Genomic DNA, 143,822 nt, shown 5'->3' on the forward strand with positions numbered 1-143,822 from the left:
AATATAATTTTTAGATATCTTGGAAGGTTGAGAGTAGGAATTTTGGATATCTTGGAAGTTTGAGAATATAAATTTTGGATATCTTGGAAGGCTGAGAGTAGGATTTTTGGATATCTTGGAAGGTTGAGAGTAGGAATTTTGGATATCTTGTAAGTTTGAGAATATAATTTTTAGATATCTTGGAAGGTTGAGAGTAGGAATTTTGGATATCTTGGAAGTTTGAGAATATAAATTTTGGATATCTTGGAAGGTTGAGAGTAGGATTTTTGGATATCTTGGAAGTTTGAGAATATAAATTTTAGATATCTTGGAAGGTTGAGAGTAGGAATTTTGGATATCTTGGAAGTTTGAGAATATAATTTTTAGATATCTTGGAAGGTTGAGAGTAGGATTTTTGGATATCTTGGAAGGTTGAGAGTAGGATTTTTCGATATCTTGGAAGTTTGAGAATATAAATTTTAGATATCTTGGAAGGTTGAGAGTAGGAATTTTGGATATCTTGTAAGTTTGAGAATATAATTTTTAGATATCTTGGAAGGTTGAGAGTAGGAATTTTGGATATCTTGGAAGTTTGAGAATATAAATTTTGGATATCTTGGAAGGCTGAGAGTAGGATTTTTGGATATCTTGGAAGTTTGAGAATATAAATTTTAGATATCTTGGAAGGTTGAGAGTAGGATTTTTGGATATCTTGGAAGTTTGAGAATATAAATTTTAGATATCTTGGAAGGTTGAGAGTAGGAATTTTGGATATCTTGGAAGTTTGAGAATATAATTTTTAGATATCTTGGAAGGTTGAGAGTAGGATTTTTGGATATCTTGGAAGTTTGAGAATATAATTTTTGGATATCTTGAAGGTTGAGAGTAGGATGTTTGGATATCTTGGAAGTTTGAGAATATAATTTTTGGATATCTTGGAAGGTTGAGAGTAGGATTTTTCGATATCTTGGAAGTTTGAGAATATAAATTTTAGATATCTTGGAAGGTTGAGAGTAGGAATTTTGGATATCTTGTAAGTTTGAGAATATAATTTTTAGATATCTTGGAAGGTTGAGAGTAGGATTTTTGGATATCTAGGAAGGTTGAGAGTAGGATTTTTGGATATCTTGGAAGTTTGAGAATAGGGTTTTTGGATATCTTGGAAGGTTGAGAATATAATTTTTGGATATCTTGGAAGGTTGAGAGTAGGATTTTTGGATATCTTGGAAGGTTGAGAGTAGGATGTTTGGATATCTTGGAAGTTTGAGAATATAATTTTTGGATATCTTGGAAGGTTGAGAGTAGGATTTTTGGATATCTTGGAAGTTTGAGAATATAAATTTTAGATATCTTGGAAGGTTGAGAGTAGGAATTTTGGATATCTTGGAAGTTTGAGAATATAATTTTTAGATATCTTGGAAGGTTGAGAGTAGGATTTTTGGATATCTTGGAAGGTTGAGAGTAGGATTTTTCGATATCTTGGAAGTTTGAGAATATAAATTTTAGATATCTTGGAAGGTTGAGAGTAGGAATTTTGGATATCTTGTAAGTTTGAGAATATAATTTTTAGATATCTTGGAAGGTTGAGAGTAGGAATTTTGGATATCTTGGAAGTTTGAGAATATAAATTTTGGATATCTTGGAAGGCTGAGAGTAGGATTTTTGGATATCTTGGAAGTTTGAGAATATAAATTTTAGATATCTTGGAAGGTTGAGAGTAGGATTTTTCGATATCTTGGAAGTTTGAGAATATAAATTTTAGATATCTTGGAAGGTTGAGAGTAGGAATTTTGGATATCTTGGAAGTTTGAGAATATAATTTTTGGATATCTTGGAAGGTTGAGAGTAGGATTTTTCGATATCTTGGAAGTTTGAGAATATAAATTTTAGATATCTTGGAAGGTTGAGAGTAGGAATTTTGGATATCTTGGAAGTTTGAGAATATAATTTTTGGATATCTTGGAAGGTTGAGAGTAGGATGTTTGGATATCTTGGAAGTTTGAGAATATAAATTTTAGATATCTTGGAAGGTTGAGAGTAGGAATTTTGGATATCTTGTAAGTTTGAGAATATAATTTTTAGATATCTTGGAAGGTTGAGAGTAGGAATTTTGGATATCTTGTAAGTTTGAGAATATAATTTTTAGATATCTTGGAAGGTTGAGAGTAGGAATTTTGGATATCTTGGAAGTTTGAGAATATAAATTTTGGATATCTTGGAAGGTTGAGAGTAGGATTTTTGGATATCTTGGAAGTTTGAGAATATAAATTTTAGATATCTTGGAAGGTTGAGAGTAGGAATTTTGGATATCTTGGAAGTTTGAGAATAGTGTTTTTGGAGATTGGAATTTTAAAATTAAAAATCTTAAAATTTAAGGGATTTCGGAAATACAGAATTTATATTGAGATTTTGAAGTAGATGATTTTAGGATTCCCAGTTTTTTTATGCTTATTTCCAGATTTTAGAACTTAGTTTCGGCCGTATGTAAGGATTTTAAAGTCAATTTCAAGATTTAAGAAATCTCATTTTCATAGAATGTCTGGTAGTTAGGAAAGTAGGTTACTATCCCGCGACGTACACTCGGTGTCACCTGTAAATTTGGAGCGTGCGTCACGCTCCGTTTCTAAATAAATGTTGCTTAGCGCCATCTTCAAAATAGTCGGAACTAAAAAAAGTCAGGGAATTTGATTTGGGTTGCAAATGGATTACTTTTACTAAACTGTATCTTAAAAATCGTCATATTTTTGCTTAAATTAAGTCGTAAAATCTCTGGATATGGTCAAGGAATACGTGGGAAAATCAGGGAATTTGAATCTGAACAGTCTGTGGCAACCCTGTTCATTGAAATTCGACAGGAATTCATACCTCTACTTGGAATGCTTATCGCGGCAGATTTTCGTCTCGATGTGGCTGACGGTTTTTTTTGACGCCACTATGTTAACTTAACAAACGACAACGTGAGAGGGGAGCGCGCGCGAAGGGGATTTTTTCTCTCGTAGGCGGGGCTAAAACCGTCAGAGTGATCTTACCATAAGCGATACGGCAGGATACGCATTGCAAGTAGAGGTATGGATTCCTGATTTCACTGGTTTAGGATTTTAAAAACTACACGCACCCTACCGTTGCTATGGAGAGATACTAGATAAAATAATAATAGTGTTTATTTTTCGTTACAGTCACGTCTTCAAGGCTACCTCTTAGCCGAGTATCGTCGGCGTCACGGTGGCGCCTCTAGTGGACGAAGTTCGCATCTCGCAGAAACGACGCCACCGAGCGTCGCCACCTTCCGGCAACAGGATGATGTACCTGGACATGGAGAACGGGCAGGTGTGGCAGGAACTGCTGCCCGGCTCCTCCAGCCGCCACCGTAACAACTCCGACGAGCCCAGCACGCCGACGGGCTCCAACCCGGAGTCGTCCACGGACCTGCCGCCCATCAAATCGCACAAGTCTCTGACGAAACAAATGTCGTTGAACGGCTTCCCCAAATACGGCACGGGCGGGGGAGGCACGGGGGGCGGGGCTGCGGCGGGAGGGGGCGGGGCCATCACGGACGGCACGACCACGCCCGTTTTGCGGTACGGACAGGCGAAGATCATTCAAGGCCGACCCCGGAAACGCGTCGTGTTCAAGAACGGCACGGTGAACCTGTCGAAAGAACACGTGAGTAAACGCAGTCAACGCTACCTTCAGGACATTTTCACGACCCTAGTGGACATACAATGGCGTTGGAATTTGTTGGTTTTCGCCATGGGCTTTATTCTGAGTTGGTTGGGGTTCGCGGTGGCGTGGTGGCTGATCGCTTTCGCCCACGGCGACTTCGACCACTCCGGCCACGACGATTGGACGCCGTGTATGGTCAACGTGCATTCCTTCGCGTCGGCTTTCCTGTTCAGCATCGAGACGCAACACACGATCGGTTACGGTTCGAGATATACCACGGAGGAATGTCCCGAAGCCATATTCATCATGTGTCTTCAGTCCATCACCGGTTTGATGATCCAGTGCTTCATGGTCGGCATCGTCTTCGCCAAGCTGTCGAGGCCCAAGAAGAGGTCTCAAACCTTGATGTTCAGCCGGCACGCCATCGTCTGCTTGCGCGACGGCCGCCTGTCGCTCATGTTCCGCGTCGGGGACGTCAGGAAAAGTCACATCATCGGCGCCAAAGTGTCGGCGCAAGTGATTCGGCGCAAACAGACGCGCGAGGGAGAAATCATCCCTTATTACCACCACGAACTCGACGTGCGCTTCGACGCCGGCGGGGATGGCGTCTTGCTAATCTGGCCGGCCATCATCGTGCACGAAGTCGACGAAAAGTCTCCCTTCTACGGGATGTGCGCCGAAGACATGGTTCGGGAACGGTACGAACTCGTGGCCATGCTGGAAGGCACCATCGAGAGTACCGGACAGGCCATCCAGGCCAGAACCTCCTACTTGCCGACCGAAATCTTGTGGGGGCATCGGTTCGAACAGGTGATCAGCTATCGCAAAGAGAGTGGCGACTATATGGTGGATTACGGAAAATTTAATTCGACGTACGAAGTCGAAACGCCTCTGTGTTCCGCCAAGGACTACTATCATTATCAAAGAGCGTTGGCGGATGGCGGCAGTAGCGTGCGTTTGGGAGCTGGCACCGCCCTGGGCCGTTCTCACACGATGGCCGGAGCTATGGGAGGCGGCTCTCACGGGAACCATCTGGACGCCGCGTTCAGCATGGATTCCTTGCGGAGGAGCGACACTTCGCCCTCGGAATTAAGGTTCATTTGAATGCTTGTTTTCGCTTCCGAGGTCAGGGGCGTGGACGGGAAAGGGGCTCATACTGAGTCGCGTTTCACAGGGAGGTACCGTTAAACCCCCTCGGTGTCTACGCCCCTGTCTGAGTCACGTTGCTTTGTACTTAATAGGGTTTGCTAGTATTTATTTGCTTAAAATGGCCGTGTGTCACGAAATAGACGTTTTTAACCAAAGTTTTTGTTCCAAATGGGTGTGTTTCGGGAAATTATTTTTCTTGAAACGGGCGTGTTTCAGGAAATTATTTTTCTTGAAACGGGCGTGTTTCAGGAAATTTGTTGTTCCAAACAGGCGTGTTTCAGGAAATTGGTTTGTTCCAAACAGGCGTGTTTCAGGAAAACTAATGGTTCCAAATGGGCGTGTTTCAGGAAATGGGGGTTAAATAGGTTATGAAGCAGTTTGTTTAAATATTTTATTATTCAATTTGCTTTGCTAGAGATGAGCTTTGAAGATGCTAAAAGCCTGTAAGCCTCGCAATCAATATTAACGTTTACCAAATCCTTTGCAGATGAAAGAGGAAGGATTATTTCCAGAATTGATGACGTGGTCAATTGGATGACGTCACAGCCTTGTTCTTCCGTTTTGGCGTGGTCTCAATTTTTGTTTAGCTTCCCATTGTACAAATTTTTTGATCAAGTGTTTAAAATCAAAACGAAGTGGTAAAATTTCGCGTTTTTTAGTATACATATTTACTCGTGTTTTGGTTATGTGTTACAACGTTGCCTACTTTATAATAAAGGCCCGTGCACGCCTTTCGTCAACGATGTTTCTCTCATTCCCGAAAGATGGCTCTCAGATTTGGACCTAATATGGCTTTCTTCAAAACGTTACGCTTAAAGGCCGACGACATAAATCTTCGGTTTACTCTGTCTTTCACTGGAAGTGGGCTTACTGCAATACACGTGTGCCATGCAGTCAGCCTACTTCCAGTGAAAGACAGAGTAAACCGAAGATTTATGTAGTCGGCCTTTAACCTTTTGCAATGAGACAAAACTACAATTAATACCATTTAATTTATGAATTATGGGTCATCCTATTTTCTCTTTTCTTAAATTCTGAGAATTAAACTTATTTAAACAGTTAAAACGAAAGTAAACTTCATCTAAAATTTGTTATAACGCCATATTTTTGTGTGTCTTAGCAAAAGTGACATAATGACCAAAAGTGTGTTAATCGTACCTATTTCATAATGAATGTTACGAGCGAAATACAAGTTGGGAGGGGAGAAGCGAAAGTATGCCTTGGGGAGGAAAGGAAGTTAAAACCAACAAATAACGCCTCGTAGTGAGGAACGGAGGAACTAAGTAGCTCTGGTCAAAGTTAAGTGTATTTTTTGATTTTTCGTCGTTCTGTGGAGATGCTATCGCCATCTACCTACGATATAATACCATAGACTAAAAAAGATCCAGAAAGGCGACAATAAATAGTCTTTTATGTGGTCGATCTCGAGTCGAGCATTCATTAAACCTTTAACTTACGAAAGTACCGGGATTGTCACACTTTTGGTCTTAGCTATTGAAAATTGAACCCTTGCTGTTGCCTAGGCAACGGAATCCAGATACCAGAGAACCTAGTGGCCAGAATTGTCAAACTATGAATGCCAGAAATGAATTGAAGAAATTTCCCGTGCACAGGTCTTTATAATAACGTAGGCAACGGTTACAACCATAAGTCTATAGGAGCTTTATTATAGACTTATTTTTATTAATTCTTCAAAAAGCTTCAGTGAAGAGTTTTGGTACCTGAAAACACTCTTTTTACAAGTGTTGAAAGGGTTAGGCTTAGCAATAATGTAAATAATATTTTAAGTAATAACCCAGTAGGTTTCCTACTACATTTGACATTTTCCACTACAGGGACCACAATATCATATACGTTTACGCAATTTACGAAAAATTGCAATATAAACAGGCATTTATTTTAAATTAAATGTACGCAATAATCAAGATATTCCGCATACCTTCTAGTCACAATAAATATTTGTGACATTTTCCCGGTTTTTCACAATAATTTCTCAATTTTTTTCCATTTTATATATACACAGTTAACCTGATATATTCCAAATGTGGTATACTTTTTACTAAATTGCCTTCAATAAAACTATCAGGTTAAGTCCCGATAAAATTAAATATATCTACATATCGTTGGCTTGGTTTAATAAAGTCGTAACTCTACTGAGGACATTTTGTAATGCAAAAACGGACGAACTTTCCCCTAATTCAGTTAAAAATTAAATATAATTTATAGTTATGGGGATGTTACAATTTAAAAAATGTCGTATCTTGGTTACGATATTATTAATCCAGAAAAATGTTAACTTGAAGTTACGAAATTAATTTTCAAGATTTTATTAATCTAAACAACAGGGTTGAAAAATGTAGTAACTTGATATTTCCTATTTTAACATTAGGTTTTAGTTTTCTAACTCATTGCAACTTGTTTTTCATATATATTATACTCGAAAATAGTTTATATTTTAAACTTCTCTAAAATGCTTTGATTTAGTATAAGGTTCTAAAACTTTTAAGTTGAATTTCTCAAAAGTGAATTTTTCAAGTTACGACTTTATTAAACCAAGCCAACGATAAGCAATTTGCATTTAAATATATTTTAGATATTTTACAATATTAAAATATGGTGATACTTTTTTGAAACGACCACACCTAATGTGCCTTATTACTACCAGAAAATTACCAAATATTGTCAATAACTGTATTGTTCTATGGTTAAAAAAAATATATAATTTTAGAAAAAATAATATTTACAATACTAACCATAGACTATTTTTAAACCACGGATTTAAATAGATCTTTGTACATATTTTTTTTGTTTCAACAGACTTTAAAAAGCTCAAATTTTAGAATTTGTTTTTGAGATACATGTATATTTACTAATTTAAATATATGAAATTGTATTTTTTAAACTGCAAATAACATTAAAAAATAAAGGTCTATTACGTTGAATATTTAATTTATTGTGTACTGAACTGAACTGAATTTTTCAACAAACAACAGCAATTAAAACACAAATTTAATAAATTCTTTTTAAATCAGTGCTTAATAAGCACTGCTTATATAACCAACGCTATTAAACGCGTAGAGTAGGGCTGTGCGAGTACTAATTGCATAATCGGGTACCCGATTACTCGAATAAGCTGCTCTCTAAACTCGTCGAGTATTTGTTTTTTTCTATCCTCGTTGTATCAAAGTTCAAAGAGGGATTTTTACCACTTTTTGGGGGGCAATAAACGGTATCTACAAAGATGTGGAAACTGTGGTTCATTTAAATTAAAGGAATATTTTTCAGCATGGAAAGTTACTTCATACTCCTTTTAAATTTAATTTTATAATTTCTTGAATAAAACCAGCTCCTAATCAAGTACTAGATAACCCGACTCGTTAAAAATATTACTGGAGGTTTTTTTTTTAGTTAATCGGACTCGAATAAGAGAAAGTTTCCCCTTAATCAAGTACTCGATTACTCGACTCGACTTCAACAGTTTGTGTTCTCGAATTTCCCGCTTTGTCTTCTGTAAAGAGATAAATATTCTCCCCCCTCCCCGCAGTCTAGCGACTTTGACGTACACGGCGCCCCCTTTCTTTAATTCCAGGTAGCTCAAATGTTTTTTTCCCAAAGCGAAAAGCACGTGTATTCCGCCACGTGACTTGTTGCTATGTAGACGTTAGGGCCGCGTTGAACCTGCGTATCGAGTTCGGCGGGTGTATATCTCTCTTGCACGACAGAGAAGCCGGTTTCTATTCGCTAAATTTCTAGTCTTTTAACGGGCTTCGCTGGAGTTAGCGCTTAGAAATTTGGCTATAATAAATCTAGTATTATATTATTGATTGAAATATTACCACCGAAGGCGGAGCTTACGTTGTTTTAGCCGTATTTAAAGTTCAAAAAACTCCCCGAAAACCGCATTACGTTTATCGTCATTTGGTAACTCCGGGCCTCCGAAAAATCATTATTAACGAGAAAAATATTATTTTATTTAAATAAGTTATTCTAAAAATGGGTAAAAACGGGGTTGCCATACATTGGTTTAGACACGGACTTCGCCTGCATGATATGCCGTCCTTGGCGACTGTTTTAGAGGTATGATATACAAGTTTATTTTTGCGTCTTTTTTTAGTGGTCGTTAAGCCTTGGATTGTTGTTATCTCTCTAGAGTTGTAATGTTTTGTATCCCGTATTTATCTTCGATGGGGAAACTGCCGGTACCCAACTGGTCGGTTACAATCGTTTCCGGTTTTTAGTGGAAGCCCTTGAAGATTTAAACCAACAGTTTGAAGAAAATGGGGCAGGAAAGTAAGTTAAGGATAACGGTTTTTTTTAACGTTTTTGTTCATTTTTAGTTCCGCGCCAAAGATTTGCTTTTGGTTCAGGACTATCACTGTAGGTAGCGCAAATATCATTTGAAAAGCCGGCGTTGCCAGTTTGGCGGCAAAATCACTCAATTTGGCTTCTTTTTAAGGAATGACGTGGGGAAATACTTGGGTGGGAGGCTATTATTTTTGGCTTTTTTTAGGATTAATAACATAAAATTATGCTAGTTGGTCATCTCTTTATCTTTTTACTAGTGATAAAAAAAAATACAGTACCTATTCAGGGTTGCCACAAGTCAGGGAATTTAAAAATGGGCCTAAAAAGTCAGTCAAATGTCAGGGAATTTTAAGAATTGGTAGAAATTCAGGGAAAAGTCAGGGAATTAAATTTTATCTGGGCTTTTTTTTAAGGTAATATAACTCTAGATGTATGACAAATTCCACGATTATCATTTATTTCCTTGAATGTTTGGCTAATTTTTTCAACATTGCAATAACCTTTTTACTGAAATATAAGTCCATTCAAATTTATTAACTTCTGATAAAAGTAAAATATAAAGAAAATTTTCGCCTTAATAAGTCAGGGAAAATCTCTTAAAATGGTCAGGGAAAACAGGGAAAACAGGGAATAGTCAGGGAATTTTAATCTGAACAATAACGAAGAAGTTAACGGTAATAGCATAAGTTAATGATACCTCTAAGTGCAACGCTAATTTCTAGAGGACGATTAAACGTGTCTATTGGTTTCCCTAGCGTTAGCAAAGTAGAAGGAATCTCGTGAAAAACAACCTTAACGTTAAGTAACCGGGTTCAAGAATGTCTAGGGGTATGATATAGGTAAATATACAACGAGAGTATGGGTTAAACGGTTTTATATATTATAAACCAAAATAATAATAACAATACAAATAACAATAAAATACTTAAACACTTAATAATAATAACAATAAGCATGCAAAAACACGAAATACGCGGGGGGGGGGGGGATACGCGGGCTCTCTCTCTTTATAACAATAGTTTGAAGCCTGTGGCTTTCGCTCACCGATTGATGAAACGGTCTGGTGCCGTTCAACGTCGCTCGTTTGGGTCTCCTTAACCCTTTGGCTCTGTCCGCTCTTTAACTCGGCCCACTCTCTGGCTCGATCCGAACTCTGGCTCGATCCGAATTCTGGCTCTGTACGAACTCTGGCTCTGTCCGATCTCGGGCTCTGTCCGATCTCTGGCTCTGTCCGGTCTCTGGCTCTGTCCGGTCTCTGGCTCTGTCCGGTCTCTGGCTCTGTCCGGTCTCTGGCTCTGTCCGGTCTCTGGCTCTGTCCGGTCTCTGGCTCTGTCCGGTCTCTGGCTGTGTCCGATCTCTGGCTCTGTCCGATCTCGGGCTCTGTCCGGTCTCTGGCTCTGTCCGGTCTCTGGCTCTGTCCGGTCTCTGGCTCGTCTGTCACTCAGGGCGCTGAGGACTTACTCAGGCCTCTGAGGACTCACTCCATCTCTCTTTCTCTGCCATAAAATCTCTCTAACTCCCTGGTTTTGTTCAGCACCATTTCGGTAGGCGTGGTTTAATTACTGAAACGGACATTTGGTGGCTTCTTATTGGAGAGGTTAAAAGGTTAAGGGTAGCTTGGAGTAGGCGGCTTGGCTTGAAGATTATTGGCTGTAGAAGGTTCGTGTATAAAAGTAGAAAGATGAAATCATCTGGTGTCTTTCCCAGGAAGAAGGTCGCACGACGGTACCACATGTCGCCACGTGGCTTTCGGGAAGGGTACACGTGGTTGTAGTTTTTATTTTTAAAGGTGGCCGTTTGAAATAACGCTTCTTTCAATAGTTTACTATTGACGTCCGAACGCCGTACAATAGAGAGCGCGCATCTCTAAGTCATTTACGATACGACGCCGAGTATTCAACAATAGAGAGAGAGAGAGGGGTTATAGCGCACAATGGATGAGTCAAGATGTGCGCGCTTTCCTAGCACCGAACGCTGGTTAGGGGAGAGCCACATGTAGAGGGGAGACGATGCAATACACGGACAACAATAATACATTTTACAAGAAAATACTAATGATACCTTTTTACGACTTGGACCCCCGTAAGAAATTGAAAAATATAAAAGGGACTTAAAAACTAAATGTCATAAGTTTTAAATAACACTAATCTAAATAGGAAATATTTTAAATGCAATAAGTTTTAAATAACACTAATCTTTATATAACACTTTTAAAAATGAGCGTTACATAAGTACACAAATGGCTATGCTGCCTATGGCGGAAATGCTTGTCCAAATCGACCTATGTATCTCCGTACTGCGTATCAAAGTAGCCTTAACATACACTTGGAACTGCCGAAGCTTACGTTTCTTTAATCCTGTTTGGTGCAAGGCTAGCTTGAACTTCCCCAAAAGAGGTAAATTTCGATATTCCCTTAGAAAATTCGTTCCCCCCGCAGAGGCAGAAAAACGTTTTTTTTGCTATTGGTTTATTTCTCTCATGTGACTGAAATTATAACGAATGAACTTTCTCCCTCTCCCTCTCCCCCCCACCCCGCTAAGGCACCCCCACTAAGGTACGACTAGTAAAAGTAGCCCCTCCCAATATAGTTTCATTCTCGACCGCACAGCGGTGCTGGGTCAGAGATATTTTTCAAATCTTTCATTTTTGCGGGAATCGGAGGGACAAGATTTGACATCACATTTTCTGGACAAAGATTCCTCCTTGAAAGGGCTTATTTGTGTACTTAGAGGTATCATTAACTTATGGTAATAGTTAGTGTGGGGGCTGTTGGCTCGCGTGGCGTGAAGGGCATGCCACCAGCATCCTACGCATCGTAACCGATCGTAACCCGGCCACCTGTTTAAGGCATTAAAAGCAGAGATAATAAATACGCTGCGCTTTAGTAAGTCGCTAGATGACTTGGGCCTAAAGTGTTGCCTTGTGTATTCGCCTAGCTGATTATTATTATTGTGTATTTAATAGCGGGCATCATGCATAGGTCAACGGGCTTGGGCTCACCCTGTGACTAGTGAGCCCCTGTTAAAATACAAATTACTTCGAGCTCGAGCTTGAACCCATTTCATGATTCACATTACTTGGCAGAGGCGTAGTGAGGGGGGGGGGCATACGCCCAGGGCGCCGACGGTCAGGGGGGCGCCAAAGAGCCGCCTAAAGTATTAAAGCGGATATTGGAAACTTGAAAATTTTTTAATATATCAATTAAATTAATATTTATTTTGTTATTGATAATGATTAGGTTTCGTTTAAAAACAAGGAATTTTATGGCGGAAATTGGGGCCGGCGAAGGAGGGGGGAAGGTGAAAATTTTGGAGTTTGGCCCTGGGCGCCAAATAACCTCACTACGCCACTGTTACTTGGAGCTCGAGCTCGAGCCCGAGCCCGTATTAAAAATTAACGTACCAAGAGCACAACTTTGAGCTCGACATCATACTGGTGTCCGAGCTCGAGACTGATCATAGACAAAATTGTCTATGAGACTGATTTTGGTAGTTTTCATATCGGATTTGAGCCCTAGCCCAAGACCGATTTGAATATGGTTTTCGTATCCGAGGATGAGCTCGATCCCGATATTGTTTAGCCCTAAGCCCACGTTCGAAATTGGTTTTGGCAAAAGAAAGCGTTAGATGCTAGCACCGTCTGGAATCCCGGGCTCAGGGCTGCCTGGCCGCCTCCGACGGTCTTCCAGGTGTGCCAGTGATGCCAGAATGGAGCTCGAAAACACTAATTGGGATATTTGATAAATAAATTATGCAATGAAACATCCGAGTTCGAGCTTGAGCCTTTAGTAGTTTTAAAACGCAGTGAGCCCGAGGTCACTTGTCGAATTATAATTGTTGCGAGCCCGAGACTGCCCGTATATTTATAACTACAGTAGGTGGTTTGTTTTTCGCCTGTCCGAGGACAAAAAGTGTAAACTTTTTACCCTAAGGGACTGTTCACAAATTACGTAACGCGGTAGGGGGGGAGAGGGGGTTTGTGCAAGCGTTACTAATTGTTACGTGGGGGGGGGGGTCACTAAAATGTTACGTAACACATATTATTTTTAATATCGTAGAATAAAATTTTCATAACTTTCAGAAACAGTCGTAATTATTAAAAACATAAGCATTTTCATTGGTTTACTCACGTTTAAAAGAATTTCATATGACCCTGATCTACAGTTTCGCCTATTTCCCTCCGCTCGGGATGGACAAAAGTGCGAGAACGATTAGTCTGGATCTACCACGTGAATTTTAAAGTTTTAAATTTTTTCCTCATTTTAGATTGATTTTTCATTGTTAAAAATGGACAAAAGCGCTCTATTTACGTCCCTCATATCTGCTTACGGAAAAGCGTTCCCCGATAAGACACCACAATAAAACCCATGGGTGGGTATAAAGTGTTGCATAAAAATACAGTTGTCATTTCAAGTTTAAATTACAAACAATAAAATTTAGTACCTGATCTTATTGTACTTTATTACCAGCATATTAGTTGTTACGTACTATAATAATATAAGGGGGGGGGTCGATATTTGTTACGTAATTTGAGAAGAGGGGTCTTTCCATTTGTTACTTTTTGTTACGAGGGGGAGGGGGTTAGTCTAAAAAGTGGTTTTTCTGCGTTACGTAATTTGTGAACAGCCCCTAAGACGTTTTATTCGCCTGTTCTCGGGGTAAGATTTACCCTGTCCCGAATTTTGTTCGCTTGTTCCAGAGCTCAAATGTTACACTTTTTACTCTTCGAAAGGAGGTGTAGAGGGAGTAATCTAGCTTATATAGAAAATTCGTCTGCTTAAATTTGGTTCACGAAAACATAACGGGTTTTGAACATCTTCACATGTGGCAAGCTTTTAATAACGAAAAGTTAAGTCGCTTGTTGACTTAGGCCTAAGGTGGTGGCTTGGGTATTCATAGTTTGCACCGAAGGGAGGGGCCTATGGTCTCCAAGGAAACTGGGAGGGCGATCAAAAATTCAAACCATTTCGCGCGTAGCTACTAAATAGCAGTGGCGTCACCAGGATTTCAAAACTGGTGGCGCTTAAGCCATTAGCACTGGTCAGGGGCGTCCTATAGTGAGTGATATGGGGGAGGGGGAGCTCCCAAAAAGGTTTTTGAAGTTGAAATATTGAGGCCGACTATGAAAAATTAAATTTTTGATGCCCATTTTTAAGTTCGAAGAAACTTTTCGACAAGTGAATTGGAAAAATTGGGAATTTTAGGTGGCGCTTCTAGGAAATTTTAGGTGGCGCTTCAGAAATTTGACAGGTGGCTCAAGCGCCGCCTAAAACACCCTAGCGACGCCACTGCTAAATAGGTAGCCATTTTGTTGGTAATCTCGTCAAAGCTACAAAACGTATTAGATTTATGCTTTAAAATTTTAAATGGGCCCTAAATAAAGCCAGACAAGATTCTAAGGCCGGGTTATTTAAATAAAATATCAAATTACGACAGAAATATCTACGAAAAGAAGTTAACAAAGCTTATCAAAGTTAGGCCTTTGCGGTCATCCTTTTTACAATTACCTTCACTATCGAATAAAATAAACAATTTTCGCTCTCCCTTGGTAATTGAACTACTCGAACAATTTTTAACCAGGCAGATAACCATTTTTAACGTGAAAATAAATCCTTAATCATTCGAAAATAATTAAAATCCGCAAACAGACGATTGAAACTGTTAACCCTCCCGTTTTACTAAGAAATCTACACCTTCAAAATGGCGGCAAAGAACCGTTCATTCTTGCTCAAATTAAATATTTATTCTTGGTTCTTATATCTATACTTGGAACTGCGTCATTGATGACGTAGGGATGCAAACTATGTATTAGCCTAGCTGATTATTATTATTATTAAATAAATTAGAAAAATGAGTCCTATATTGATGACCTCACCACCGGTCGCCATCTTAAAACAAAACTACGGCTGCTATGGCAAATAAATAACCTTTAACCTTTAACTACTCCCTTCTTACTCCAACTCGTTTTTTTCGTCAAGATAGAATTGGAGTAAAATGACGTCATAGGGCTACCCTTTTTAACCTGCTCAAAAAACCCAGAACAGGCGAAAAAAAAACCACCTACTGAGTAAGAGCCCGAGACGGTTTGAGAAATTTAGATTGCGACCTCGAGCCCGAGACCCTGCTAACAATTGGTGAGACCAAGGTGAGCCCGAGACCGAGACCAACCGTAAGCTCATATACGAATTCAGTGAGACGAGTTCGACCATAGATAAAATAACTTCGTATATAGATAGGAAACTTCATGTTGTAGAAGTGACGCCAGAATTTTGGCTGACATCTGGTGGCGGCACCCGAATAATATTATTTGGTGAAGTTCGCACTACTCGCAGTCCGTACTAGAACCTTGGTGTAACGTAATCCCAATTGCAAAGGCTTAAGCGAGCTATATGTATTAAAAGTACTTTTTCTTGAACTGAGAGCAAAAAAATAGCACTAAAGAAATAGCATTCGGTAAAGATTTCAAGTTTGTTTTAAACGCTATTTCTGGTATATTTGAAGACATTTACCTTGCAAAATACGTTTATTCCCAAAACTCCGACCTCAAATTCCTCAATACGTTCTACGCTCTTGAGAACGCAGCCAACTGGGTCAGTCACTAGATGTCAGGGCAATCTCGTGAGAGTCAGTTTGCCCCATTGAAGTTTCCTATCTATATACGAAGTTATTTTATCTATGGCGTTGACCTATGGCATCATGATCTCAATACCCCCAAGCGCAAGAGGGGGCGGAGGAAAATCGCAGGCGTGCTCTACAATCGCGTCCCAAAACGTCAGTTTTAGACAACCAATGAGATACCGAGCTGATTTGATTTATTTAAGGGGGAGGAGCTTACTGTTAGAGAGTCCCGCAAAAAAATTATTTGGGCACGATTTTGGTTGTTATAAAGAGAATTGGCTCCGGTCTTTAAAGAAATGGGTGACAATTTGGGATATTTGAAACGATTGTAGTCCATTCACGTCCATGGTCCATCCGACCAAAAACCGCACATTTGGCGGTTTTCAAATAAATCGTTTCCCCCGTTCTAGCTAATCACAGCGGGCCGTCTCAATCTACAATCTAGAGCAATCGTATCTATAGACAGTGGCGGATTATGTTCCTTTGAGAACCTAGCCGCAATGGCCATGGGCAGCCTTGGAAATAAGGGTTTTTTTTAAAACTGGTCCTTATGACCAGTGACCCCCTAGCATATGAATTATTAAACTGGTCCTTATGACCAGTGACCCCTATAGCTTATGAATTATTAAACTGGTCTTATATAAATGTGCTAATATCATTTATATGCGTTAAAAAACATATACTACATGTTTAGAAGTTAGATTATGTTGGTAACATTAACTTTACACGTATTCTTACGAGTACCACCAGAATAGTACATTATAGTACTATCTCACCTAAGACTACTACCAGAGCCTAGAAGACCCTCGTAATTTACCGTATTATCTCTCTTTCTCTGGGCCTCGGTCCGTTAACGCGTAGCCTACCGTACTCGGGGGAAAGCGAGACTAGAGGATTGAGGGTTTGAGGCCAGAGGGGGGTTAGACAGTTCGACTCGTTCAAGGGATGCGAGCGAAGGGACTCTACATAAACACTCAGCGGCGGTAGTAAGAGGAGTTGCTGTACATAGAAATCCAGTGAATAGGGAAATAAAAATTGATATAAACCTTGAATTAATAGGTCATCTCCTATTATTTGGAATTATTAAACTGGTCACCTTCTGTTTTTTTGTTATTATTTCGAATTAATAAACTGGACACGGTGACCAGTGACCCCCCAAATTTTTAATAAATAAACTGGTCTGAACAATTAATTAACTGGTCTTTGACCACCTGACCACCGTTATTTCCAAGGCTGGCCATGGGCCTTTCTAAATACGCTACGACTGCCCAGCTTGTTCTTGAAATTGTGCAGTCAAACCTATGGAAGAATTCATTAGCTCTTTTTAGTGGGCGAGTTGGGGAAGCATTTTAGAAGTGAGAAAAAAACAGTAAGCAAGAGGGCCACGTTAATTTATAGAAAGGCCTATTTTGAATTTTCACATAAGGCGCCTTTAAGTAAAAGTAATTTTTATATTTTTTATGGCAATGTAATTTTTGAATAATAATTATAATAATAATCAGCTAGGCTAATACCGAAGGCACCACCTTAAGCTTAAGTCATCAAGCGACTTTTAAAGCCATTAATTCAGATGGCCGGGTTACAATGCGTAGGAGGGTGGTATAATAGCAAGCCTGTCATGCCACGGGAGCCGACAGCTCCCTACTCTTAACTATTACCGTTAACCTCGTTTGTTCGGTTGTTCCGGGATTTCGGAGTAGGGTTGACGGTAATAGTGAGTGTAGGGAGCTGTTGGCTAGCGTGGCATGAAGGGCTTGCCACCACCCTCCTACGCATTGTAACCCGGCCATCTGAATTAATGGCTTTAAAAGTCGCTTGATGACTTTTTAGGCCTAAGGTGGTGACTTGGGTATTAGCGTAGCTGATTATTATTATTATTATTATTATTATTATTATTATTATTATTATTATTATTATTATTAAAAGTAAAGCTATGACGTCATTTTACTCCGATTCTGTGGTGGCGAATAGGGTGAGTCGGAGTAAAAACGTTTTTAAAAAAAGGCTGCCTGTGGCCTTTTAAGCAGATAAATTCTGGCTAACAGACGACAAAATCCGATTTACTCTGTTGACACCTCGTTTTCAGAAGGAGTAAAAAGAATAGCTCTAATACTCCGGAACAAGCGAATAGTTTATGGGCCGGAGTAATTCTTATCCCCGGAACAGGCGAATAAAACGTTTTAGAGTAAAAAAGTACGCTTTCAGTCAGGGAAAATAGAAATATTCGAGATATATATGACGTCAAAAATGTTTTGATCTACTTTTATTTTCATTTGGGCTATAGAATATAATTTATATTTGGAATACTTTTACAGGGTTTTCATACAGATTTTAGGCTTTAGTAGAAACTTAATTTCGCCGTGGGCGACTGCGTACTGGGCGTATAGTTTATGGAACCTAGGAGCAAGGGCGTATTTAAGGGGGGGGGGGGGGTTGGGGGTTCAAACCCCCCCCCCGAAATGCTGATGACCGGGGAGGGGGTACCTAATAAAAATCAGTGAAACTTCCGTCAGCACCCCCCCCCTTGAAATTTTTCCTCAAACCCCCCCTGAAATAAAATCCTGGATACGCCCTTGCCTAGGAGCAACAAACACAACACCCCACACAAGGAGAACGCAAACCGTCAAAAGTCGTGGATTTTCTTGCTGCCGTCGGAAGGGGAAAATTCAGAAATTGTCCCCCCCCCCCGGAAAACATTTAGTGTAAACGCTCGTCCAATGAAATTCGTACACAACACTGCGTTAGCGTGTTTAAAGGCTAGCTGCGTTTGTTGCTCCTAGATGTAACCGTTTAACGGGTGTGTTGGTCTATTTTTTAAGCGCAAAAACTTGTACGTTTGTTCAGATTGTACGTGTTCCATGGGAAACCGGAAGTGGTATTATCGGAACTGATTGAAAAATGGTCCGTCAGCCACTTATCCTTCGAACAGGACCCCGAACCAATATGGCGAAATCGTGACGAGCTGGTCCGTCGTGTGTGCGACCAAAAAGGAATTACTGTCGTGGAGCAAGTGTCCCACACGCTGTGGAACCCTCTGGACGTCATCGAGATGAACGGCGGAACGCCCCCTTTGACCTACTCCCTTTTTTGCCACGTAATGAGTTTGTTTGTGACGAAATAGACGCTTCAATAAAACTCGTTCAGTGATTCGCCAAGAAGCAGTAATACAGTGAGCCATGACATACTCGAAAAGCGTTTTATTTTGAAGCGCGCTCCCTAATATTTCAGTATAGAAGGGCTCGTTCAATTTCGCACGCGCTTCCTGGAAGAAAAAAATGCGCGCGTGCTCTCATCTTTAGTCTTGGGCGCGTCAAAATTCTGAGAAGGAATAGTTGATTTTATAAAATAAAAAGTGGTCTTGCCCAACTTGTTAAAATGTTGCTCTTACGTCACAAGACCCAGCTTTATTTGTGTATTCCTCGCACGAGCGATTTGCACGCGCTCTAGAAAAAGCTATATTCCTCGCGACTGTAGCGCGCGCTCGTAGGCTTGTCAAAGTAAGAGACTGTGACGTAAGAGCAACATTTCAACAAGAAGGCCACGTTAGTTTATAAAAAGAACTATTCTTCTCTTGGGAAGAGTTCTCCGTGGGACTTTTTCTCCCCGTGAGAGCTCGCTAAAATACGTCAAAGGTAAAAAGATTCTTCTAAAGATGGCGGCTAAACTAAGCCTTTGAAAATTAATTTTTACACGATTTCACGACAAAATATGAAAAAAGAAAACATTTTATTTTTAATTTAAAAGGAAATGTTTCATCGGAAATTAACTTACCATTCTATATTTTGTGAAATTCATTTTCGTCCACAAAAATATCATAGTGTTTATTTTCTTCAACATCAAGTAAACTGATTAGAATATTAGCGGCCATTTTTATTTATAATATCCCTACTTTTTGACTAAGTGAAATGCTAAAAATTTTGAGAAGTGGGAATTCTCACTATCAAGGGAAGAATTCTTAGAATTTTGACGTGCCCCTTACAAATAAAACTAACATAATCACGTGACTATTTTAATCAGTGACTCGCGCATGGGCGTAGGGGAGGGCAGAAAAGAGAGCGGTTTTTATTGAAGCGGCTATTAGGGCAAATTATTTTAATATTGTTTCCCTTTGCGTTGTCGCACTAAGCAGGTGGTTGACGCATTAGGCGAACCTCCACGCCCCGTTGATGACATTGATTTCAACGCCATCAATTTACCATTGATGGATTACGATCCCGTTAAAACCGGCATCCCGACGCCGGAAATGGAAGGCGTTGTCATGGAGATGAAAGAACAGGAAAATAGGGTAAGAAGACGAGGCTTAATCAGCAAGTGGCCTTAACCAAGCCGCTATCTATGGAGTTATGGAGTTTCAAAATAACTATTAAGATGGTGCTCTTCACAACGAAGAAAGCTCATAAGCCGACGTCATTGGTAGCTTATGACGTCAGAGTACCACCCTCGTTTGCTTTTTCGCGAAAAAATGGAAAATAAACGCTTCAATTAGGTAGTTTCTTTTCGATTTTTCCGGGATTTCGGAGTAGAGTAAGAAGAGTAAGGCTATGACGTCGTTTTACTCCGATTCTGTGCTGGCGAATAGAGTGCTAGCAGTTGATGCGTTTTTAAAAGTTAGTGACGTCACAGCCGTAGCTTCCATAGTGGTTGTCATGAAAACTCGCGTTTTTTCTCAATAGACGTTTAACATTGGTGACGTCGCAGGGTTTCAAGCTGCTGGCACTCTATAGTTTGAGTCGGAGTGAAAACATTTTTCCAAAATGGCTGCCTATGACCTTTTCAGCAGACGACAAAATCCGAATTACTCTCTTTACACCTCCTTTTCAGAAGGAGTAAAAAGTGTAGCCCTAATACTCCGGAACAAGCGAATAGTTTATGAGGCGGAGTAATTATCATCAACGGAACAGGCGAATAAATCATTTTAGGTTAAAAAGCGTACACTTTTAGTCCGAGAACAGGCGAAAAGAAACCATCTATTAAATCATCCTCCCAGGAAATTGCCAAGAAGTAATATTTCCGAGAGCCAAGACCTGCTTGTCACTGTTTTTATAGTGCTTGTTGAAATAATGGAAACTTTCACCTGTACAGAATGAAAAAGAGTTCCCTTTTAACCAGGTATCTTTTTTGACATATATAGGATTAGCAAAAACATACAGTTCTATTTACAGGTGAAAAGTTTCCATTCTTTCAACAAGCACTATAAAAACAGTAACTTGCAGGTCCTTGATCTCGGAAATATTACTTCTTGGCGAATTCCTTGAAATTGTTTATTTAAATGAATATTTTTCAAAACAATAAATGATTGTACGTCCGAAAGTTTAGTTATGCCACGGCCATGTGTGATCTCGCGCTATAGCGGCCAACCCATTCGCCGAAATTCCGCGAGCAAGGCTATAACGAGCGTGCCGCTGCACTCATACAGTTTTTTTATATTGGCTTCAATGCAAAAACTATTGAAAAAATTATTATTCCTCTAGGGGCGCTCAAACCATACAGATATCTTTTGCTCGTAGGTTAATATAGAAACTTCAACGAATGGGTAGGCCGCTATAGCGCGAGATCAAAGTTGGCCGTGGTTACGCGCTAGTGAAAACCATAGAAATAAAAATGAGACTAGAAGCACTACGCTATCCGTTAATCTCGAGGAAAACGGGCAAGCTAGAAGGCTGCCATGAGAGTGAAATCGCTACTAATCCACGCAGGAGTGCGCCATCTACTAATTTTTTTTTAAATAGACGGCGTGCTCCCACAAAGAATACTGGCGATTCCACTCTCATGGCAGCTTGGAGCAACAAGCACAACACCCCACACAAGGAGAACGCAACCCGTCAAAACCCGTGTATTTTCTTGCGTACAATTTTCATTTTTTAGACGCTATAGCACCTGCTGCCGTCGGAAGGGGAAAATTCGGAAATTGTCTTCCCCACGCCCATAAAATGTTCAGCGTAAAGGCTCATCCAATGAAAGTGGTACACAACACTGCGTTAGTGGGTTTAAAGGCTAGCTGCGTTCTCCTTGTGTTTGTTTCTCCTAGATGGCAGCTGTCTAACTCGTTAATTTAACATCTTACCACAATCTAATCGTGCTTCTAGTCTCATTTCTATTTCTATGGTGGAAACCAAGGCTAACGTGGATTTGTTTGCTTCAACCTTATCGCCGGCACAGCGGTTTCGCCCTAGTGAAAACCAGATTTAAAACGGAATGTAATTGTTTTCCAATATGGCTATATAGGTTTGGTTTGGCGGAGAGCGACGTGCCTTACAACACTTAACTGAAAGGCTAAAAGTGGAAGAAACTGCTTACAAGGAAGGATACTATATGCCAAATCAGTTCGAACCCGATTTAGTGGGTCCTGGTATGTCCATGAGCGGCGCATTGCGATTTGGTTGTCTGTCCGTTAGACGGTAAGAATATAACCAGGAAACTATATAGGTATACACTTGGAATGTCTTAGGAAGATTTTTACGGCCGTGATGAAGCTCGTAGAAACGGGCGTGTCTTAAAGCGGGAAAACTCACGAGAAAAACTCCCGCGCCTCGCTACCCTCATTCGACGAAAACTCGTCATTAAGCCTAGTCATGGTTATTATATTATTAGCTGACCTGATTATCTCTTTTATAACCATACAAATACCAGAAATTAGGTATCACTACACTTCTTTCGCGAAGAACATTATAATTACTTCAAAATATTAAGTACGATAACAAATTAAGGTTTTTAAATCCATTGTTTTATAAGCCTTTTTTTTGCGCGGGAAGATCGCCTATTTGTTACCATGACGACGCATTCTTTTCGCGTCAGACCTTTCGCGTCAAACCTCCAGCCAATGAATTGGAAATGTCGTGTTACGTCTTACACTTGACGTAGTTAAGCCCCGCCTTTTTCTCGACGCGCTTTCGTATCACCGTCCCAATGGAACCTTAGACATTCCAAGTGTATACCTCTATAGTTTCCTGATATAACTTACTTTATCCGTCGAAATAAACCATTGAAAACGATAAACCCAAAATGTATAGATTTTATTGGAACTTGTACGACCTTCATAAAGCAGTGTGCCCCGATGTCCCGCCACCTAGCGGCCTCACGGGCCAACTTATATGGCGGGAATATTTTTACACCATGTCCGTGGACAACAAACTCTATGATAAGATGATGGGAAATCCTATCTGTTTAAATATTCCTTGGTAAGAGCACGGCCAACTCGCGCAGTAGCGGCCAGCCCATTCGTTGAATTTTCTATGTTAACCTACGAACAAAAATATATCTCGGCGTCGAGTGCCCCTAACGGAAATTTTTTTTAGAATAGTTTTTGCATTGAAGCCAATATAAAAACGAGCGTGGCACCATGCTTTCTTCTTCCATGGTGGCACTGAACGCCGATAGTTTATAGCGGGAAAATCCTTGTTCATGGAATTTCGGCGAATGGGTTGGCCGCTATTGCGCGAGTGTCAAAGTTGGCCATGGTAAGAGTGACCACGATACCTTCTAGGATAAACCAATGACCAAAAGTGACATAATTACCAAAAGTGTGACAATCCCTGTACTTTCGTATGCTAAAGGTTTGATGAATGCTCGATTCGAGATCGACCACATAAAAGACTATTTATTGTCGCCTTTCTGGATCTTTTTTTAGTCTATGGTATTATATCGTAGGTAGATGGCGATAGCATCTCCACAGAACGACGAAAAATCAAAAAATACACTAACTTTGACCAGTGCTACTTAGTTCAACCTATCCCCTTATATAGTATCCTTGCTTAGTTCCTCCGTTCCTCACTACGAGGCGTTATTTGTTGGTTTTAACTTCCTTCCCTCCCCAAGGCATACTTTCCCTTCTCCCCTCCCAACTTGTATTTCGCTCGTAACATTCATTATGAAATAGGTACGATTAACACACTTTGGGTAATTATGTCACTTTTGCTAAGGACTAATATATCATCGAAACCTTGTTAGGAAAAAGGACGATAATCAATTGCAACGATGGGAGGATGGGAAAACCGGATTTCCTTTTATCGACGCCGCCATGCGACAACTAAAAGCAGAGGGTTGGATCCATCACGTTGCCCGTAACGCTGTCGCTTGCTTTCTGACGCGAGGCGATCTTTGGATTTCGTGGGAGGATGGACTAAAGGTAAATATCTAGGCTTTTAGTTTTGAGCTTTGCCTACGTTATAATAGAGGCCCGTACACGCCTCCGGATTTTCTACTAACCAAGCGACAAAGTGTGTCAATTCTACCTTCGCGCCTGATAAAACATCTAGCAAGAGCTAGTCTCAATATAGACTACATAACATACTAGTTCGAATATTACTAGCAACTTTATTGAGCGTAGCTCTCACTGTGGAAACTGGCAGAAAAAGTGGCTGTCCGGTCCTAGAGAAGCTATTGGATGAAACGAAAAGGGGCGTTTCGGAAAACGACTCGAGAGGGAAAAACGGGTGATTGTTCCGCGCTTTAAAAAAAAATGGTATTCTCTCACTGCGATGAATTGGGGGGAAAAAAAGTGGGGTTTCGGAAAACGAGTCGAAAGGGAAAGAGTGGTTAATCGGTCGTGTTGGGGGGAAAAACGACTCCAGAAGAGCCGGCGCCAGAAAATTGCTGTCTGACGGAGCCACGAGAGGGGAAACAAGTGGGCCCGGTAGTCCCAAATAATAGTTTCACACGAGCCAAGCTTTACGAACACACGAATAGTAGTATAACCGGTAACGGAAACATGAACAAATAAAATAAACGGTCGAGAAAAACCGCTCGAAATATTTTTGTGGGTAATATGGGAACCGCTCGAAATAGGTTTGTGGGAAATATAGGGGTGACAATTTCAAAAATTACCCAGAGTGGTTGGGCTAAAGGGTTAAAAAACCAACAGAAGCGATTTCACCACGTTTAGAGATGCACTTACGAAAACCCATGCCGCCCCCTCCCCTCCCTTCACACCTAGGGGCTCAGGGAAGGTGATAGCATAGTTCCCAAATTCCACAGAATGGCTGGGCTCCGAAGAGTCGCCAACAATACATAGGAGCGCTCGGTGGGAGAGTCGCCATATCTTACCCTCCCCCACCCGAATGGAAGCGAGAGGCAAGCGCTGTTGCGGAAACCGTGTGCGAACGAAAACGCCAAAACGCCAGAAGATCGCCGAATCCCGATTGCCCGACTTGCTAGGTTGTTGGTTGTCTAAACCGCGTGAATTTTAGGGACGAAAAGCTGGTATAACTATAGCAGCATATGGCTAGCTTTCTACGGCCTTTCCCTCTCTGGTTTAAAGCGCGAGCGTAGGAGGATTCTACCGTGGCGTAAGAGAACGACGTTATTGCGGACGGTGAGAATCCTACCGTGGCGTTCGAAAACGGCGTGTTTGCGAACGGCGGCGGCGGGGACCGTAGCGGCTACGGGAGTTTTACTCTAGCCTATACTAGGCTCGTGTAAAACTAAAAAGACTCAACAGCTGACATTGACCGAAAAACACAAAACGTTTAAATGAATTTTTAAATTTATATTTTTATTGACCGAAAAAAACAAAACGTTTAAATGAGTTTTGAAATTTATATTTTTATTTAAAAAAAAACACGTTTAAAAATTTATTTTGAAATTTTACGTAAAAGAACATTTAAACAATGGGCCACGTCGACGTCGACCTCAGATTCCGCACCGGCAAGTCGTTCCCCGCATCTTAAAACTGTTTCTCCACTCATGAATGCAAACGAATTGAAATAAAGAGTAATCTTTAAAAACTAAATTATTTATCTCGCTTTCCTTTCTCTACTTGAGTTTAATTAATCTAAGCCTAATTAACCACCGGATTTGCATCTCGCTCCGCTCAAGTATTTGTTGAAAATTCCGTTTTCGGTTTTTGCAACGTCCTAGTATTTAGTCTATGGTCTGGCGCGATTTTCTCGCCCGTAGACATACGTTCTAAAACGCCCGAAAATGCCACACTCGCCGACGCTGGAGTGGAGAAAATTTCAAATTTTGATGACGTAGCTCTTACCCCCTATCATAGTTCATTCCCCTTAGTCACGGCTAACTTTGACACAAGTGCAATAGCGGCCAACCATGGACTAATTAATGTATACACAGGGACGGTCCGCATAGGAAATTTAGCGGCTAGCGATTGCTAAATGTGCCCTCGAGCGGCGATTGTGCGAACTAACGACAAACTGAGTCAAGGGGGATGGAAACGGGAGGAAAGGTTTAAGGGTACATAAAAAAAGCAGTCGCCTTGCCGGCGATGTTGTAAGCTCCACGTGCGTTTGGTAAATGAATTCATTTATATCAACAATTAAATTCATTGATATTAATTTTTCGGCCCATACATTCGAGACCTTATTCTCAATTTCTCCAGACAAAAAGAAAATTAAAAAAGAGGATTTAAGTGATTCCGATAATGGTAAATCAAAGATTTTTTTGGACAAGGCTTAGAAAAAGATGAACAGGAAAGGTATAAAGAAATCTTTCGTGTGTTCTTTATGACAATACTTCGAATAACTTTTACACGAAGGGTAAACACACAGCTTTTTCCTCATAATTAATTTGTAAAACTACTTAAATAAATTAAAGCTCTTAAATCATACACCTTATTCAAATGAACGAAAAAAACCGTTTGTTTTTCAAATCATAAGCAGACGCCAACATCGATAGACTCCAAGCAGATAGAGGGCAGCATCGTTTTTCCGTTTGATGACGTTTTGACTCGGCTAACTTTGCTTAAGGGGGGAGGAAAAGAGGGAATAGCATTAACAAGACTTAGTCGCCGATTTTATGAGAGAGTGGCGTTGTGCGGACCGTCCCTGTGTATACATTAATTAGTCCATGGGCCAACCCATTCGTTGAAGTTTCTATGTTAACAAAAATATCTCTCGGCGTGCGTTGAGCACCCCTAGCGGAAAATTATTTTTAGAATAGTTTTTGGATTGTAGCAAGAATGTATTTATTTATATTTAGGAAGAATGATTATGTTGCGACAATCGCCGGGCACGTTGAACGCCTTTCCCCCGTCTCGCGCGGGGGGAAAGACAAAACGTCACCGGCGTTTGATTACCATCGCGTGACGTAAATTTTAAGCAGCCAATGAAATACCGGGACTATTTGTTTTATTTTAAACGGAGGAGCGTACTGGGGGGACCAACATTCCTATATAGTTTCCTGGTATTATATTTATTCGTATTGGCTGGAAACCTGAATTATTTACAATTTTTTTAGGTTTTTTTAAAATACTTAATTGACGCTGACTGGTCAGTTTGCGCCGGAAATTGGATGTGGGTATCCAGTTCCGCCTTCGAGAACGTCCTACAATGTTCCTATTGCGTGTCACCCGTGTATTACGGAAGGAGACTTGAACCAACCGGCGAATACGTTCGGTGAGAAAAATACGTGGTCTAGCAAAATCAAGCAAGTCTAAAAACCACTATTTGAGAAAAACGAGTGTTTTGTTTTATATTTATAGTAATCGCAGTACTAATCTAATAATATAAATATATTTCTTAAGTTTCAAAAAGTATTCGCGACCGAAACGAGTCTAGGTGGCGTAACGGCGCTAGCTTCTCCAAGGTTGCGCCCATAGATATAGGAAACGTATATAAAGGTCTAGATAAAATATTTCAAACGAGTGAATACGGAGGTGACAGCTAGCAGAAACGCGTAATTTCTGCAGGCTATCCTTATAAGGCGCTATTTATCGGTAAGAAAGCTCGTGCTATCGTCGCGAGAGCCATTGTCTCCTGCTTAAAAATTATACTAAAAGTCACCAACAGATGGTGTCTAAAGAATACGGCCTGCGGAAAGGTCAAGCACTTAGTACTAAAATGCTAAGCAGGGCTGCCAGTTGGGCGGTTTTCCAGCCCAATTGGGCTACTTTCGACAGTCATTCACGAGAAATTTATCGTTGGGCTGTTGGGCGATTTTTTGGGCTAGTCGATAGACTCCTCGCTTTGACCTTCGGGATAGAATTTATTTTTAGCAATTGATGGAACTTATTCTTCTTTATTGTTTCTTTCTGAAAAACTGTCGTCTGCAAATTATGTTTTTACTCCTGTTAGCTAGACGGCTCTCCATGGGGTCTATACATATAATACATTTTTTATAGTGGCATTTTTCTGTGCAGGTGCGTGTTTAGTTTTCCCCTTAACTGCCTTCCTTATTGCTTATTTCTACATACAAAGACCCTAATATAGTTATATAGCATAGGGTGCTGGTAAATAGGGGAGGGGGTAAAGAAAGACCCGAATACGGTTTTAGGTCATTTTCATATTTGCGATAGGAACTTAAGAGTCATCATCTCTTCGGTATTCGACTTACCTCGTTTTTATTTTTAGTTTAGGAATTGCATGGGATTAGACTTGTTAGAAAGCATTTTATACGTTGGGTTTGTATTATCAAGACTTGTTATAAAAAATTCGCAATTTATCCCTCCACCAAGTCTATTAAAATTTAATAGTTCCATTTACGAATGATGAATCTGGTTTTTTCGTCCATCAATAACAGGGTTGCCCAAAAATTTTTAGATTCGTATTCCCTGACCATTTTAAGAGATTTTTCCTGACTTTTTAAGGCCAAAATTTTTCAGTGAAAAAGTTATTACAATGTTTAAAAATTAGCCAAACTTTCAAGAAAATAAATGATAATCATAAAATTTGTCATAGATCTAGAGTAAAATTACTTCAAAAAATGCCAAGATAAAATTGAATTCCCTGATTTTTCCTCAAATTTTTATAAATTCTTAAAATTCCCTGACTTTTCTCTGATTTCTCTAACGTGTGGCAAACCTGAATAAACAAAACTCCCTAAAATAGTTACTTCGTAATTGAACGAAGCTCTCACTGTGGATGGAGAGTTTCGTTTGGCCGACCACAAAATACACGTTACGCCGACTGTCCATTTGGCCGACTGCACATTTGTCCGACTGAGAAGTAGGACAAATGGACTGCTCATTTGGCCGACTAAACATTTGTCCAACTGAGAAGTCGGCCAAATGGACAGTGCATTAGACCGACTGCTCATTTTTCCGACTACTCATTTGGCCGACTACTCATTTTGCCGACTGCTCATTTGGCCGACCTCTCATTTGGCCGACTGCTCATTTGGCATTTGGACGATACTATGTACGTTTGGCTAGGTACTGTGCTCTAGGTCGCGTTTTAGAAGGCCCAGCTTGGTAGCTTGGTTATGAAGAACGGGGCTGGGGGGCGCCGGTCCGGCCTCCCAGCGCTCGAGCGAAGTGCCAATACTTAAAATACATTGCCCTAACACTAACGACATATATAAGGACAGGCTAGAGTATAAGAGTCGTTGATATGAGCAGTCGGCCAAACGAGCAGTCGGTCAAATGAGTAGTCGGCCAAATGAGTAGTCTCGGCCATATGGTCTGCTCATTTAGCCGACCGAAAACTCAACCAAATGAGCTGTTGGCCAAATGGGCATTCGGACATATGAGCAGTCGGCCAAATGAAAAGTCGGTCAAATGTACCCCACCCACTGTGGAAACTTGCCAGGAAAGTTACTGTTGGCTGTCCGTCGCGCATTGGGGGAAAGGAAAAAGGGAGCTTCGGAAAGCGACTCTAGAGAAAATATTGCTGTCCGTCGGGGGAAAAGGGGAGCTTGCCCTTGGAATGACGTATGTGGCCGTGTCACGAGTTAAATCATTGGATGGTATAATATTTGACCCCGGTTTAAATATTGCGCGCCTTTTAAAAATTAACAATCAGAGTGGATTATCTGCTAAAAAACAGAACTTGAAAGGCTTAAGATCCATTGCGGTATTACCACATAGGGCAAGTTTCAAAAAAGATAAGCATTAGCTGTATATTTTATCTTTACCAAATAAACAGTAATCTTTGGTAAACTAAATTATTTATCTCGCTTTTCTTTCTCTACTTGGGTATAATTAATCTAAGCCTAATTAACCATTGGATTTGCAGCTCGCTCCGCTCAAGTCTTTGTTGAAAATGCCGTTTTCGGTTTTTGCGACGACCTAGTTTTTCCAAGTTCTCAATGAATGTTTTATAATATTTTCTATTAAATCTAAATATTCCTTAAATTTTAAACGAAAATTTAAAACTTTTGGCTTTTTCTTAAAATATTTACGTTTTTGGGCGGTAAATTGGGCTACTTTCCAAAATTATTTGGGTTGAATTTTGGGCTAGTTTGAAACTCGTTGTTTTATAGTTGGGCTAGAAATTGGGCGATTTTTTTAACAATTTGGGCGTCATACCAAAAAGATTTTCTGGCAGCCCTGATGCTAAGAGAGCTCGCGCTCTTGGTCACGTGCCTTCCTCGGTGTCTGCTAGGTGTCAATTGACGGATTTTGAAATGACGTTTTAGCGCGCGACACTACAGGTACATGTCTTGGGCACACAGCCTTCTTTGCGTGCTTTTTTTACCATAACATGTAGAGGTATTTTCACGTGCAAAATGAATTTTAAAAGCCGTCAATTCCGTATTTTATGTTAGGCTTAGACGCCCCGAAATTTATCTAGACCTTTATATACATTTTTATATCTATGGTTGCGCCCAGGCTTGGAAACAAGCGGTGGTCACTGGGACCTTAATATCCGATAACTAAATATGTGGAGAAATAGCTGACATCTTTTGAATTTAAATGTTTTTCGGTTGAGACCTTCAGCTGTTGTGCAGAGATAATTTTGAATGAGCAGACAGCTTTCATATATTCAATTTAAAACTCGATCGGCAGACGGCGATACTTGTGACTAAAATTTAAACTACGCATGAAGCTTATACGCAAACGATGCAAAAATTATATTAAAATGCAAGTGTCATTATTTATAAAGTCAAATTTACGAAAAACGATGAGAAAAAAAATATCTAGGTTTCAATGGCGAACCAAAGGGGGGCGTAGCGATAGTTTTCGCTCGCGAATTAAAATTAAAGTAATGTGAAGATTCTTATTACCATTTCTTTCAAAAGTCGCGTATCTCGGCCGGGAGTAGTGGCGTACTCCTGTAATCCCAAGCGTCTGGGAGGCAGAGTTTGTGGATGGCCGTTTGAGGAAGACCACCAATCCCCCAACGGGTGGTCGGAATATACTTTCGTCACGGGTGTCCTCACCCCTGTCCCCACGTATCCCCCCGTTGGCGTGGCCGTTACACGTATCTCGCCCTGATGAATCAAATGGACGAGATGACTTAATTGTCCCACGCGTCACAATCGACTAAAAAAAAAAGTCACGTATCTCAACTTGCTTGACCTTTGCTCTGAGTTAGCGATATACCAAGAATGTATTTGCTTAGCAAGAATGCATAAGTTGCTGCACATTTTTGCGCCGTGATTATCCAAAGAACAACCACGCCTTTTTACTTAAAGTCTTTTACTAATGTAATATTTTCCACTTATCGTGGAAAATATTACACAGGCTCTATAGTTGAAAACACAATTCTCTGTTAATTTGAATACATTCTTGCATATATGTATAGCAAATTTTTATGTGTGTTTCTATTACATTTGAAGACGATACGTTCCCGAGTTGAAGAACATGCCCATAAAGTATTTGCACGAGCCGTGGAGGGCACCACTCGAAGTTCAGGAAAATGCCAAGTGCATTATTGATCAGGACTACCCTAGTCCCATGGTCTTACATGAAGATGCGTGCGCGTGGAATACCAAACAAATGAATGATATTAAAGACGAGCTAACTGGTAAAAAGATCCCTCCTCATTGCGGCCCCAGCGACCACCAAGAAACGCGTCTCTTCTTATGGTTGCCAGAAAAATGTGCGGACAACGTGCATCCATGCTCAAATTAAATTAAATAACAGAATATTAAAATAATAACATTAATTTTAACTTTTAACACATTGGTAATGTGCCCTTAGGAAAATAACCACCTTTTATGTTCATATTTACCGTGAGAAATGAATGACGTCATTCCATGCTCAAATTAATTTAAATATCAGAATATTAAAATAATAACATTAATTTTAACTTTTAACACATTGGTAATGTGCCCATAGGAAAATAACCACCTTTTATGTTCATATTTACCGTGAGAAATGAATGACGTCATTCCAATGCCAATTCCATTCCCAAACCAGGTATCTCAAAAGTTAAATTTGATAGAAAATAATTTAAAAATAAAAATGCCCACCATTTTAATTTTCTTTATTTAAATGAATTTTAAAATGTTCTTTCGATAAGCATAAAAAAGCAAGACGCATAAATCGATTTACTTGGTTTTGCAACAAAGGTATCATTTTGACGTCCCAAGTCCCAACTTGCCATTTTCAAGTACCTACCAGATGTTAGGAGGGGCATGGAACTAATCAACGCTAGTTCCATGTGAGGGGTGAATATGTTTTGCAGGCCATTTTTGTTACTCTCATGAATTATACCAAGAACGTATTCAGGTACATAAGACTATTAATACGGTAGATTAGCATCAGTAAATGGATATTTCATAGTTGTGGAGGCGCCAGCATTTTCGGGTTAGTTAAGCCAAGTAGGTAAGGCTATCTATTTTATTTTTTTGGAGCCCCTTTTCATTTAAAATTCTAGCATCATAAGACGATTCATCCTTTGGTGTCTAAGGCCTTTGGCAGACGCTTTAATTTTGTTCTCAACAAACAAAAAAAGAAGATTCATCCTCAATATCCAATTTCCATACACACTTTAATAAATTTTAATATAATTCTTATAGATTGGGCATACTTTAAAATTCAAATGATTCTATGACCCTTTAAGGAATTAATGTTTAAGTGAAAGTTTGCCTACATTTTCAAAATATAAGAGAATAGGTTTATATCTCTGCCTTCATATGTTCTTAGATGTCTAAATAAATATGCTATCCTAAGTTTTGAATGTGTATAATTATACAATTTTTAAGTTAATTCTACCTTAATTGTCATCTTTCTGTACTGTATTCACATAATATTAATAGCTGATCATGTTATAAATAATATATTGTTTTTAAAATATTTTAATGTATTGTGCAAATACACGTTTTGTACCCTGTTTAAAGAAAATTTTAAAAATATAAATGGAACCGAATTCTAAAGTATCTTATTACATTTATTTTCATTTTACATGACCAATCTAACATTGAATAAATTGTTTTTATTTAAATTATTTAATGATCTCCATCTCCTAACTTTGGAACCACATATCCTTCCGGTGCAGGCTCATCGTGAGGCCAGAAGGTTGGTTTATCTGGGTTGAAAGCTTGATCAGGGAAAGCAACGCAAAATTCTTCAATAGTCATTTCATCAATTGGAAGCATTGCATCCAAAATAGCAAGCTGCTCTTTATGTCCCTCAATTTTCTTTTTAGACTCCGCAACAAAATTGGCGATATTTTGTTCCTTGTAAAACGATAATTCTTAGTATAATTTACCTAGACTTAAGTTCACCACTATACTTACAGCTTGTTTCATCTGCGCATCAACTTGGGTGGATAAAGTATCCTTTGGGTATGGAATATTCAAAGCAGCATATTGCTTTTGGAACTCATCCACCATTCCTGGTATTGCAATACGAGATTTGTACAATTGCCAGTCAATTGCAGGTGCTTTATCAGGATTGCTCAATACTCTAAATTAATAAAAAGAATTAGAAATAATAGCATTAGTACAAAATAATAGTGAAGCCTTAAAGGTCAAATTTAAATAAACCTTGGTCATCTTACTTTCTCAAATAGCCGTCCGATTTCGCTTTAAAAGACAGGAAATTTTGCTTTTGGTTAGAAGGAACTCGTTCGGCAAAGGCAGCCCAATCAATTGCCGATTTAGAAATCCTTTTAGCGGCCATTTTTACACAATTTAAATTAATTTAAGATATTATTAATAGATTGACCTAACTTCACTCTCCGATAAATCCTGAAGGGCAATTCGCCAATAAGCGAATACTTTTGGTCTACCCCCGCGGAATATACGGCCAATTTCGACCTGGGTTGTTGAGAGCATGGACTAATTAACATGACTTTGTGGAGAGCCATTGTTTTTTTTTTTTTTTTAGTCGATTGTGACTTGTGGGACAATTCAGTCCTCTCATCCATTTGAATAATCAGCGCGAGATATGTTTAACGGCCACGCCAACGGGGGAATACGTGGGGACAGGGTTGCGGACACCCGTGGTGGAAGTATTTCGACCCCCCGTTGGGGGATTGGTGGTCGTCCTCACACGGCCATCCACAAACTCTGCGTCCCACTCCCAGACGCTTGGGATCAAGGTTCGTCGAGAAAAATACACTTCTACTCCCCAAGGTTGCTAGAGAGATTTCGACTACTCCCGGCTTCTTTTCTCTTTATTTTGTTACAATTTTAAATGGGCGAAGGGTCACAGTTTGACCATTAGGTTAAATTACCAACACAATGATCGCGTAACTTAATCTAAATTATTATGAGGTAGCAATATCCCCTGTTAAAGCATTCCAAGCTGGTACCATATGTAGAAAAAATTATAAGTTTAGTGTCCCTCCTCGAGAACTGAGCAAATAATTGAACTGTCGAGAGGAGTATATTAGATGTGAAGTTGATTTTTTTTACTTTCTCACGTTGTATATAGTACACATTTGCTGGATCAGAATGTAAGATGCTAGTAGTGTTGTAGCAACAAACCGCTTTGGGCATGTGAAAATGATATTTTTCACCTAGTCTAAGCATGGTCTAAGTATGACTGGAGCCGGAGTTCCAGGACACATATTTTCAGCCCTCTCCATTTAGGGAACAAATCAAAATGTCCAATTTGAATTCTTCAATACGTGCAAGGAGGATTCCTATCCTCCTTGATACGTGATTGGTTAACCGAGTTGTAAGGCTAAAAATCATAACAAAAACGCTGAAAAGTTAAGCGTGACTGTTAGTCAATGTTTAGTGTATAGTGTGAAAATTAGAAAGTTTTCCCAAAGCTAAAGTCTTTATTTTGGTTAGGTTTAGCATAATTATGGCTCTTAAACACTTGTTCTGTAGTAACTTCAGTAATCATGTGCTCTTTATTTTACCTATTTGACGAGTTAACCGTTTGTATTGTATATATACCGGTCAAGGCTTAACGTGACGTTTTTTTTATTTACTGTGTAAAATGTGTTAATAGCTGACGGCCTTTTTTTACAACTAGATATTAGAGAGACTTAATTAATATTTTGAAAACACGACAATATAAGGAAACTTCCAAAGCAATGGCTGCGGAAGAAGACTGTAATGATCTTGAGCAAATGCAGTTCAACGACACATGTTGTGGATCATCAGCCAGCCAAACTAACGCGGGAAGTTCGGGAACCCGCAACAAGCAGTGGGTGAGGTTAAATGTAGGAGGCTCGTACTTTCTCACCACGAGAACAACACTCTGTAGAGATCCCAAATCTTTTCTCTATCGTCTTTGCCAAAATGATCCAGATCTCAACTCTGATAAGGTATTTATGCAACAATCAATGGTTGGGTATATAATATTTGTTGTATTTAAATGTTTCTTTTGTAATTTTAGGATGAGTCTGGAGCTTATTTAATTGATAGAGACCCTACTTATTTTGGCCCAATTTTAAACTATTTACGACATGGAAAACTTGTAATAAACAAAGATCTGGCGGAAGAAGGTATTATAATTATTTCTTAATTTAATCCTTAATTTCATGTAATTAATGGATATTTTGTCATAGGTGTTTTAGAAGAGGCAGAATTTTACAATATAACAGAGCTAATCAAGCTAGTCAGAGAGAGAATTCAACTACGTAATAATAAAATGGTCAGGGACTCGAAGAAACACGTGTATCGTGTTCTTCAGTGCCACGAAGATGAATTAACACATTTGGTATCTACAATGTCAGACGGATGGAAGTTTGAACAAGTTAGTTTGACTGTTGTTTTCCTATTTTAATAATTGTTGTTTCTTATTAACTTAATTCTTTTAGTGACCAAGTTTTGTTTTATTTTTAGCTCATCAACATTGGTTCATCTTATAACTATGGAAATCAAGACCATTCTGAGTTTTTGTGTGTTGTCTCGAGGGAGTACCAATTAGGCTCAAGTTCCAACTCGTTTGATCGAGATGTGGAACCTACAGATCGTGCTAAGGTGGTATAATTTTTTTATTTTACTGTTATTAACCAACTAGTCCTTGAAAGTATTATGGCAAGTGATAACAGACATTATGCATTATATTTGATAAATTTACGAACTTTTAATGAATCAATGCCCTTTGATAGTTTTTTAAAACCTTTAATCAACCCTTTTCATTGATTTTGAAGGTGATACAACAAAAAGCAGCACGAATGTAACTATTTGACGCACAGTTATTTTAAATCAGGAAATTTTCGGGTTTTGCGTTCAAAGTTTCTAATGACTGCGATTAAATATACCAATAAAATCAACCAATACAGCCAGAACTTACAACATTTTTACTTGAAAAACGACACTTAAAACCAACTTCTCGTTTTGCTTATACTTTTTAATTCACATCACCGTTGTTTGTTATTTATTTTGTCGTAAAAAGTTCGCAACAAATATAGAAAACGCGTTCTTAAACTTTAGTAAAAAACAAAACTAATAAAAAGTGAGAACTAAATAACACTGTACTATACGAAAATATACTACAGTTTAAGCATATTAAATATAAAAAAATACTAAAGTCATGTACTTTTTTTACACTACTCGCTTTTATCGGCTATCGTTTTTTTTAAATGTGAATTTTGCGTGTTTTTTATTTATGAAAATAAAAAGCTTAGATTTAAGCAACGCATTTTTATATCTCATTGGTGACTGTCTTTTGTTAAAATGAGAGTCCATTGTTGTTGAAAGGATAAAAAACGAAACCTTTTTTGTGATGCAAAAAAATATATTTAAAAAGTATATACTTTAGATAATTGTTGGCAGACTACAGTCAGCTTTGGAAGCTTTTTAAAAAATGTACCTATAGAAAATTGTTACATTAAAGCTCCCTAAATGTCCTTGTTGGTTTTTTGTGTGTTTCATATAACTTTTTTTTTAATGGGAGAAACTGAAAAAAAGTGTAACATGAATAAAAGGGGGCGTAGCGATAGTTTTCGGCCGCGAATTCAGGTTCCACGTTATTTAGGCGATCAAAAAGCTCAACATGTGGGTGATTTTTTTTTTGGATTATTTATAGTTTGGACGTTTGTTTACTTGATATTGTGCGCTACGGTATATGCCGTGATAAAGCTACGATGCAAAATGTTATCTCCGCCTTTGCCAACACTGTTAGATAACACACTACCCAACGTGTCATCAGTGTTACTCGTTAGATGGCGAAACTATCTCGGTCTTTCCCAATTTTATTTTTAAAGGTACAGTTAATGAACGTGAAAGAAATTCATTGATTTGTTCGAAGCCGGTCCTTTATTTTTCTGTCAACGCCTTTATTTTCTCTTAGCCAAAGATCAAAATGAATCCGGCTTTTTCAAGTCAATCAAATGAGTGTCTTCTTTAGTACGCTTTTTTTTCGTGGAAAAGCGACAACATTTGGACAGAAGCGTTTTAAATTTGTGAAATTATTGTCAATTTAATCAAAATCATGGATTGAAAACATTAACGTAAGACACTTCTTGTAACTGCACCTTTACCCATAGGTTGGGCCTAATCTAATAATAAAATGACAAGTCAAAAATAGGCCTATTGTCCTTCAAAGTTGTTTACCAAATTACCTCTCGATTTCCAGGCGATACATTGATTTGAAAATTTATATTTTTCGCCTTGTCTTATATTACTTAATTCTAAATTTGAAACCAATACGTCTGGTATTTAATTCATAAAAGCTAAACACTGTTCTTTTTTTAAATGTAAAACAGGAGTTTCTTATGGTTTATCCAATTGTTGGTTGAGTTTATGAGAATGAGTAACAAAATGCCTGTCAGTTCTGCAGTAGCTGAAGGCACAGAACCAAACTCAAAACAACAACCTCAGAAAAAAAGTGCTAAAGACTTTATATTTGGGAAACTCATAGGAGAAGGTTCTTTTTCAATGGTTTATTTAGCCAAAGATATACACACGAATAAAGAATATGCGAGTGAGTTACCTTAATTAGTTTAATTTGTATTTAATAGTTCATTAAATTTAATCAAATTAACCCTTTTTATCAGTTAAAGTATGCGAGAAAAGGCATATACTTAGAGAAAAAAAGCAAAAAGCAGTTATGAGAGAGAAGCAAATCATGAATATATTAAACTGCAATCCGTCTCCATTTTTCATTCAACTTTTTTGCACTTTTCAAGATACGGATCGCCTTTGTATGTATTTATTGTAATTAGATAGAGTTTTGCGTGATTAAATTACCTTGCTTTGTAGATTTTGTTATGAACTATGCAAAATATGGAGAGCTACTGCCTTACATCATCAAAGTAGGAAGTTTTGAAGAAAGTTGCAGCCGTTTTTACGCCTCGGAGTTGCTTTTGGCTATCGAGCACCTCCATAAATTAAATATTATTCATAGAGACTTAAAACCAGAAAATATTCTGCTCAACGAAGCCATGCACCTGCAGATTACAGATTTTGGTTCAGCAAAAGTTTTATTAACAAGTGGTTCTGAGAAAGGTAATTCATATCTTAATTGTAAGGTTGAACCTATTTTATTAATTTGAGCTTTCGCTTGCGTCAAATTTAGATGGTGCGAATGAAGGATCTCGCAAGAACTCTTTTGTTGGAACTGCGCAATATGTTTCTCCAGAGATGTTAACGGATAAGAGTTCCTCAAAGAGCATTGATCTCTGGGCCCTTGGATGCATCATTTATCATATGGTTTCTGGGCTACCACCATTTAGAGCTCCCAACGAATATCTCATCTTCCAAAAAATTATGAAATTAGAATATGAATTTCCAGATGGGTTTCTTCCCCTCGCCAAAGATTTGGTTCAGAAGCTGCTGGTAAACCTTAGTCCAATATAAGCCTTGGCACTTATGTTTTAAGCCTTAGTCTCTTGGTTCTAAACCTGAGCTCTTTCTAAATCTTCAGTCCTTGTCTTTAAGCTTTTAATTTTAAACAGGTTTATAGGTTCCATTAATTTCTTGTAGGTTGTAGACCCAAATCAAAGACTCGGAATGACCGATACTGTATGTTATCAGTCAATTAAGGAGCACAAGTTTTTCCATGGCAGCAATTGGGAAAATTTACACAGGGAAACTCCGCCGAGAATCCTTCCCTATTTACCGGGAACATCCAGTAATGAAGAATTACGCAGCCAGTACCAAGTTCCAGACCATTTGGAACCAGGATTGGATGATAAACATATGACGCGTCTCTTGGGTTTGGCTTTACAAGATGATGAAGATGAAGAGAAGAATGCGACCACCGCACAGCAGAACTCTGAGCAAGAGGCGGTAAATCTGCAACAATTGATTAAAGAGAAAAAGAGGGAGAGACGGAATTCTCCATCTGATATTAATAAAGAGGACTTTGCTTATCGTCTAGAGCAACAATCGAGTGATAATATGTATCATAAGTTTGTAAAAGGAAACCTAATATTGAAGCAAGGGTTAGTTGATAAAAGGAAAGGACTTTTTTCGAGACGAAGAATGTTGTTGTTAACTACAGGACCAAGACTGTTTTACGTTGACCCGGTTAATCAAGTTCTGAAAGGAGAGATACCTTGGTTAGCCTTTTCTTTTTTAATAGTTAAGCCTTTGTCACTGAATTAATTTAAAAAAAAATTTCACAGGTCTCCGGAACTTAGACCAGAACCAAAGAATTTTAAAACATTCTTTGTCCATACGGTAAGTTAGCGATAATTTATCTAAAAAGTGATTTATTTTTATTCAAATTAATCATTCAGTTTTTAAAAACAGCCCGACAGGACATATTATTTGGAGGATCCGGAAGGCTACGCTTTAGAGTGGTGTAGAGTTATCGACAAAGTGAGAAAGGCCACCTATGCTTCTAAATCTTAAAAACTTTTTTCAATTATATTCCTTTATAAAGAAACCTTTAATTTTACCCATATTTTGCTTGGGTATTAATGGAAACATTTGGTAGCCGCTGTAAAATAAAATTAAACTTCAAAGTAGTATAAATTACATTTTTATTTCACATAAATCAGACCACATTTCATTTCAGTGTTTTTTTATTTTTTTTATAAAATTTATCAACTTTTTATTTTTATACAAATTAATCTTTTCTTAATACGTATTTAACAAGAGTTAGATCGCTAGATCTTAATCCAGGATATAAAGAAAATATTTAACTTTATTTCAAATTTCCCCCATCCATTTTTCCAAGAAAGGAACAACGGACTCCTTTCAAACTTTTCATAGTGTATGTAAGCTATAACGGCCTAGATTTTTGGGTCTTCTTGGATTAAATTTCGCAGAAAAGGCAACGCTGACACATTTTACGATGGTTTTCATTAGAAATGGATATAGAAAACAGTGAAACTTCTTATTAGATTAGAAAACTCTCTCAATACGAACACCCGACGGCGTTCTTCTGTTTGTCTGTCCGATACGCATCTGAAAGGGGGAGGGGGGGGGGACAAAAGAGCTGCTCATTTTTTTCAATATTTCAATCTTTGTAAGAAATTTTAATACAAAAATACGATACAAAGAAACGTCTCTTACCACAAAAGACCCGATATTACGTTAGATTTAGATTTCAAATAATAATAATTCAAGAAAAGGTGATTCAAAATTGCGGGGGTCGGCGTTACTAAGGGGGGGGGGGGGGGGAAACTAGTTTTTATGATCGAACTGTTTGATAACAATAGCCCACGTGCGACGCTTGTCAAAACGAATTATCTTCGCAATATCCCCTTTAACCTAAGGCGCCGATGAACTAGCCAAGGATAATTAATATCTATGTAATAAATATATACATTACCTCTGACACCCCCTCCCTTCCTCCCCTTTATATATTTCCCTTTTGCAATATAGGAGGGTCAGAATGGACTTTTCCTGTGACCCATTTTAAAGTAATATTTACGACATTGTTTTGTTGTGGCGATACACCTTAGATTCAAATGGCTAAACCGCACCACACACACCCCCTCGTTTGTATTTTGCAATCTCGTGTTTAGGTGTAGTTTTTATTATATCCAATCCATGCTTTTTTCCTCGTCTAACCCGGTAAGGAAGCTAAGAACTTTAAAAAAAAAGTCTTATAACCATTTTGACTCTTGAGTGACAATTACTGGGGGGCATTTCTAATTAATCTTTAGCGCGCCTCTTTGGTGTTACGGAACCCATCATCTTGCTGTTATTTCTATTTTCCTTTAATACTGGTTTTAAAGGTTTACCGGCGCCTAAGTACAAAGCAAATCCCGAAAGAAGTGACAGGTGTCCATATTTTACACCTTTGAGATAAAAAAGGTGACATTTCTGTTAGATTTTCGTAAGGAATAGTACCCTTGGGTTGTGGAACGTTGCTTTTTTGTCTTTTTAAATATTAACCATAGATAATTTGAGTACTGCTATTGCCTTGTTTTTTTTTGGGAGGTGGGTAAAATTCAATCTTTCCACCCTTCAGGGCGATTTATTTAGCTCTTGTTTTATTTAATATTTTTTACCAAATTTCCTACGCCGCTTGGGAATGGAAAATGATAGATATTTTGGAAATCATACGTGCGGAACCAAAGTTGAGTCTCATCTTAATTTAGCGTCAATAACCTAGCGTACTTTCGCTTTACTGACAATTTATATAAAAAAAATCGACTCGACCGCCGCGCAGCTAAAGTTTCGGTAGACGAAAATTTGCATATTAAAAAAGTAGGCGTGGACTGAACTCTTCGGAAGCCTTCGCCGACGTGACGTCATAACGACCTTATCGCCCATGATCCCGCATCGTCGGATGAAACGTTTCGCGTCGCAAAATGTGCGTTTTTTTAGTAAATGCAAATTACGGAGATAGGTAAGCGTAAAAAAATTAATGTCATAGTAATTATTACTTGAAAAATAGCCCATTTAAAGTAATTCCGCGCGAATTCAATCTTTAAATTTTGCTATAAAGGCTTTTGGATATTAGAAGCTTAAGCGCACTTAGGGCGACCAAGGCTTCAGTGCTAGGAACTGTTAAGCCTTTGAACGTTCTTAAATTACCTAAACGTATATTTATACTAATTAGGCCATTACGGGACTTTAATTAGAAACACTTTAATTGACAATATCACTATTTTGACCTTCTGCAATTTAATTTTATTCAAATTGAAACTGTTACCTGTTATTACATTGTTTACGAGTAGTTTTGAAATAACAGCTTTTCCAATCCATGGCTTTTCCAAGTAGACAAACAAGTTGATGGAAGTCTTATTGTAATTTTTTTGAGTATTGACATTTGCATTAAAGTTAATACAACTCAAAATTTTTTAAACATTCTTGTCAATGATAAGTTTTTACATTTGTAAAAAAAATTTATTTCAGAAAACATGTTTTGACACCATGAAGTATAAGGAAAAACAAGCCAAACTGAATGAAATACTGCTACTGGTGAGCGATTAACTTAGTTCATAGTTCAAAGTTTTGTTATTAAGCCCGTTTTAGGATAAACCAAAAATTATTAAACTGCAAAATGTAATAACTGTCGTGACGTTATCTTTCCAAAGATTATGTTAGGTAATAACTATTGCTTGCGATAGAAAATAAATTGAAAAACATGTTTAAGCATTTTATATGAATAACATTTCAACGCAGTGTCCCGAAATGAGCAACAGATGGCTCCAGCTGATCTAGGTTTCACTGCTAGATAAAGGTTGTTGACAGATTTTAAATCCCAGTGTAAGGGAGTTACTGAAACTGCGTATCAAATTGATTTTGTCCTCTACCAGGGTTATTCTTTAAACAGTCAAAGGGGGTTAGTTTTTTTTATTAATGTAAGCTTAATTTATAACATTTGTCATGAAGTATCCAAATTTAGTTGATGGGAAAAAGAAAGGTGAGGTTACAGGCCTGAAGCTTAATTTTTTTTTAATTGGATACACTCCAGATTTCTAAGTGATATGCAAACTGTACTTTTTAGCACGCTCTGATCATACATTACACATCATTCTTTATGCCCGTATCGTATATAGGTATTTCATTGTTTTCGATGGAATTAGAACTTGGCTTCAAGTTAGAGAGGTGCATGTACCTTTGTAAACATGTTTATTTAGAAGGTTAAACTATAGATGAAATTTATCTCATTTCGAATGAATGCATTTTGTAACCTCAATCATGGGTTTGATTGAGCTTCACTTTTTTTATGTATATCCCAAATAAAATAGAAATGACGTAAAAAAATTTCCATTATAACTCCGAAGTCTTTACCATAGTCTACTTAATTTTTCACTCGCCTATAATTATCCAAAAAAAAATACCTAAAGCTTTGCGTAAAAAACTGAAAAATGTTAGTGTTGATACATAAACTTTACGTTTCGAGGTTAGGATTGCCCCATACATCGGTGCTGTTGCCAACAGCAATAAAATTTTTAAATAAATTGTCCAAATGTAAATACATCAAAAAGAAAAACAGTAAAAAGGGTTATTCTTTTTTGGCCTAGACAGTAGACAGCGTTTCAGATAAAACTTATCGTATGCAAATGAACCGAGTCCAGAGTAAATAAAACCATCCCTTAACTCTTCATAAATTGTAAACAAACTGTAAGTAGTTAATTATCTATGACACTAGTTTTAGGAGGTCTTTGAACCCTCAAATATCCTCAGTAAAACCGTTATAGACTTCTGCTTAGCAAAATATCCCCATGTATAACCCTATTTTTGCCAAAATAGCCACCTTAACTTGAAACTATAGCGCCATTCTGTAGGTTGACATTATCAGCGCTGCAAAGTCAAACTGTCGAGTGAGCTATGTTATAAATAATTTGACAGTCTATGCTTACATTGAAATTTCGCGTTGAATGTAGTTTCATTCTTTACTATGATCTTGATCTGCTTCGTCTTTCACCACTTTTATAGATCTCTCAATTCATTTTGACAGTTTTGCTAGTTCTCGCAAAGCGCGGTTGAAAAATATTTTGAGAAAAAAAAACTTCCTGGGCCCTTGTCCAAAAATTTGGAAGTTGCTGTAGTTCCGACTCGAAAACTTTTTGACTATCCCAGACTCTAGGCCAAATTTTTTAGCTAACTATTTTTCAAGTTTTGGGGTTTTTTCGCCGGTGTCTTTAAAAGCATGAGGTTTGTGCTTCTTTGATTAAAATTAATGATCACTCTGTAAAATTGGCTTTTCTACAGAATTGTCTCTGTTGTATGTTCGCTGGTCGGTTTGTCCACGCCATCATTTCGATGTTTAATTTGAATTTGGGATTTAGAGAAAATGATTGTAACCAAAATTTTTAAATTAAATTAAATTTAAAAACAAATTACAAATTTTTTAGAACCGTATAAAAATATTAAAGGGAGTATGAATTAAATCGAAATATCGTCTGCTAACAAAGCTTCATGATGCACCAAAACCGATATGATTAATAGGTATCTTTTACCGATATCCCGATTTTGCCGATTAATCGTCTAAATTATCGATATTTTACAAAACCAGGCCGATGGCGCCACTAACCTTTGACTTTGTTAATTTATTGGAAAATATTGGTATCGGTAAAAAATCGGTTAGATATCGGTAAAAAATCGGTTAGATATCGGTAAAATCGGTTAGTTATTGGTATCGGTAAGATATTGGTATCCGAAAAATCGGTTAGTTATTGGTATCGGTAAGATATTGGTATCGGAAAAATCGGTTAGATATCGGTAAAATCGGTTAGTTATTGGTATCGGTAAGATATTGGTATCGGAAAAATCGGTTAGATATCGGTAAAATCGGTTAGTTATTGGTATTGGAAAAATCGGTAAAACTAGGTTAGTTATTGGTATTGGAAAAAATCGGTTAGATATTAGAATCGGTCAACACTAACTTGCAAGTTTATAATCTTTGAACCATTACCATGTACCAGTATCAAAATTAAAATTATGTTGAAATATAAATATTTAAGTTAAACCCTTGTGGTAAAAGGTTTTTATTTGTAATTTTACACCCTTATAAAGTAAATTTATATAGCATTTATAAATTGTGTTATTGCACTCATCCCAAATCAATTAAACCAGTGAAAATATACTTAAAAGGTTTACTCGTGCGTGACGGTTAAATCATCCCAAAGCCACGATCACACTATCGCATGAAACCAGTTTTCACGGCGAGTTTCTCACCATTTCATTGGTCATAAACTGGCAAACCACACCCGACTTAAACTAGGTATTTAAATTTATTGTATAATTACAGGCGTCTGACCTATTTTTTACCTACTAAACCAGGGTTCGTACAGAACCTGGATATCCTGGAAAACCTGAATAAGTCAGGGATCTGTAAAATGGAGGAAAAATGTCAGGGATTTAAATAATTTCGTAGAAAGTCAGGGATTTTAGTTAGTCAACCAAACCACACATTAACAAAGAATTTTTGACCTAAACTAATAAAAACAAATGTCCAAAATATAACCAAAAAAGTAAGGAATATTGGCAAAAATTGGTCAGGGATAACCTGGAAAAGTCAGGGATTTTAGATGAGAAATTTTCGTACGAACCCCGTAAACCTACCAGGAACAAATCGTTCTAAACGCCCACCATGCAATCTTGCCCTCCGCAACAGGCCTATTATGTAACCAACATCTCCCAAAACAAAACTGGCCTAAAACCTGTTTATTATTCCCGTCCTAAAAATCCAAGAATTGCCATCTTAATTATTGACAATCATTATGCAAAGAAATAAAATTTCGTAATTTCCTCGTTCATTTCTTATTTCATTTTTATGTATGATACATAACTAAAAGTAAAAATACTTTGGAATTCAATTTAATAATTTTTTGCTAGTTTTATATATATAAATATATATACATTATTTTTTAAATTTAAGCAAATAGCAATAGCGTCTTCTTAATTCCTGAGAACTTGGCAAAATTCCAAAACTTAGAAGAAAGCGCTGCCCTGTTTACTTTAGATTTCGAGGTTTTTTTATATAATCATCTTAACCAGAAGAGTCTCCGAAATAAAATAAAAAATCACCGCCGTACGAAATTCTCCGATTTTAATCTAACCTCTTTTAACATACAGCAACACCTGATGGTTTAATTATAAATCTAAATACATTTATCTTGTAAAACTTGTTGCAAATCTTGTATTTATTAAAACTTCAAAAAGCAGTTTCTGTAGAAATATTAATTTAGAGCAATTAAGATTAATTTTAGCTTACGTTATCGCCTCGTGCAATTTTTTTCAATTTTCGAAAAAGACAACGTTTCAAAATCAATAAAAATAAAAAGTCGATTAAAATAATATAAATCTACTTTTTAAATAAAATAAATCCTAATTTTAAATAATATAAATCTACTTTTTAAATAAAATAAATCCTAATTTTAAATAATATAAATCTACTTTTTAAATAAAATAAATCCTAATTTTAAATAATATAAATCTACTTTTTAAATAAAATAAATCCTAATTTTAAATAATATAAATCTACTTTTTAAATAATATAAATCTACTTTTTAAATAATATAAATCTACTTTTTAAATAAAATAAATCCTAATTTTAAATAAAATAAATCCTAATTTTAAATAAAATAAATTATAATTTTTAAATAAAATAAATTCTAATTTTTAAATAAAATAAATCCTAATTTTTAAATAAAATAAATTATAATTTTTAAATAAAATAAATTCTAATTTTTAAATAAAATAAATTCTATTTTTAAATAAAATAAATCTTTAAATAAAATAAATCTACTACCATGCATAATTAATTGCATAATTACCGTGTTAATCTAACTTACGATTATCAAAAAATACAAAATTAAGTACTTTTAGTCCAAGGTCGTTTAATTTATTACTAAGCCTTACATTTTTTTGGAGGAAAAAATAAAAAAAATCTTGAATTGTTTTTATTACGTGGAGAAACTTTGCCTGTTTCACAGTTGTTTCAAATTGGCGAACTTTAGAGAAATTATACGTCTCTTCTGGCGTTGAATTGCGATGTTATTTTAGCGCTAAAGTATTTACGACTTTGGAGTATTTTTCCGTTATCAGCGGACGTAAAACACTTAGCGAATTTTAGACTAAATATTTATATAAATCCCTTCTCTTTCTTTTGAAAAAAAAAGCGGTAAAAATGATTGTTTAAAAGGTTAGTTTGTATTAAGATGTTTCTCATTTAGTTTTTTTTGCAGGATTTTCAACCAAGGCCGTATTTTTGGTGTTAAATATAGTTTTTTTTAAGGAGGACTAGGTTTTTTATGGTCTTCATATTGAAATATTGCCATGTTTGTGACCTAGTAATTTTATTTTTAGGTTTCTGTTTTATGTGTTTCACGCGTGCCGTTGATAAACAGGGTTGCCACAGTACCTGGAAAACCTGGAATTCCCTGGATAGTCAGGGAATTTGAAAATGGGTCTAAAAGTCAGGGAATTTGAAAATGGGTCTAAAAGTCAGGGAATTTTAAAATGGGTCTAAAGGTCAGGTGATTTCAAAGTGGGTCTAAAAGTCAGGGGATTTGAAAGTGGTTCTAAAAGTCAGGGGATTTGAAAGTGGGTCTAAAAGTCAGGGGATTTGAAAGTGGTTCTAAAAGTCAGGGGATTTGAAAGTGGGTCTAAAAGTCAGGGGATTTGAAAGTGGGTCTAAAAGTCAGGGGATTTGAAAGTGGGTCTAAAAGTCAGGGGATTTGAAAGTGGGTCTAAAAGTCAGGGGATTTGAAAGTGGGTCTAAAAGTCAGGGGATTTGAAAGTGGGTCTAAAAGTCAGGGGATTTGAAAGTGGGTCTAAAAGTCAGGGGATTTGAAAGTGGGTCTAAAAGTCGGGATTTGAAAGTGGGTCTAAAAGTCTGGGAATTTGAAAGTGGGTCTAAAAGTCTGGGAATTGGAAAATGGGTCTAAAAGTCAGGGAATTTGAAAATGGGTCTAAAAGTCAGGGGATTTGAAAGTGGGTCTAAAAGTCAGGGGATTTGAAAGTGGGTCTAAAAGTCAGGGGATTTGAAAGTGGGTCTAAAAGTCGGGATTTGAAAGTGGGTCTAAAAGTCTGGGAATTTGAAAGTGGGTCTAAAAGTCAGGGGATTTGAAAGTGGGTCTAAAAGTCTGGGAATTTGAAAGTGGGTCTAAAAGTCAGGGGATTTGAAAGTGGGTCTAAAAGTCAGGGAATTTGAAAATGGGTATATAAGTCGGGGAATTTGAAAATGCGTCTAAAAGTCTGGGAATTTGAAAAGGGGACTAAAAACGCAGGGAATTTGAAAATGGGTCTAAAAGTCAGGGAATTTGGAAATGGGTATAAAAGTCGGGGAATTTGAAAATGCGTCTAAAAGTCTGGGAATTTGAAAATGGGTCTAAAAGCATGGGAATTTGAAAGTGGGTCTAAAAGTCAGGGAATTTGAAAATTGGTATAAAAGTCGGGGAATTTGAAAATGCGTCTAAAAGTCTGGGAATTTCAAAATGGGTGTAAAAGCATGGGAATTTGAAAATGAGTCTAAAAGCATGGGAATTTGAAAATGGGTCTAAAAGCATGGGAATTTGAAAATGGGTCTAAAAATCTGGGAATTTGAAAGTGGGTCTAAAAGTCATCAAATTGGAAAATGGGTCTAAAAGTCAGGGAATTTGTGAATGGGTCTAAAAGTCAGGGGTTTTTAAAAATTACTATAAACGTCAGAGAAAAGTCGGGGAATTTTTAAAATTAAAAAACGTTTACAAAAATATAGGTTAATTATTGACAAATTTGGCTTAAAATAAGTCCTCCGAAATGACCAAGGAAAGCTTGGAAAAACCCGATAATTCGAATCATAAAAAACTTTGGCAACCCTGATAAAGATAATTCATTGGGATTTTGTCTATTTTCGACCTACTAGCCCCTGTAAAAGTGTTCCAGCCGCAGTACACCTGTCTTATTTTCTTAAATGACGAGCTTTGTAATAACAGGGCTGCTACAATATTTTCAGACCTTATTTAAGGCCAAAATTAGACCATTTTTAAAATTTATATTTTATTTATATCAAAAGTGAATAAATTTATTTATATTTTAATGTTCTGTTGGCTCTTCGGTTTATGTTTTAAATAAAATCAATTTATTGCAACGTTTACAAAGCTTAGTTTTTCAGATCATCTGAGTGATCTTTTCACTATAAGTAGGGATGCACCGATATATCGGCTAATTTTTCAAATATCGGTATCGGCCAATATCGGCTGAAGCGAGGCCGATATTAGCCGATACTTCTGGTATTAGAAAAATATTTTCAGGAAAAACTTTAAAAAAGGCGATACTCAACTAACTAATTAATGGAAAACATTTATTGCCACAACCTTACATTTTCTTTTAAAAAGGCCAGTTGATCGCTGTTGTAGGAAATAATTATTCGCGTCCAAAACGGTCAGGAATCATAAGTGGTTTTTCGACTCCAAAAGCCATAGATCATATCATTTTTTAACAGGTGGTTACGAGAGTAAACTAAAAAGCATAATATTGTGATAGGTAACTTTGTTAATATCGGCTGATATATCGGCTATCCTAGGCCGATAAAATCGGCCGATATTATCGGCCACGATTAGCCGATATATCGGCTGTACCCATATCGGTGCATCCCTAACTATAAGTATTAATTTCCAGATTTTTCCCTTACCCTTTTCAAGTACAACATTTTTGCTCTATAATATACTTTATCCTATTAAGTGCTATGAAATTCTATATTTCTAAACCTATCCTAAATTCTATTTTAATTTTTTGGAATGTTTTACAAAGTCCTGTACGTTTGAGTTAATATTTAATTCGGCTTCAAAATTCGTGGTCGGGAAACTATCGCTACGCCCTCGGTGGCCATTGAAATACTAGTATTTGCCCATGATAAAACATTCATTTAATAATTTATGAAAGCCTTAATGTGGTTTTCAACCTTAAATTTGAGAAATTTTAGTCCCATATTATCCTATATAACTAATTTTCGTGTTGTATATAATCCTATAAATTTATTAAAAAGTTATCATTATTTTCCTATAAGGAATTTTTTGACTAATCTCCGTAGAATATATTGAATTTACTTATATTTTAATATATATATGACTAGTCAAGTTAGGTTTATCTTAAACATTTTGAGGCTACATTTACAAACATTAGTTTTTAAGATTACCGTCACTATCTGCCGTTTTACAAATTCTTAAAATTCTCTAACTTTTTAGTCCTATATTTAAATTCCCCGATTTTCGTGTTTTCCCATGTGGTAACCCTTCACATGAATATCAGGGTTACACAACCTGGAAAATTCAGGGAATTTGAAAATGTTCCGAAAAGTCGGGGATTTTAATATGTGTCCATAAGGTCAGGGAAAAGTCAGGGAATTTGAAAATGTTTCCAAAAGGTCACGGAAAAGTCAGGGGATTTTAAAATGTTTCCAAAAGGTCACGGAAAAGTCAGGGGATTTTAAAATGTTTCCAAAAGGTCACGGAAAAGTCAGGGGATTTTAAAATGTTTCCAAAAGGTCACGGAAAAATCAGGGAATTTGAAAAGGTTACCAAAAGGTCAGGGAAAAGTCAGGGGATTTTAAAATGTTTCCATAAGGTCAGGAAATTTTAAAATGTTTCCAAAAGGTCAGGGAAAACTCAGGGGGTTTTAAAATGTTTCCATAAGGTCAGGGAATTTGAAAATGTTTCCAAAAGGTCAGGGAAAAGTCAGGGGATTTTAAAATGTTTCCATAAGGTCAGGGAAAAGTCAGGGAATTTGAAAAATTTTCCAAATGGTCGGGGAAAAGTCAGAAAATTTGAAAATGGTCCCAAAAAGTAAGAAAATTTTAAAATGACCCTAAAAAAATCAGGCAAATACATTTTTGAAAGAAAATATTTTTCAAGATTTTTACCTTCATTTATTCTACAAAAATGGTCAGGGAAAATTTGGCAATTTGGTCAAGGAAAACCGGAAAATGTCAGGGAATTTAATTCCGGAAATTTTGTACGAACCCTGAATATAAATATATCATGGACTAATTAATTAGTCCATGAATATATAAAGAAATATATATATATATATATATAAGATATATTTATTTGAAATCCTTACGACTAATTAGTCAAGCAGAAAAAAACCTCTCATTGCAATAATTAATCTATTATTGAAGGGAAAAATTACTATTTCCAAGACGTGATAAATTTTCCGTTTAAAATGAAATCGTCTGAAAAGAACGAGCCAAGACGTTTGTTTCTTGCCCGTTAAGATTGAAAAGTGAATCCCCCATTTCCCGTCGCTTCCTCTGACGTCACGGCACTTCCGCCGTACGCCGGAAGTAGGGAAAACGTTCATTTCCGGGTCTGCTTTCGGAATTAGCGGGTAGAGAGGGTGTTTTCTTAGCCCCCTCGTGGAAATGTCAGGCCCGGCGAAAATTGCGATGGTTTTTGCGGGAACTCAATAGACTTGTAGCGAAGAGGATGGTTCTATTAATAACCTTTTTTGACGTTACATGTCTTCGGGCTGCTTTTATAGTCCATACGATGAGTGTTTATGATTTGGGACTTCATTACGGTGGTGATGATGTAATGGGTTGTAAGGTCGTAAGGTCATCCTGGGCTTCAGTTTTGTACTTGAGATATTAACCCGACCACCTGAATTAATTGCTAGTTGACTTGGGCCTAAGGTTGTGCCTTTGGTGCCTAGCTGATTATTTATTAATATCATATTCGCAACTTTCGCTATTGGGCAATGCCGGATTTACCATTAGGAACTTTATGCGCAGTGCCTAGGGTTTATGAAACGATTAGGGCCTACGAAAGAGCTGAAATTACTTTTCTCCCAAATGTTTTCTTTAGACCGTAAAAATTTGGGATAAAAATAATTTTTTTATTAAGTGCTTAGGGCCTACGAACACCTAAATCCGGCACTGCTATTGGGTAACATAATAGCTATAAGTATGAAAAATTTATTGCGCAATCTAGGTTTCGCTCAGCGCAGAGCCTCCTAGTGTCTAAAAATGGCCAAATAGAAATATACTAATGCCAATGACGATAATATACTTCGCAGCTCAGTTGCGAGTCCAAGTCGGAGCTGGGTCAGTGTTGAAAGTAGGTTCGGTTAAGAAATTAGCATTGAAACAATAGGAAATGTCATACTTATGGTTATTATGTTACTTATGGTAATAGCAAGCATTTTTTTGGGATAATGATCCGGTTGAGACTATCGGCCTCATCAGTGTTTCAAAAATTCATGATTTTTTCGAAAAAATCCCAAAAATCCGATTTTATTGATAATTCGATTTTTTCGAACAAATCCCAAAAATCCGATTTGTTGATAATTATTCGATTTTTCGAACAAATCCCAAAAATCCGATTTTGTTGATAATTATTCGATTTTTCGAACAAATCCCAAAAATCCGATTTGTTGATAATTATTCGATTTTTCGAACAAATCCCAAAAATCCGATTTTGTTGATAATTATTCGATTTTTCGAACAAATCCCAAAAATCCGATTTTGTTGATAATTATTCGATTTTTTCGAACAAATCCCAAAAATCCGATTTTATTGATAATTCGATTTTTTCGAACAAATCCCAAAAATCCGATTTGTTGATAATTATTCGATTTTTCGAACAAATCCCAAAAATCCGATTTTGTTGATAATTATTCGATTTTTCGAACAAATCCCAAAAATCCGATTTGTTGATAATTATTCGATTTTTCGAACCAATCCCAAAAATCCGATTTTGTTGATAATTATTCGATTTTTCGAACAAATCCCAAAAATCCGATTTTGTTGATAATTATTCGATTTTTCGAACAAATCCCAAAAATCCGATTTGTTGATAATTATTCGATTTTTCGAACAAATCCCAAAAATCCGATTTGTTGATAATTATTCGATTTTTCGAACAAATCCCAAAAATCCGATTTTATTGATAATTCGATTTTTTCGAACAAATCCCAAAAATCCGATTTGTTGATAATTATTCGATTTTTCGAACAAATCCCAAAAATCCGATTTTGTTGATAATTATTCGATTTTTTCGAACAAATCCCAAAAATCCGATTTTATTGATAATTCGATTTTTTCGAACAAATCCCAAAAATCCGATTTTGTTGATAATTATTCGATTTTTTCGAACAAATCCCAAAAATCCGATTTTATTGATAATTCGATTTTTTCGAACAAATCCCAAAAATCCGATTTGTTGATAATTATTCGATTTTTCGAACAAATCCCAAAAATCCGATTTTGTTGATAATTATTCGATTTTTCGAACAAATCCCAAAAATCCGATTTGTTGATAATTATTCGATTTTTCGAACCAATCCCAAAAATCCGATTTTGTTGATAATTATTCGATTTTTCGAACAAATCCCAAAAATCCGATTTTGTTGATAATTATTCGATTTTTCGAACAAATCCCAAAAATCCGATTTGTTGATAATTATTCGATTTTTCGAACAAATCCCAAAAATCCGATTTTGTTGATAATTATTCGATTTTTCGAACAAATCCCAAAAATCCGATTTGTTGATAATTATTCGATTTTTCGAACCAATCCCAAAAATCCGATTTTGTTGATAATTATTCGATTTTTCGAACAAATCCCAAAAATCCGATTTTGTTGATAATTATTCGATTTTTCGAACAAATCCCAAAAATCCGATTTGTTGATAATTATTCGATTTTTCGAACCAATCCCAAAAATCCGATTTTGTTGATAATTATTCGATTTTTCGAACAAATCCCAAAAATCCGATTTTGTTGATAATTATTCGATTTTTCGAACAAATCCCAAAAATCCGATTTTATTGATAATTCGATTTTTTCGAACAAATCCCAAAAATCCGATTTGTTGATAATTATTCGATTTTTCGAACAAATCCCAAAAATCCGATTTTGTTGATAATTATTCGATTTTTTCGAACAAATCCCAAAAATCCGATTTTATTGATAATTCGATTTTTTCGAACAAATCCCAAAAATCCGATTTTGTTGATAATTATTCGATTTTTTCGAACAAATCCCAAAAATCCGATTTTATTGATAATTCGATTTTTTCGAACAAATCCCAAAAATCCGATTTGTTGATAATTATTCGATTTTTCGAACAAATCCCAAAAATCCGATTTTGTTGATAATTATTCGATTTTTCGAACAAATCCCAAAAATCCGATTTGTTGATAATTATTCGATTTTTCGAACCAATCCCAAAAATCCGATTTTGTTGATAATTATTCGATTTTTCGAACAAATCCCAAAAATCCGATTTGTTGATAATTATTCGATTTTTCGAACAAATCCCAAAAATCCGATTTGTTGATAATTATTCGATTTTTCGAACAAATCCCAAAAATCCGATTTTGTTGATAATTATTCGATTTTTCGAACAAATCCCAAAAATCCGATTTTGTTGATAATTATTCGATTTTTCAAACAAATCTCAAAAATCCGATTTTGTTGATAATTATTCGATTTTTCGAACAAATCCCAAAAATCCGATTTGTTGATAATTATTCGATTTTTCGAACAAATCCCAAAAATCCGATTTTGTTGATAATTATTCGATTTTTCGAACCAATCCCAAAAATCCGATTTTGTTGATAATTATTCGATTTTTCGAACAAATGCCAAAAATCCGATTTTGTTGATAATTATTCGATTTTTCGAACAAATCCCAAAAATCCGATTTGTTGATAATTATTCGATTTTTCGAACAAATCCCAAAAATCCGATTTTGTTGATAATTATTCGATTTTTCGAACAAATCCCAAAAATCCGATTTGTTGATAATTATTCGATTTTTCGAACCAATCCCAAAAATCCGATTTGTTGATAATTATTCGATTTTTCGAACAAATCCCAAAAATGCGTTTTGTTGATAATTATTCGATTTTTCAAACAAATCTCAAAAATCCGATTTTGTTAATTATTCGATTTTTCGAACAAATCCCAAAAATCCGATTTGTTGATAATTATTCGATTTTTCGAACAAATCCCAAAAATCCGATTTGTTGATAATTATTCGATTTTTCGAACAAATCCCAAAAATCCGTTTTGTTGATAATTATTCGATTTTTCGAACAAATCCCAAAAATCCGTTTTGTTGATAATTATTCGATTTTTCGAACAAATCCCAAAAATCCGATTTGTTGATAATTATTCGATTTTTCGAACAAATCCCAAAAATGCGTTTTGTTGATAATTATTCGATTTTTCGAACAAATCTCAAAAATCCGATTTTGTTGATAATTATTCGATTTTTCGAACAAATCCCAAAAATCCGATTTGTTGATAATTATTCGATTTTTCGAACAAATCCCAAAAATCCGTTTTGTTGATAATTATTCGATTTTTCGAACAAATCCCAAAAATCCGTTTTGTTGATAATTATTCGATTTTTCGAACAAATCCCAAAAATCCGATTTGTTGATAATTATTCGATTTTTGGAACAAATCCCAAAAATCCGATTTTGTTGATAATTATTCGATTTTTCGAACAAATCCCAAAAATCCGATTTGTTGATAATTATTCGATTTTTCGAACCAATCCCAAAAATCCGATTTGTTGATAATTATTCGATTTTTCGAACAAATCCCAAAAATCCGATTTGTTGATAATTATTCGATTTTTCGAACAAATCCCAAAAATCCGATTTGTTGATAATTATTCGATTTTTCGAACAAATCCCAAAAATGCGTTTTGTTGATAATTATTCGATTTTTCGAACAAATCTCAAAAATCCGATTTTGTTGATAATTATTCGATTTTTCGAACAAATCCCAAAAATCCGATTTGTTGATAATTATTCGATTTTTCGAACAAATCCCAAAAATCCGTTTTATTGATAATTATTCGATTTTTCGAACAAATCCCAAAAATCCGTTTTGTTGATAATTATTCGATTTTTCGAACAAATCCCAAAAATCCGATTTGTTGATAATTATTCGATATTTTCAAAACCGATATCTTTTTAACCGCATTTGACTCAGAATAACTAGACCTTTCAATAAAACCTGTTCAGGTATAACCTTTCGAAAATTTTCCTTTGAAATAACTCATACTGGCAAATCCAACTCAACCTGTGTCGCTTACTTCAATTAGCCATTGAATCTAAATTTTCAGTGAAATCGGAAAAATTAGCTTTTTTTATTTGATAATTATCATGATTTTTTCAATCCGATAATTATCACGATTTTTTTAATCCGATAATTATCACGATTTTTCAATCCGATAATTATTATGATTTTTTCAATCGGGATAATTTTCACGGATTTTTCAATCGGGATAATTTTCACGGATTTTTCAATCGGATAATTATCATGGTTTTTTCAATCTGATAATTATCATGGTTTTTTTTCAATCTGATAATTATCATGGTTTTTTCAATCCGATAATTATCACGATTTTTTCAACCCGATAGTTATCACGATTTTTTCAATCCGATAATTATTATTATTTTTTCAATCGGATAATTATCATGGTTTTTTCAATCTGTTATCATGGTTTTTTCAATCGGATAATTTTCACGGATTTTTCAATCCGATAATTATCATGACTTTTTCAATCTGATAATTATCATGGTTTTTTCAATCCGATAATTATCACGATTTTTTCAACCCGATAGTTATCACGATTTTTTCAATCCGATAATTATTATTATTTTTTCAATCGGATAATTATCATGGTTTTTTCAATCTGTTATCATGGTTTTTTCAATCGGATAATTATAATGATTTTTTCAATCCGATAATTATCATGACTTTTTCAATCGGATAATTTTCACGGATTTTTCAATCCGATAATTATCATGATTTTTTCAATCCGATAATTATTATGATTTTTTCAATCGGGATAATTTTCACAGATTTTTCAATCCGATAATTATCACGATTTTTTCAATCCGATAATTATAATGATTTTTTCAATCAGATAATTTTCACGGATTTTTCAATCGGATAATTATCATGGTTTTTTCAATCTGATAATTATCATGGTTTTTTTCAATCTGATAATTATCATGGTTTTTTCAATCGGATAATTATTATGATTTTTTCAATCGGGATAATTTTCACGGATTTTTCAATCCGATAATTATCATGACTTGAATTTTCAATCCGATAATTATTATGATTTTTTCAATCGGGATAATTTTCACGGATTTTTCAATCCGATAATTATCATGACTTTTTCAATCGGATAATTTTCACGGATTTTTCAATCCGATAATTATCACGATTTTTTCAACCCGATAGTTATCACGATTTTTTCAATCCGATAATTATTATTATTTTTTCAATCGGGATAATTTTCACGGATTTTTCAATCGGATAATTATCATGGTTTTTTCAATCTGTTATCATGGTTTTTTCAATCTGTTATCATGGTTTTTTCAATCGGATAATTATAATGATTTTTTCAATCAGATAATTTTCACGGATTTTTCAATCGGATAATTATCATGGTTTTTTCAATCTGATAATTATCATGGTTTTTTTCAATCTGATAATTATCATGGTTTTTTCAATCGGATAATTTTCACGGATTTTTCAATCCGATAATTATCACGATTTTTTCAACCCGATAGTTATCACGATTTTTTCAATCCGATAATTATTATTATTTTTTCAATTGGGATAATTTTCACGGATTTTTCAATCCGATAATTATCATGACTTTTTCAATCGGATAATTTTCACGGATATTTCAATCCGATAATTATCATGATTTTTTCAATCCGATAATTATTATGATTTTTTCAATCGGGATAATTTTCACAGATTTTTCAATCCGATAATTATCACGATTTTTTCAACCCGATAGTTATCACGATTTTTTCAATCCGATAATTATTATTATTTTTTCATTCGGGATAATTTTCACGGATTTTTCAATCGGATAATTATTATGATTTTTTCAATCGGGATAATTTTCACGGATTTTTCAATCGTATAATTATTATGATTTTTTCAATCGGGATAATTTTCACGGATTTTTCAATCCGATAATTATCATGACTTGAATTTTCAATCCGATAATTATTATGATTTTTTCAATCGGGATAATTTTCACGGATTTTTCAATCCGATAATTATCATGACTTGAATTTTCAATCCGATAATTATTATTATTTTTTCAATCGGGATAATTTTCACGGATTTTTCAATCCGATAATTATCATGACTTTTTCAATCGGATAATTTTCACGGATTTTTCAATCCGATAATTATCACGATTTTTTCAACCCGATAGTTGTCACGATTTTTTCAATCCGATAATTATTATTATTTTTTCAATCGGGATAATTTTCACGGATTTTTCAATCGGATAATTATCATGGTTTTTTCAATCGGATAATGGTCATGATAATTATAAAGCTACCCTGCTAAGTTGTAATAGTTATTGTTCCAAGAATGTTATTTTAATTTAGTTTCATAAAAATATCGGGGAATTGAGACTGTTGATAATGAAGATTTTCCTTTATTTTCCAAAACTTCTTTACTTTGAAATCGACTACAAATTTTTTCTTCTAAATTTTTAATCCCAAATAAAGCGAAATTGGCGGTATTTTTCAGCTAAGGAGTCTAGTAGAGGAAATCTAAGCTGTGAGGGTTATTTTAAAACTTTTAAGTGCTCTTGCACCCGGGGGAGTCAACGAAAAATCGATTTGTAGCGTCAAAGTTTGAAAGGTCATTTAAACGACCTTTTGGGGAAGTCAAAATCCTGTACAGTTTCAAATGCCAAACATGATTATATTAATAACCTTAAGATTTATTCAAAAAATAATTTATGATATTAAAAATATAAGCAAATAAACAGCCTTGAATTTATTTGTCCAATATTAAAAGCGCAGAATTATTTACTACCCACTGACGTGTGAAACAATCATTAATTTTCAATTTAATATTCTGTACCGTTAATTTCTTCGATGGAACAAAATAATAATAATAATAATAAACAACCCTCTTAATCGATTCCACCAGCAAATTAACTTTCCCCAACAATTCAAAGCTCACTTTTTAAAAAATATCAATTATTATAAAACTCAAAACGACGGCGTGGATAGAGAAAAAAAAAATGCAAATGACAATCCGTCGAAGAAACCTTTGAACCAGTTATCCTACTTCATCACGGTAATAAACGCGTGAAAGCGTAAACTTGAAAATGAGAGATAATACAAAACTAACGGTTTTGAGAACTTTTTTTTCTCGTATTCGAGGACGATAAAAATTAACGTTATACGTCCCACGGTGCAGTGGGTAGTACGCCTTCCAAAATAGATAATTTTTGAAAAGGTACGATTACCTAGCCCCGAGCCCTGCCGAAAGTTATTAAGCCAAAAGAAATAATATCATTTAAGAATAAAGAAGAAAAAAAGCAATATGATGTTTTGAACGCGTTAGTGCAGGGCTCGGCGGCGCTACTAGCGTTCACACTCTGTTTCATGCCCGTCGTGCTCTCTAGCCTCCCTACCTCCCTGCCTCCGCGATGGATGAGGCCGTGGAAGAGGAGGAATGATATAAATAGATCATCATTTCCCTCAGCCTCTTACCATCTCTTCCAGAATGATTCACTCGCGGCGCGTTTGTTTGTCACGGAGGAACTCCTGGCTCTGAATCTCCCGAAAGTTTTCAAACTTTTCTCTCGTCTTTTTAGCGGAGGCCTGTACTAGTCGCTTTTTATTTTTCAGCTCGCGCGTTTTAGACTTTTCTTTAATACTGGGAGCTGTTGCTTTAGGACACGTTGTGACTGTTGATGTCGTTGTCCCGTTTTTTTTTAATATTTTTTTCGCGCAAAATGTGTAACATATTTGCCAACATATTTTTAGCCTTTAAAAGGCTTAAGAAATGTACTGATTAAAGCCACTGAAGTATCTTGTACACTTTGGTTTTCCTACGCGTTTCACGGTGCTAATTGACATTAATTGACCAAAACTATCTGATTTAAATAGCTGATTAGTTGACCAAAATTATCTGATTTAAATAACTGATCAGTTGACCAAAATTATCTGATTTAAATCACTGATCAGTTGACCAAAATTATCTGATTTAAATCACTGATTAGTTGACCAAAATTATCTGATTTAAATCACTGATTAGTTGACCAAAATTATCTGATTTAAATCACTGATCAGTTAACCAAAATTATCTTATTTAAATCACTGATCAGTTGACCGAAATTATCTTATTTAAATCACTGATCAGTTGACCAAAATTATCTGATTTAAATCACTGATCAGTTGACCAAAATTATCTGATTTAAATCACTGATCAGTTGACCAAAATTATCTGATTTAAATCACTGATCAGTTGACCAAAATTATCTGATTTAAATCACTGATCAGTTGACCAAAATTATCTTATTGAAATCACTGATCAGTTGACCAAAATTATCTTATTGAAATCACTGATCAGTTGACCAAAATTATCTGATTTAAATCACTGATCAGTTGACCAAAATTATCTTATTGAAATCACTGATCAGTTGACCAAAATTATCTTATTGAAATCACTGATCAGTTGACCAAAATTATCTTATTGAAATCACTGATCAGTTGACCAAAATGATCTTATTCAGGGTTGCCACACGTCAGGGAAATGACAGGGAATTTGAAGAATTGGTAAAAATTCAGGGAAAAGTTAGGGAATTCAATTTTATCTTGGCACTTTTTGAAGGTAATTTAACTCTAGATCTATGACAAATTCCACGATTATCATTTATTTCCTTGAATGTTTGGCTAATTTTTTCAACATTGCAATAACCTTTTTACTATAAGTCCATCTAAATTTATTAAATTCTGATAACAGTAAAATATAAAAGAAAAATTTGGCCTTAATAAGTCCGGGAAAATCTGTTAAAATGGTCAGGGAAAACAGGGAATTTGAATCTGAAAATTTTGTGGCAACCCTGTTATTGAAATCACTGATCAGTTGACCAAAAGGATCTTATTGAAATCACTGATCAGTTGACCAAAAGGATCTTATTGAAATCACTGATCAGTTGACCAAAAGGATCTTATTGAAATCACTGATCAGTTGACCAAAATGATCTTATTGAAATCACTGATCAGTTGACCAAAATGATCTTATTGAAATCACTGATCAGTTGACCAAAAGGATCTTATTGAAATCACTGATCAGTTGACCATAATGATCGCGTTGCCTATTTAAAGGGCATTGAATCGCGTGTATTTAGTGTGGAATACCGAATACCAACCCTTCCCATATTGGCCTCTTCATTATATGGCTTTAGATATTTCTGGCGCTAGTTAGTTGAATGCTTTCTCAAATTGTGAGGGCTCTTTCATAATGATTGCGTCAATCGATTCCGAAGGTCAGTTTGTGAAAATTCGGTTCTTCCTATCTTGTGAAGACGCGCTTCCCCTACGTCATAACGTCGTTTGTTGCTTCGCCTTCCCTAAGTCCCTTAGGCTCCGGAGAAAAGACCACGTTTTGACATAGCGGAAGTCCATCTTCACCAGATAGGGGGAATCAAATTGTCACCCACGGATTTAAAGAATCTACATAAACACTTGTCGAGGTTAACGGTAATAGTTAGTGTAGGGAGCTGTTGGCTTGCGTGGCATGCAGGGCTTGCCACCACCCTCCTACGCATTGTAACCCGGCCACCTGAATTAAAGGCTTCAAAAGTCGCTTGATGACTTAGGCCGAAGGTGGTGCCTTGGGTATTAGCCTAGCTGATTATTATTATTATTATTATTATTATTATTATTATTATTATTATTATTATTATTATTATTATTATTATTATTATTATTATTATTATTACCCACCCTCTCGAAAAAGTGTAGGGAGAACAGGGTTCTTACACGACCTGGAAAAGTCAGGAAATTGGAAAATGTTTCCAAAAGGTCAGGGAGAAGTCAGGGAAATTAAAAAGATTTCCAAAAGGTCAGGGAGAAGTCAGGGAATATTTAAAAGATTTCCAAAAGGTCATGGAGAAGTCAGGGAAATTTAAAAGATTTCCAAAAGGTCAGGGAGAAGTCAGGGAATATTTAAAAGATTTCCAAAAGGTCAGGGAGAAGTCAGGGAATATTTAAAAGATTTCCAAAAGGTCAGGGAAAAGTCAGGGAATTTTAAAAGATTTCCAAAAGATCAGGGAAAAGTCAGGGAAATTTAAAAGATTCCTAAATGTCAGGGAAAAGTCAAGGAATTTGAAAATGATTCCCAAATGTCAGGGAAAAGTCAATTAATTTGAAAATGAACCCAAAAAGTAAGGACATTTTAAAATGACCCCAAAAAAATCAGGCAAATAAAATATTTTCAAGATTTTTACCTCAAACCATTCATATATTCTACATAATTGGTCAGGGAAAATTTGTCAATTTGGTCAGGGAAAACCTGGAAATGTCAGGGAATTTAATTCCGGAATTTTTGTACGAACCCTGGAGAAACTTGTAGCTAAGTGTAGACGTAGCTGTATTCTATACAATCTACACTCCTACAACGTTTAAATGAGTGGTGGCTTAACTTGTCTATTATCGCGCAGCTTATCAGAGTCCTTTGTTGACGAAAATTACCGCTTTCCTTTTTTGAACCCAAGTCGTCTATTGATCAAAGCAGGAATCCATACCTCTACTGGGAATGCTTATCCTGGCGTATCGCGTATGGTAAGATCACTCTGACGGCTTTGGCCCCGCCTACGAGAGATAAAATCCCCTCTGCGCGCGCTCCCCTCTCACGTAGTTGTTTGTTCAGTTAACGTAGTGACGTCAAAAAAACCGTCAGCCACATCGAGACGAAATTCTGCGGCGTTAAGTATTCCAAGTAGAGGTATGGATTCATGGCCAAAGTTATATCGCTGCCAGTGTTCCGAAGTGGTAAATGTCAGGTGTCAAATAATGTGGCAAAAAGTGGTAAATACCGACATGGCGAATAATACTTTTACTGGCTAATATGCCAAAAAGTGGGAAATAATAAATTTTAATAAAAATAAAAAAACATACGAAAGGAAAAATATATTTGTGCTATTTTAGACAAATATACTGTATTAGTTGTCAGGTTTTGGGCTAGATACTCAATTATAGCCCAATCTAGTAATTTCTTTTGGCTATTTTTCAACGATTTTCCTGAGTTTGAATTCGTCTGCTATACATAGTTTGCATCCCTACGTCATCAATGACGCAGTTCCAAGTATAGATATAAGAACCAAGAATAAATATTTAATTTGAGCTAGAATGAACGATTCTATGCCGCCATTTTGCCGGTGTAGATTTGTTAGTAAAACGGGAGGGTTAACAGTTTCAATCGTCTGTTTGCGGATTTTAATTATTTTCAAATGATTAAGAAATTAGTTTCACGTTAAAAATGGTTATCTGCCTGGTTAAAAATTGTTCGAGTAGTTCAATTACCAAGGGAGAGCGAAAATTGTTTATTTTATTCGATAGCGAAGGTAATTGTAAAAAGGATGACCGCAAAGGCCTAACTTTGATAAGCTTTGTCAACTTCTTTTCGTAGATATTTCTGTCGTAATTTGATATTTTATTTAAATAACCCGGCCTTAGAATCTTATCTGACTTTGTTTAGGGCCCATTTAAAATTTTAAAGCATAAATCTAATTAGTTTTGTAGCTTTGACGAGATTACCAATAAAATGGCTACCTATTTAGTAGCTACGCGCGAAATGGTTTGAATTTTTGATCGCCCTCCCAGTTTCCTTGGAGACCATAGGCCCCTCCCTTCGGTGCAAACTATGTATATATCTTTAAGGTGTTTTTAATGGTTCTTTTGTGAAAAACTAAAACATTATCTCACATGTAAGTGATGCTACATCTCTGAAAGATATTATTTACATCATTTAAATGCATTTATTGATTATTAGTCACTATTTGTCACTTTTTGCCATATTTGCCACTTTTGGCCATATTTGCCACTTTATGCCACTGACATGGACTTTATTCTAAAAATGTGACATTTAGGTAACACTGATCGTTGCTTATTTGAATAAAGAGTCCTCTGTTGACGAAAATTATCGCTTTCCATTTTTGAATGCAAGTCATCTATTGTTGACCAACATCGAGTCGTTTCTGTCAACGAAAACCCGACTATTTCCGATCGGCTAGGTAGTTGACGTACTTGTTTACTTTCCGCAACGGGACGGGACGGCTGGGCGGGTCTCGTAAAGGGGGTTAAACTCTCGGAGGTCTCAGGCATCACTCGCTACTACCTCGTCATCCTTTGGTGCTCGCTCTTCCCAGGATCCTCCTCGTTCGCCCTCTTCCGCGTCTTCCCCTACATCTTCCGTGGATAGGAAGAGTCCCAAACACACCTACATAGATGTTTCTCATTCGCGGTTGCAAGGGGTAGGAAGACGGCGGAATTAGTTCGCTTTTTGCTCCCCGGAGTCGGAAACCAGTCTTCGCTAAATCCGCGAGACAGTCACGCGGGGGGAAAGGTCGCCGCCGATCCGACTCCGTCTTGGAATTTTATTGACTGCTATTTGACGGATAAACTCGATACCACTTCCCCACGGTACCTCCCCGTATCTATCTACTTTGACAGTCGACGCGAAATATTCGAAAAATGTTTTTGTCTTTTACCGATTATATCGTCAAAAATTGCGCGATATAAAATCGACTACCTTGCCGGAGTCTGTTACCGTCGTCGTTTCCCGTTGAGGATTGCCGCCACTAACCGTTCAGACGCGTTCGTCCGGTTTTAAAGGGTGGTACGTTCCGTTCGCTATCCGGTATTTGACCGGCTTCGTCGCCGGAACCTCAACTACGTACATCTTGGAAGTCGGCCAAAAATCCGGCACGCCTTCGAAATTTCGATTACGTTTTAATGATGATTAACGTTTGTTTTATCGCCGTGTTGGTGGCCTGATGTTATCGGGTGCGCGTCGCTTAACGCGTGGCCACGGTCGGACAAACCGGTGGTGCTCAACGAATTGACCGTTGGTTTAAGTCGTTCGCTCATCACGTAAAGAACCGTTTCGTTGAATGTTTGACGCTGTTCCGCACCGTCAATTCGGCGCGGGGGGAACCGGGACGCGGGGTAATTGGTAACAATGTTGGATTGCCAACAGACCAAGGGTGTCAGCAAAGAGGGTGACGTCCCCCCGGCCGTTCCCGACTCTCCCGACGATTCTTGCCAACATTGCCAAGGTGAGACACTGACTCTTACCTCCGATTTATTTCTCCGCCCCGGACTCCCTTGACGAGCATCTCTCGAAATCTCTCGGATCTAGGTTAGCCAGGTGTCCCCCTTACGTTCGTTTCTTCATTTACCTATACGTAATATTAGCTACTGGTTGGGTGTACGGGGATTGGAACCTTGTTGAATTTGGGACGGGGATGTAGGATATGTCAGGAATAGGTTGGTAAATATTACTTTTGTGGTTTTGTTTCTAAGCGTTGGGTCAGATTTTTTGGTTTTTGTTGGGTGTGAAATTTGGGGTTGATCGATGCCCTTTGATATTGCTTTTCCTACCGCGAATTCTATGTTCTGTTACCGGATTTACACTTCCTTTAGTAGAACAAAGTTAACTTTTTATACTTAAATATATGTATGAGAAATAAATTATACTTTACTAAACCCCTATGTTCTGGTCACCCCCCGTAATAGTAGTACAAGCTTGTAGCTTTGATCGTACCTAAGAGATACGTAAATGATAACAGATTCAGGGTGACCACACTTCCTATTTTTTACAATTTTTCCTATATCTCGATTATTTTCCTATAACTTCCTATAATTTGACAATTTTCCTATTTTTCGATACATTTTTTATACTTAAATTTGATTTCAATATAGTTTTAAAGTTCGATAGAAGGCGCTCAAAAACAGCCAGTCTTTTACTAAACCACTAATTTTAAAGCGTTTTAAATGAAAATGTAATATTACTTTAATACATTTATCTAGTCACAAAGTCTGTGATGTTTTCATATTAATATTACACGAAAATTCTTTTAAGGATTTGTTTTATCTTTAATAAAATTACTCCTATAATTTCGTATAAAAATAAATTCCTGTTTTTCCTATTAAAAATTGGAGGGTTTGCTGTGGTCACTCTGCAGATTTAGCAATACTAATGGTTGTACTTAGTTTTATATGCCGGTAATTACGTAACTGATTACATATTTTCAGTTCCATGTGATCGTAATCGATGTACAGAGATTAACTAACTGATTACGGATGTAGCATTACCAATTACTGTACCTAGTTACATATGTCTGTAATCGGTGAAAAGATTTTTAGGTAGTGATTTTATAAGTCTATTTCTGAAAAGAACTTAAACTACATCTCGAAACCCAGTTTAAATCGGTTTGAATGCCTGGTTTGATCAATACAATTTAGAGAAACTAGCTATGAACACTGGTAATAATAATAATAATAATAATAATCAGCTAAGCTAATACCCAAGGCACCACCAACTAGCCAATTACCGGTGGCCGGGTTACAATGCGTAGGAGGGTGGTAGCAAGCCCTTCATACCACGCGAGCCAACAGCTCCCTACACTCACTATTTTCGTTAAAGGGGATTACCTCAGGTATTTAGTGTGGAACACCAACGTTTGCAGCTCTGGCCGCTTCTACCTTTGGCTTTAGAAATGTTTGGCGCCACTGTACAGGGGAATTGGTAAAATTGAATGGATCTTCCGTAAAGATTGCTTTCAGGTTATATTCCCTTCAACATCCGCAAGTTTTTATAGGAAGGGGAAACCGTAGCGTTAGTGGGGAAACCCCTTCAACCAGTGAAGAGAGAACTTGCAAACTCCACGTAGAAGTAGTGGTTCTGAGTTTTCACTCACGTCGTAAGTTCCACAAGCTGAAATCGAACCCCTCTCGCTGCCACCCCACTATAGTGTGAAAATGGCTTTGGGCGCAATGTCCTCTTAACATTAACTATAGAATGAACATTAGAATTCCTATCACAAAATTTAAATTGCATTCTTCAAATAAATGGCAAACCTTAAATTAAATCAACATCTACGTCCCCAAAAAATTCCGCGAATTCTTCCAAATACAAATTCAACCAACGCGTTGAAAAACAATTGTCTCTCTTCTCAAACACATCCTTTAGGATGTTTGCGGTTTTCACGAATTGTAGTAATTGTTTAGGCTTTTTCGAATATTTCTCGGTTACATATATTTATACTTCCGTAGATCATTCGATCTTTCCTGTCTCTACACTCGATTAGGCCTATTTTTGACCTATTTTTAAATGTCAACCGGAAGTCTTAAACAGAGGACGATATCCGAAAGTCACGTCCGCGAGAGAACTTTATAAACTCGAATAAAGGTTTCGCTGTCTTTTAATCAGTCGTGAGAAATCGTCGTGACGACGTCGAGAGTAATTTAGATTATCTTAATTAGTGGAAAGCGGGTGATGGTTTCGGTGTTACGAAGACCACGATAAATAAAAATCAGGGGTAAGCATTAAAATATATATAAGATCCGAGCCCTTTTAGACTTAAAGTTTTTAAATTTAGACTTTTGACTCACTTATCGAAGCTTCCCTTCGAGTTGCCAAGGTTATTTTAAGTACTTTCTCGTTTTCATCGCTGGAAACGCCACTTATCACGCTGTTTTCAAACGAAATTTTTTCTCTCCCCCAAAAAAATACAAAAAGATATAACTGGAATTTTTGATTTACTGGATTAACGGGGAAATTTTACATATTATTCAACCTAGAACTCTGAAAGGTATATACGGTTTAATTGACTTGTTTATTCAAATTTAAATAGTTTGTTTTTATAGGGAAGACTGATTTTAGGTTTCAGGATTTCTAACGAAAAATTGCTGGTTTTTTTCTACATAATGAATTTGATTAATTCTACCAGGGTTGGCTGATTTAAATTAATTTGATTTAAATCAAATCACACTGTATTTCAATGGAGGAATAAAAATGTCAAAAAATTGGTTGTTAAAAAATTAAAATAAATAGAAAATTTACGAAACTAAAATACTAAATAATAATTGAATTACATTATGATTTCGTTTTAATTCAAGATTAGCTAACTGATAAAGTAAAATATCCGTTAATTATACAATGAGCCGTTAATTGTATAAAAATTAATAAATTCTGTAAAATAAATCCGATTTAAATAAAAGGAATTTTTTAACTGTAGCCATTACCTCGTGTTAAGTAGACCAATAAATGCATTTTTTTAAATTTAAAATACGGTTTGTTCAAATAAGTGTACTATGGGTACCCCCATCTTTAAATAAGGTAGTTTTAAATGTGCTTATTTATCTATTATGGCACCTTTTAAAATTTCGTGAACATAGTCTATAATTATAGTGGAAACATTAACTCATCGAAATGTTAAGGAGATTTTTAAGGTCATTTTTATAAATTTCTATTTATTTAATGAAATTTTATTAACATCGTTTGTATTGGGTGGCGGAGTGGTTAGCACTTTCGCCTCACACCAAGAGGAGCCGGGTTCGATCCCAGCTTGTGGCACTGGGTGAAAACTCGGAACAACTCCTTCCGCGTTGTGGTTGTAAGTTCTCTCCCCGCTGGTTTAAGGGGTTTTCCCCCGAGTTCTTCAGTTTCCCCTTTGCATAAAAACTTGTAGAGGTTAACGGTAATAGTGAGTGTATGGAGTTGTTGGCTCGCGTGGCTTGAAGGGCTTGCCACCACCTTCCTTCGCATAGTAACCCGGCCACCTGAATTAATGGCATTACAACTCGCTTTATGACTTAGGCCTAAGGTGGTGCCAAGGGTATTAGCCTAGCTGATTATTATTATATGTGACGTTTTATTCTTTTTCTAGATGTAAAACAATGAATTTGAATAATATTAAATATAATTAAATAATGTTAACGACTAAAGTGGCTGCTATTGCAATTGAGGGTATCTGTTACGTCAATTTGGCATAGGGTCTTACCAAAAGTAAATAGGGGGAGAAAGTCTATCACTGCCTCCAGATTTTACCTTCCACCATGCTTGACACCCTTTTTAAAGAGCTAGTGATCACGTGATATTTCTAACCAATAAGGATAGCACATTACGCGCGGAGTAGTGCATTTGTGGTATTCTGGTCCGCGCTCAAGATGAAAATTTTGAATTTTATTCCCTGGCAACCATGTCACCGCCTCGCGATTTCAAATAGTCTCTCTGTCAAATGCTGACCATTATTTCCTTCGAGAACGGTTGATTTTAATTAATAATTACTATATCAATTGTAAAATAAACAAAAAAGCTCGTAGCTATAGCTATTATTTCAGTAAAACTTGCAAATTGTTAGGCCTTAACATCGTAGATTTACCAATTAGTCCCGATCTCTGCTCTTAGATGGCGCCACGCTCTCCACGATTTAAGTGAGCGTTATTCTAGTTACGGTTTATTTCTTTTCAAAAGTTGTGTTATTATTTTTAAAATGTCGCATTTTAGTTCCTATCATATATCTACTTTATTTAGGAACTAAATTAACCAAATTATCGAAAGCAAAAGTTAAATATTCACGTATTTTATAGAGAACTATTTTTCATCGTGGTGGAGTACAACCGATACCTTTGTGTCCCTGTAAAGAGGCGAGGGGGAAGTCATTTCCGAAGCCCAAAAATTTTACCCCTCAAATTAGACGTCGTGCGGTTGGACCCAAGTGCCAGACTTTCTCCCCCTATTTACTTTTGCTATAACCAAATGCGTGTTGAAACATGTGGAGCATTCATACGCAAAGTAATAAAAAAAATTTCACAACCATCTCTTATAAATGGTTTATTGTATCACCACCATACTTTATATTAATCTGTTTCTACCTGGCAATCCATTCTTAACCTAAATGTTTTTTAAGGTTTTGAAAATGGTACAGCTCCCACTAACACATCTTTTAGTTTTTCGCATATCTGGGATTAACTTATCAACAAAAGAATGCAACATTGTCAAGACAAGTAAAAGCTCGCCTAAATAACACTCGGCTCCGCCATTTTGTTTGTTTACATCGTATCTCCTTTTAACTGAGAAATTTTGATTCAGTACTGCCATACTTTCTCCCCCTATTTACTTTTGGTCTTACTAGGAGGGCTTGAAATAGCCGATTTTGTGTGTTACATAATTTGTGATCGGATCCTGGGTCTAGTTGAGTTACCACGCTATCTCCCGATTGTTAAAGCTTTTCCCCCGATTGTTAAAGCTTTTCCCCCAGGATTTTCGGTTCCCCTTTCCCTAAAAAGTGTTGATGTAATGGTAATAGTTAGTGTAGGGAGCTGTTACCTCGCGTAGTTTCGGGTTTTCTAAAAATTAATCTAAATTTAAGTGTTCGCGTTTCGCTACTTCATTTCTAAAACCAGGTATCTCGAAAAAATATTTTTCGATAAAATTTCTTTTGGGTTTATTAACAAGGCGAGTAACCGAGATGTTTATTGCCCATTTTGTTCCAAGTCGAACGTAATGTAGACTTATATATGATATATGAAATTTCCCAAAAGGAGTCGTTGCACTACCCATTCGATTTGCCATGGCAACAGAAAATGGCTTTGACCACTTAAAACAAAAATAAGATTTTTTCCTTATCTTACACAAACATTGTTACAATTTTACCCCAAAAATGTTCCAATGTAACCAAACTTGATGAAATTTACCTAAACGTTGTCCAAATTACCCATTTCGTGATTTTAATTTTTTTTGAAAATGTTCGAGAAATTCCCATGCTTTTTTAAATGGAGATTTTTTGTTTTAAAACATTTTCTGTTGCCATGGCAAATCGAATGGGTAGTGCAACGTCTCCTTTTGTAAAATTTCATATCTCATATAGGTGTACATTACGGCCGACTTGGAACCAAATCGGCCATAAACACCAGATTCAGGTTGAAATTTATATTAAATATTTAAAATATAGGTAATACATCGGGGGGATTGTGCGTGGTACAAGTTTAATTAGTATTAGCAATATAGGGCGAGGGATATTTCTCTCGTTAGGGATATGTTATATACTTCTGGTTTCACTTGTTTCAAGCTATCTCCTGCTCATTTTGAGCGAAATTGAGCGGTAAAATATCTTTTTAAAAGAGAGCAAAACGGAAATGAGAGGAGCGAATATTTCACTGCTCAAAATTTTGCGAGCGTGAGCGGATATCATACTAACGAGTGTGAGCTGAGCGGTACTTTAATAAAAGTGCCCATCCCTGCTTCAGCCACTTAGCAAACGTAGCTCCAAGAAAAGGATTTAAACTCTTTGTAGCCTTCATTTATAGTTAAATGAAAAATAGAGACTATATAGTTTCAAAGTTTTTCTAACCATTTAAAAAAAAGCATTACTATAATAATATATAATATAATATAATAATACTATTTTTAAAACTCTTTTTGAGAAATCCAACTGACGCTTATCCTCACAATAACCTGGAAAACCAGGAAATTAGATTGTCGACAGAAAAATATCAGGGAATTTCAATTTTTTTTAGAAATATCAATGAATTTAATTTTTTTTAATCAGAAAATTTCGGGGAATTAATTTTTTTGTAAATATCAGGTAAAAATTAATGAATTTAATTTTTTTTTGTAAAAATCAGGGGATTTAATTTTTATGTAAAAAGCAGGGAAATATCAGGAAATTTATGAGGTTTTAGAAAATTTGCCCTAAAGAGTACGAATTTCCATCAATGATTTTTTATTATCAAAGATTTTACTTAATTACTTCTCTTATAATATGAAATGGAGCCAATTTAGTTTAACTGTCATTCGTGAAATTAGTTACTCTGAGTTAGTTTTAATTAATGTATAAATCAGATAAATATCAGTGGCAAACCCTGGAAATATCAGGGAAATCGATTGGCCAATAGTTGTAGGAACGTATTACCAAAGCATTTAAAATGATCAGAAAATCTTTGAATTTATAGACTTAGTATCTTTTTACTCTCTAAGCCTAGGCCTGTATAAGTTAATTATAAATAGTCAAAGCACGTATGTGTCATTGTTACTGAGATAGAGCTTTCCGAGACGGTATCGGCATTTGTCCCGGTGGGAACACGGTGTAGAAAGAAGTCGGGAACATTGAACAAAGAGTGTCATGAACCTTTTGACTTTGAAAGTTTTCCCCTCGTATTCAATCGATCTTTATTTTTATTTTTAGTTAACGAGGGGGTAGGGATAAGTTGTTGTTTGTTTTAAACCTATACTCCCTTTTTTTCGACGGTTTTCGACTACAATTCTATATAAAAACCGCTTCTAACTGTGCCATTTTTCACTTCATTTCTTCAATCTCCCCTCCGGTTTTTGGCTGAGACCTTTGAACGGATTTTGGTGGAAAAATAAACGTTTTTTGGGTCTGTTTCAAGAAATATTTTGTAGGTCTTGTTTTCCAGAAATTTTACTATTAAACCTATTTTAGTGCGTGTGTTTTTTTTTTTCATTTTGCAAGGACAGTTACTTTGATACTCAGGGTTGTTGGATTTGAGTTAAGTGTTTTTTAAATCGCCCATTAGACTACAATGTATTTATGAAAATGTACAAGGTATATTCTAGAGCGAACTTAAATTACAAATGGTAATTAAATTTAAATAAGATAAAATTTGGAGAGGTATTTTATTAATGCATGATAGATGTATCCAGTTGAGTAAAAATAGAGTAATTTATAGAAGTTTAATTTGATTTGTCTAAATTCTAGCTACTCTACTGAATTAAGCTATTATCATTTGTCATAGCGTATGGCTGCACCGAAAGGGCAATTGTGGCGTAGCTAGGAAAATTTGACCTATGGCAAACCATAGAAATTGCGCCCCTTCCCAGGTGGTCAGAATTATAGGAAATGGAATATAAGTGAAACTTTAGTTATTTTTTAAAAACTATAATCTTTTATTGTATAAGAAATATTGTGTAATTCGTAAACAACTTTATAGTGTTACCTTCCTTGCTTTGATTCACGAAAATTTGTCAATAATATCGTCGAAGTCTGTTTTTTCCGTTTGTTCTCTCGATAACTTAGCAAAGCAAGTTCACACAACCTTCCTTGGCCCCAGGCATTTTTCCAGAAAGTTACCTGAATCTAATCTCATCTTAGAGATGTATATACCGGAAATATAAACATAAAAAAAAACCCTAAAACTCAACACCAAAGCAGACCGCCAAAAACAATTTAAAACATAATTTGGCTCCCCCGTCGAGTTGCGCCCATGGCTGCCATACCCTAGATACGCCTCTGAGGGCAAAATTCTCAGAGGTATTATTTTAATGCCAATTAACAGCATAGATGGCAGCAGTGGTTCGGTTTGAGAAAAGAATTGAATTTAAAGAAGTTGAAATTGATCGACCTTTCTGGCTACGTTAATTAATTAACGTTTCCTCATTTGTCACGCCGTACGGTTGCTTCCAAGGGGCAAAGTTCTAAGAGGTATTATTTCAATGCCAATTTAGGAGTATAGCTGGCAGCGCAGGTTCGCTCCTGGGCCCCGAAAATAAATGAATTGTAATTTAAAATGGAAAATATTTCGCCGCTCATAAGACCATTGAGTTGGGAATAAATAGAGGTACAACTAAACCTGGCTAGCGCGGGACCAATTTCATTAAATAAGGAGACTTTATCAACTTTATCGTTCTACCGTGGCGGCATCTGTCTCTAGTGGTAGCAACTATATTGCAATTGAATTTTTTCGCGAATCTGATGGGAAATTGAAATGTATGATTACTCGTAACAAACAAACCTTTGAAGTTGTTTAAAAATAATTTTATTCTGTCAACACGATCCTTTTTAACTCAAGTTACGGTGAGTTAGCTAATAATTATTTATTTTTAGCCATATAACTTTACAAAATATAGATGGCGCTACCGCCTAATTATAAAGATGAATTTCGTACAGTCTTATCAGAACAGGTCCCGCGTAACCATGGCAACTGAAATCGTAATTGTAATTCTAGCAGTATTATTCCCAATTCAATGCATAAGACCATCTAGAAATCAAAGTAGAAATAATAATATTTGGTTCCACTCCGACTTTTCTAACACCATTATGACTTTTAAATTAGAATTGATTCTGTGTGTTAGTTGGTTTGTACGAGGACACTTTGTCGCGAAGAATCGATAGCGGGTTTTTGCTTAGAGTAAGAAGTAGGCCAGTCTACGTTTACCTATTTGACGCAGTGCACCTCGGCGAAGGTTATTTTCTGTAATGGACCGTTATCCGAAATGTTGTTATGATGGTGTTTACATCGTTTGGATAGTTTCACGTCAAATTTCAAAAATACGCTGGTTTTTGTTTTTATTTGGTATAACCACGTAATTATTTAGCTAGGCACTTTACGAGCGCCAGCCATTAAATATAATACGATATTGATTTTGGAGGTGCTCCTCTTTTTACCTAAATGGTATAAAGTTGCTTTTTCGACAACCTACTAGTATAGGCGATCCTATATATATACAGGGCTTAGTTCATTAACATTAAGGGGGAGGAGCTTACTCTTTGAGCAGGAGGGGGATTGGGTGCAACGCTAAAAATTACTCAACTTTCTACCTAAGTATAAATATTCTTCCAAAAAAAAACCGGCTCGACGTTTAGCGTCATACTTTTAAAATCCCCGCTTAGTACTTTCAATATAAGGTGGTTTCTTTTCGCTTGTTCCGGGATTTTGGAGTAGGGTAAGAAGAGTAACGCTATGACGTCATTTTACTCCGATTCTGTGGTGGCGAATAGTTCGAGTCTGAGTAAAACGTTTTTCAAAATCGCTGCCTGTGGCCTTTTTAGCTGATAAACAAAATCTGATTTACTCTCTTTACACCTCCTTTCCAGAAGGAGAAAAAAGTGTAGCCCTAATACTCCGGAACAAGCGAATAGTTTGCGGGCCGGAATAATTCTCATTTACTGAACTGGTGAAAAAACCGTTTTAGGGTTAAAAGTGTACACTTTTAGTCCGAGAACCACCTAATAGCGCAAGGATTATAAATTTTTTGCGTTTTTTGGATCCAATAGCCGCGTTCACACTAAACACTTTGGAAACGTTTTAAAACGGTTTCGAAAGATCAAATTGAACATTTTCGTTGTCAACCGTATTAATAGACGTACGATAAATACATTTGACACCTAAGTATATACAATTTGATCTTTCTAACTAACTCTAAATACTCGTGACCATAACTGAAATAACCCGTTTTAAAGTGGCATCCGTTTTCTCGTTTTGCTAGGAAGTGGAGAAAACCCCGTGTACTGGGGCATCCAGTTGGACGAAGACTTACTAGAAACCATAACCAGTCTCTATCCGGAGTGGTTCAAAAACTGCGGCTCGCCTAGCGCCTCCTTCTCCCGCGGCCCCAACGGTATGCACGCCAGTAGCCACGCTGGCAATTTTCGCGTCCGTGGCTCGCCAGTTCCCGACGTAACGATCCCTTTCTTGTTGTCGGCAGTCAAGGCAATGGGAACAGCTTCCTCGGATAATCTGACGATCTTGACCAACAACAGCCACAGCACCACGAGCAGCCACAGCAGCGCCACGCCCTCCAGCAGCGCCTCCCCCGTCGCCTCACCCCTCCCGCCCGCCGCCACCTCCTCGGCACGCTTCTCGCCCGCCAGTTCCTCGTCCAACTCCAGCTCCTTTTCCTCGTCCTCGTCGTCCTCCTCCTCGTGCTCCTCGTCGTTGTCTTCCCCGTCCAGTCGACGAGTGGCCACCCCCGCAGCCTCGTCGTCCCCGGCCACCGCCTCACGCTCATCCCCACCCAAGTGCCAAGTTGAAGTAGACGAAGCCTCCCTGCAGAAAGCCATGGACAGGAACAAAGAATGTAAGCGTCAAGAACCTATTCCTACTTACCATCCAGCAAATAGACCAAGAGCCGAACGGGTTTTTTCCTTTCTCGTGTAGCCCTGAAAGTGAAACTCATGATGAGACGTCCCATCTCGCAGCTGGTGGACCAGGGAATTATGCCACGTACGTTTACTTCTTTTGGCCCACCCCAAACGTTTTCCAATCTGAACGTTTATTTATGTTTCTTCAACCCTCTTTTTCTTAAAATTTTCAGCGCTGAAAACGCCTCCCGCATTCCACGAACAAAGGCAAAAACTCGAAAGAGCCAAAGTACGTCATACAACGTCGTGACTCACGCCCCAATATTGAATAAAGGATTAATTTGGGTTTTTTTTTGTTTACTTCGTAAAGACCGGTGATTTATTAAAGAACAAAATTCAACGAAGGCCTGATCGCCAAGAGTTGATTCAAAATCATATTTTAGAAGGTACGTTTGTATGGTTTAGTTTTACTTAACCATCTTCGCCCTTGAAATACGTCTTGTCAGATCGTATTGGCGTCGCCCATTGATATCAACCAAATAAAATCTGTCAAAATGTTTTTAGATACGACAGTAGATCCTAGCCTACAAGACAAACAACGCCAATTGAAGAAAGCCCGTTTGGCTGATGACCTTAACGACAGGTTATCACATAGACCTGGACCTTTAGAATTAGTCAAAGGAAACATTCTACACGCTGATGAAATCTTTGCTCAAGCAGTTAAAGGTAAATTATTTCGGAAAGTTCCTGCTTACGATCATATAATGTAAATATGATAATTTCTTCGCAGTGGGCGCCATAAGATTCAAACCAACCTGCGAGGGCCAACTGCTTAAGCATCCACCGCCTCGCTTCACCCTCGAAGACGACAGTGGCAGTGACGGCGCCGTCTCACCGCCCCAAGACCTAAATGACCAATCGCAGAATAGCTTGCCATCGGTCTTTGATGGGCCAGAACCCGTTTTGAGCCAACCAAAATCCCAACCCGAAGCACCGTCTTTATCAGTGTTTTTACCATCCCTTACTGCCAGTTCGTCGCGGGGATGTACTCCCGTTACTGGTACCACTTTAATAACTGTCTCTCAACCGGGACCGGCTCCGGGAATTCAGTGGCCGTCTCCCGCGGTAGTGTCTTCGGTGTTGACGCCTCAGACTTCGATCCTGAACGCGGTATCTTCCGCTACGCAGAGCGTGACGCCAACATTTTCCACCATCACGACCTCCACTAGCTCAAATACTAGAGAATCAGGACCAAGTTCCAGTAATAAACCCAGGAAGAAGTCCAAATCGAAGGCCCAACCAAAGGCCCGAACTATTAAATTTCACGAATATAAGGTAAGTTTCGGTTATCCTTGAACATTTTGTTTTTCGTATGGTATATGTCAATGTAATTAACCCCACTAGGGACCTCCAAGCGCTCAAAAGAGTCAAGCGGCCAGTACTTCCAACGCAGAGACATCCTACGAGCTGCTGCTCCAACAGCAACAACTGTTCTTACAATGGCATTTGGAATTGCAGAGAAATTTCCCCCAAATGATATTACCAGCGACTCAGAAACCGCAAAATGGAAATCAGGGTGAAGATCAACTTCAGCAACATGGCTTCGGATCCTTCAACGTCGGTACTGGACCTGGAGCCACTAACATTATTAGCGTGCCAACTACTGTCGGGGCTTCGACGATAACCCTCAGCTCGCCTCCTAATCATTCAGTTCCACAACACATTCAACCTAATCAATCTCCGTCACAAGTCGTAGTCGAAGTCAGTAGCCCCTCACCTAGACTCGTTACCAGACTGGAGGACATGAAAGGTAACGTTCGATTAGCGACTTATCATCCCAAGTAATAGTAAAGATTTCTAATAGTTTTGAGTCGAAAACCTAACGTAGTGTTTTAACATCTGCAAGCCGATTTATTTACGAAACAAAAATAGTCATAGTAAATTAACACGAGCGTTTCTTCTATTTTGACTTTCCAATAGTAAGCGACTTAAAACTTGAGCTGAAAAAGCGAAATTTACCAGTATCGGGATCGAAACCGCAGTTAATAACCCGTTTGAGGCCATTCAAAGAGTTCTCAACACTGGGGCAGGCCATCAAAACTGAGACAAGCAGCACTTCAGTCTCAAACGCAATGGCGACAACGCACGCCCTTCCCGTCAACGTCGGCGGTATTATATTAGACACTGTGACCCCTACTTTAACGGCGGTTCACCCATCGGTAACCTTCGTGGACGGTAATACCCAAGCGACAGTCGGCGTTGTGGTCAACACTGCCACAAACAACCCCGAATCAATCGGTGATATCTTTGTAGCCAAACACTCTCCCGTGTCTCCACCGTCCGTGGACATCGGACAAACTATGGACCATCCTACGGGTCTCAAAGACTCTAGACCACCATCCGTGGTCCCGATGGAAATCGATGCCAATTCGGACAACGCAATGGACTCTATGGACGTCACTATCAGCAATAACGCCAACGCAATAACCGACTCGAACGCAGCCTCGATTGCGATTTTAACGAACGAAGACATCGTGCGCATGCAGCAGAAGAAAATTGAGGAGTTGCAACGTCAACTGCAACAGTCTCAGCTGCAACTGCAACAACAGCAATTACTGCAATTACCGACTGTTACGTCCACCATTCCTCCTCCTCCACCTCCGCCACCGTTGCCTCAAACTACAACGCAATCTATTCTGCAAATGCCTGTCGTGACTTTGGCGGCCGTCGTGGCTACACCCGTACAGACCCCGCAAATAAGCGTTGCGGCTACGTCACCCGCACTACACCGGCAAATTCTTCAGCAACATTTGCAACAGAAATTGCAGAATGGTATCACGACTAATATGGCGGCTGTGGCCACCAAATCGGCAAATATAGCACCTGCCTTGAGTTCCGCGGCGGTGAAGGCCAGTCTGGCTGCGTTCTTGCATAATCAACATACTCCGGCGTCAAATGCGAGTCAACCCGCAGAGCCAACTAAACCGAGACCAGTTCCCAATGGTTTGAACCATCACAGAACCGCATCACTGCCCACTATTCACGTCGTGCAGGAAGATAGTTCCAAAGGCTCAGGGTCACCACCTGGAAATAGCAACGATTCTTTCACCGAGGGAAGACCACCTCCACCGGACTACGACGAAGCCACGAAACAACTAAATAAGGTAGGATAATCTAATTTTACTACAATAATAATAATACCATTAAATTGCATATGTATATACTTGGTATGTCAAAGGAAGACTATGGTACCCCTAATGATACAGGTAAAAATGGTCGGGATTTCACGCGAAACTCGCCTAGTGAATATTATTATAAATTCCCTGGGAACTTCGGTCTGAGAGTATTTTCTGAGTGAGTATCCACGGTTAGCCAATGAATTTCAAAATACGTGTAACATGCGGCCCGGTGGCAATAGATCCTTAGAGATTCCACGTGTTTAATTTCCTAATATTACTTTCGTGCCACTTGTATATATTATATAGCTAGCTTTTTTTTCCATATTTCTTTATTTAGCATTGCTGGTTTTTTTTTTTAGTTAAATTTATTTTTCTTTATAATTCGGTCGCGTGTCCTATCATATCGATTGTTCGATTATAATATTTTTAATTGCGTATAATATCAGCACCAGTTTGCTGTTGGACTGATGAACCACGTACAAGGGGCTCGAATCCATGGTAAAAAGTACATCAAGAGTCAAGCTGTTGACGACGTTTTAGAAATACTCATCAAAAATGGAGGTAGGCCTTTACGGTCCCAATTGTTTTGCCTCAGTTGTGGTTCTAGATACACCTTGCCGTTTTAATTTTTATATCTGATGTTAGAAATTTAAAGTTCCAACTTCAAGGATAGGTTAAACCTTCCATTAAAAATTGTCGATAACTTTATAATGGTGCAAAAACCATAACCAATCCGTGCAATATATAGGTATTGCAGTCGACGATAGCTACATAAAGACGGCATAGCTAGATTCCTTGCTGGCTAGAACCTCTACTGGTATGCTCAAACTTAATAGAATTTAATGAGCATAAATATTTCACAGAACTTCCGCCAAGCGCCGCTCAAGAACCTCCAACCCCAACAACCCCAGAATCGGCCGGCGGCAAGAGCGGCAACAACAGTACCCAACCACCCGTTTTCCCCGATCCTAACAGTCACAATTCCACCCCAAGTTCAAACGCTTCGACGGAAAGCGCTAGCTCAGTCACCAACAGCCCTACAACCAGTACCGCCACTATTACCAACAACATGATCACCACCTTGGCTAACGTTAACTCACCCATCTCAAACCCATCCCCGCCCACTCCTGTACCAACCTCTTTGCTAAGTGATCAAAACAACATGGCTAACGAAACACTAGATTTTGATTTCCATCTCGACCTTGACGACATGGAGGCCATGGATTTGGGAGCCGTACTTATGAACCAAGAGAACGAAACGGGCATGTCCAAGGACCTGAATTCCCTGAATATTATCAACGTCGGTGGTCCTAGCGCCATGCTCGACGCCAATTCCATGGATCACACTTCGCACAACCAGCTTATTCAACAACAAAATGCGAGTCAGTCGATGTTGCCGCCATCTATCGGCGATTTGGTCGGTAATCTTCAAGATGTTAACGTCACCATGGATATGGAGCTTTCCGATTGGCTAGACGTAATTATACCTACATCATCGACGTCCTCTACGTCGTTGGGTAACAACCCCTCCTTGACCTTGAATTGCAATACCTTTGGAAGTAGTTTTAGTGGCAATACCAATAATAATTCCATCAATCACCATAATAACAACATGGGAAGTAGCGGAAGTATGCTACATGGATATACCAATAACCACGAACATGATCCGTTACTGTCCAACCTTGGACAACAGTCGAATGACCCGTTTGACCTTTTCGCGGTTGAAGACATGGACTTCAAAACGCCAACGGAACTTAGCGTTTTGTCTTGGGATAAAGTCGATTTCGCCACCACTTAGACGCGTTTTGTTGTTCTCGAAAAATGGTGTTGAATGGAGTTGACACGTTTATTTCAGAAAATGGTGATGGAGCTGTATAAATTTGCGGCGTTACTTTCAGTTTAAACCAAAATCGCGTCAATTTGAATTTTTTGTTCATTTTGTGAAGAATTTGTGTGGACCAAATATGTTTTTGATTATAAAGTACCAGTTAAAACGAAAGAAATTTGGCAAGAAAAATTATAACAATTTGTTTTTCAAAAGTTTTCTTTGCTAATGTTACACGACGCAATTGTTAAGACTCGTACAAGGCTTAAGACGTTTTACGTTTTCCACTTTTGCGGACTTCTCTAGGATTGTTTTTGTGCCACAGTTGTAACCCTCCCATTTGATGTGATTTTTGTTTTTAGGCCATCATCTTCCATAGTAAGCATTTAATATAACCCAAATGACATTTTGGTTCGGTAAATATTCGATAAGAAAACCCTAGCGCTCTTTGGACAACCTAGGATGAACCTTTACGTGTATAAAAATGTGTATAATAATTTGAGGAGTATTTCGCTCGCTTTCAATAGAAAGTAAAAAATATACCCAGTGCCTTAAATACACGCTCTAAGAACTCCCTTTTTACCATTTTTTAACCGATCTAACCCTCATGCTAACTAGTGTTTTTTACGGTTTTTTTTCTTCTGTTGAATGAGAGAGGTTAAAAAAATTCCCAATGCCTAGATTTTTTTCTCCAAAAAAAAATGATGGAGCAGTTTTTTTTTCTTCCTTATTCTCTAATTTGTTGTTGGGGAAACGACATTCCATCTGGCTAAATTCGAAAAATTATCAGGCCCAGTAGGAATCCTTAAAATATCAAGCTCCATTGCTGGGACATTTTAAAATCTATGAGTGATATCACTCATTTTCAAGGTGGTACTGGATATTTTAAAGTTGACTATTGAAATGCAAAATCAACGATAAAATTTTTGTTATCTTAAATCTATGGGAAAAAATGGTCGTGACGTTTTGAAAGTAATGGTAGGGAATAAAATGACCAACACAAAGAACGACATTCCTGGCAATTTTTGTCGAGCCAGACTAATTGATGATTAAAAATTGATGAAATCCTTTTTGACCTCAACAATATAATGATAATTACCAGGAACCAACAACCAGTTTATGTTGTACATAATAAAATTACAAATATATATATATATTACCAACTTTGATTGCGATCAAATAAGAGATATGTTAATAAAGAGAAAGGGACTTTATTTGTCTGATTATAAGATCGAGATAATAATAAAATATACTTAAAAAATTATTTACAAAGTGTCTTCTCCAAAAACCAAATTAGGAAATTGTTTACTTTAGGCACTTTACACGGTATAATACGCAATAGGTTTGTTTATCTGACTTAATTATAAAACCTAAATATAGGAAATCAATTACCAATGGTATCTAAACCTAGAGAGCAAAAATGACTATGGTTTTGTTCATTTTTGGATTGAAAATCACATTTTTCAGTTTTTGTTTATGTAAGACAAATCCATCCATCTTATCTACAGCCCTTATAAATTTGGCATTGTAGCAGACGCTAGTTTCATACTGCCTACGTCATTTTAACTTGAGACAATTGATGGGATGTCACCCATGTGGATTTTTTTATCTTTGAATGTTTAATATTTCTGGTAGGAATCTATAATGCTAGTCCTTATGGTTTCCTGTTGCTGGCCACAAATGGATTTGCCTTTTCTGTTATTAATAGGTTATCATTATATCCTATTTTTAAAGTAAGCAATAGCAATGATTTAATTCCTACACAAATCTTTAGTTTTCAAATACTTTAGATACACTAGAAAATAACACTTTGAGAGAGAAAAAAACAAAATTAGAATTTTTTTTCAAGCATAGATGAAAATGTAATACTGCATTTTTCAGTGAGAATTTTACTAAACTACAACCGTGCTCTGTTAATTGAATAACCGTGTTGTCCCATGGAAGAATATAATTATAGTTAAGCAGATTATTAGCTCTAGTGTAAATCTAATATACACAACTATGAAATATTTTCATAATTAAAGCAGTAAGTATTACAGCCATTAATAAAGCTTTCCATTAGCACATCCCTAATGTTACGTACTATATAGAACGTTCTTTTTCCCCCAAATCAATTCTAAGCCTTAGTTAACCAGATATTAACAAATACATAGACAATTTTTGTTGAGCTCATCATATCAACTCTAAAAGCTATTAACAATTCTGAACAATATTTCATACCTTATAAATGCATTTTTTATTTCACTTATAATTGTTTTCCTTTTCCAGGATATTGGATTGGATTAAAAATTAAAATACTGGCCTACTTTAGGAAGGTAATTCAATAGTTCGTAAAAATATTGTTGTTTTTAAAAATAAAGTGACTTTGGCACGCTAAAAATTATCAAAGTTTGTAATAAAATGGCACACATACATTTTTCCATTTAAATTACAAACTTAATACGTTTAAAAGGTTTTTTGGTAAGAAGCTAAAACCAGGTTTAAAAAATGGAATATAGGAAGAGGTTAACATGATTTTTTGCAGGTTATTCCTCATCATGGATTTGAAAATCGTTTCTTGCCTGATTTGTGAAAGAATGTTGTTCTTCAAAAGACTTGTTTCCTTGGCTGAAGTTCAGGAGATCAATTCCTTCGTGTTCAATGCTCTTCAACAGATCCGAGTGAGGTTCTATGACCTCAGGTATATATTCAGCATTTTCCTTTGATTAAAAATTAAAAAAAAAATTCAGGCAACAGGCTTAAGATTCCACAGCCAATACTTCAAAATAAACTAACCGGAATTTCCACATGTTCCGCAGCCTGATAAATAATTAAATTTTCTCTTCCATTTTCAATAACATCATTTGAATTATTTGAAGCTGAACCATCACTTTTTGTAATCTAGATTTACAAAACAATAAATTTATTTTCCAGATTTGTATTGTGCTTAATTAAGAATAGGGTTGGCCGATATCGTAATTTAACCGATTCCAATATCACGTTTCAACCGTTACCGATACCGATTTTTTTACCGATATGGCAAATCGGTACCGATACCGATTTTACCGATTTTCACCGATACCGATTTTTTACCGATTGTACAATTCATTAGTCATTACTAATGACTCATTAGTAATGACTAATGAATTGTAAAACCCATTGCCAATGGTCTAAATAAAATGACGGGTGGGTTGTATTTTGAGAATAGCTGAGCGAATTTAGAAAAAAATCAAAATAATTTAAAATTTTAAATTTTTAATATTTAGTTATTTACCTCACTTAGGTACATTTAAAATTGAAATTATACTTTCAATTTCAAAATCGGTTTTAAATAATCGGGTAAAATCGGTATCGGAAGTTTTTTTTTATAATCGGGTAAAATCGGTATTTTAGACGCGAACCGATTAATCGGGAAAATCGCGATATCGGTGACCGATACCGATTTCATATCGGTTTGGGCCCAACACTAATTAAGAAAAATAAAGTTCTTACTCTTTCACGATGACTCCGCCAACTGCGTTGAATTTTTTTGGCTGCACTTTTACGTTGAAGTTCTTGAGCTTTTTCTTTGGATTGCATTGGAACTGCATCAACACTTTTTGGTGTGGTTTGTTTAGGATCATCCAAAATTTCCTCAATTGTAAGAACATCAGTCTTTTCAATCGGGTGTTCAACAGTCTTAAGAAAAAGGTTAAAACATTAGATTATAAAACTATTTAAAAAATGTAATCAACTAACCACAGTTTTTCCCTTTTTAACTACGTGTCCATTAGATGTAGTAGTTACAACTGTGGTTGTAGTACTCATTTTTTGCAAACCCACGTTTGATCGATGCATCGAAGTTCGAGATACTCTTTGGGTCTGTTTTGCTGCAGTGGTTGTTGCAGCTGGGGTATAAACTGATGACACCTTTGTAGCATTTGAAGGAATAGTACCGCCTAAGGAAACCCTAGCTACTGCTGAAGGTATTTTTTGAGCTTTACTAAGGTGAACTTTGAGAGTTTTTATCTCTTGTCTGTAAAGAGTTACAAATTTTAAAACAAGATAATGAATAATTTACAATTTCAAAATGTTCATACTCTTTATCTTTTAACTTCTGTTTCAGATTGCTGTTTTCTTGTTCAAGTTTTTTCATGGATTCTTTTGCCTTGTTCAACTCGGTATTTATGGCTTGGTTGGATTTTGGGGATGGTCTGTTTAATGGAGCGCTGGAACTCAGACGTAAGGAAGTTGGTTTTGTTGGAAGAATGTTTGAGGGAGATTTTGTAGTACCATTTCCCATTGCAGCATTTTTTGATACACTGGTCTCGAGTTTCCTGTAATTCCAATGAAATTTTGGTGAGCCTAACTATTTTTTGTTTTAAATCACTTTTATTTGCGGACAAAGGGTATTATAGTAGGTAATACCTTAATGCCTGGTCTTTGGATCGTAATTCAAGTTCAAGTTTTTGACATTTTTGTTTGAGGGTAGCCAAAGTTTCCTAGAAAAGTATCGTTTTTAGCAGCTAGTTAATTATGTTTTGCACTGGTTCTTACATCAGTCGATTCCTTTTTCTTCTCAATACCACTGCAATCTTTCTGCAAAATGATTTGACATGTTAAATGATTATAGGTCTATTAGCTAAAAATGTAATAAAGTGGAAAATATTGGTTTTTAAAGATTTCATGTCACAAATTCTTTAAGTACTTTTCTTATTTTCATAAAATACCTTAGCATTTGCTAGTTGTTTTTCCAAATTTTTAATCTTTTTAGTGAGTTCCTCTTCAGTTCTCCTTAATTTGCCTTTTAACAAAGTATTTTCATCTCTAGTATGAGTAAGTTCCTGTTTAAAAAATTAATATTAGTTAGGGTAGATAATATAATGATAATTATAATTAAATTTACTTTTCTCAGTGATAATATTTCCATGTTAGTATCCTCTTGGGTTCGTGCTTTTAATTCTTGGTTGTTACCAGCAGATTTAGCTGTAGAAACGTAAATTAAAGGTATTGCAAATTCTTGTATAAGAATCAGTTGCCGACGCCCAAAAATTCCCATTACCTAATTAACTAGCCTTTTAGGATTGTGCGATAGCGGTTACAGATTAAGATAAAATATATTAGAAATTCAAAGACAAGTCTAGATAACAAGGCTTTGTCAAAACTAATTTAAACATACATTGTCAAAGATTTATGTATCTCTTATCTTATCAATTCCCCAATTTTGTTGTAAATGTCAAATTTGAACATTAAATTGATAAAACTTCCCATATTCTCTACAGAAACCTCTTATATAGAACCATTTTTACCTCTAATTAAACATTTTAAGAGCCAACAATTTGAATTACCTCTGGGTTTATTAGTGGTGGATGAAGGCATTCTGGGCTTTATATTGGGTATCTGTCGTTTGTTATCTTTTAATACAACACTTCCGTTTGTATTGACCGGCGTTGTATCAGTTGTGGGATTGTTGGTTGTAGCCTTTTTTAAATTATTGGGATCGAATTTGGGTCTTTGAGTCCAGGTTTTACGTTCAGGTGGACCTCCAGCACGTGGGATAGTTGTCGCTATTGGCTTTTTTGGTTTTTCTGAGGGTGTCACTGGTGATATGGTTGATTTTTTGTTGGAGTTCTTTGTTGGTGGCCCTAATTTAATTGTACGGGGACGTTTTAAAGGTGTGACTTCGTTTACTGGCTTGTTGTCTGTAACACCAATTCCATGCCAGCTTGCAGGTAAGGAAGACACTGAAATTATACGTTATTTATAATCTTATAGCTTATAAAATATTGATTTTTTTGTCTTCTAATCAATATCTAGAATGTAGTCTTAATATAGTTTTTATATTTATAATTTTGTTCAAAATTTTTGGGTTTTAAGGGAGTCTAGCCTTTACCATTACCTTACGTGTATTATTGCTTAACAATGACTCATAAATTACTCAGAATTCTTACTTAATATCAGAATTTGCTGGGATGATCAGTGATGCGAAAACGTATAATATTCTACAACAATCTGTATTACTCTTGTATTGCCACCTATGAGCCTCAGTTCTGGTTGGTTGCAAAAAAAACTCAGGGGACCATCTACTAAGGACCTCCAGCCATGGTGAAGTTTCCAGATCGCATGCTCAAGAAGCCCTCAAGGACTGAAAGGTCTGAACCAGGAAGAAGTCCCCTCACAACAACAAGGAGGTGTGTCAGTTATAATTTGTGTCAGTTCGGCCATTTAGGCATGGCTTCGGATCTGGATTTTGGTATATTTCCATACTTTTAATTTTTACATTGGTTAAATTTTTCGTTAAATTTAGTTATTAATATTTCATTAGGAACTGTACCACAATCATATTTGGAAATATACGATATTCTATGTCCATGTCATGAAGACACACCAATTGACCGCGAAATGTTTTTTAACTTGTTTTCGATGCCAAGTGGTTTAACAAGGCAAAATTTAGCCCAGGTAATTATATTTTAATGGTTTTTATTCTTAAGGAAGTTATAATCATATTTTGGTAAAAATTTTAAAGAATTTGGATAGTACTGGTTTCTATATAAATTATTATGTTTGCCCATTAACTTATCATTTATCAAGATGTGATAGTATAACCAAATTATTGATAAAAACACATAATTTAGGCTGAAATCTATCAAACAATAGCCCCAGTTCATTGTTTTATGGTTTTTTGTACAATTAGATTTGGGAAATATCAGATAGCATTTGTCAAGGTAATCTCAAACGCACTGGAATCTTCAAAGCATTAGCTCTGATCGCTTTTGCCCAACAAGGGAAGCAATTATCTGAAAAACTAATTCTTAAATTTTCCGACCAAGGTATTTTCATTGATAACTCTCAAAATTCCATCTTTGTGGTTTTTAAATGAAACCTTTTCATCTAGAATTGCCTTCACCTGAATTGGGGGACTTACAGAATCTTAAAGCAATCCATTTACGTTTAAAAATGCAGAAAAATAATGAAATCTACTTGCTCAATAACGTCCTTGCGTTGGACTCCATTCAAGTCGCATTAGTTCCCGAAAAAAAAGGTTTATTTCTTAAACACACTGAGTATGAAGTGTCTAGTGAGGTAAGTTCCTGTTTATTGTAAATTTAAAATATTTAACTAAAGAATTACTGAATTAGTAGCTTAAGTTTGACGTTATAGTGGTATTATTGATTACAGAGGTTCAAATCGACCGTAGAGAGGCGTTACAATGATTTTGTAACATTTCAAGAGATTCTTTTACAAAGATTTCCATTTAGACTAATTCCACAGTTACCGCCAAAGAAAATGATGGGTGGTATGTACATATTTGTTTTATTTAAACCAGCAATTAAAAAGTAAATATTTAATTTAGCCAATGCTGAATTTATTGAAGAACGTCGTAAAGCTTTGAAACGGTTTCTTAATTTGGTAGCTAGACATCCAACTTTATCCGAAGATAGAGCCGTTCAATTTTTCTTCACATTTGCTGGAACTGTAAGGGTTTTTAGTTTTTTTTATAGAAAAATATTAATGAAAATATATAATTGATTACGGTCATTTATAGGATATTCAACATAAAATTAAAGATTACATTCGCAACATTCCAGAAGAATTGGAAACAAATCCAATGGACAACGTAGCTCCGGTTATTATATTTTCTACTTTTTCTTTAATTTTTTATTACTATTAAATCGAGTGTGACAATAGCAGGATGGGGGCCAAGTCAAGCTTCACATGACGCGAGAACAAATGCGGCAGGTGCACAATATATTGTACAACATAAGAACAGCAACAAAGAGAATGGTAGAGAAGGTAGAAGAAAATGGCTCAGATGTGCTGATTATTGGAAAAGAATTAAGCGTTTTGAGTCGTAACATTGGTTCCTCTGACTCTCTACTTTCTCTCGACATTGGTACTACGACAAATTCTTCGCGGGAGTTAACTTTACTCTATCCTCATTTTGGTTTAGTATCAGAAGCTTGTCATCAACATGTAAGTCGCAACAGAAGGTATTGTTAAATGTTTATTTTCTAATTTAAATTTTCGTTTTTCAGGCTCAACTCGAAGATGAAGAAGTGATTGAGAAATTAGATATACTATTAGAGCTATTGGCCGCTTACAAGGAACTAGGCGAGAGATTTGATGTTGAGAATAATCAAGAGCCTCCCAATCCAAATCGTCCCCGTTTAATATCTAGAAGTAAATCAATCGTAACCACTCCACCACCATCTCCGGGTGGAGTGCCGGAGGATGCCAAATCAGCACTCGCAGTTTGGGAGAGTCGAAAAACTTTTGCTTTGAACAGTCTACTTTCAGAAACTAAGCTTATTCAGGCTTATTTGGGTCTACTTCCACTGGTTTTACACTCCATGATTACAATACGAACAAAATGGCTTTATAAGGTGAGCTTTTCATTTACCTCTTTGAAATTTAAAATGGATCACATCAGAAGTATATAACATTTGTTATGAAAAAAGTATCCATTAAATCTATACAAATGAAATATGTACCTTGGCAGGCTCAAAGCAGTTTTCAGTGGGAAAAATTTGCCATCAATTTGCAAAAGCAGGCAGTGCTTCACAGCTCAAACTATACCGCGCATATTTTGGTAATGTAATACAGGGTTGCCACATGTCAGGGAATTTGAAAATGGGCCTAAAAAGTCGGGGAAAGGTCAGGGAATTCAATTTTATCTTGACACTTTTTTAAGGTAATTTTACTCTAGATCTATAACAAATTATGTGATTATAATTTATTTCCTTGAAAGTTTGGCTAATTTTTGCAACATTGCAATGACCTTGTATAAGTCCTTTTAAATTTATTAATTTCTGATAAAAGTAAAATTTTGTCCTTAAAAAGTCGGGAAAAATCTCTTAAAATGGTCAGGGAATTTGAATCTAAAAATTTTGTGGCAACCTTGTAATTGCTGTAAGGAAGCCAGGAAATGTTTTCCTTCACCAGCACTATTTTTTCTACTCAATGTTTTATGTGAAAAATTTATAAGGAGAGGGAGTCCTTTATTGAAATAGTAAAATGATAGGCATAAGAATACTGAATATTGATGCACAAGTAAAAATATATGGTGTTGGTTTAGATTTAGTTATGGAGTTTCCATTGCCATCTTGAAAAATTGTAGAATAACCGTGTTAATTTTTAGGTAATTTGATTTAAATGTTATGCCATTAAAGACCAAGAGTCTTGTCCCGCCCAATAGTTGTATCTGATATTCATCTAAATCCTTGTATTTATTTTAAATAGCAATCAACTATATGGGATCAAATGACTCCAATGGTTGAAGCTTTGAATGGTGCCACTAAACTATCATCTTCCGCTACAACTCCATTGATGAACAATACATTATCTCCAGACTCTCCAGCAAGATAACTTCAGCAATTAATATTGTAGATAGAAATAAATTCACCCTTCACTTAAAAGGCGCTAAATTAAATTGACCAACTAAACAACCCAAAATTTGTTAAACATAAGTCTTTCAATTAAAACTCCAACGCCAGCAACTGAAGAATGGATTTATTTTTATCGGTGCCAAATTGAAATTTAAGGTTTCAGGAAAAGTCACAATATTAAATAGATAAATTATGAATTATTTTACAAATGTGCTAAAGTGAGAGTTCATATCAAAAAGATGCAGAATAGTCAGAGTGAGAGATTAGAAAAATTGTTTATATTTTTAAGAGATTTTTTAGAGAAAATAATAGATTTATTTTGCGTTCAATGCATTTTATTGACTCAAAATATTAAAATATGTTATCGTTTGTGAATATTTATAGAAATAAAACCTAAGATAAAAAACAAAGCAATAACTTTGGTAAAATAAAATTAGTTGCGATAGTGCAAATGTTTTAGGATCCAGTTGCACTTAAATTATTGCTCGTTACGTCACGTTGGTAGCATAGCCGGCAAACTGCAAGATATTTGTCTTTACCGCCTATAACTTCAACCTGTAATGTGAAAGAACGCTTAAGTTTTGGCAAATCTAGATTTTACTGTATATTTTAGGCATCATTTTTACCTCCTTTTCCTGAGTTCTCCGTTTTGTGTACGATGCTTCTTTAAAGCATATCATACATACTGCTGTTAATTTTACGACACTTTCTGCTAAAGGCACCAAATTTAAAATATTCCCAAATCCCTGAAAAAAAATGATCATGTATATTTATTACTTTTAAGTTAATAATAGTGGACTTACTTTTTTCTGATATGTGCCATCTAATGCAGCTACAATTATAACTTTACCATTATTGGCCATTTTTTCAGAGAATTCCACAATATCAGGAAACTTGTGTATGTGATGTAAGTAATGTACATTAGTTAGTTATTCAACAGTGAAGTAGTTCTATATAAACTTACAAATTGTCCTTCATCAATACCAATTACACTAAAGTTTTGGGCTTTTTCAACTAAACTTTCAAGTTCCAACGCAGCTTCTGCAGGTAAAACCATTCTAAAAGTGTTTGTAATATCGGACATTTTTAATCATTACTTTATAATAATTAGGTTTTGGCTCTACCTATCATGAGTGGAAATTCCATTGTCATCATAGCGAGTATCATGCGCATACTTTATTATTAAACATTTGTGATTAGCTACCTGGTAACGTTTCAATCTCCTTATAAGCTCAGTACTATTGAAACATGTTTAAAATGAGATAAATTTAAATGTCTCTCGATTTGATTGTAAATGCTTACGATTTTCCAGAAAACATAGGACCAAAAATGAGCTAAAAAAGTAGATAATTCTTTGGAAACTCCTTGCTATCAAACCTAACTTACGTAAGTGATATATTTATTTACCTGTATTTGTCCCTTTTGAAGGTTTAGTTGTATATCATTGGTTTGAATTATAAGCATTTTGAAGATTGTAAAAGACAGCCAACAGTACAGTCTGGAAGTTGAAGTAATAATGCGAAAGTATAACGGCAAATGTTGAATTTGCGCGCATATTTAGCGCAATTTTTCTGCTACTCACCAATAATGATTGGCCAGTTAAAACACGGCCAACTTTGATCTCGAACAGCGCCCATTGGGTTGGGAATAATAGTTTGTAATAATTTCATTGTTAATGCTGCGCTCCTTTAAGGAGCCGCCCTGATCCTAAAGGGTGTACTATGTATGGCACAAATAAACCTTTTAATCTTTTTTAATACTATCTAGAGCCCCAGTTCAAATTTCCCCCATAGGCTTTAACACAGCATTAGTGAAGATAGGAACGAAAATCATGGGAGGGTTATCAACTACGACAAAAGCCACCTATGAGCAAAAAATGCAACTATTTAAATGAAAAATTCTTCGACGGCCCCTGCCGCCACCTATTAGCGACTTTGTGAACTATTATAATTTAAAGCTAAAAAACAAAACAACGAAGTTTCTTGGTAAATCATATTTCATTTTGAAATAATTTAGAGTATTTTAAAATATTAAATTTCACTAAAACAAAATAAAGTATGTAAAAAATGAATACAAATAAATAATAATGAATATAAATAAATAAATAAATAATGATTATAAATAAATAAATAATGAATATAAATAAAAAAATAATGAATATAAATAAATAAATAAATAATGAATATAAATAAATAAATAAATAATGAATATAAATAAATAAATAAATAATGAATATAAATAAATAAATAATGAATATAAATAAATAAATAATGAATATAAATAATAAAGAATATACACTGACTATTACCGTTAACCTCAGCAAGTTTACATGGGATTGGGAAACCGAAGATCTCGAGGGAAAACCCCTTTAACCAGTGGGGAGAGAACTTACAAACTTTACGCATAAGTATGGCACGCCAAACCGGACAAAATTCGACTTCCACTCACTCGCGCTCAGAATACGAACACAACGTAAAGTTGTTGCAAACATAAGATAAAATTACTCTCTCGCGCGCTCAGACTACGAACACAACGTAAAGTCGCTGCATACATAAGATAAAATTACTCTCTCTCTCTCTACATCGTGTAGCTCTACAAACATAACGTAAAGTGGTTGCAAACATAAGATAAAATTACCCTCTCTCTCTCTCAGAGTACGAACACAACGTAAAGTTGTTGCAAACATAAGATAAATTTACCCTCTCTCTCTACATCGTGTAGCTCTACAAACATAACGTAAAGTCGCTGCGTACATAAGATAAAACTACCCTCTCTCTCTCGCTCAGAATACGAACACAACGTAAATTTGTGGCAAACATAAGATAAATTTACTCTCTCTCTACATCGTGTAGCTCTACAAACATAAAGTAAAGTTGCTTCATACATAAGATAAAAATTTCTATGTAGCCGTCAATGCGTCAATTCGCCTAAATAGATTTTAAGTTTTAACTGAAAAATGTTTTCGATAAGGTAGGGCTCGCGACGACTGAAATAAATATAAAAAAGATACTGAACCCCACTAAATAAGTATTAAAAATCATAGATGGCGATAGCTGTTTCATAAAAGAATGTAGTTTCTACAAGGCCAAGTAATATAATAACGAATATTTATTATCAGAATTAAATGCACATGAGTTATTGCAATTGGCTTACAAGATAAAACCAATTAGAATGTATTAATTTCTACCATGAAACTGCATTAGGTAGTCTGGGCTTAGTCGCAGAAATGGGAGTGTTTAAGATTTTGCACACAATGCCTAAGGGATTAGTGTGTACTAGTGTGACCTGGTAAGTAGCTGATTCCGCCTTTCGTTTGATAACTCTCGAACGGTTTTCGGCACGTCATTCGATTAGACATAAAATTACGTTCTATTGGATGTCCCCGGCTAATTATTTTTGCATTAAATAGCACTATTAAAATAAATTAATATGTGGAAAAAGTAAATCGATCTACCTTGGGGTAAACGAGATATGACCCGTCTAAAATGGGGCCGTGGGAGTCAAATTTCTCATTTTTTGTGATATTGAAATCGTTATAAATCACGTTCTAATTTATGTCCCCGGCTAATTATTAGAGTAAAATAATATACGAAAAATCCAGGCTGATCTACTTGGCGGTTAGGGAGATATTCCCAGCAAACACCAATTAGTCGCATGGATGATGGATATCCAGTATATGTTATATTTGGATATTTTGGATATCCAATTTTTGTTATTTTACGTACAGTGGACTTCTGAGAACTATCCAAATGTCGGTGGTTTTCAAGTCTAAGGTACTTCCAGCAGATGTGCGGTTTGATATTCTAATAACATCCATTGGACCTAAATTTCGATATATTCAGTTGAACACAATACCTATATGATGTCTACTAGATGTGCGAGGGAGGTCTAAAGCGCATAAAAATTAAACAGTATGTCTAAAATATGTCCAGATAATATATAAATGAAATTAAACAATGTTAAAAAGACGTCTAATGGATGACTATAATTAAATTAGTTTCACGATAGGGAATTTTTATAAATGAACTCAACTGATATGAGAAAAATACTTTATTATACATATTACTTTATCACTAACATCCGAAGTAAATGAACCGCAGTTATTAAAGAGGGTACAAATTTTAAAGTGCATTTCTCTTAACGTGGTGAGATGAAAATCCATTGGAGTTCGACCTCCTTTAGTTCCCGCCAAAAATTGCACTAGGGAATTGTGGGTATCCACATTCCATATACACGTCATCACCTACTAGTCGATAGATGGCGATAGCGGAGCTATGAAGATGCGAAATTTGAAAACGTCGATTTAAGGGAGATCTCATATGGAAAATGCGCTTACGTCGTTAGTATGAGAGACATAGCGGTCTGATAACTTCGGTTCATTTACTTTTGATAATATAAGTATGTACAAATTTCCGAGGGGTCGGACACTTGCCATTATATTGTACGGGATTTCGGGATTTCGTAGAGATTTTGGCGATTTTGCGATTTCAATGTTAATTTACCATAGAGAGAGTTAAACGATTTTGCGATTTTCGACAAAGTGTACGGGATTTTGGTAAAGGTCCGACCCCTCCCAAATTTCGTATTTGCAAAACAATTCAGTAAATAATTTCAATAAAAACAAATGTTTTCTAGAGAAATTCGTATAAAACCAAATGATTTACAGTAAGGTAATATTTCTTTGGAAAACAAATCGGTAAATTGGAACAATAGCCCCGCCACCCCGTTGTTCCCCTTTCTCGACCCCCCTTAAAGTACTTTTTAAGGAGATTCCAATTTTGCGAAAATTATTCCCCGCAAAGCATTATTTAAAAAGTTAATTAAAAATTGCCCAAAGACTATACCTTGGCGGCTGAAGGCACTTGTGTTGGATGAGGTAGGACTGATGACGTGGACGATTCTTTAAATTCCTAGATTAATACTTTTTGGATAACGTGGGACTGATGACGAAAAAGAAAAAGGCTGAAATGCAAAACAGTACTAACTTTTAAGGGTTGGGAATTTTTCCCGTATTTCAACGCATTTTAGGCTTTTTTAACCATACTATGTCATATTATACGTCTTCTGTGTGATGTTGAATAATACAACGTCGAATGTATTCTAAGTATTGGCGCCTGACGGGGCGGCGCCTCCCCAACCCCATACTAAAAAAGCTATGGGCCATCTATACCGCAACCTAGAGGACAGCACCAAGCCTGACGCATCAAGGAACGTCAACCCGATATTAATCCAACTAACCTAATAATATAAATAACCTAACCTATTTTCCCCGCCAAAACCCCTAAAATGCGTTGAAATACGGCGAAAATACCTAAAATAAAAAAGTAAGTTAGTAATGTTTTGCATCTCCACATTTTTCTTGAACTAAAAAGTGGGAAACATGTGGCCGGGCTATTGTTCCAAATAGCCAACAAATCATTTAAATTTAACGAAAATGAACAATATTTGTAAACATATCGAAATTTCACTAAAAGAGCCAAATTTCATAAAACGTTTCCAATGTGAAGTCGATGTTAAGAACTACAGCACTGCTCGTCACATTTCACGTATTTATAACGAATAAAATATGGATTTACCTGATTTGATTTTTAGTTTAAGTTGACTTTTTACTTTTTTCTGGTACAGTAGAATATAATTAAAGTTTAGGATCATTCCTACGATAGAGGCCAATGTGGTTGAAATGGCTTGAAACTTAGAACCTGAGACTCCTTGATCCATTTGGACAAGGCTGCCAGAAAACGATTTTTGTTTAAGAAATGGGAAGTTCCCGTTGAGGTTAGGATACCTTAGGTTAGGTTAATATTGGATTGGATAATACTCGGTACGATATGGCTAGGTACTGTCCTCTAGGTAGCGTTGTAGACGGCCCAGTGTGAAGTCGATGGCTTAAGCGCAGCGCGTCACATGGTATAGCGGACAAATCAAATATAGATTTACCTGATTTGATTTTAGTTGAAGTTGACTTTCTACTTAACTAAAAAGTACTATTTTACACGAAAAAGTTAATTTTCGAATCGCGAAACGTAATATTAAGTAAAACTAATCGAATCAAACGTAAGAAATAGCGAGGCTCCAGCGAAGATTGAGTACGCTAGCTAGCAAACGACGGAGTTCATACTAGCGCTCAATCAGGGCTGTACAGAGGTACTAATATTTTAAATTTCTATGTGATCAAATGTTTCGCGCGTGCTTTTTTAAAGTGATTTCATTTTGAATTTATAATTTTGTTATTTGCTTTATCTTAAATATTAGACTATCGATTTCAATTAAGATATATAGTTTTAATGTTCGGGTTTAACCTTGAAGCAGTTGCTAGACATCGCTATGGAATGTTCGGTGCACTCAGGGGCGTTCTAGAATAGTTTCACCACAAATATGAAATAAATTTAGGCCTATTATAAAATTCAGAAAACAGCGCCAGCTAACATCAACTTCGGATATCCTTCTAACGTGCTGCAAAGTTGGTGGTTTTGTAGACCTATTTCGTATGTGAGGTTGACATCATTCTATCGGATAGCACAGTTTTAATGGATATTTTGGATATAAAATGAACATACAATCATAAACTGAGTTATTTTATAAGGTTCCATAAACATCCAGTAGATATAATTTTTGGATTGGATATATATGCGACATTTGCACATACATAAGATATCCAGTAGACCATGTGTTTGCTGGGATTGTTTTTTTAAATATTTCCTTTAGGGAAATGCCTTCCAGTTTTTAAGCCAATTTCAATAACTAATGTTAAATTACTTCTGATAATAAAAATTAATTAATTATATTTCTTAGTCTTGCGGAAACTACATTCTATCGCCATCTATGATTGTTAATACTTATTTAGTTTGGTCCAGCATCTTTTGTATATTTATTTCAGTCGTCGCGAGCCCTACCCATAGAAATCTCATAGGTAACTAGAATGCTGCCGTGTAACTGGAAAATGGGCCAAACGCCGTGGCAGACGATAGCCAGATCTCAGCCAATCAGAGCTCAAAGAGTGGTTCTGCCAAGAATTTAAAGTCACCAGAGAGAATGACGTCACCTATCTCCCGCTATAGTAGCGGATCCAAGGAGGATTATTATCCTCCTTGGCGGAACCACTCTACGGCCTCTCATTGGCTGAAGGTTCAAGGCGAACTGGCGTCAAGCTCGGCCGTAGGCGGCAGCATTCTAGTTACCTATGAGATTTCTATGGCCCTACCGTATCGAAAACATTTTTCGGTTAAAATCTATTTCGGCGAATTGACGCATTGACGGCGACATAGAAGTTTTTATCTTATGTATGAAGCAACTTTACGTTATGTTTGTAGAGCTACACGATGTAGTCAGAGAGAGAGTAATTTTATCTTATGTTTGCCACAACTTTACGTTGCGTTCGTATTCTGAGCGAGAGAGAGGGTAATTTTATCTTATGTTTGCAACAACTTTACGTTATGTTTGTAGAGCTACACGATGTAGAGAGAGAGAGTAATTTTATCTTATGTATGCAGTGACTTTACGTTGTGTTCGTAGTCTGAGCGCGCGAGAGAGTAATTTTATCTTATGTATGCAGCTACTTTACGTTGTGTTCGTAGTCTGAGCGCGCGAGAGAGTTATTTTATCTTATGTTTGCAACGACTTTACGTTGTGTTCGTATTCTGAGCGCGAGTGAGTGGAAGTCGAATTTTGTCCGGTTTGGCGTGCCATACAGAAGGAGTGGTTTCGGATTTTCACCCACTGCTACTAGCTGGGATCGAACCCGACTCCTCGTGCTAATTTAGAATAAAAATGTCTTCTATTTTTTTGGAATATTAGTGCTGCTTCAACTTATGCCAAGAAACTTTTTTTGTTTCTTCCATTATTTTCGCAAGACGAAACTGCGCATTTCCTACCCATTATGCTTAAAATTTCACTCAAAATCTATTACAAAATAGTAAAGAATTCACAAAAGAAACCTTTATTGTGTTAATAAAGAAATTTCAGATATACGTGGCTTTAATTTAAAAAAAAAAGTTTTCAAAATTTTTCTTAGAAACGCGTCGCTTTCCCTCTTCAATTCAAAAGTTAAAATTATAATAGTTCACAAAGTCGCTAATAGGTGGCGGCAGGGGCCATCGAAGAATTTTTCATTTAAATAGTTGCATTTTTCGCTCATAGGTGGCTTTTGTCGTAGTTGATAACCCTCCCATGATTTTCGTTCCTATCTTCACTAATGCTGTGTTAAAGCCTATGGGGAAAATTTGAACTGGGGCTCTAGATAGTATTATTCCCAACTCAATGACAGCGCCTGATCAAAGTTGGCCGTGGTTAAAATCTTTGAAGTTTTAGATTATTTTTGGATTAAATGCTGTTAATGCTTGCTATTAATAAAAAAATGATTCTTCACAAAGGGCTCTCCCAAGGATCAGATATTGAGATATGGTTTAGAGGAAAATTTCTTGATTCTTTTTGAATAATTTTAAAACGCAAAATATATTTTATAAATGCTCGAAAAAATTATGATTTTTTTAATAAGATTTTTCACTGACTATGCTGAAGATGGAGCTACTCAACACCAGGGGTGCTTTCTATTCTATTATTGATTATTATTTATTCAAGAGAGACAGCGTTGCCAGACGTACGATAACTATCGCCAGTGCGATAATTTAATCGAAATTTTTAGGGCGTACTATAATTTCCATGGCAAAGAATATCGTACCATTATTTCGATAATTCTGCCTCAACGTACGATAATGTACGATAATTTTTTAAAAATTTTAAAAACCTACGAACGATTTATTTTATTATTAATTTATATAACTTCTACTTAAAAATGAATTATATAAATTTTCTGCCGAACGTGCTGCGTACATGTAGTACTGAGTGTGAGTTTATTACTCCTAACTGTTACCGCATTTCTTATACATTTTTAAATATATTAAGTTCAGTTAATAATGATAATAGACATTTTGTTCATTTCCCTGAAATAAAACTCCTTAGTGTTTTCAAAAATATCATCTAAATTTAACGCATTTATGTATGAATTAAAATTTAGCGCCAAAAAGAAATGTACGCTAATTTTCCAGGAAAATCGATAATTTTTTGGCCTAGATCCGATAATTTCAGATTTTTGATCTGGCAACGCTGAAGAGAGAGCTCCTCAAAAAGCCAGAACTAGGCTTATTCAAAGATTGTATAACTACGTACCCTAGATTCGAAATCAAGCTCCTTGAACGTAAACGCAGGCTCTAATTACTGAGCTCCCGTCGGAAGTCGGAAAAAAGCTCCATGGTAAAATCGCGAACAAGTAAAGAGACCAAGAAGTGGGGGAGAAAACTACGCTAGGGACTAGGGTGGGACACGGCAACTCCAAACGTATTTTACAAAACCTTGAATAAGGAAAGTTATTTTTAGGTCCATTAAAAGGATGATACCACGAAAAATTCTTTAAACACATTATCCAACGTTTCAGCTGTAGTTTATCAAATTTTAAATAAACTCAATTTCGCCAAACGTTGTTAAGCCTAGTTCCAACCATAGAAATCGGATAACAAACTAGAATGATTTTTGAAATTTTGTCGCTTGCTCCGATTAGAACTTTTAAAGAACCCTGCCTTTGGCCCATGCTTTTCGTTTGGCTGGCAATGAAAGTTACGCCATCGGCGCCCCACTCGTGAACTAACAGTCTATTTCGCATAAGATTAAATCGTCGACTTTAGCTTGCCGCTAATGCGGTTTTTTTTAAATCTTTAAAGCGACTTATGTTTAATTAAAGTTGATGAATGGCTCAAAATTGCGTAATTAAATCGTGTAAAAGTAAATACACAAAAGAAAACTTATCTTTTCAAAGGTTAGTGTTAGAAATTGTTTTATTATTACCATAATTTCCAATCGCTAAGAATGCACTAGAAAACGCGTTTCTTTCAAATCATAGGAAGCTAGTTTTTTTTATACAAAATTAAGAATGGTTAAAAATTGCGTAATTAAATATTTTAGGAGTAATTACTCAAACAAAAAGATCTTTTCACAGGTTACTGTTAGAAATAGTTGTTTTACGCGCAATGGTTATGGGGGAAACCGGTGCACAGTAATGGTGTATCTCGAATATCTACGTTAGTATTGTATGTACGGCTATAAACCCAATTACGAACATTAGAGCCCGGTTATTTCCTACAAAACAATTCTATGAACATTTTAACTACAAGCAATCGTTGTGTGGTATTCGCGGTTTTAACGTTGTACCCGAAACGCGTCTTACAATTTTCCGCCTTCGTTGACTTAGCAAAAGACAGTTTCTCCAAACAAAAGTACATCTAATTTTAACACAAGCAAACTGAAAACCTACTATACACTAACGTCGTAAGTATATTATAAATAGTTAGGCCTATGCGACCAATGTAAAATTCCCAAACAAACAGTGAAGAAAAAATTAACTCAAGCCACTGACGAAATTGCAACATCAGCCTTTGTATTTATAGCTGGGGCTATCAACGGCCATTGAAAAGTCCCCATAGGATACTTGTAAATATAAGATTAGGAAAAATCAGCAGATACATAATAATAATAATATGGTCTTTATTAAGGGATATCCCCTTCAGCAAGCTGATTTTCAGGTCTGGGTCCGATGGCCCGAAGACCAACCGATCGAATGGGGGTCCAACGGACCGAAGTCCATCCAATCGAAGGAAAGCACTAACCGACCGAAAATTAAAAAAATCCTTTTTTATGAGTTAATTGCAGAAGGTTTCAAAGGACCGAAATATATATTTTTAAAAAGCTGAAAAAAAAGTTACTATAATTGAAACTAGGTGGATTATGTTGGCATTATGTGTTAAAAATAAATATCAAAACAAGAACATGCAAAGCAGACCACCTTGAAAGGGCAAAAAATATACACCCCACAAGAAATTGAATTAAGAATAGAAATTTAATGCAATAATTTTGCTTTGGGCCCATTCGACCGAAATCCAATTCGTTGGAAAACGATTTAACATTGAGTTCCAATCGATCGAAAATACCCCAATTGTGCGGTTTACAGCCCAATTTTGCACCTTTATATTTTTTTTAGTACATCGAATTAAGGTTTTTTTTATAGATATATATATAAGTCACGGACGTATCCAACGGTGCCTACGCGCCTTCGGCGCGCGTATATAAGTATATCTTCGCGTGATTTATGAAGATTTTTCATATATGCCGCCATCTAGCGGTAAATGAAAAAACTATAAATTTACTCTATTTTTAAAACTGCTTTTTAACCGTTTATGAGTAAAATTATTTATAGTATTTTTGTTAACATTTTATCTATTTATTCATGTAAGTACGAGCGTCATAGGTGAAATAGAATCAAAGTTAGAGTAATTTACGTAATAGGGGAGGCCGTGTAATGGTCGCTTTAGAAGGATTTTCGCTAGTCTCTCTCTATGGCTCTTGCAGCGACTACTTTGTCAACTCTCTCGTAATGCCAGTTTTAAATGTCGAGGAATAACTCTATGGAATAGTCTTTCCCCAAAATTTCTTGAAAACATTTCATTTTAAGCAACTTTAAAAACAAAATTCGCGAATTTGTAGCTCAAACTAATGTATAAATTTATTTTTGAACTTTGGAACTAAAAATATGTTAGAAGTGTTCTGTGTATATAGTAATTTAAAAAATGTTTTGGACCTAACTGTAAAGCAGTTGTTGAACTGAGTCTAGATATCCAATAAAAAGCCAATTTATTATTATTATTATTATAACTGACAAACAATGCAGTGGTGTTTTATTGTTCGCGTTCACAGTTCCCGAGCTGACGGTCATAAAAGTACCAAAGTCCAGCTAACAAAGCGCGTTTATACGTCGCGCGCTTTTCACTTATGTGTCTCTTTGGCAGTGGAGGCTAGTTAATTTTGTGGGGTTACTTATTTTTAATTCAGAGGGGTTAAAAAGTAATTTTAGAGGCTGCCATTTTTTTCGACAGCAACATTTATTTCATTCTGCGAGATGCGCGTGTGAGAGGAAATTGATATTTTTCCTACCGAGTTTTTTAAAATGTCGAAATCTATTGAAAATGTGATACGGTACCCAAGATTTGCATAATTTGTAACAAAAGATCTAATCAAAGTGATAAACTTACAAGGAGACGACCCGAGGTAATAATCACCGATTTGGTTCAAACTCGGGTAAAGTGTACACCTCCATGTACCTTAAAAAACCTGCAAGGGAAAAGTTGCGACGGGCTTTCATTTTGCCATGGCAACCGATAACGTTTTTGACAACATGATTTGGAATTTTTCCATTGAAAATAACATGGGAATCTGAAGGATTTTAAGGGTCCCCCCCTGTGAAACCTTTTAAAATTTCAAAAACGTTAAAAAAATTTAATTGATTTTAAAAATTTAATTTAATCAAGTTTAAATGCAATTTGGTCAATTGGGGGACCCTTTAAATCCTTCAGATTCCCATTTTATTTTCAATAGAAATAATTCCAAATCATGTTGTCAAAAACGTTATCGGTTGCCATGGCAAAACGAAAGCCCGTCGCAACTTTTCCCTTGCGGGTGTTTTAAGGTACATGGAGGTGTACACTATACCCGAGTTTACATTCTTTCGAATGACCTTGACGGCCCTGCGAATCGAGTACGGTCGACTATTTCAGCTAATACGATTTTAGAACGCAAACGGACAGTGAGGGGTACCTCTTTTCTGCTGCTGTTCCCGTCCGGTTAGAGATACAGTGTCCATGGTTTAACGTGTAAAACAAACCTTGCAATAATAGAAAAACAAAAAACATCGAGTTCCCAAGGTAGCAGTTCTTCCGCGGATTTAAATTCAAGACGTACTCTCAGGCAAGCTCCCTCAAAAAGCGCAGTTCTTGAAAAAATTTGCATATTTTGCCAAAAAACAAATAAGTACTTAAAAGGCGAAAATACTCGAGAACCATTAGCGCAAGCTGTAGAACTAAGATCCGACAAAACTGTCAGAGAAATTGCCATCGAAAGATGTGATGAAAGAATTTTAGCCATTTCATCGACAGATATTGTCGCTGCTGAAGCGCATTATCATAAAACATGTTATAGGCTTTATACGAAGAAACCTACAGGTGCGGTTTCGGAAACGTCCGAGGAATTAATAACAAAGGGTGATGAATACCAACTAGCAGAAAGGAGATCTCTCGCCCAATTATTTCACAGTCTTAGATATGAAATATTTTTGCAAGAGCCGGTATGTTATTTTTTATATCTTACTAACAAAATGGTTTCACTTATGACAACAAATGGGGTTCCAAACTCAGAAATAAAAGATTCGACAAAAAAGCATTTGATAAATTAAGGAACCTGGAAGTTGAATTTGGCGAGTCTTAACATTTCTTTAACGTTAAACGAAGGGTCTTTGTCAGGCAAGATAGTTTGTCGTTCGAACTCCTTTTGGATCATTTCGAAAATCTCAAGATACAATATGAAACTTGCATAAACTCCGAAAAGTCTAAATCACACTTTAGAGAGACGGCTCTTTCTCTGCGAACTGAAATAAAAGGTTCACTTACAGAGCAGCATTGGCCACCAAAACCCCAAGAACTGAACTCTGACTACTTGTCAATTCCAGAAAACTTAACGACATTTTTAAACGATTTTCTCGGTGGAACTAACGTCACAACATCTGATCGAGTAAAAAGAGTATCGTGGTCCATCGCTCAAGACATTGTTTACGCTGTATCAATGGGAAAAGTATTTACACCTAAGCATATTTTACTAGCGTGGGTAGTGAAAACGCTGACAGGCAACGTTGAAACAATTAGATTATTAAACAGACTGGGGAATTTCGGTTCGTATGATTTGTAGGGACTACAGCGCTTTCCTAAACAGCATTTGTTTAATCAGCATTTTCCAAAACAGCGTTTTTCAAATCAGCGTTTTGTCACAATAGCGCTTTGTCATAACAGCGTTTCTTTATACAGCGTTTCCCAAAACAAAAAATTGTTCAAACGGCGCTTTGTCATAGCGGCGGTTCTCAAAACCGTATTTTGTCGAAATAGCGTTTCCCAAAACGGCGCTGCTTTCTATAGCACTAATAATATAGGCCTATTGTAATACATATTTTTCTGGAATTTCTTCAAATTTCATTACCTAATGGTTTCTGCCGATAGTTAGTATTGCAAACTTACCTAACCTAACCTAACCTAACTTAACCTAACTTAACCTAACCTAACTTAACCTAACTTAACCTAACCTAACCTAACCCCTGATGTTCATATGTATGTTATACATTTTTCATCGTCAATTCATATAAATTTTAAGAAACCACTGTCTTGACCAAAACCGCTATTTCAAAATCGCTAATTTGAGAAACGCTATATTCAGAAACGCTGTTTATGGAAAAAGCTGTTTTGACAAACCGCTCTACTGAGAAACGCTTAACTAAAAAACGCTGACTAAACAAAACGCTCTTACGACAAACCGCGATATTGAGAAACGCTGTTTTAACAAAGCGCCGTTGCAACAAAATGCTGTTTTGAAAAACGCGCTTTTGAAAACGCTATTTTAACAAATGCTATTTTAGTCAAGCGCTCTATTCCCTACATTCCGTTCTGATACTAAGTTAGAAGAAATTGACACTGTACTATGTATCGAAAAGCTTGAAATATCCGGCAGTGTACCACTTCCTAACGGGATTTAACCTAACGACAATACTGGCTACCAGTGGCGTAACTAGGAACTCAGGGGCCCCCCACGAAAAACGACTCGGAGCCCTTTTAAATAGCACCGATTTTAATCATAAACGTTTGGGGGCCCCCTAGTTCTCGGGGGCCCCCCGCGCCGCGGGGTCTGCGGGGGCGCTATTTACGCCACTGCTGGCTACCAATTGGAAGCTGACCGAAGAGACGTTTAACGAAATTCAAAAACTAACCTGCCAAATGTACTGCAATAACACAAAGTTGAAAGACGTCAATACACTCCGATACCAAATGTTTCGTTCAAAAAGGGGAAATGTTGAATCGGGAGTACTTCCATCATGCGCTGACACGCTAAGGCCGCACACTGAGAGCGAATTACCAAGCTGCAATTTGGAAAATAAGTCTCGAAGCGTTTCCTGTAATTCCTGACCCAACAGATGGTTACGGATGGAGAAAGGACGGAGAAATACTGGACATACTCTGGACGACTGGTCCACCAGTTCCAGAAATAGTCCTATCTCTAATGTCTTGCAAACGCGCCCGTTCTTGCCGTCCAAACGATTGCACATGTATACAAAATAACCTAAAATGTTCAGCAGCTTGCAAAAATTCAAATTGCACAAATATGGTTAAAGATGACGAAGAATATCATCGCGACCAGAGCGACAGTAATTATTCGGATAGTGAAGACGACTAAAGTTTTGTCATTTTGTATTCTAAATAAATGTGAAATATAAAATAAACTATAAGATTACATCTACGTTTTAAGTATTATTTCTTTAGCTAATGGTGAGCACAAGTGAGAAAGAGAGAGAGAGAGAAGAAAATGAATGAAATTACTTTTATTAAAAAATTAAAAAAGTATACTGCCTTTACAATAAAAGGTTGCAAAAAACACAGGGTACCAACTCAATCAAAAATTACATCGTTAACAGAAAGTTTTTTTTTGTTGTTGTTTAAAAATTAATAAATAATATATTTAAAAATATACCTAAACAAGTTGGCAAGCCAAAATATACCTCTCCTCGGAAGAATTGTCCCTAGTGGTATTAATTTCTCGAGATAACCCTTAAAGATATATCTCCGCAATTTAGAGTTATTTGTTAAAAATATTAACCCATTTCTATCCCGCCCGGTATAAAATTTTTATTATAATTAAAATAATTGAGACGAAACGACCAATTTTAATTTATTCAGAATATCATAAGTTAAGTAGTTACAACAGTAAGTTAGACGTACTATAACAATGCACAATTGAATTAAACCCTTTTACAGAACAAGTTTATCAGTTAAATATAATACGAAGCAAATTTTAATGAAAGAAATATCTACAGAGGCTTTTTGGAATTACTCGCTTACGAAATACTTGCCGCATCTTTAACGCTCATTTTATTTCAACACTCGCCCTTGATGAAGATACCGTAGATATCTGGTAGTGGACGACTCGTTCACTTCCTGTTGACGTTGTGACGCATACCACATGAAAAAGACCAATGCCGTCCAATTTCCAATATCATATAATGACTCGCACACCCAAGAAATCATTGACTGCGTTAGAAATCGTAGATATCCAAATATCCACACCAAATGTATTTACAAGAAGCAAAAACCTTACCATCAACAAAGCACAGAGAGCCACTTGACTAACCGCCAGCTCTTAAAGCAATTAACGTTAAATTATCTCCTTTGAATTAACAGAACTATATATAGGTCGTTAAGAAAGTGGACCACCCACAGGGTCTACCCTTTAACCCTCTAATCTCGGCTGACTGCGCTAAAACAAGATTTAACCTTTAAAAAATACCAGATTAGGCCTTCATAAATTCATTAATAAAAAAAGACTTTATTACCTATTATGCTTACGATGGGTGTCTTAATTTCAGTGAATCTAAGCAGCTATCGGTGGTTCTGTGGTAGAGCGCTCGACTGCCAAGCCGAATGGTCTGGGTTCGAAACCTGGGTGGCGCATTTGTTTTTAATCAATAGAGAAACGCTAAATTAGAATTTCTTCGATGCAATAATTTCAATTTCAATTCTATTTCAATTAAACCAAAATTTCGTACTCTATTAAATACGCTTCCGATAAAGCTGAAGGTCTAATTTTCAATAAGACGTAACAAGTGTCGGTGGTTCTGTGGTAGAACGTCCGCCTGTCAATCAGGAGGTCTCGGGTTCAAATCCCGCCCGAAGCGATCGCAAATTGATACTAAGACGAATACCGTGTACAACTGGTGGAAACCCTGCCATTGGACGTTGAGAGGTAGCATTACAATCAGCACTCGGTCCGTCCCAAAGTCATTAAGAAGAAGTTGGAGAGAAAACGCCCATATAAACACAACAGACTCAACATGCACAACCATCAGAACACAAACACAACAAATTCAACACTCACAACCTACGCATAAACATTACAAAAACGTAATACACCAAACCGTCACGACGGTGAGCGAAAAAACACCATCCAAACCAAACCGCAAATGCATCCGTTAACGCTCACCGTCACACGGTGGTTTTGCCAACCCTTTGAGAAACTGCGTACGCAGTGATTACACTTTGCACCGAAAATGCGAACGCGTTCGCAGTCCTGACAGACAGACAGACCCACCCACAGACCCACCCACAGACAGACCCACAGACAGACACGGTCGTTGTATAACCCCTCCTAGGGGACTTTGTCCCCTCGGAGAGGTAAAAAAGAAATTAGTGCGCCGAATACATGTGAAAGTTCAACTGCGAGATTGAGTCACGTATAACTGTTATAGCAATATCGGGTAGTATAGTTGTTTGAAGCCCAAAGCGACGAACAAAGTCCGCGAAGAATTTGGTTATCGTACCACGGGAACCAACATACAAACCAATGGTCTCCCATTCTTTTATGTCTGGGTACTTTAAAATATTCGTGCGTTGTATCCATGCACAACTTCTTTTCGTTGTCCACACGGGTCGCTTGGTCGGCGTATTGCTCGAACCGAATTGTTGGGTCCAAAATATAGCCCCGCGGCACTTTAGGAGATGTATGCGAATTATCGCAGGGTAACACCTTACTAGTTTTATCAAAAGTAAATAGGGGGAGAAAGTCTATCACTACCTCCAGATTTTACCTTCCACCATGCTTGACACCCTTTTTAAAGAGCTAGTGATCACGTGATATTTCTAACCAATAAGGATTGCGCATTACGCGCGGAGTAGTGCATTTGTGGTATTCCGGTCCGCGCTCAAGATGAAAATTTTGAATTTTATTCCCTGGCAACCATGTCACCGCCTCGCGATTTCAAATAGTCTCTCTGTCTAATGCTGACCATTATTTCCTTCGAGAACGCTTGAGTTTAATTAATAATTACTATATCAATTGTAAAATAAACAAAAAAGCTCGTAGCTATAGCTATTATTTCAGTTAAACTTGCAAATTGTTAGGCCTTAACATCGTAGATTTACCAATTAGTCCCGATCTCTGCTCTTAGATGGCGCCACGCTCTCCACGATTTAAGTGAGCGTTATTCTAGTTACGGTTTATTTCTTTTCAAAAGTTGTGTTATTATTTTTAAAATGTCGCATTTTAGTTCCTATCATATATCTACTTTATTTAGGAACTAAATTAACCAAATTATCGAAAGCAAAAGTTTAATATTCACGTATTTTATAGAGAACTATTTTTCATCGTGGCGGAGTACAACCGATACCTTTGTGTCCCTGTAAAGAGGCGAGGGGGAAGTCATTTCCGAAGCCCAAAAATTTTACCCCTCAAATTAGACGTCGTGCGGTTGGACCCAAGTGCCATACTTTATCCCCCTATTTACTTTTGGTTTTATCAAGAACCACAAGTTCAGCGCGTTTGTTCGTATCACTAGAGTAATCGACACAATATACTTCCTTAAGAACTTCGTATCCCGCTTCTTTAAGACCGGTCTCTAGTTTATTCACCACGTTGTTATGTCTTAAAATTACCATATCGTTGGTACGCGGACAGTCCTGTAGAACATGGTTTCTTTCTTCGTGCAGTTTGGAAATCTGCACGAGGTTGTTCCATCGGACCGTCCTTTCGTACCTCGCGTGGCGCAGCTGTTCGAATTCATTTTAATTGCCGTCGTCCATTGAGATGACGACAAACCCTTGCCAGTGACCATCCAGGAATTCGCTTTCGGGTACTCCGCGAACTGATTAACTCCAAGACCTTTTCCGGGCAATTTACTCCATTCTCCGTAAAATATCTCGCAATTTTTGACCCGAAGGCAGTGCTTCCGTCTCATCCACTTTAATAGAGAGTCGCTCTAGACATTGTGTTAGCTCATATCCGAAGTCTCGACACGCGTTGAGCAGTGGGTCATCAATCGCTTTTAATTTCAAGGCGATATTAAAGTGTTGCAAGTATGCTTCCCAGGACGCGCAAACCATGCCGAGTCCTCTCAACTTTCTAGGTGAGTAAATCATCGCATCTGGACTATCAGTTGGTATAAGTAATATCATGAATATATCTAGCTATGAATATACAATAGCAATAGCCTCTCTAACCTCCCGCTAAAATTTGGGTTGGGCTTATCTAGTCACGTGATCAATCACATCTGCTCCGACCGAGTGAGGAGCATGCCGTCATTTCCCTCAGTCTCCTGATTGGCTGAAAACGCTTCACTGGTCTCGAAAGTTGCCACCCAAATCAAATCGACATGATAGAAGGGCTATATCGTAGGGTTGGATATTCATAGCTAGATATATTCATGGTAATATCTGCTTAACAGCGCCCCTGATAAAACTGTCCAAATCCCTAAGGAATTGCTTGGTGATGTTTTTGAGCGGGGCACTTTGCAGTGGGCATACAATTGTAGGCCATATAAATTGGTTGATTATGTTGTGTTTTTGGCTTGGTTGTAGGAGAGGACTCGACACCAAAGAGTCCAGTTCTCCAGATACTTGTTTTAGAAGTTCAGCTTTATCCAAAATTATTTCGTTTGAAAAATTAACGCCCAGATATTTTATTCTTTCGTTGGGACGGAGAGATGGAATTCTGTCACCGTTAAGTAGTTCGATATTTTCCCTCAGATGATCCAATTTACCATTCGAAATAAGAATGGCTTTACTTTTATTACAGTTTGCAGATAGTGAAAATTGCCATTAGACCATCCATAACTATTTGAACCAGGACTTAAGCCGATTCGTAGTTCTTAGCCACCGTCGCAGTGTCATCCGCGAAGCCAAGACCCGAGAGTGGCTTTTGACCTTGCACCAATTCGAAACCGTGCTCTTTCGCCATTATATCTTCCGTAATTTCTTTTAAAATAAAATCTATCGCAATGTTGAATAGGATAGGCGAAAGCGGTGCCCCTTGCGCGACTCCTCTCGCAATTTTGATTTTCTTTGACTTTTTACCGTCAACTTCTATCTGGACTTCATTATCTGATACCAGTTTCATTATTAGGTCCAGTTGTCTCTTTGACAAAGGAAGAGTGCTCAAAGTGTTTCTTAGGTGTTGATGCCCAACGTTGTCAAATGCTTTGGCGACATCTATAAAGACAATTGCGGCGTCTAATCGTTTCGCTTTTGCAGCTAAGAGTACCCCATTTACCAGAGATGAATTTATATGCGTACCCGGCGTCGCAACAAACCCCTTCTGAGCTGTGCACGGTTGAAACTGACTTCTTACTTGTTTGTCGATTGCGCGTTCTATTATTCTTCGAACAATAGAAAATACCATTATCGAACGAAAGTTGTTTAAATTGTCGAGATCTCCCCCTTTATGAATAAGAATCGCTCTAGCCTTCTTGAGGGTCAAAGGAACATATGAACACTTATCCATGATAGTGACCAACAACGCAATTATTTTTAGAGGGCTTTTTCGTACATATATTCTTTACGATTCTTATCGCTACGTCTATTTCTGTCTCGTTGGGGGTTCGTGGAATTCTTATACCCTTTGTCTTTTTCTTTACCTTCGCTGCGCTTTCTTGCCTTGTAGTATTTTGAAGCCGGATGTTTGGGACCTGGTAGTTTCTCAATTGCCAATGCCAAAAAGTCTTGAAATTTCACACAGAGACTATCAAGTAACTCAGTGTCTACCTCTTCGCCCAGGAGACGAGTTAGTTCGGTTTCGAAGACTACAACTTCAGGGAACGAGACTTTGTTGACATTTTCTAGAGTTTCTACCGTATTGATTACAGACAAGCTGTCATTAACATCTGTAGATGACTTGATACCTGATGGTTTTTGCTCAGCAGTATTTGGAACCGGCGGTTTCTTCTTTCTATTTTGGTAGTTGGCCGTTATCATTGCTCTTGAGATTTCTTTATGCGAATTAGAAATATGAACCCGGATACCTTGGTCACCTTTATATACTTTTCCACAGTGTGGACAAGGTTTCATTATCGGCTGTAACTTGACCATTGCGGGCAACGAGGACTGAGACTCTCCCGAAGCCATTATGTTACCGTAACCCCGGTGAAATAAGAATAATACGGCCATAACCAACTTGTTCAAAACAACAAAGAAAAATGGCGTCACCCAGCTTTACAGGCTCAGATGCACAAGTTGTCAATATTTTTAATTATTCAACGGAAATTGATTTAAATTAGATTAATTTTAAATTATTACAAACAGAATGCCTTACAATGCTTTCGCGACAGTAGCCAATGGTAACGAAAATTAAAATATTAACTGAATACAACCAAAATAACTCACTACTTCAAAACGCACACCGAGCTGCGGGCGGAGCGAAAAAAAATTACTATAAATAATTTTACTCATAAACGGTTAAAAAGCAGTTTTAAAAATAACGTAAATTTATAGTTTTTTAATTTACCGCTAGATGGCGGCATATATGAAAAATCGTCATAAAACACTAAATATAGGGGGCACATTATTCTTTCGATTGATGTAAGAAACATGAAAATACGTCAAATATCGGCCGAGATATGAGACTTTTAATGTTCTCTATTTCCGCCATTTTGAAAAAGGCGCCATCTTGGATAGCTGGATATTAGAACCCCACAGCACCGTTTTTCCTATATCTTAAGTACCCATGATAATGAAAAAAACTTAAAATTTAGCCACCCTAGTTGGTACCCTGAAGCTAGTCTGGCTCATGGACTATAGGCCTTGTTCGGTGCATTTGCAACGATTTACGACCGATCAGATCCAAGCTCACACTGCCAACATCGATGTCAGTTGCATCAAAGAAGAACAAATTTATGACTTCCTTGACCAATTTTCGGTTTAAACAATCCTAAAGATAATAATCGGGTGGAGTAAATTAGAGAAAGAAGCTTCAATTTAAAGAAATATTATCAATTGGGCATTTTTATCTGTTCTACTATAATATACTTTTAAATTATACTTTTATAATTATATTGTAGTGTAGTCCAAAGTTCCAAACAAGTGAACTCATCTTCATGAGTTCTACTATAATGACCACATAAGATCAGGCCTGGACTGGCCAGGGTGGCTAACTCCCCCCCCCCCCCCTCCCATGTATATTCGCAGGGTCGCTCTTACATTGGTTTAGAGGATCTAATGGGACCTACCCCCCCCCCCCCCCAAATCCTCAAATAGTTTTATTTTACAACCACTTTTCTTTACCATACTTTCATTTTAAGGACTAGAATTGAGAATTGCCAAAAATGTCAGTAACGGCTTATTTTGTATAACTTCTAAGAAATAATATTTTCTGATATTTCTATTTTTAATTGTATTTTACTCTTCGGAGATACTTTAATTTTACTTATCTTAAATAAATTATTTGGCAATTCTCTGATATTAAACTTAAACTTGGTCTTCCACTAGACATCTTTAAAATGAGTCATGCCCTCGCTAACCCCAATAGTGAAGTTAAGCGAGTTACGGACTAGATCAAATACTGACGCTATTTACTATTAGCCTACTAATGTATATTTCCCATTAAGGCTTACTTAATTTTAGAATTAAATACGTCACATTTGTTCAACTGCCGTGATAGATTGCAACTTGAACCTTGAAGCTTGGTTACAAAATGGTCATACGGGATTGGCTGGCTAATTTTGCTTAAGCTAAACTCATTTGAAACTCTCTCATTCTGAAATTAATTCGAAGTATGAGTGTGTAAAAAACTGAACTGGGTCAAAAATAGCATCTAGCGCCAGCCATGAAGTCTGGAGATTTTAAAAATTGCAATTCAGCATGGCAGCTGAACAAAGTACTCATTTGACTCATTTTTGATTCAGTGTTTGAGTAGTCAGCTAGATGGTCCTTCGAAAATTAGATATTTAGAATATTAATTTATAAGATTAAAACTTAATTTAGTATTTAAAATGAATAAGAGTAATACTGCTGATAAAAACACTCATGTTGGTGAAACATTAAATGGAAATCTGGTGAAGGAAAAGGAAAAATATTGAAAATAGGCACTGGATTCCATTTCCAAAATCAGCTAAATATAGCGCACTTGGGCTTCTGAACACTGTTGGAATGGCTATAACAGTTTTAAAAGAAAAGTAAAAGCATGTTTTTTTATAATTATTAACTTTATTTTCAGGAAATATCTAATACAATTTAATTTAGTGTTTGTTGTGGCATACACTGGGAATTCCACATTAAGCTAAACTGATTATATCCTCATAATCATAACCCACAACAAGTGCGGCACTAAACACTTCTTCCACCCACTGAACGGTGTTTCCGTTCTCAAAAAAGAAGTGGGCGGTGTAAACCACCACAAAATAGCTAATTCGGCGCCGCCGGCCAGTTCTTCGGCTCCTAATAGAGATAAATATAAACACGAGTAATTTTAGGTTTTGCCGAGAATATGCGGGAGGAAGAGGCTGTGATAGGAAAAAAACTAAATTACTCTATTGTGAACGTCCACGTTCCTTTCTAGGTCGTATCTGCAAAGGTTTGGCTAGTGGAGAACAAACAACACACAAACCCAAATTATAAAACCAAACTCTCGAATTAAATTGAACGTGTTAAAGTTAACATTCCATGTACAATAAAAAATATTTAGAACGTAGGTTTACAGGTTTTTATTAACGTAGTTTAACTACACACTTTTCGAACAGAGCGGCTCCTTGCGGAGGTAAGCGAAATTACGTGGAAAATCTCCACGTAATGTTCTCTAAAATCTTAGTGTTTAATTTCATCAAACACAACCCTACGCTCGTTAAACATATTCGAAGACATTGCTTTTAGCAAATGTAACATAAGTATGCCACTAGCTCGAGGTTGGGGATGGATGGCTAACTTAACACTGTCGTTGCGATAGTGTGAGCAGTGGCGTAGCTGATGGTCCGCAGGGCCCACGGTTTGGGGGGGGGGCTTGAGCTCGGCGGGGGCCCCGATAACCATAAAAATTAAAAAGGGGGCCCTCATATAGATTTTTGCGGGGGGGGGGGGGGCTACGCCACTGAGTGTGAGCCCGTAAATAAAATGGGCGAACAGAATGAAATAACAAAGAGCGATTCAGATATTAAAATCAAAGTTTATTCTTGAGTTTTGTACAGTTTATACAGAAATGCATATATCATTAAAAGTCGTTTGTAAAACGACGTGATTTAACAGCTTAGTTTGTTTTAATAATTTTCAGCTTCGATTTCGTCTTCATATTCTTCTTCCTCTTCGCTGAAGTTACTCTCTTTCTGGCCAAGTTCACGAGGACCGCTGTCCTCTCCGCCAGTGTCGCCCGGAACGGCAAGACCTTGCGGGTTGCCAAGCCAAGGATACCTCTGCGGGCATGGAGAACAGGTCTGCATGTATCTCGTTTCCTCGACGCCATCTTGCACGAAGGTCAAGATGCACGTTCTCGGAATGTGGCAGGAAGTGAGAGGCTTCTCGGCGCAGCTCAAAGCCGGGTGGCTGGCCGCGTTGGCATTAGGGTTCTGGCTCCACTCGAGGGCTCGCTTGACGCTGACAAACCAGACATCTTTGTGTGTACCTTGGATCTTCTGGATGAAGTTATTCAAGGCGCTTACTTTTTCTTCCTTCTGGAACCAATTCGAGTGAAAGTAGAGACCCAAAGGGGCGCGGTTGGTCTTGTAATGGCGGTTGAAGTTCTCCATCAAGAAGTCGTAGATGATATCCTCGTCCTCCTGGAAGACGCATTGGTCGGCCAAGGCGCAGCTTCCGCCCATGCCGTCTTCGGTGAACATCATGTTGAGGGGGTATTCCCAGACACCTTCGAAGGAGCGGGTTGGGCACTTGCTTCCGCCGACGCACCGATGAGGCATCCTGTAATCGAAAGTGTATGGCCACACGGGAACGTTCTTAGCAGCGGGCAAAGATGAATCGTATTTGAGGCCCGTTTCCTTAATCATGGCTGCCATTTCGTTTCCTCCGTTTCTCAAGAAAGGCGACCTCATTCCGACTATGCTCTCCTTCGTCAAGTTGGCGTACTTGACAAGCATGGACCTTAAGCCTTCGAACTGTTCCTTGAGCTCGTCCTTAGTAGCAGTTTCCCACCAAGTCTCGGGCTCTCTGGTGCTGTTGGTGAAGAACAAACATTTATAACTGACTCCCGGAGACTACGTCAGCGTGAACTCACTAGATCCCATTGAGACCGATTTCGTGCCCAGCGGCGGCCATCTGCTGGATGTTGTAGTAGCTGGAGTAATGATGCGAAACGAAGAAAGTGAAACTAGCCGGGCATCCGTTGGGGTTTTTCTTCGTGCTGTTGAGAACCTTCTCGTAATATGCCATGTTTTGGTAGTTGAGAGCACCGTCGAAGGAGATTGTGACCATCATCGGGACTTCCTTCGGAGACAGACGACCCGGAACTCTGGTTCCGTCTCGGCTGCAATGACAGTTGGGCAGTGAGCATTGAGATTCGTCACATTTAGCAGCCCTCAGAGGATCGACGGTTGTGGTTACAATTGGAGCTTGGTCAAAGAAAGGAACTCGGGTCAATAAACATTTATCTTATATTTTGAGAAGGCTGAGTTTTCTACTTACGAAGAGGAACGGGACCACACATGAGGTCTTTGGTCTTATACATGCAATGCTTCTTGACATCGTCGAAATAGAGGCCAGGTGGGCAAGCTTGCGGGTAGGGGTAGTTTTCGGCACATGTGTAGAATCGCCGGCAAGACTCGGGATCGGCGTACATTCCTTTGGCACGAGGGCACTTGTACGCGGCTGGCTTGGGTGCCGAGAGCACTGAAATTCAAATCACACGTCACCTCATTACACGCGTGACTGAATATTCTTTAACAACGGCATTATCTTATTGAAACAAGTATAATGCTAAACGCTCGCTTCAATGGATTAAACCGAAAGTCACACTTACCATGCTGGAGCACATTGCCGAAGAGGTACAGAGCGAGAGCTATCTTCATGGTTTTCGAAATAGATCGGCTGCACTCCATTTCAAAACTTTTACGAATCAAGACACGATGAAGCTGTGAATACCATTCCTGGTGTTAATACCCTATTTATACCCGCTAAGACCTTTTTTTAACCCATCACAATATCCATAAAAATTAAGAAACGGTCTAATAAGTAATTTTTAGTTGATCAATTAAAAATTATTAGATAAGTTTTTGTAAATAAAAAACATGTTGCAATCCGTCGTATCGTTTTTGGAGGCTCAAAGTTCAAATCCTGGCTTAACGATTATTGCGATATCAACTGTACGTGTCCTATGTGGCCGGTTCTAAGATGTATATCGCTGATACCTTATCCCGATCCCCGAGTGCCCACCAACAGATTGAAACCCCGGAATTGGAAGGCCCTTACGTCATCATCCATTCAATGAAGGTGTTATCAGAACCTAAAATAGATTAAATGAAAGAGGCCATCGCCAGGGATCCGGCCAGACAGTCTCTTCTCATGTACATTAACGGTGGGTGGACCAAGTGAAATGAAAATTTATGCCATGCAAGGGTTAAACATTTATGGGTATTCCAAGAGGAGAACACCAGGAGTCAAGCCTAATTTACAGGAGAGGGGGATGGGGTTGTTTGTTTATTCTGAGTAGTATGAGATAATGGGTTCTTACAAATCATACACGAGGCACATCAAGGTATATTCCTGTCATAAGCCGAAATATTGATGGGCCGCAGAATCCGGACTCCCCTAACAACGTCAGCAAAGTCATTGATTCCTCATTACCCGACAATAGCCATTCGAGAGACACTAACAATCTATGGTATCTTAGCAACCAGATCCAAGGTCACTGAGACTGGAAATCCTAGGCAAAATATTTCTGCCACTAGAAGTTCCAAACGGGTATCGCGATCGAGAATTATTTTCCTACTTGATATCAAGTAAGACATATCGCTTATATTTGCCACATCGGCGATACACTTCCGCTATCTCTTATTCTGTCAAACAATTCTAATGATCTATGTTAGAAGTTCCAACCCCGCAATTTTAAAGAGTTCTGTAGCCATGAGCGATCAGCTTTGGGCTAGGTAGTCCCAGGTGGCACGTTCGAACCCTCAACCATACAAAAATTGAAATGTCAAGATGATGGTTTAGCTTTAATGAAAGTTCATTGTTACCTTCTTTGAAGTTCAATAGTGAACTAGATTTAAAATAGTAGCTCTATGGGGGAAAAAGTACACTAGTACAGCCAAAGGCCGGAAAGTTGATAGTCGGACCACTAAAAAAATATTTTACCTTTTTAATAATCATTTTAAACGTCCAAGATTCAGTACTAGGGAAGCTATAATAACCTTAATTGTAGCTTTTTAATTAGCGTATTAGAAACCGTAGACTACTAAATATAATAAGGATTGCAAAGTTTTAATCGACCAACAGATATTTAAACAATACAACACACCTAATAAAAACACACTTATAAAACACTCAACGCAAACTATTAACACTTGACATACCCTTTCATACTTAAAACGGTGATTGTTAGTCTCATGAATTATGTTAATGCCACACTGTGGATGTTCAGGAGTCACTGCGCGGAGAATCTTCAAACAATTACATCACGCACCCGGGCTCAATATCTCGATCCTTTCGTTGCACCCAGCACAATTGTCGCGGTTCACACGGGCGGCACTACCACTTTCTCGAGGGGTTTACTTTGTAACCCAGCGTAGTTATTGAAAAGTAGGTTCTCTCTGTTGACCTCACAGATTCTCATCATCCAGGCACAGGTAGAGATCGACCCATCCCTACAGATCCCAACACATTTTGTCCTCCATCCTTGTCAATCACCAAGTCGACCGAATTAGCCCCAAGGGGCTGACCTTAGTTCTGCCCAATTGGTGACGGGGGTGGCGGAGAATCACACCCCTCACCCCGAGTACCCAGGTACTTCGAATAGTTTTCTTGGAACACAGAAATATGGGTCGCAAGGCCATTAATGGTTCTAACAAATCAATTAAGTGGGTGACAGTGGTACCAGGAGTGGAGTTCTGGGAAAACCGAAGCGTCAAGATAGAAGTGACAATGAACATTTCGGCAGTCGGAAAACATCCTAAAAATATCGTGGCAATTCTTATTTTCTTTCTGGCAATGGAAAAAATAGAACATTCCTAGGGAAAACTAAAATAAGGACACAATATGGAGAACAGCCTGTAGCCCTACGGAGTCATCGCTTCCAAGAAATGTCCCTTTTAGAACATCTTGGGGTGGGGGGAGTGGACAATGCATATGGAGCCAATTACTGAAACCAGCGAGCAGCGCTTACTTAGAATATGCGCCACACTCTCAGAATCATTTTACAAAAAATTGGGCATCAAGGGTGAATTAAACTAAGCAAGTAACGATTTAAAATGAAATAGCCAGAAATTAATTAAATGGCTAAAAATTGGCGTTACCATGGACAGTAAATTAAGAGGTAAGGTTTTCGATACCCTTCCACAGTGCATTTTATTTCTCCCCGCGTATCAATCAGCTCGAGAGACTCCGAGGGAGTCTTGCAAGGCAGAGGTGGGCAAAAAATTGCGAGCGTTCGGAAAAATGAGCATACAGAGTTTTAAACAAGGCTTGCTCAAGTGAGCGAGTACTCAAGGCAAACGAGTTTATTTTCTCTATCTCTAATTGAGCAGCCTCTGGGCGAGCGCCGAATAGTTCGCTCCAGGCGTTGATGGCTGACGGCGCGCTGAGGGAGATTCCCCCCTCGACGGGTTAGTTCCCTCACTTTTAAGCGCTCACCGCGCGCTGAGCGAGATCTCCCGATCGTCGGGATAGCCCCCTCACTTTTAAGCGACGCGTTAGTACCCTCAGTAGAAAGCGCTGACGCAGCGTTGAGGGAAAATTACCGAGAGAAGGAATAGTTCGCTCAGATTTGAGCGCTAGCTACGCGCGGATTTTGATCACGGTGAGCGACGGTAAAGTTCGTTTACGCAAATCGCTCACAGCGCGGCGAGCAAAAATTTCAAAAATCAAACATTACACTTTTACTCGGCTATGGGTTTATTATTTACTTTTTTTATTAATAAAATGAAGTGTACTCTAAACGTCGGGAGTTAATGATATCTCCGATTGAATAAAATTCAAAGGTTCTTCCGAATTTATCCAACGATAAACTAGACTGCAAATATTCCGTTCAGTGTTAAAAGAGCTTTATTAAATATTAAAAGCCCCAAATTATAACAATAGGCGCTAGTATACATTCTTTTGGTCTTGACAAACTTGGCAGGTAAAATGGGCTACGCGGTACGCGTTTCTTCATTTTTAGGGGATTGTGGCTACTTTAAAGGAAAATATTAGCGCGTTCTCAACTTAAATAATGATTGGTACCATAAAAACAAGAGGACATTTACTAACCCCTAATCTACCTCATTTGTAAATCTCTAGAATTTAATAGACAGTTTTATCAACTACCTACAGGGGCGGTGCCAGAAGATTCTTCGGTGTAGGCTAATAATGTTTATCATTTGTGGGCCCCCTGTTCCTCAATATTGGGCCCCTCTATATATTGACTTAAAATTCAATTTTGCAAATTCAGGTAATTTATTTATTATTTGATATTAGTGCGGTTTTTAAAATTTTACAGTATTAACTATCATCAAATATTTTATTTGAATTTAAAAATCGACTTGATGTGGCCCCGTCAGATCGATTTGTGGGCCCCTATTTGAACAAAAACGTAGGCTATAGCTCGTGTTGCCTACCCCTAACGCCGCTCCTGACTACCTACACCGGGATTTTAATCACAGTGAACGACGACAGAGTTCATTTACGGTAAATCGCGAAGAGCAAACATTTCAAAAATTAAACTTCACATTTGACGGTATGAACAAGTTAATAATAAGATTATTTTAATGTATATGTAAAATATAATACAATATCTTTGCATATAACCATCTTCGATTTTGTCTATTGTTTATGACATCGACAAAAATAACCATATCATCAAATGATCAAGCTAATTGCGAAGATTCACTGTTTTTAAATAATAATTTTTTTCACACCGAATTTTAGTAATAATAAAAATGTTTGAATAATTCTAATGTCTAGTTTGTGCGGGTAACAAAAATCAACAATGACTATGTTTTCATGAAGGTAGGAAATGCGGATTTGAGGAAATCCCGATTTTGTTCTCAGCGGGGAGCTTATTAAGAAACTCGTATTTGGACGTTTTCATGGAAGTCCACTCTTTACTTTCAAACGGGTTTCACACCCCAGAAACCTCTACACTTGGAATGTTCTTACTACTCTCTCCACTTCCTTCGGATAAGGGCAGCTGGCCGGTCGTTTCATTTTGCAGTAGCGCGTGATTACTGTAAACTCCAAGCAAATCGATCCCAGTTTAATGCTAAAAACTGATTTAGCTTTATTAATTTCCCAATTTATTAGCTTAGGAAAATTAATACGTCAACGAACACAAAACTCAATCCTAAGAAGGAGAAGCATTCTTTCGCTAAAATTAAGCTATATTCAGAATTAGGTTCCACTAAGCACTAACTTCTTCAAATGAGCCCAATCCTACTTTCGAGTGGCTCAGTTAACTTGTCCCCCTCCCCCCCCCCAAACGCTGTGTTCAAAAATTAACAAGTTGATTGAAAGGCACCCATTTTGCACCATCAGTAAACCATTACGCACCCATGGTGTTAAGTAAGAAATTGCAATTTCAAAGGGGGGGGGGCAACTTTATCCGAGCCCACCCCCCACTTCCATTTTTCCCTAACACTTGTTAACCAATCAAACGCACCATTATGCACCACAGTCGAATTAAAAAGTGGGGGCTAGGTTAATATTTGATGTAATGCTATAGGGATAAGGGTGCGTAATGATTCGACTGTGGTGCATAATGGTGCGTTATGGGTGCGTTTGATTGGTTAATAAGTTTTAGGATAAAGTTGGCCCCCCTTTGAGATTGCAATTTCTTACTGAACACCATGGGGGGTGCGTAATGGTTTACGGATGGTGCAAAATGGTGTATAATGGGTGCCTTTCAATCAACTTGTTAATTTTTGAACACAGCGTTTGGGGGGGGGGGGGCAAGTTAACTGAGCCCTTTCGAGTTCTTATCTGTAGTTTACGTCACTGGGAATTTACCAGGTTACCGCCCCTTTTCCGCGGCTTATTTTAAATAAAAATTTAAAATTTAAACATTGAAATGTTCGCGTACGATTACAAAAACCTATTCGCAAAATTTACTAATTTAATCACGTCAACAATTAAATGTATTGTTTATATCTTTATATTTCTGCTTACATTTATTTTTTTATTTAAAAAGTGTCGTTAAAACCTAGGTTAAAACATGTGAAACCACAACCTTTTAGTAGTGCTCGGAATTATTTATTCATTATCATAAATTGCGAAATTTTTTTCCTCATCGTATTGAAGAAATAAACTTGTTATGTAACCAACGATTTCGTTAATCTACTACTCATTCTACTTATTCAAATAAATAATTGTTTTTATTAAGTTTTAGGTGTATCCACTTTCTTTTATTCAGCTATTTCATCTTGAAATATTACTATTTAAATTAAGGCTAAAAGTATTTATTCGTGAATAAAAAAAGTCCGAGCACTACTTATTAGTAACTACATTTCCAACTAAATAAACCCCCAGTGTATCAAACACGTGTTCGTGCGTTTTCATTCGAAGAAAATCCAGATTTACCAAGGAAATACAGGTGCGTTTCCCGTATTTCAGAAAATACGTGTTTTCTCAAATACGAGCGTTTTCATTCAGCGTAGCACGGATTTAGAAATACGGATTTAGGAAATCCGTATTTCCTACCTCCATGAAAACATAGTCAATGAAGAAGCTGTCAACGATCACCGTCAAGCTCAGCATGTGGGGAGTGGGGACCCGCTGGCTGCCGGTGAGTAGGAACAAGGAGGGAGGGGGGTGGCATTACCAAGGTAACCTATTTAAAGTTACTATAGAGTAGTATCGCTCTGTAGCTTTGGGCTATGGCCGCCATTTTGAGGGCAGTTTTTTATCTATAGGAAAAAGCATGGGTGACGTCGACATACGTCACGCCGATATTACTCTATAGACAGTAGGCTATAATCACTATGCTGTAAACATCTGTGTCGCGCGAAAGCGATCCAAATGTGACGACTGACGATTACGATAAAAATTACATCATTCTTCCGAACTTCAAAAGGGCGTTATTTTATTTCGGGGGGGGGGATATCTATTTGAGCTTGTAATAACTTACACACAAATATTTTCTTTACATTTTTCTGTTTTTATTGCTTACGATGTTACACTTTATATACAATATCGGAAATATTTCAATAATTATTTAAATCTTCGCTCTTGCTTGATACCTACAAAAAATTGTGTGGAGCGTGTCATTTTCGCCTAATTCCGTTTGCACATGTTTCTTAACAATGAAACGAAACCAAAATTAGTTACCGACATACGTCAAACGAGGAGGCAATGAACACCGCTAATGCCCCACAATGGAACATTTTGAAAAAAAGGATCCACCGTTGAACTTCGTATGTCATTAGAAAGTGTTCATCTTGTAAAATACGGAACAATTAAAACAGCGAATATATTTTAGTTTCAATAGTTCAGCATTTTAGAATCACACAGTCTAATGGCCTTTAGACAAACGAAAGTGGTCCTGAAAAGGACCGTTTAGGTTTTAGCCAATTAATTGGCTTCTTCTGGTTTTTCGTGAGACGAAGCGAATTTAAAGCCTGAAACTGAATAAAAAAACTCAAGCCACAGTCGAAATACTATAACTCCAAAAATATGGACTTGAAAAAATTAAACTTCGAAGGCGAGAAATATTATGAACAGCTAAAGCAAAAAACACGAAAACATTAAACTAAGGAAGGACCGAAATACGAATCGAAAGACGCGGACTTGAGAAAAGTCGACAAGAAACTGTAACGAAATGAGAAAGGAACCTACTATTTATACTAATATTGTAGAAAGGATTACGAAGCGAGGTATAAGTATAGGAAACTTCGAAATTGCCCTCTTAAACGGCTAGAAGACCCAATGGAGGGGCGACTCATTGGCGTCAGTTTGGAATTCTGGCGTTGACCCCCCGTCATATGACGTTAAGAAGTACACGCTATTGTTGAAATTGAAAACTGCGAGAATGAAGAAAATGGGTTCGATGCTAAATAGAAAAAACCCTCCATCGACTGTCCCCCTATTTTAATATTTTTGTCAGGTGCAGTAACGAGTTAGTGGCGCCCTTGCTGTCTGGAATGGGCAGTGTTGAAAAAAAAAGCCCAAATGGGAAAAAAGGTTTGCAGAGCCAAATAAGATTTTATGAATCGGGCCAAGCCGCCAATTCAATGCTTTTGAATTAACTAATATTATTCTAATGTCTGAATATGTCGGCTATAGATTCCAAGGTTCAAGAATATCTAATCAACCCGATTAGTAGCAACTTAGTAAATAGTAACACAGATTAAATAAATATTGTAAATAAATGTAGTAAAAATAGCTAATAATACCATTAGTTAATAATATTGTTACATAAGTATGACACGTCTTATTCTTTATATGCAAAACGTTTACTGATAACTAGCCACAAGAGACACTCTATATAGAGGGCTTCTCGTGTATGACGTGGCCTTTATCAGCATCTCGCTAGGGGCGATTTTTTACCGTGATGACGTCACTCTGTAAATAGCTTTTAGTAAATTATTTCCATGAAATTATGGATTTATGATATTACGTAGTATTTTTATTTTTATTGATTAACGTTTTCATGTTAGTCTATCCGTAGTCCAGAAAAATATACTTTGGAGCTAACGTTCCGTAGACGCGGGCCGAATATACATGGTTTTCTCCGTTTTCCTATATGGTATTTTTATTATAGAATACTTATTTCCATTTCAGAAGGGCTAGTTTTGATCTAGTCTATGAAGCTATACGACTAATTTTTAGGGGAGTTCAGTTTAGCGAAAAGTATATTTATATATGTATATTATAAGCCAAGCCTAAATTAGCGAGCGAATGCCTATTTCGGGGAAATATTTGGCTAGTTATGTCCCGCTGCGACGAAGAGACGTTTCCTATGAGTGGTCAACCTTTCCCTTTTCGTTAAGATGCCGAAAGAGACGCCTTCGTGTCTGGACTCCACCTGCGGGTCCAGTGTTGATCCGGCGCGATTTAGGAATGTACTTTCCACCTAGGTCAAAATGTACTTTTGGAGGATAAAATGTACTTTTCGATTATAAGATGAGTGGCGCGCGCCATCTATAAGTTTTATTACCAAAAAGCGCGGTAAATTTGAAAACGTTATTACTAAAAAGACACTTCATTTCCGGCATTTTTGTCTGCAAAAGGGGTTGAACCCCCCCCCCTATTAAAACTGACGACGTATCAAAAGTACGAAATTTTAACTGCCTTTAAAACGCAGCTGCATTTGAAAACCAGTATTCCAGTAAGTCGGACTCGGAGCTATGAGCGGAATGTCGCCATCTATACAGGTGGGGCGAGGGGGGTGGGGGGTTTACAATGGGAATTCGGAGATAAGCAGAAACTTTGTGATGGTGCAATTTTAAACAATCCCCCAAATTAAGAAATGTACTAAATATATGTCAAAGGTATTAAAATATATTTTTGCTTAACATATTTTCACAATGTACTAACTACGTATCTAAAATTTTACTTTTGTATCATAAATTTACAAAATGTACTAAATACGTATTAAAAATTTCAAAATGTATTTTTGTACTTCAAAATCAAAAAGGTATTAAAAAAGTACAAATGTACCGCCTGGAACAACACTGTGCGGGTCCCAAAATTGAAACGATTGCGATAGTTTGGAAAGGGGTTGAGGTTCCGCCCCCCCCTCCCCTCTTTTCAAAACCTAAGAATCCGAGAGGGAAGAGAGAGAGCTAGAGATGAACAAGCTTCAAGTTGAAAACCGATCGCTAAAACGTAAATACAGCAAATTAGTTTTACCTATAGTTATTATTATTGTTACTAATTATTGATAATTTTTGCTTTTTTATTTCTTAGGACGACTTACAGAAAAATATTTGGATATTTTCTGTAACGAACAAGAACTCGACCAAAGACCAGACGAGCTGATGAATGCCAAGTTAAAGAACGGGGCAATGGAATTTGAACTCCAGTTGCATAAGGCGCAGTTGGACAATGCCAACAAAGCCCCCAAAGTGGTTGTAGCTGGTCTCCAAAATTCAAAAACCAGAAGAAACCAATTAATTGGCTAAAACCTAAACGGTCCTTTTCAGGACCACTTTCGTTTGGTCTAAAGGCCATTAGACTGTGTGATTCTAAAATGCTGAACTATTGAAACTAAAATATATTCGCTGTTTTAATTGTTCCGTATTTTACAAGATGAACACTTTCTAATGACATACGAAGTTCAACGGTGGATCCTTTTTTTCAAAATGTTCCATTGTGGGGCATTAGCGGTGTTCATTGCCTCCTCGTTTGACGTATGTCGGTAACTAATTTTGGTTTCGTTTCATTGTTAAGAAACATGTGCAAACGGAATTAGGCGAAAATGACACGCTCCACACAATTTTTTTGTAGGTATCAAGCAAGAGCGAAGATTTAAATAATTATTGAAATATTTCCGATATTGTATATAAAGTGTAACATCGTAAGCAATAAAAACAGAAAAATGTAAAGAAAATATTTGTGTGTAAGTTATTACAAGCTCAAATAGATATCCCCCCCCCCCGAAATAAAATAACGCCCTTTTGAAGTTCGGAAGAATGATGTAATTTTTATCGTAATCGTCAGTCGTCACATTTGGATCGCTTTCGCGCGACACAGATGTTTACAGCATAGTGATTATAGCCTACTGTCTATAGAGTAATATCGGCGTGACGTATGTCGACGTCACCCATGCTTTTTCCTATAGATAAAAAACTGCCCTCAAAATGGCGGCCATAGCCCAAAGCTACAGAGCGATACTACTCTATAGTAACTTTAAATAGGTTACCTTGGTAATGCCACCCCCCTCCCTCCTTGTTCCTACTCACCGGCAGCCAGCGGGTCCCCACTCCCCACATGCTGAGCTTGACGGTGATCGTTGACAGCTTCTTCATTGTTGATTTTTGTTACCCGCACAAACTAGACATTAGAATTATTCAAACATTTTTATTATTACTAAAATTCGGTGTGAAAAAAATTATTATTTAAAAACAGTGAATCTTCGCAATTAGCTTGATCATTTGATGATATGGTTATTTTTGTCGATGTCATAAACAATAGACAAAATCGAAGATGGTTATATGCAAAGATATTGTATTATATTTTACATATACATTAAAATAATCTTATTATTAACTTGTTCATACCGTCAAATGTGAAGTTTAATTTTTGAAATGTTTGCTCTTCGCGATTTACCGTAAATGAACTCTGTCGTCGTTCACTGTGATTAAAATCCCGGTGTAGGTAGTCAGGAGCGGCGTTAGGGGTAGGCAACACGAGCTATAGCCTACGTTTTTGTTCAAATAGGGGCCCACAAATCGATCTGACGGGGCCACATCAAGTCGATTTTTAAATTCAAATAAAATATTTGATGATAGTTAATACTGTAAAATTTTAAAAACCGCACTAATATCAAATAATAAATAAATTACCTGAATTTGCAAAATTGAATTTTAAGTCAATATATAGAGGGGCCCAATATTGAGGAACAGGGGGCCCACAAATGATAAACATTATTAGCCTACACCGAAGAATCTTCTGGCACCGCCCCTGTAGGTAGTTGATAAAACTGTCTATTAAATTCTAGAGATTTACAAATGAGGTAGATTAGGGGTTAGTAAATGTCCTCTTGTTTTTATGGTACCAATCATTATTTAAGTTGAGAACGCGCTAATATTTTCCTTTAAAGTAGCCACAATCCCCTAAAAATGAAGAAACGCGTACCGCGTAGCCCATTTTACCTGCCAAGTTTGTCAAGACCAAAAGAATGTATACTAGCGCCTATTGTTATAATTTGGGGCTTTTAATATTTAATAAAGCTCTTTTAACACTGAACGGAATATTTGCAGTCTAGTTTATCGTTGGATAAATTCGGAAGAACCTTTGAATTTTATTCAATCGGAGATATCATTAACTCCCGACGTTTAGAGTACACTTCATTTTATTAATAAAAAAAGTAAATAATAAACCCATAGCCGAGTAAAAGTGTAATGTTTGATTTTTGAAATTTTTGCTCGCCGCGCTGTGAGCGATTTGCGTAAACGAACTTTACCGTCGCTCACCGTGATCAAAATCCGCGCGTAGCTAGCGCTCAAATCTGAGCGAACTATTCCTTCTCTCGGTAATTTTCCCTCAACGCTGCGTCAGCGCTTTCTACTGAGGGTACTAACGCGTCGCTTAAAAGTGAGGGGGCTATCCCGACGATCGGGAGATCTCGCTCAGCGCGCGGTGAGCGCTTAAAAGTGAGGGAACTAACCCGTCGATGGGGGAATCTCCCTCAGCGCGCCGTCAGCCATCAACGCCCGAGCGAACTATTCGGCGCTCGCCCAGAGGCTGCTCAATTTAGCCCTCTCGCTGAACAAGAGCAGCTGGAATTCGAATTTGAAGCGCTCGCTCATTACTGCAGGATTTTCAAAAACGAGTGCTCACTAATTTTGCCCACCTCTGTTGCAAGGTCGTTTGATCTAAATTTCAAAATGGCAATCTAATGCGGTTGATATTGTTACGTAACTTTTTGCGCTTTATATTTTAGTAATTTTTAATTTTGGTTTTTTAATTCAATAAAAACTATCAACTGATATTTAGTACATCATATTTAATCTTTAAAAACGTGAAAAAATACCTTTTGGCGTAAAAATGTACTTCGTGTTTATCTGTTTTCTTTTTTCGAACAGTATCGTCCACTCTTAGCGATACTTGTTTTTACCTCTCCGAGGGGACAAAGTCCCCTAGGAGGGGTTATACAACCAGCGTGTCCGTCTGTGCATAGACGAAGAACGGGTAAACCCTGGACACGCGACGTACGCCTTCCACCATGCTTCCACAGTAGGGAGAGAGATTTTGAAAATTGTTCGGAATTTGCTGGTGCGAGACGCTGGCGCCTCTAGACTAAAGTGGCCGTCATCAAAATAACGGCTACTGCGCAAGTGCGAACGTTTGTTCCTCTCTAATTTCCGGTCTCGGGGCAGCGTTGCCCGACGTCCTATAATTATAGGAAAAATCTATAATTTTGACACAAAATTTTCGGTGTCCCATAATTTTAACAGTGTACTATATAGGGCATTTTTCCAGATTTTTCGATATTGATGACCTATAAATCCTATAATCTGAAAATCTCTTACTGTAAGCGTTAACCGTCGAAGAATATATCGGATCGCAGCCGATAAATGCGATGAATAAATGTGTTTCTATTATTTTTAATATTTTATTTGTTTTTATTTAAAAGGTTTTATTTTAACATACGTCAATGGGTTTATTTGAAAGTGAAATTTTATCAAACATCAGTGGTATATCCGATGCAAAATTGAAATTACCACCAAATACAATATGTCCTATAATTTGAACTGGAAATCTATAATTTTTAGTCCTTGGGCCTATAATTTTATTTTGGCTATCTGGCAACGCTGTCTCGGGGTCATAATCGAGGTGAGGTGAGTCGCGCCGTTTTGTAAGCCTTATCCTGCGAGTTTAAATCAGTCTTGCATTTAATGTGTTATTTGTAAATAGATTATTAGACATAATCTACCATTTACCGTGTGTTTTCCCTAAATAAATAAAACATCGTTGATTTATAATTTTAAGTATGATTTTATATTTATCCTGTGTTGATTGTAGAAATTGCTTATTTTTATAATCGCATGATTTCCTATTAATAGGCCTTTGTCACCTAACATCTTTACAATGCCTAAAGCCATCACAGTCTAAATTACAAAAAAATATAATATTGAGGCAGTTAGGAAGAGTGAAATACAGAAATGTTAATAGTACTCACCATTAAACATTTCATCAATAAGTTCATCGTCATCGTTTGAATTCATCGTTTATTCAAGTCCAATTGCTAAGCCTTAGCTTAAACGTGTGGGATCTCCACGACCCACGTGATTCGAAATTTCGAAAACGGAAATTGATAAGAGAGGAGGGGGAAGCGCGAGCGCACCAGCAAAAAACAAGCAGCGCCTCTAACGGCACTAACATTTTTTCGCGGAGAGAGGCGTACGTCGCGTGTCCAGGGTTTACCCGTTCTTCGTCTATGGTCTGTGGCTGTGTGTGTGTGTGGGTGTGTGTGTGTGGCCTGCGAACGCGTTCGCATTTTCGGGGCAAAGGGTAATCACTGCGTACGCAGTCGAACAACCGTTTTAGCAGTTTAAAGGTTGGCAAAACCACAATGTGACGGTAAGCGTTAACGGATAAATTTGCCAACTTGTTTTATGAATGAATTTATGCCTAATCTGGTTTTTTTACGAATGAAATTATGTTGATTTAATCTTGTAAATATTTATGAACTAAGTTTATATTAAATTTAAAATTTTGTAACTAATTTATGAATTAATAATTTAATTGTAAAATACGATCATGATGAAGAATCGAACCCAGGTCGTCGTGTTACTGAGCGGATGTTTTACGCTTGCGAACCGTATGTGTGTTTGGGCCTTAAGAATACATTAGAAACGGAAGGCAGACGTAATTTTATAATGACAAACGTAATTTTATGATGGAAATTTCATAATGGCAAACGGCAATTTTATAATGGAAATATTAAAATATATTGTGCAATTACCTTTCGCCCTCCAAATTTAGAACGACTTTTGAAAGTCAATAGTAAGACCGGACTAGCTTCCAAAAAAAAAGAACTAGAGAGGCGGAAACTATTATGATATGTATGTCATAAAAATAAAAGTTATTACCTTAATTTCTTTAAATGTGTGTTCAATATTTGAATTATTTATATTGTCGCTAGCTCGCTCCGCTCAGGCTTTTTTCAAAAATACCCGTTGGGGTTTTGTGACGCCCTAGTATAAGCTTACAAACTATGGAATATGAAAAACAGGTTACAATCACCGTGTCTGTCTGTGTGTCTGTCCTGCGAACGCGTTGCTCGAAATCTCTGCGTTCGCAGTTTCTCGAAGGGTTGGTAAAACCATCGGGTAACGCAGAGCGTTAACGGATTAATTTGCGGTTGGGTTTGGTTTTGATAGTTTTCTTTCGTTAACACTCACCTTCGCGACAGCTTTAACTCAGTTTGATTGGATATTTCGTTATTGCAATGTTTATGTGTAGGGTGTGAATGATGAGTTTGTATTATGACGGTTGTGGGTGTTGAGTTTGTAATGTTTGTATTATGACGGTTGTGAGTACTAAGTCTGTTGTGCTTGTGTTTGTTGAGTCTGTTGTGTTTGTACGGGTGTTTTCTCTTCAACTTCTTCTTATTGACCGAGTGCTGAGTGTTATGAAATCTCTCCACGTCCTATGGCAGGGTTTCAACCAAATGTTCACGGTATTCGTACCATTTTGCGTTTTATTGGCGCCGGCCGGGAATCGTACCCGGGTCTGCTGCGTGAAAGAGATTTACTCTAACCACTGAGCCACCGACTCTTGTTAAGTAAAGGTGTTTTTCGAAAACCGCTTTGGCGAATGTCCTATACGAAGTTATAACGTTAGGTACTATAATTTATTCTACATCATTTGAAATATTTATAAATTATATTAATCTTATATTTAATTAAATATTTATAAATTATATTAATCTTATAGTTAATTAAATGTTTATAAATTATATTAATCTTATAGTTAATTAAATATTTATAAATTATATTAATCTTATATTTAATTAAATATTTATAAATTATATTAATCTTATATTTAATTAAATATTTTAGTATTTTAATGTAAAATTTTATCGTGATCAGGAATTGAAATCGGGTCGCATTGTTACAATGCGGATAGTTCACCGCCGAGCCATTGACTTCTTTAGGGAAAATATGAAAGTAAAGGAACCATTATGATAAGGCGAGTTTTTTTACTAAACGGATGAATACAATATCTGTATATATTGTTTATTGAACTTTGTTTTTTTAATTTCTGTGAACTTGTTAAAGTCTAAATATTTTACGTATGAAACTTTAAAGGTCAAATCTTGTTTTAGCGCAGTCAGCAGGTAAAATGGTTAAAGGGTAGAACCCGTTAGTTTTTTGTAATTTATTTCGTTTTTTCAGTCTTTTTTTTTATCTATTGCGTGTGTGTTTAGCGTATTAGTTTTCATTTATGAAGAAAATATCGAGTTGTTTACATAGTGGTCTGGGTTTTTAACTGGGTCGTCATTACTTCGTAATTTATTTTAAACGTTTTCTCGACTGATAAAGATATGTTTACTGCAGTTCATCAATTGGGTTCGTTTGTTTTATTTATAAAGAGTCCTAACTATTCCGTCTACGGTCATTTATTATTTATTCAAGGGGCTTTCTGTGCTTTGTGAATGGTAAGTTTTTCGCTTCTTTTTAATTTATTTTTTATTGGTGTGGTTATTTGGATATCTACGATTCCTAATGCAGTCATTGATTTCCTGGGTGTGCGAGTCATTATATGATATTGGAAATTGGACGGTATTGGTCTTTTTCATGCGGCATGTGTCACAACGTCAACAGGAAGTCTACGAGTCGTCCAGTACCAGATGTCGAATATAGCAATTCTACGGTATCTTTATCAAGGGTGAGTGTTGAAATAAAATGAGCGTTAAAGATGCGGCAAGTAGAAAAATACAAATACCCTCTGTAGATATTTCTTTCATTAAAATTTGCTTCGTATTATATTTATGTGATAAACTATTTCTGTAAATAGGGTTAAATTCAATTGTGCATTGTTTTAGTATGTCTAACTCGCTGTTGTAACTACTTAATTTATATTATTCTGAATTAATTAAACTCGGTTGTTTCGTCTCAATTATTTTAATTAAAATTAAAATTTTATTCCGGGCGGGATTGAACCGGGATTACGTTTTTAGTAAATAACTCTGAATTGCGGAGATATCTTTAAGGGTCATCTCGAGAAATTAATACCACTAGGGACAATTCTTCCGAGGAGAGGTATATTTTGGCTTGCCAACTTGTTAGTATATACGGCTCGTAAATCACAGAAAATACAAGGTGTCATTAGGGTATTTCTTACTACTTAACCTTTGAGGATGTTATTTTTACAACTAAGGGCAAAACCCTTAATCCATACTCAACGCGTATAAAAAGGGCTCCAGGATGGTCAAAATTTCAATTTTCAATAGAACTGTTAAAATGGTTGTACGGAAGGTTCCTTTAAGGCCGGAATGAGTAAGTACCATGTTCAGTGACGATGATGACGACAACAAGGATGGTATGGATTATGGATACAGTATCCAATGTATCGTCAACCGATACTTTTCCGATAGTACAGGCGGATGACTTGTAAGTATTTATTTTATTGTGTTAATGGGGTAGGAATATTTACTATAATTTATTAAATCATCAATTAAATGATTAGGGAAATGCTAAACAACTCCATTGATGAACCCGAATATGCAACAGTAAGCGGGATAATAGAAGAATTTCGTGCTAACATACTTAACTACCCGCAAAGCTTTTCCCCGCAAAAATAACTCAAACTCGCAGTCGTACCAAACCTCCCTGTACCCCTTTAAACCCCCTGTATCCAATGGCTGATTCGTAAAGGCCACGGGACTAACGTACGCCGAGAGAGCCACGGGACTTTAAAATCGGAACGACCCCGAAACCCCCCGCCTCCCCGTTTCCGAAACTCACAGGCCTTCTGAACCGAGCGGTCGGTCATTTGGCCAAATCCCGAACAAAATTTGGAAAAAAATCCACAAATCCAAAATCCACCAATTTTGCTCCTATAGACTTTGTATGACAAATCCACAATAAAAAATCCTGGATTTTTAAAAAATCCAAAATCCCGTACATAAAAGAAGCAAATGTCCGACCCCTCGTTCTGAACCCTTTTCCCCGCAAAAAAACTCAAACTCGCTGTCGTACCAAACCCCCCTGTACCCCTTTAAACCCCCTCTATCCAATGGCTGATGCATAAAGGCCACGGGACTAACGTACGCCGAGAGCAAGGCTCTTGCAAGCGGCACTATATAAGTTGGCGCATATAAAAGTGGCGGGAAACTAGTTTTCGGAAAATTCCAGCTACATGTCTTTCAACTTATCGTTATAGTAGCCCAATTTGGCTATATACAACAAAACAATGAATTTTTATTTATGTTATAACACGTTGTATTTAACAGCACTATTTGGTTCGTTGTTCGTATTTTCGAAAAATGCCTATATCATTCTGTGATTTTAAACAGATTAATTTAAGGTAGTAGAACGAAACTGTTATTTTAATTTATTTCATTTTCTTTGGCGGTATTTATCATAAAAGGCATTGGGCCTGGTTCATGTGTAATAGATTTTTCTGACTGAAAATCGGTTATGGAAGGACCATGCAAAATAATAGTCATACATTGACTTAAATACTAGCGCGTTTATTGGTTTTTACATAATTCATAATATCAAGAATGTATTTATTTATGAATTTGGCGAGACTATCGACGGACACGTTCACGTTGAGGCCCCGTCATGCTAAGGTGGGGGGGGAGGAGGCGGTCTTATTTTTTTGCGTCCTCGCAGCAGCGTTAATCGCGTCGAAAAACGTAATTTTTAAGAACCAATGAGATTGCAGTATAATTTGATTTTATTAAAGCGGAGGAGCTTACCGGGGGCCCCAACGGGTGGAATTGGAAAAACGCTAAAAATAATCTCGACATATTCATTCTCCCCGAGTATAAACAAAAGTAAATAGGGTGAGAAAGTCTATCACTGCCTTCAGATTTTACCTTAAACCATGCTTGATACACTTTTTAAAGAGCTACTGATCACCTGATATTTCTAACCAATAAGGATAGCACATTACGCGCGAAGTAGTGCATTTGTGGTATTCCGGTCATAGAAATCAGATAACAAACTAGAACGATTTTTGAAATTTTGTCGCGGGTTCCGATTAGAACTTTTAAAAAACCCTGCCTTTGGCCCATGCTTTTCGTTTAGCTGGCAACGAAAGTTACGCCATCGGTGCCAAACTGGTGAACTAACACTCTATTTCGCCTAAAATTAAATGGCCGACTTTAGCTCGACGCTAACGCGGTTTTTTTTTACATCTTTAAAGTAACTTATGTTTAATTAAAGTTGAAGAATGGCTCAAAACTGCGTAATCAAATCGTGTAAAAGTACATACTCAAAAGAAAACATATATTTTCACAGGTTAGTGTTAGAAATAGTTTTCTTTTTACCATAACTTCCAATCGCTAAGAACGCACTAGAAAACGCGTTTCTTTCAAATCATAGAAAGAAAAAATGAAGAATGGTTCAAAATTCCTGAATTAAATATTTAAGGAGTAATTACTCAAACAAAAACATATCTTTTCACAGGTTACTGTTAGAAATAGTTGTTTTACGAGCAATGGTTATGGGGAAAACCGGTGCACAGAAATGGTTTATCGCGAATATCTACGTTAGTATTGTATGTACGGCTATAAACCCAAGTATGAACATTAGGGTCCGGCTATTTCCTACAAAAAAATGTTCTATAAACATTTTACATACGAGCAATCATTGTGTCGTAATCGCGGTTTTAACTTTGTACCTGAAACGCGTCTTACAATTTTGCGCCTTCGTTGACTTAAAACGCATCCGCCGCTCTTCATGTAACCGCGTTTAAAATTTACCACCCAGCTAACTCTTGTTATTTTTGCAATAAATCGCTTGCAAATGAAGCTATTGTGAAGGATGTGTGAGACAAAATGATGGGAAAGTCGGAATAATGGGTCACTTCAATTTAAGTTCATATTGACTGCCGTAAGGAATAAATCCAAAAGACCAGTATCAACAAATGTTTGAAAAGAAAACACGACACCGATGAGACTGTTCGACATGTAGAACGCGAGCGAATCAACCTACCAAATGATATAAGAAATATTCAACATACAAATTTTCCCGTTTATATGAACTTAAATGTAATATAAAATCGTCTTGAAAAACCGTTTATTGCTTTATAACATTCAAAAATAATATTAAAATTATTAACATTAATAATATAATAAGTTTGCGTTGTCAACGTGCGTATTTTGAAACGGAAAACCCCCTATTACTATTGTTAAATCTTGGATTAATAATATGATATCATTTGGTAGGTTAATTAACGTTTAATTATCGCCAACTTTACATTAATTTCAATGGGTGGGGGAAAACTTTTACGCGCGAGTGCGCCTCTTTAGGCAGCGCAGATGGCGTTACTGTCGTTTTAGCCAAGAATCTAATCGGTACCTTGTCAGCCATTCGATTAAGCGTTCTAGTTTGTTATCCGATTTCTATGATTCCGGTCCGCGCTCAAGATGACAATTTTGAATTTTATTCCCTGGCAACCATGTTACCGCCTCGCGATCAGTGTTGCCAATGTGTGGGATAAATCCCACATTGTGGGATTTTTGGCGATTTTTTGGGCTGTGTGGGATAAAGGGATTTTTAAGCGAAAATCATTGATTTGGTGGGATTTTTGGCCTGAATTTTTGAAAAAGCACTATTTCCAGAAATTCATAAACCGAAAATATCAGACTTCTATTTCTCTAACGCTATAAAAATTATTAGTAATTTTTATTTAATTTTTTTTCCCGCGCTGGCCTACGAAACTGGAAAATATTTGGCATGTTTTCCGCTGAGTTTAGAGAGGGGGCGTGGCTAAAAACGTGTAGGGGGTTTGGCTGGAAATTTTGGAACTGGACTGTAGGATTTTCACTCGTCAAACATTGGCAACACTGCTCGCGATTTCAAATAGTCTCTCTGTCAAATGCTGACCATTATTTCCTTCGATAACGGTTGATTTTAATTAATAATTACCATATCAATTATAAAATAAACAAAAAAAGCTCGTAGCTATAGCTATTATTTCAGTTAAACTTGCAAATTGTTAGGCCTTAAAATCGTAGATTTACCAATTAGTCCCGATCTCTGCTCTTAGATGGCGCCACGCTCTCCACGATTTAATTGAGCGTTATTCTAGTTACGGTTTATTTCTTTTCAAAAGTCGTGTTATTATTTTTTAAATGTCGCATTTTAGTTTCTATCATATATCTAATTTATTTAGGAACTAAATTAACCAAATTATCGAAAGCAAAAGTTTAATATTTTATAGAGAACTATTTTTCATCGTGGCGGAGTACAACCGATACCTTTGTGTCCCTGTAAAGAGGCGAGGGGGAAGTCATTTCCGAAGCCCAAAATTTTACCCCTCAAATAAGACGTCGTGCGGTTGGACCCAAGTGCCAGACTTTCTCCCCCTATTTACTTTTGGTATAAATAAATACCTTCTTGGTAATACTGAAGCCTCTTTCTGCTTCTTCACTTGAGGCTCCAACCGCAGTGCTCCAACACAGCTTCCCCGGTCCCCGGATACCCGGGCCGCCACTGCCCGCCAGGTGACCATCCCTCGCTCTTTAGCACAGCCACAGCACAGACTGACAGTTACAGAATAGACTATCAAGTATCAACTTCAGTAATTCGGTACTTCCTCATATTTTTTGAAAAATAATTTTTAATATTTTTATATTGTAGAAAAAAACATTCCCAGTTTATTGAAAAAGTTATCGGACAAATGTCCAATGACCCTCCTAAGATTTTGAAAAGTTATCGGACATATGCAAAATTTATCGGACAATGTCCAGTGTCCTGTGCTTATTTCATGCCCTGGTTCCTTCACTATTTTGGCAAGGGTTTCTCCCGTTATCTGACCGTCGAGAAACTCGAAGTCGACAACAATAGACTTTTTCCCTAATACATAGTTTGCACCGAAGGGAGGGGCCTATGGTCTCCAAGGAAACTGGGAGGGCGATCAAAAATTCAAACCATTTCGCGCGTAGCTACTAAATAGGTAGCCATTTTGTTGGTAATCTCGTCAAAGCTACAAAACGTATTAGATTTATGCTTTAAAATTTTAAATGGGCCCTAAACAAAGCTTGATAAGATTCTAAGGCCGGGTTATTCAAATAAAATATCAAATTACGACAGAAATATCTACGAAAAGAAGTTGACAAAGCTTATCAAAATTAGGCCTTTGCGGTCATCCTTTTCACAAATACCTTCGCTATCGAATAAAATAAACAATTTTCGCTCTCCCTTGGTAATTGAACTACTCGAACAATTTTTAACCAGGCAGATAACCATTTTTAACGTGAAACTAATTTCTTAATCATTTGAAAATAATTAAAATCCGCAAACAGACGATTGAAACTGTTAACCCTCCCGTTTTACTAAGAAATCTACACCGGCAAAATGGCGGCATAGAACAGTTCATTCTTGCTCAAATTAAATATTTATTCTTGGTTCTTATATCTATACTTGGAACTGCGTCATTGATGACGTAGAGATGCAAACTATGTATAACCCCTCTTCAAGTTACGATGGATTTCATCACCTTTAACACTTTCCACGGAGTTTAAGACCAAAGACTATACCCTTCACATATCCTTATCCGTGCTTTTCCTTAATCGCAACCATTACATCACCCTCCACCCCAATCTCTACACACGGCTCCATACCGCTCCACACACAACTCCACACAGGTGGAGACAAAGACTATATATACGCTTCGCTTACTAGACAGCCGTGTTCTATGGCTCAACTTGCATACCGATTGTGGCTCCATCTCGACGCTGGTCAAAATTTCCCCCTAGCTTGAGCTTTGTTACTAGTGGCGCCTCTAGCCGCGGGTACAAATATTAACCCAGCTTTTACAGTGCTACAGAGGTGTTAACAGGTTTTTCCTAGGAACACGCCTGTCTAGTAAGCGAAGCGTATATATAGTCTGGGTGGAGATTAGCTCCAACTGTTCGGAGTCCTTCTACTATGTTTCAGAGCCAACAGGATAACCCTACTAGCATGTTTTTTTTTAATAATTATTAACTTTATTTTCCGGAAATATCTAATACAGTTTCATTTAGTGTTTGTTGTGGCATACACTGGGTATTCCACATTAAGCTAACCTGATTATATCCTCATAATCATAACCCACAACATGTGCGGCAGAGTAAGAAATATACTTTCTTTAATGACGTAGTTGCTTAAGAGATGAATGACTGAGATATTAACTTAAATGAAAAGAAAAGCTTTAAATATTTTATTTAAAAATTACAACACGACTAGTTTGAATGAATGAGATATTTAAAACTTATATAAATGTCACTTAAAATACAAAAGATAATATTAACAGAGGTTATTAGCGTCCTGAAACTTAAAAAAAATTGATAATTACCATAAATATTTTTATATTTAATTCGGTCCACTAAACATACCAATTTCGACATTAAAAACTTCTTCCACCCACTGGACGGTGTTTCCGTTGTCCCAAAAGAAATGGGCGGTGTAAACCACCACAAAATAGCTAATTCGGCGCCGCCGGCCAGTTCTTCGACTCCTAATTGAGATAAATATAGACACGAGTAATTGTAGGCTTTGCCGAGAATATGCGGGAGGATGATGTGATGACATGTTGAACGTCCACGTTCCTTTCTAGGTCGTATCTGCAAAGGTTTGGCTAGTGGAGAACAAACAACACACAAACCCAAATTATAAAACAAAACCCTCGTATTAAATTCAACGTGTTAAAGTTAAGATTCCATGTACAATATAAAATATTTAGGACGTAGGTTTACAGGTTTTAATAGGCGCTTAAATAAAACATCTTCCCAGAAATTGCCAAGAAGGAATATTTCCGACAGCCAGGACTCATAAGTTATTATTTATATAGTGCTTGTTGAAATATTAGAAAGCTGGAAGCTTTCTCAAACGTAAAATCGGTTTTTTGCTAAGCCTTAACATGCCAAAAAAGTTACCGGGTTAAAAGGAAACACTTGTTGCATACCGTACTGCAAAAGTAATATGTTTAGTTCTAAAGGAATGAGTTTTCATCTTTTTCCAAAAGATAATTTTATACGAAATGAATTAACTCTGCCTCCATGAGAAGCTTTAAAATTGCCCGGTATTATAAAAATATTACATATAATTTTAATTATTTATGCCATAAGAGGATGATAATAATAATAATATTATCTTCTTAAATATATTTTACCTTAAAATATATTATCGAAAATTAACATTTGTATGTTCCTTATACACGTGAGCCGTCGCGTTTCTTATCTGGCGCAAATTCTCATGAGGGCTAAAACGCGTCTCCAATTGGCTTAAATATGACTTTTTGGCTAGCCATTCTAACCGTTTAACCGACCGACCGGAAATAGCTCCTTCCCAGATGAATTTGGAGAGGGGAGTAAAAACTGAGTATCTTTTATTGAAGCGCCCATTGCCGTAGTTGAACTACACTTTTTTCGAACAGAGCGGCTCCTTGCGGAGCTCAGCGAAATTAAAATACAAGAACAATAAAATCATATTTGAATAAAATAACTTTGAAAAAAAAAAATCCCAGATATATCAAGGTACCGGAGTAGGGAGTTTACTGACTAGCATTTCAAGTTTGTCTTTCGTCAAAGCCATTTTTAGATTGTTCCAGGAGCGCAGTATGTGGGAGACTACTACATGGTCCCAAGGGTCCTACTTTAAACCAAGTAGAGATTCCAGGGGTTTTCCTTTTTTAGTGGCCCTCCAGATACGAATATCTTCATCTACTTTTGTCTGGGGACATTCTACTAACATGTGGTATATATTTTCTCCGTCTGCCTCACACACAGTTTGCATTCCGGACCGAGGGGTAAGACAGTCTCAGATAATCTGTACACCGAGTTCGTGCATTTAGCATTGTTAAAGGTACATATTTTCAAGAGTTCGCGAGTTCCATTTAGCACTGTCAAAGGTACGGCAGTGTACACCGAGTTCGCAGAGTGTCTTACCCCTCGTTCCGGACTATTTGGGCCAAGTTCAGCCTGCCTTTCTTCAGTCAGAGACTAGAAATAATTAAACATGATACTTACATCGGGCTTGAGCGAGACACTTTCGTAGGAAATTCAATCACAAACGCTGCCGGCTCGGAAATTAATCAAAAGATTCACCAGTATAGTGCGCCCCGCGTATTTTCGAAACTTGTGTTGAGTGATAATTCATGGAATAAGAGGGCAAGGTGTGGAGTAGTCACACGCTTTCGCTGGACTACAACAGAATACAAGGATGGAGTGGCTTGTCGAGGGTAGAAATCGATGTAGCAGCCAAGCAGATAGACGCAACAACTGCCAAAAGCCCAGACACAACACATTCCGCTTGGGGCAGACAGATACACCCACGCACTCAAAAAGAGTCGGATAATACATTTAGATTTTTTATCCCCTAATATGTCGCCTTTTCTTCACCTTTTCTTCACCTTTTCATAGTAAATTCATAAGTTATCATTAACTCATGATAAATTATATAGTCGTATAAATCGCGAAACACTACACCATCAAATATATAAAAAGTCAATTAAAAAATTGATAATTGATAATCAGGGACTCTTTCCCGATTTTAGTTTAACATTTGCCCCCTCCCTAAAAAGGCAAAAACGCCTCGGCCTCGTTCGACTCTATCACGAAACCTTTCAAGTTTCGAGTTACTACCCGAGTAAAGTGTATTTTTTATTTAGCAAGTCTAAACAAGCTCTTGTTACAAAAATTATACAGGTATTCGTTTCAAACCTATAGGAGTTATCGGAACTCATTTCGGGTTAAACATATAATTTAAGAACTAAACACTAAATATTTTCACAGATTGGATTTTTTTTTGAAAATCACACGTTTTTAGTATTTCTATTAATAAACATATTTTTATAATTTCCTACACAGTAAAAAACTAATATACATATAGGGTACGAATTCAATTGGTAAGTATGGTAAAACAGTTGCATTTATAAGCTAAATTGATACGGGGGGAACACAGGCCAGATTTATGTCAATTATCCAAAACCTCAAACGAACTTTTATCCAATTTCCTCTCTCCGTGCGCGCGAATATAGCCCCTGAGGGAAGAGTCTTCTCGCTTGACAAGAATCACAAAACGTGTCGCTCCACTGTTGAAGGAGAATCAAAACCAAAATTTACGAGGTTTGTTTAAAGAAAGATAGAAAATAAAATTAATAATTATGTCCCTGAAATTTTATAGTTATTGGAGAAGAATTTAAAAAGTTACTCTACTTTTTCCGCAACCTACATCAAACGGCTCTAAAAATTTCATCGCGGTTGAACCTACGTGCAGCGCCAAAAGAATGAAGCGGCAAAAATTTGAGAAAGGGCGGCGTGTAAGGCGTATTAAAAACACGATTAACTACAATCTACCAATATAACTATTTTAAAAAGCCAAGGAGAATGTCGTAGCAGACGGCAGTTCCGACCAAAAAACGATAAAACCGGGAAAAAAATATTTCGTTCACGAGATGGCGTTGCAGGTAGGTTCAACCAATCGGTTCTGAGATTCTCGAGTCGGGAGAGATAAAACACGAAATTTGGTTGCTTATAATAAATCAAATACTGGAAATATTGACATGAAATTTTTTTGTATAACCATTTTCGGACGTCCTCTATCCATTTAAATAGTTTTTAACCAATTTTATGGTGTAGTGACAGTTTTCCTTTAAGGGACGAATGGAAGAGATTTTTTGTGTAAATAAAGGCATATTTTTTGCAAAGGCCTCTCTCCGAGAATATGATTGGCTGGGGAGGAAGACGTCACCGGCTGACGTCGTATCGACTGGGAACTTCCTAGACCGTCTTAATAAGAATTTCCCGTTAGTTCATTTCCAACTTATCAGAAAAATACAACGGTAAATTCAAATCAATTTTTTTTATTTAATTTTTAGTATTTATACGGTTAAGAAAATGAAAAATAATGCAATTTTTTTTTCTCTGCTAGTTACGGCAAAACAAGTTAATAGCAATGATACAAGTACTATTTTATATTTTTACTCAGCCCAGCACTGTACTACATTCATTTGCTCTTGATCATTCTGTACATTAAATAGATAATTATTATTATGAAAATTGGAAAAGTTAATAATTTCTGGATTTTGATTAAAATAAAATTGTGAAAATGGATTAAATTGCATAAACATTTAAAATTTGGGTTTATACAAGAAAAATATTTTTTTACCTCTCCGAGGGGACAAAGTCCCCTAGGAGGGGTTATACAACGACCGTGTCTGTCTGTGGGTCTGTGGGTGGGTCTGGGGGTGGGTCTGTGGGTGGGTCTGTCTGTCTGTCAGGGCTGCGAACGCGTTCGCATTTTCGGTGCAAAGTGTAATCACTGCGTACGCAGTTTCTCAAAGGGTTGGCAAAACCACCGTGTGACGGTGAGCGTTAACGGATGCATTTGCGGTTTGGTTTGGATGGTGTTTTTTCGCTCACCGTCGTGACGGTTTGGTGTATTACGTTTTTGTAATGTTTATGCGTCGGTTGTGAGTGTTGAATTTGTTGTGTTTGTGTTCTGATGGATGTGCATGTTGAGTCTGTTGTGTTTATATGGGCGTTTTCTCTCCAACTTCTTCTTAATGACTTTGGGACGGACCGAGTGCTGAGTGTAATGCTACCTCTCAACGTCCAATGGCAGGGTTTCCACCAGTTGTACACGGTATTCGTCTTAGTATCAATTTGCGATCGCATCGGGCGGGATTTGAACCCGAGACCTCCTGATTGACAGGCGGACGTTCTACCACAGAACCACCGACACTTGTTACGCCTTATTGAAAATTAGACCTTCAGCTTTATCGGAAGCGTATTTAATAGAGTACGAAATTTTGGTTTAATTGAAATAGAATTGAAATTGAAATTATTGCATCGAAGAAATTCTAATTTAGCGTTTCTCTATTGATTAAAAATAAATGCGCCACCCAGGTTTCGAACCCAGACCATTCGGCTTGGCAGTCGAGCGCTCTACCACAGAACCACCGATAGCTGCTTAGATTCACTGAAATTAAGACAGGCATCGTAAGCATAATAGGTAATAAAGTCTTTTTTTATTAATGAATTTATGAAGGCCTAATCTGGTATTTTTTAAAGGTTAAATCTTGTTTTAGCGCAGTCAGCCGAGATTAGAGGGTTAAAGGGTAGATCCTGTGGGTGGTCCACTTTCTTAACGACCTATATATAGTTCTGTTAATTCAAAGGAGATAATTTAACGTTAATTGCTTTAAGAGCTGGCGGTTAGTCAAGTGGCTCTCTGTGCTTTGTTGATGGTAAGGTTTTTGCTTCTTGTAAATACATTTGGTGTGGATATTTGGATATCTACGATTTCTAACGCAGTCAATGATTTCTTGGGTGTGCGAGTCATTATATGATATTGGAAATTGGACGGCATTGGTCTTTTTCATGTGGTATGTGTCACAACGTCAACAGGAAGTGAACGAGTCGTCCACTACCAGATATCTACGGTATCTTCATCAAGGGCGAGTGTTGAAATAAAATGAGCGTTAACTATGCGGCAAGTATTTCGTAAGCGAGTAATTCCAAAAAGCCTCTGTAGATATTTCTTTCATTAAAATTTGCTTCGTATTATATTTAACTGATAAACTTGTTCTGTAAAAGGGTTTAATTCAATTGCGCATTGTTATAGTACGTCTAACTTACTGTTGTAACTACTTAACTTATGATATTCTGAATAAATTAAAATTGGTCGTTTCGTCTCAATTATTTTAATTATAATTAAAATTTTATACCGGGCGGGATAGAAATGGGTTAATATTTTTAACAAATAACTCTAAATTGCGGAGATATATCTTTTAGGGTTATCTCGAGAAATTAATACCACTAGGGACAATTCTTCCGAGGAGAGGTATATTTTGGCTTGCCAACTTGTTTTATTTAAATACACATATTTTTATTAAAAACAAATATACACCGGATAAGAATTTAATTAATAATTACAATTTCAAATTATCTCATTTGCGACTACGCCAGACCAAAACTGAAAATTAGAATAATTTTTTTTCATATCAGGACTATAACTTTTTTGATTTTATTTTAAATAAATAAACGGATATTTTACTTTTATCCTGCTCAATAGAGCAGGCGAGAGTCGGTAACTGGTCTCTTGCACTACAGGATCAGACAAGCCCACGTTGGAGGGGGTGTGGCCAGTAGCGGCGCCAGGAATTTTCGCGACGGTAGGCAAACCAAATAAATGGGCCCCCGACCCGTGACCCCCCTTTTCTCAACGAAATACATGTACTTCCATAAAATAAAGTAATGATGAACATGACGAACAAAAAAGTTCTAACAACAGTAAAACGAGTCCAAATATAACAGAACTGGTTTTATTTACTAGGAGATACCTAAAATATTTCTAAATACATTATCGACATTTGTTTCATTGTTATTTATAAATAATTTTATCTCTTGGGACAATTTTGAG

The 143,822-nt window shown here is 36.9% G+C and overlaps 10 protein-coding genes across 13 annotated transcripts; 6 read left to right on the top strand and 4 right to left on the bottom strand.

Moving 5' to 3' along the window:
* Positions 1–3,519: 3,519 nt before the first annotated feature.
* Positions 3,520–7,639, top strand: LOC149961313 (G protein-activated inward rectifier potassium channel 3-like; the record flags this gene model as incomplete). Its single annotated transcript, XM_090160969.1, has 2 exons — positions 3,520–4,736; positions 5,279–7,639. Coding segments are annotated over 2 exons (1,221 nt in total), but the record flags the coding sequence as incomplete, so codon positions are not given.
* An 853-nt stretch (positions 7,640–8,492) lies between these two features.
* Positions 8,493–32,505, top strand: cry (circadian regulator cryptochrome). The gene is made up of 9 exons (XM_090176674.1): positions 8,493–8,868; positions 8,942–9,081; positions 18,559–18,808; positions 19,844–19,999; positions 21,940–22,112; positions 22,725–22,892; positions 23,662–23,839; positions 26,905–27,062; positions 31,165–32,505. Exons 1-9 carry the CDS (start codon positions 8,785–8,787, stop codon positions 31,457–31,459), a joined length of 1,602 nt encoding a protein of 533 aa, XP_090032800.1. The 5' UTR covers positions 8,493–8,784; the 3' UTR covers positions 31,460–32,505.
* A 194-nt stretch (positions 32,506–32,699) lies between these two features.
* Positions 32,700–33,573, bottom strand: LOC149961315 (ATP synthase subunit d, mitochondrial-like). The gene is made up of 3 exons (XM_090170506.1): positions 33,333–33,573; positions 33,070–33,238; positions 32,700–33,009 (listed from the first exon to the last, which is right to left on the bottom strand). The coding sequence occupies exons 1-3, from the start codon at positions 33,452–33,454 to the stop codon at positions 32,779–32,781; spliced, it is 522 nt and encodes a 173-aa protein (XP_090026632.1). The 5' UTR covers positions 33,455–33,573; the 3' UTR covers positions 32,700–32,778.
* Positions 33,574–34,517: 944 nt separating this feature from the next.
* On the top strand, positions 34,518–36,520 carry inc (BTB/POZ domain-containing protein inc). Its single transcript, XM_090176683.1, has 5 exons — positions 34,518–35,057; positions 35,129–35,237; positions 35,301–35,488; positions 35,578–35,715; positions 35,889–36,520. The coding sequence occupies exons 1-5, from the start codon at positions 34,824–34,826 to the stop codon at positions 35,916–35,918; spliced, it is 699 nt and encodes a 232-aa protein (XP_090032809.1). The 5' UTR covers positions 34,518–34,823; the 3' UTR covers positions 35,919–36,520.
* Positions 36,521–37,032: 512 nt separating this feature from the next.
* Pdk1 (Phosphoinositide-dependent kinase 1) lies at positions 37,033–39,660 on the top strand. Its single transcript, XM_090176691.1, has 8 exons — positions 37,033–37,190; positions 37,446–37,663; positions 37,737–37,883; positions 37,942–38,187; positions 38,258–38,517; positions 38,665–39,242; positions 39,309–39,363; positions 39,436–39,660. The coding sequence occupies exons 2-8, from the start codon at positions 37,483–37,485 to the stop codon at positions 39,535–39,537; spliced, it is 1,569 nt and encodes a 522-aa protein (XP_090032817.1). The 5' UTR covers positions 37,033–37,190; positions 37,446–37,482; the 3' UTR covers positions 39,538–39,660.
* Positions 39,661–41,394: 1,734 nt separating this feature from the next.
* On the top strand, positions 41,395–81,477 carry Mrtf (Myocardin-related transcription factor). Of its 3 annotated transcripts, none has more exons than XM_090176734.1 (12): positions 41,395–41,488; positions 41,998–42,063; positions 74,615–75,205; positions 75,286–75,351; positions 75,443–75,498; positions 75,580–75,655; positions 75,774–75,935; positions 76,000–76,544; positions 76,614–77,019; positions 77,190–78,373; positions 78,835–78,949; positions 79,252–81,477. In XM_090176734.1, exons 3-12 carry the CDS (start codon positions 74,749–74,751, stop codon positions 80,184–80,186), a joined length of 4,002 nt encoding a protein of 1,333 aa, XP_090032860.1. In that variant the 5' UTR covers positions 41,395–41,488; positions 41,998–42,063; positions 74,615–74,748; the 3' UTR covers positions 80,187–81,477. The 3 variants fall into 3 exon arrangements, with proteins under 3 accessions (XP_090032860.1, XP_090032845.1, XP_090032853.1); XM_090176727.1 differs by lacking the exons at positions 41,395–41,488; positions 41,998–42,063 and adding an exon at positions 63,881–64,658 and having other exon boundaries at positions 74,615–74,746; positions 74,834–75,205; XM_090176719.1 differs by lacking the exons at positions 41,395–41,488; positions 41,998–42,063 and adding an exon at positions 63,880–64,658.
* Positions 81,424–86,099, bottom strand: LOC149961319 (uncharacterized). The gene is made up of 11 exons (XM_090176785.1): positions 86,076–86,099; positions 85,520–85,915; positions 85,078–85,157; positions 84,902–85,015; positions 84,729–84,770; positions 84,600–84,673; positions 84,272–84,508; positions 83,931–84,207; positions 83,685–83,870; positions 82,989–83,093; positions 81,424–82,912 (listed from the first exon to the last, which is right to left on the bottom strand). The coding sequence occupies exons 2-11, from the start codon at positions 85,548–85,550 to the stop codon at positions 82,739–82,741; spliced, it is 1,320 nt and encodes a 439-aa protein (XP_090032911.1). The 5' UTR covers positions 85,551–85,915; positions 86,076–86,099; the 3' UTR covers positions 81,424–82,738.
* Positions 86,100–86,112: 13 nt separating this feature from the next.
* LOC149961320 (sorting nexin-8-like) lies at positions 86,113–89,985 on the top strand. Of its 2 annotated transcripts, none has more exons than XM_090176742.1 (10): positions 86,113–86,424; positions 86,497–86,630; positions 86,866–87,001; positions 87,067–87,254; positions 87,351–87,468; positions 87,526–87,647; positions 87,718–87,798; positions 87,861–88,145; positions 88,208–88,555; positions 89,412–89,985. In XM_090176742.1, the coding sequence occupies exons 1-10, from the start codon at positions 86,274–86,276 to the stop codon at positions 89,535–89,537; spliced, it is 1,689 nt and encodes a 562-aa protein (XP_090032868.1). In that variant the 5' UTR covers positions 86,113–86,273; the 3' UTR covers positions 89,538–89,985. The 2 variants fall into 2 exon arrangements, with proteins under 2 accessions (XP_090032868.1, XP_090032875.1); XM_090176749.1 differs by having other exon boundaries at positions 87,864–88,145.
* LOC149961321 (thymidine kinase, cytosolic-like) lies at positions 89,877–91,133 on the bottom strand. Its single transcript, XM_090176797.1, has 7 exons — positions 90,965–91,133; positions 90,860–90,891; positions 90,682–90,795; positions 90,522–90,615; positions 90,361–90,450; positions 90,184–90,303; positions 89,877–90,112 (listed from the first exon to the last, which is right to left on the bottom strand). The coding sequence occupies exons 1-7, from the start codon at positions 91,019–91,021 to the stop codon at positions 90,014–90,016; spliced, it is 606 nt and encodes a 201-aa protein (XP_090032923.1). The 5' UTR covers positions 91,022–91,133; the 3' UTR covers positions 89,877–90,013.
* Positions 91,134–113,676: 22,543 nt separating this feature from the next.
* Positions 113,677–115,506, bottom strand: LOC149961322 (chitin deacetylase 7-like). The gene is made up of 4 exons (XM_090176697.1): positions 115,406–115,506; positions 115,072–115,275; positions 114,665–114,998; positions 113,677–114,603 (listed from the first exon to the last, which is right to left on the bottom strand). Exons 1-4 carry the CDS (start codon positions 115,482–115,484, stop codon positions 113,697–113,699), a joined length of 1,524 nt encoding a protein of 507 aa, XP_090032823.1. The 5' UTR covers positions 115,485–115,506; the 3' UTR covers positions 113,677–113,696.
* Between the last annotated feature and the right edge of the window lie 28,316 nt (positions 115,507–143,822).

Source organism: Leiobunum rupestre, chromosome 1, assembly GCF_980474605.1.
Source record: "Leiobunum rupestre chromosome 1, qqLeiRupe1.1.hap1, whole genome shotgun sequence".
Taxonomy (NCBI): domain Eukaryota; kingdom Metazoa; phylum Arthropoda; class Arachnida; order Opiliones; family Sclerosomatidae; genus Leiobunum; species Leiobunum rupestre.

Bases quoted from the DNA above. Each gene is read 5' to 3' on its own strand.
- cry (XM_090176674.1), top strand. From the start codon at position 8,785: ATGGGTAAAAACGGGGTTGCCATACATTGGTTTAGACACGGACTTCGC. The intron at 18,809-19,843 runs GTAATGAGTTTG...CGCACTAAGCAG, and splicing joins CCTACTCCCTTTTTTGCCAC to GTGGTTGACGCATTAGGCGA. The intron at 23,840-26,904 runs GTAAATATCTAG...CAATTTTTTTAG, and splicing joins CGTGGGAGGATGGACTAAAG to GTTTTTTTAAAATACTTAAT.
- LOC149961315 (XM_090170506.1), bottom strand. From the start codon at position 33,454: ATGGCCGCTAAAAGGATTTCTAAATCGGCAATTGATTGGGCTGCCTTT. The intron at 33,239-33,332 runs GTAAGATGACCA...TTATTAATTTAG, and splicing joins TCGGACGGCTATTTGAGAAA to AGTATTGAGCAATCCTGATA. The intron at 33,010-33,069 runs GTAAGTATAGTG...TCGTTTTACAAG, and splicing joins ATGCGCAGATGAAACAAGCT to GAACAAAATATCGCCAATTT.
- inc (XM_090176683.1), top strand. From the start codon at position 34,824: ATGGCTGCGGAAGAAGACTGTAATGATCTTGAGCAAATGCAGTTCAAC. The intron at 35,489-35,577 runs GTTAGTTTGACT...TTTTATTTTTAG, and splicing joins ACGGATGGAAGTTTGAACAA to CTCATCAACATTGGTTCATC. The intron at 35,716-35,888 runs GTGGTATAATTT...TTGATTTTGAAG, and splicing joins AACCTACAGATCGTGCTAAG to GTGATACAACAAAAAGCAGC.
- Pdk1 (XM_090176691.1), top strand. From the start codon at position 37,483: ATGAGAATGAGTAACAAAATGCCTGTCAGTTCTGCAGTAGCTGAAGGC. The intron at 37,884-37,941 runs GTATGTATTTAT...CTTGCTTTGTAG, and splicing joins TCAAGATACGGATCGCCTTT to ATTTTGTTATGAACTATGCA. The intron at 38,188-38,257 runs GTAATTCATATC...CGTCAAATTTAG, and splicing joins AACAAGTGGTTCTGAGAAAG to ATGGTGCGAATGAAGGATCT.
- Mrtf (XM_090176719.1), top strand. From the start codon at position 64,562: ATGTTGGATTGCCAACAGACCAAGGGTGTCAGCAAAGAGGGTGACGTC. The intron at 75,499-75,579 runs GTACGTCATACA...TACTTCGTAAAG, and splicing joins AAAAACTCGAAAGAGCCAAA to ACCGGTGATTTATTAAAGAA. The intron at 75,936-75,999 runs GTAAATTATTTC...ATTTCTTCGCAG, and splicing joins CTTTGCTCAAGCAGTTAAAG to TGGGCGCCATAAGATTCAAA.
- LOC149961319 (XM_090176785.1), bottom strand. From the start codon at position 85,550: ATGCCTTCATCCACCACTAATAAACCCAGAG. The intron at 84,509-84,599 runs GTATTACCTACT...TTGGAATTACAG, and splicing joins TCCAAAGACCAGGCATTAAG to GAAACTCGAGACCAGTGTAT. The intron at 83,094-83,684 runs GTAAGAACTTTA...TTGTAAATCTAG, and splicing joins GGCGGAGTCATCGTGAAAGA to ATTACAAAAAGTGATGGTTC.
- LOC149961320 (XM_090176742.1), top strand. From the start codon at position 86,274: ATGGTGAAGTTTCCAGATCGCATGCTCAAGAAGCCCTCAAGGACTGAA. The intron at 86,425-86,496 runs GTATATTTCCAT...ATATTTCATTAG, and splicing joins GGCTTCGGATCTGGATTTTG to GAACTGTACCACAATCATAT. The intron at 86,631-86,865 runs GTAATTATATTT...TTGTACAATTAG, and splicing joins CAAGGCAAAATTTAGCCCAG to ATTTGGGAAATATCAGATAG.
- LOC149961321 (XM_090176797.1), bottom strand. From the start codon at position 91,021: ATGCTTATAATTCAAACCAATGATATACAACTAAACCTTCAAAAGGGA. The intron at 90,892-90,964 runs GTAAATAAATAT...CTACTTTTTTAG, and splicing joins TTCAAAAGGGACAAATACAG to CTCATTTTTGGTCCTATGTT. The intron at 90,616-90,681 runs GTAGAGCCAAAA...AAACACTTTTAG, and splicing joins GGAATTTCCACTCATGATAG to AATGGTTTTACCTGCAGAAG.
- LOC149961322 (XM_090176697.1), bottom strand. From the start codon at position 115,484: ATGGAGTGCAGCCGATCTATTTCGAAAACCATGAAGATAGCTCTCGCT. The intron at 114,999-115,071 runs GTAAGTAGAAAA...TCTTTGACCAAG, and splicing joins GTGTGGTCCCGTTCCTCTTC to CTCCAATTGTAACCACAACC. The intron at 114,604-114,664 runs GTGAGTTCACGC...CTTCACCAACAG, and splicing joins ATCGGTCTCAATGGGATCTA to CACCAGAGAGCCCGAGACTT.